The 144,179-nt window shown below is 38.2% G+C and overlaps 4 protein-coding genes across 9 annotated transcripts; 3 read left to right on the top strand and 1 right to left on the bottom strand.

Annotated features, from left to right (window-relative positions):
* Window positions 1–3,144: 3,144 nt before the first annotated feature.
* LOC127452004 (cytosolic sulfotransferase 3-like) lies at window positions 3,145–13,513 on the bottom strand. The gene is made up of 8 exons (XM_051717126.1): window positions 13,361–13,513; window positions 12,620–12,755; window positions 11,457–11,585; window positions 6,615–6,715; window positions 6,060–6,186; window positions 5,754–5,851; window positions 4,312–4,486; window positions 3,145–4,220 (listed from the first exon to the last, which is right to left on the bottom strand). The coding sequence occupies exons 1-8, from the start codon at window positions 13,466–13,468 to the stop codon at window positions 4,108–4,110; spliced, it is 987 nt and encodes a 328-aa protein (XP_051573086.1). The 5' UTR covers window positions 13,469–13,513; the 3' UTR covers window positions 3,145–4,107.
* A 23,657-nt stretch (window positions 13,514–37,170) lies between these two features.
* LOC127451974 (uncharacterized) lies at window positions 37,171–86,324 on the top strand. 2 transcript variants are annotated; one of them, XM_051717075.1, is made up of 20 exons: window positions 37,171–37,317; window positions 37,853–38,197; window positions 38,288–38,644; window positions 39,193–39,294; window positions 40,913–41,257; window positions 56,011–56,352; window positions 58,699–58,956; window positions 59,325–59,411; window positions 59,555–59,647; window positions 59,861–59,935; window positions 65,075–65,188; window positions 65,396–65,530; window positions 65,952–66,035; window positions 67,278–67,376; window positions 67,505–67,588; window positions 68,972–69,067; window positions 69,296–69,394; window positions 70,201–70,235; window positions 70,316–70,426; window positions 85,976–86,324. In XM_051717075.1, exons 1-20 carry the CDS (start codon window positions 37,239–37,241, stop codon window positions 86,090–86,092), a joined length of 3,057 nt encoding a protein of 1,018 aa, XP_051573035.1. In that variant the 5' UTR covers window positions 37,171–37,238; the 3' UTR covers window positions 86,093–86,324. The 2 variants fall into 2 exon arrangements, with proteins under 2 accessions (XP_051573035.1, XP_051573034.1); XM_051717074.1 differs by having other exon boundaries at window positions 58,609–58,956.
* Window positions 86,325–91,628: 5,304 nt separating this feature from the next.
* Window positions 91,629–113,080, top strand: LOC127451998 (dual specificity mitogen-activated protein kinase kinase 4-like). 5 transcript variants are annotated; one of them, XM_051717110.1, is made up of 13 exons: window positions 91,629–91,796; window positions 93,541–93,576; window positions 99,039–99,071; window positions 102,147–102,249; window positions 104,314–104,488; window positions 104,621–104,740; window positions 104,831–104,950; window positions 105,030–105,081; window positions 105,247–105,374; window positions 109,365–109,442; window positions 109,569–109,717; window positions 110,030–110,075; window positions 112,371–113,080. In XM_051717110.1, the coding sequence occupies exons 1-13, from the start codon at window positions 91,682–91,684 to the stop codon at window positions 112,482–112,484; spliced, it is 1,269 nt and encodes a 422-aa protein (XP_051573070.1). In that variant the 5' UTR covers window positions 91,629–91,681; the 3' UTR covers window positions 112,485–113,080. The 5 variants fall into 5 exon arrangements, with proteins under 5 accessions (XP_051573070.1, XP_051573073.1, XP_051573071.1 ...); XM_051717113.1 differs by lacking the exon at window positions 99,039–99,071 and having other exon boundaries at window positions 102,159–102,249; XM_051717111.1 differs by lacking the exon at window positions 99,039–99,071.
* Window positions 113,081–114,812: 1,732 nt separating this feature from the next.
* LOC127451976 (zinc phosphodiesterase ELAC protein 2-like) lies at window positions 114,813–142,808 on the top strand. The gene is made up of 24 exons (XM_051717079.1): window positions 114,813–115,212; window positions 120,387–120,437; window positions 120,626–120,696; window positions 120,862–120,926; window positions 121,024–121,081; window positions 121,202–121,270; window positions 121,393–121,539; window positions 122,932–122,987; window positions 123,080–123,138; window positions 123,233–123,305; window positions 123,420–123,532; window positions 123,624–123,722; window positions 123,803–123,941; window positions 125,473–125,558; window positions 125,900–126,021; window positions 130,274–130,364; window positions 130,554–130,692; window positions 130,811–130,849; window positions 130,927–131,036; window positions 133,000–133,099; window positions 133,617–133,737; window positions 137,867–137,945; window positions 139,888–140,032; window positions 141,978–142,808. The coding sequence occupies exons 1-24, from the start codon at window positions 114,950–114,952 to the stop codon at window positions 142,218–142,220; spliced, it is 2,538 nt and encodes an 845-aa protein (XP_051573039.1). The 5' UTR covers window positions 114,813–114,949; the 3' UTR covers window positions 142,221–142,808.
* Window positions 142,809–144,179: the final 1,371 nt, after the last annotated feature.

The following is a 144,179-nucleotide window of genomic DNA, read 5'->3' as shown; positions in this document are numbered from 1 at the left end:
AAGAAACCGACCACTGTCAACATGTCGCACTTGTGTTGGAAAGGCTGAGGAAATTCCATCTCTACCTCAAGGCAGAAACATTTTCATTCCATCAGACGTCACTCCAGATTCTTGGCTACAACATCAGCCCTGAAGGTATACAGATGGACGAGGGGAAGGTAGAAGCTGTGTGATCCTGGCCCACTCCTTCCATCAAGGAACTCCAGTATTTTATAGGATTTGCCAACTTCTACCATCAGTTCATTAGGAATTACAGCTCCATCACCGCTCCATTAACTTACCTCCTGAAGTCAAAGCCCAAGTCTCTATCCTGGACTCCCGAGGCTTCCTACGCCTTTGAACATCTCAATGCTTTCAATACAGCTCCACTCCTAATCCATCCAGACCCAAACAAACCTTTTGTGGTGGAGGTAGATGCTTCCACTAACAGCGCAGGAGCCGTCCTATCTCAGCAACAGGGGAAACCATCAAAACTCCATACATGTGCCTACTTCTCAAAACTCACCCGGCAGAGCAGAATTATGACATCGGAAACTGGGAGCTTTTGGCTATTAAGCTAGCCCTGGAAGAGTGGTGGCATTGGCTGGAGGGGGCCCGTCATCCTTTTCTGGTACTAACTGAATACAGAAACCTTGAGTATCTTTGGGAAGCTCGTCGACTCAATCCTCGCCAGGCATGATGGGCCCTCTTCACACGCTTTCACTTCACCATCTCCTATCATCCAGGGACCAAGAACTTCAAAGCAGATGCTCTTTCCCATCTCTTCTCTCCATAGGAAAACACAAAGGAACCCGAAACAATACTTCCTCCACATATCATAGTGAGTCCCATCCAGTGGTCCCTGGACGATAGCATTGCAGAAGCCGCCGCCACTGAACCTGCTCCGCCGGGCTGCCCCGCCAACAAGACCTATGTTCCCACTTCCCAGCTTCTGACACTCATTGTGTCTGTACACTCCTCTTTGGGCACTGGCCACCCTGGGACCAATAAGACCCTCTCACTCATCCAGGACCAGTTCTGGTGGCTGCGTATGGACAGATGTCAGAAGGTTTGTCCAGGGATGTCCGGATTGCGCCATGTCAAGGACCCCACGACAACTACCAGCTGGCAAACTCCTCCTGCTGCCCATTCTGCGTTGCCCTTGGTCACACCTGGGAGTGGACTTTATAACAGACTTAACACCCTCTGAAGGATTCACCTGCATGCTAGTAACAGTGGACAGATTCTCCAAGGCCTGCAAGCTGGTTCCCCTCAAGGGTCTTCCCACTGCCATGGAAATGGCTGAGATGTTATTTAACCATGTATTCCGTAATTATGGAATCCCCGAAGACATCGTCTCTGACAGAGTTCCCCAGTTCATTTCAAGAGTCTGGAAGGCATTCTTCTCCCTCCTGGGTGTGACCATCAGCCTCTCTTCTGGATACCATCCGCAGTGTAACGGGCAGATGAAAAGAAAGATCCAAGAGATTGGCCAATTTCTCAGAACCTTCTGTCATCGCTGCAAGAGCCGTTGGAGTCGCTTCCTTTCCTGGGACAAGTACGCATAGTACCCTTTCTTTCCATGGTCCGGAAAGCCGTCCGACACTCCATCAGTCGACCATTGGTTTAGAGCGAGAGGGTCTGATACTTAGCTCACCACCACCTGCAACGGGTTGTGCCCTGAGATCTTCTACTCCTGTTTACCAGCCCAGGTAGAAGGTGTGGCTTTCCACGAGGGACATCAGGCTGCACCTCCCATGTAAAAAGCTAAGTCCCCATTACATTGGTCCCTTCACCATGACGAAACAAATCCAGTAACATACCAAATCCAACTCCCACCTCAATATAGCATTCACTCTACATTCCACGTCTCCCTTTTGAAACCTCACCACCCGTCTCTCCTCATCCCCCCCCCGCTGCCGATCCTGGAAGACCTGTCCACGCTGCAGGGGTCGTCTCGAGTACCTCGTGGACTGGGAAGGCTACAGTCCTGAAGAAAGATCATGGGTACCTTGGGACAATATCCTGGATCCGACCCTACTCACCAACTTCCACGACACATCCGAATCGTCCAGCTCCTCGTGGACGGGTTCGGCCATGGCGTCGGGAGGTATGGCCCTCTGGAGCAGTCCGTTGGGGGGGGGGGGTAATGTCACGGATTCACCAGGCTCTCTCGCCACACACACACACAGCCTTCCCTCTCTCCTGAATACTAATCACCTGCACCTGTCTCATCACCACACTAATCAGCTCCCCACATAAGCCACACTCACTCCTCAGTCGATGTCTGGTCTCCCATGGAATACAGACTCACTTACCTGCTACTTACCTGTTCTCCAGCAAAGTCTTCAAAGTTCCACTCCATTGATATCCAGCAATTTCTCCAAGGTTCCTCTCCAACATTTCCAACAATCTGTTTCCCGTTTCTCCTCTCATGTCCCCATCTGATGTTTGTGAGTGTGGCTCATCAAGGACTCTCACTTCCTATGTGAACACAAACTGTTATCAGTGTACTGCTCATTTACTGTTCAACATCTTCTGATTGATACTCACCTGTTTACTTAAACTGTGTGTTTTTAAATACCTGCCTTCTGGTTCAAACATCATCTTCGAGTTTAGGTTTCCGTTACAGTTGGAGATATGTTTTATTATTATCATTTTTTGTTCGATAACCAGTAGCTCAATTTGCCTCATGTAGTAATTCAGGGGTTAATTGTGGCATTGATGCACCTGTCATGTGCAAATAAATGTTTTAAAATAAAATCTTCACTATCCAAGTAGGATGCCTTTTGCATTGTGATTGGACGTCGAAATAATGTTTAAACCAAATATAAAACTTATATAAACAACCAAATCTGGGTAAAAGAGTTACTTTATTTAAACATTGTGAGCTGTTTGGTCATTTTTGACCAATTTACATTTTTGTTTTTTAATTCAAATTATTTCCTCAGTCTGAGTGGTTAATGACTTGGTGACTAATTAGACTTGCAATCTTTTAATTCGAAGTTCATTCGATGAGTCTAAGCAGTCATAAAAAAAGTTATACCTTGGCTGTTCGACCATAGGAAATGCATGGGAAAGAACCTAACACAGAGCAATTTTTTTTTATATGTCGAATACATTCTCACACACACACTTACAAACACACACAGAGAGAGAAATGAATGGAGTCATAGTTCATAGAAATGAACTCCGATATTTACTTTGAGTTATTGAATTTTGATATTTCAAACAAATTATTGGTGACAAAATTCTTATTCTATGTCTTATCTTTGTGTCACCATGGTCCAAATGCAAAACTAGAATTACTGCACAGCAGGTGGAAGCATGAAACACTGCAGCCATCTAGTGGCCATTATTGTCACAACATAATTTTTAAGTCATGTTATATATTTATTTTTCACCTTATGGCAGCAATCTGCCCCCAAAACATGACACATATACATACTCTGCATGTTTAAACTTACAGAAGTGTAATTTTTTACTGAAGTGAAGTTACATAAATTTGCTTATTTGCAAATGCAAGTTATGGTGAAATTGAGAAATTTACATGAAAATAAGGTCTAAATATCATAAAATACAAAAAGAAGAGGATAATTTTACTGTTATTACTTCAGGGAAGTTAGTGTTATAACCTTTTATTTAAAAAGAAAAGAAAAGGGTACACCTTTACTGTATCCGGTCAGAAAAATGACTGGGAACAGCAAAGGTGTCAACAAATATTGAACAGCCTAGGATGGTTAAAACAGTAAAACAGAAAGCAATTATGATACATAATGTGTTCTTGTATACAAAAAAAAAAAACTATTAAAGTTGCAATGTGTAACTTCAGCACAAAACAGAATTGAAAAAATTAATCACTGTTAGCAAACACTTTTCTAGAACACTCCCCCATCTGCCATTGGTAGGGCAAATAGAAAGTCCAGTCCCAAACTCATGGCATTGGTAAAGCTATGGTTGCTATGTTAGGCTGGCCGGTATGCTCAAACAGACAAATGTTTTGAACAATAGTAATTAATATAATGAAAATCAATACAAATGAGAAGTAAATAGCTATCTGTCCGACAATTGAGATGAATGCCTAAGGTGTTTAGTGACTAGTATGTAGCAATGTCCAGAACATAAGCCTTAAATTTCTGTCCGGAACTTGACAGTTGTGTCTTTCATCTTTTGTTTGTAGACCTCATCAAACTTTTCATTTTGTGCCACTGTGAAGTGAGTTTTCCAATCTCCAACTTTACCTTTAGAAACACAAACAAAAAGATAAAAGTTATGGGAAAGGAATAAACTGTCTGTTTAAATAAGACAATATCAGATCAGATATTTGTTAACCTTTCCGCATGAAGGGTGAGATCTTGAAATCCATGACTGGGATTGTGGAATAGTTGGTCATCTTGTTCTGTTTCATGGCATCAAACTGAACTCCTTTCGTTATTTTCTCTCTCTCCTCAACTGGGGTGGACAAACCCAGGAAGGAGCACAAACGTTCCACCTCACGTCCAGTGTCCTGAAGAAGAAATGAAACACACTTTAGCCATACACTGCCTGTCCAAAAAAAAGTTGCATACTTGAATATTTTGTTGGACGCCTTTAGCTTTGATTACATCACGCATTCTTCATAGCATTGTTTCGACTACCTTATGCAACGTCAAAACATTTATTTCTGTCCAGAGTTGCATTAATTTTTGGCTGAGATCTTGTATTGATGACGAGAGTTGAACCACTCCGTAAAATCTTCTCCAGCACATCCCAAAGACTATCAATGGGGTTAAGGTCAGGACTCAGTTATGGCCAATTCATGGGTGAAAACGATTCCTCATGCTCACTGAATCACTCTTTCACAATTTGAGCCCGATGAATCTTGGCATTGTCGTCCTGGAATATGACCGTGCCGTCAGAGAAGAAAAAATCCATTGATGGGATAACCTGGTCATTCAGTATATTCAGGTAGTCAGCTGACTGCATTTTATTGCTGCATAACATTGCTGAGCCTAGACCTGACCAATTGAAGCAACCCCAGATCATAACACTGCCTCCAGAGGCTTGTAGAGTGGGCACTATGCATGATGGGTGTATCGCTTCATGCGCTTCCCTTCTTACCCTGATGCGCCCATCGCTTTGAAATAGGGTAAATCTGGACTCAGACCACATGACCTTTTTCCATTGCTCCTCAGTCCAATCTTTATGTTCTCTAGCAAATTGGAGTTGTTTTTTTCCAATTAGCCTCACTAACAAGTGGTTTTCTTGTGGCCACACAGCTGTTTAGTCCCAATCCTGCAAGTTCTCGTCACATTGTGCATGTGGAAATGCTCTTACTCTCACTATTAAACATAGCCTTGAGTTAAACATACTGTCGACTTGTTATGATGTGACTTCACCAAGTGATTTAGTGATCTCAGATCACGATTATTCAAGATTTTTTTCTTCCGTGAACTTCGTAACAGTTCTTAACCCAGTGATTTCAGCAATCTCCTTAGATGTTCTCTTTGCTTGATGCAGGCCAATAATTTGCCCCTTCTGAAAGTAACATCTTTTCCACAACCTCAGGATACGTCTTCCGGCATGGTTGTTTAAAAAATGAGAAGCTACACACTGCATCAGTTAGGGTTAAAATAATTGTTGCCTGCTGAAACACATTAATCACTGCAATAATGATCCAATCAAAGGCTCTTAAGTATCTGCTTATTTAAATCCAAACAACAATTTTCTTTTTTGGCCAGTCAGAGTGTTTTTAACCGAGCTTGAAAAAAATGTACTTTGTAAACTGAACTTACTTCAACCATATCTTCAAAAAACAAGTACAGTAAGTTAGAATATGTCTTTTTTTTCTCCCACCATCCACTGACATGGTCGTACCAAGGGCCAAACACATCTGTAGGGAAAAGTGCTGATGTTAAAACAATTCCTTAATGACACCTTGCACATAACTGAGAGAGAGAACTACTTTTACCCTCCCCATGGTTTAATAGTTATAACATATATAATTTTTATTAATTCCTGATATTTAAATGTGTCTTTATTTATGGATTGCTCCTAAGCTGTAAATGACCAATAAGTCTATATTTAACTATTTTACTTACTCTTTCCTTCCATAAAGTTCTGTAAGTAGGTGTTCCAATCTCCTGCTTCAGGCTGTGCCATGTTCATTCGATCAAAATGGAAATAGGAAACTGCATTATCTTTTGCATTACGACCTACATACACCACCTGGAGTGAGTTAAAAAAAAAAAAAAAAAAAAAAATCATAATTATGTTATGAAACTTGTATGAAATTCAGTACATTATACATTGAATACTATGTTTTAATTGCAGTATAGGGCAGCACACTTAAAGTTTAATAAGTTCCGACACAGTACACAAGGACAAGATATTTTCCTGATTCCTGTAAAGTAATGCTTCAGTTTAAGCCATTTAAGAAGTTCTAGTAATACTATGCCTTCCAACTAGTAGAGTAGCTAATTAGCAAGAAAATAGGTTGTTTTGATTGCCTTCGTATAGGTTGTGAATTAGAAATATTATAAAGTAAATATCAAGATTGAACGTCAGGGTGATCAGTGAGGATGCATGCTGTTTCCAGGCTGTAGACTACAATGGCAGATTAATAACATTGTGAAGTCCTATATACAGTACCACACCCTTGAGTTCTGCTCCCAGAAGGACTTGGGCACAAGCTGAACAGGTAGATGAGTTTTGATGAGGCGAGGAGAGGTGGCCAGATTATCCGCCAGTTCTGTCCCTGCAAGTGAGAAATAAAATGTGCTTCTGAATTAAAAGTGCCATTGTGGTCATACCAAAATATAAGTAAGCAATAGCTGAACCCTACAAACAATTCATATTAAAGTGTTTCTTCACAACCAGGAGCAGGGATAGACTGGCCATTGGGAGCTCCGGGACATTTCCCTGTGGGTCGGTTGACTAGTGGGCCGGTTGGTAACCCACTCCCTTAAAATGGCGAAACAATCAAGGGGGAGTAGGAAGTGTTTCTATTGAAGGCTTACAGCTGTTGTATAAGACGTAATGTGCCATAAGGTCTAATGTGCACCTGCTTTGAGTACGTAGTAACAATATTAGTACCCCGGTGATCTATGCATTTGCATCATCTCTTATGTCCTTCTTTTCTACAAAGACAAATCACAAATGTTTTAGAAGAGGTAAAAGGTCTAAAGTATTCCTGCTCCAAGTCTTCATGGTTTTGGAAGATGAATAATCCTCATGACAAAATGGCAAAATTGTCTCATAATAATTTTCACAAGATAGAATAATCGTAAGTTACCGTATCACTTAACTCATACAAAAATGAATTTTTATAGGACTTTTTAAAGGATCCCCCCCCCCCCCACACACACACAAACGCCCATGTGTGAACTTTTGCCCAGTCCTAATGGCCGACAACTCTGATGTGCGCAAAATTTCATGCAATTTTAAGCATACCAAGTGCCTCAAAAACACCCAAATATAGGAAGAAAATAATAATAAAAATTAATGCAGCGGGCAAGGCGGTCACCTCCTGGCAGTCAACTGTGGTCTCAGCTGCCTCCTGGCGGTCAGCTGCGGGTTCGACCATCTCCAGCCGAGAGGCGTTACACTTTATGGTTAGGTTTAGGTTTGGATTAAGTGTTAAAATTATGAGAAATAATAATAAAATTGTTCATTGGTTCCTTTATTTTTCACTATGGAAGTAAAAGTCATACATTTTTGTACAAGCCAACTCGAACGATTTTGTCACCGCATACTATTAATACGAATTGTCATGAGACTGGGTTAGAAGAATCAGGTTTAGTTCCATTGTACAGTCTTAAGGCTGGTGATGATGCAAATGCGCTGATTTTGCCTTACTGAAAACCTGATCAACTTAACTGTGATTCTGGTGTTATTATATAACAATACCCACATAATTACTCTAATGATTCTTTATCTGAGAAAATTCCACAATCTTATAGAGCACAGGGCTTAAGGACAGCCAATCACCATCAAACTGTCAGATAAGCATCTGACAAACAGATATGGTTTGCATTAATCCAATACAGTAAAACAATGCAAAGCCTGACAGGGACAAAAGTTTTCAGAATTGTTCCCCAATTAAGGGTTTGACCATGAAAGACATGCAGAGCAAAAAAAGAAAGAAAAGAAAAAAGCAAGGGACCAGAATAGTTTAAGCATTATGCATTTGGTAGACACTTTAATCTAAAGTGATTTAAGGTGCATTGAAGGTACATTCACACAGTACTTTATTAGGAACACCTGTACACCTACTTATTAATGCGATTATCTAATCAGCCAATCGTGTGGCAGCAGTGTAGTGCATAAAATCATGCATATATGGGTCAGGTGCTTCAGTTAATGTTCACATCCACCATCTGAATGGGGAAAAAAATGTATCTCAGTGATTTAAACCGTGACATGATTGTTGGTGCCAGACGAGCTGGTTTGAGTATTTCTGTAACTGCTGATCTCCTGGGATTTTCATGCACAACAGTCTCTAGAGTTTACTCAGAATGGTGCCAAAAACAAAAACATCCAGTGAGCGGCAGTTCTGTGGATGGAAACACCTTGTTAATGAAAGAGGTCAATAAAGAATGGCCAGACTGTTTAGAGCTGACAAAAAGGCTATGGCAACTCAGATAATCCCTCTGTACAATTCTAGTGAGCAGAATAGCATCTCAGAATGCACAACATGACAAACCTTGAGGCGGATGGGCTACAAAAGTAGAATACGACATAGAGCACTTTATTAGGGCCATAGTGTATATTTAATCGCTTTGTCTCTGACTTTGACTCAGGGAATTTAACCCATGACTTTGGCATTGCTAGCTTCAAAGCATCTAACAAATGCCTACATGTAATGCTCTATGAGTTGAGCTGGAAGTCTTGGCAAAGTCTTGATAAATAAAGTTCCTGCAGCACCAGGAACTACAAATAATTGCTCAAATGAAAACAAGTACAAGTTGTGTAGGAACTCAGGACAAAAATTAATTATTGTCAGGACTCCAGCAGAAGAAGGACTGAGAACTTGACAGAAGTCGTGGAAAAGATCAAGCAAAAATGTCTGATGGGAGATGCCGCTGCTCAGTGGGTCGGCATAATGTGGCCGCGCCTAGGGTTACAGAACTCCCGTTTGATCATTTTGATCAGTGACAAGCACTTTGGATTTGGTGAAGTCAGATTAAACAAAGAACATTCTAAACTCAAACCTTTTAAAGGGAGCACGTTTTCCTTGATCTTTTGACATATAAGATGTCACTGTACTATAAAAAAAAACTATACGTTTCAGAACTAAAAACTTCCTACTTAATAGAAAATGAGCATTTATTTAAACCAAGCTGCAAAAAACGGCTTGTTTGGAATTCATGGAACTTATGACGTCACAAGGACCAAATACATCTGCATATGCAAGGCCTATTTTTCCGTCACTGCACCCTTGGCCATGCCCACTGGTGCCCAGTCAATCAAAAAGGTGAAGAGGAGAGAGATTGGGCCTGTCATGAGAGATTCGTCCAAAGTTGACCTACACCGGACACCTTCATGTGCCTGTCTGGTTTAAATGTTTTTCTACATAAACGTGAACTAGACAAACGGCTTTGACCATTATCATGCATCTCGTGCTGCTTTTAAAAGATGCAATGTCAAGGTATAACTCTAAAAAGGATCCTCGCTGTCTTGCTGTTGTGCTGTTTGGAAGGCGTTCTGGACCGTTTTTGCACCCATCTGTGCTATTTTTAATTCTAAACATGTTTGATCGTTTTGATGCGTTTCCAGCGATGTCTGTGTAAACAAACAGGGAAAATGTGAGATGTGAAGACCAGCATTTCTGCTTTGGCCTGTTGAAGCCAGTTGAAGCACCCAACATCACTGTGTATAGTAGCACGTTTGTGTATTCAGAAGATTTCAGTGTGAATTTCTTGTGAAACAGTCACAATGTGATTCAAGCTTTGAATAAGGAACTGTTATTGAAAGATGCAGTTAAAATTTGACTATTGGATGAAAAACTGTAAGTAACCAATTTCATTCATGGAAATTTCATATGTCATGATTGTTTATTCTGTGCTTGAGTGAACAGATTGATACATTCAGATGACATGTGTTGGATGTGAGTTATGTGTTAGCCCTGAAATGTAGTTTTAATGTTGTGTGAAGTTTGTTCAGTTTCTTCGCATTGTGTTTCAGATATGCCTGTATTGGAAGGGCTGCATGATGTTAGACAATCACAACAGTGGGCATTTACACTGAAGTCTTAAAGGCCCAGGCAGCTTAAAACCGAGCGTTTCAGACAGAGGGCCAGACACAGGGTGGAAAACTATTATATATGACTAAATTATGACTGTTTGGTGCAAAAAAAAACTTTGCTAACATTTTAAGTGGACCTCAGGGACGATAATACAATTATAAAAAAAGAATATGTCATGATCCCTTTAACCAGTTTTGTAAATGAAGCTGTGCTCTTCATGTAAATTAAGAAATCTGCTATTTGATATGTATGGTAATGAAGCTCAGGCATCCCATTGTCTAAGATAGTTCTCCAAAGCCCACTCCTATTAACTGATAACAGTTTGGTCAGGAGGAGACTCCCCAATGGTGACAACACCAAAGTGTCAAAATTTCTTTGTTATCAAGCCATTTGGGTGATGTAGTCATTCTAATGAAGTTAGGTCAATTGGAAAACACATTTTAGGGCAGACTACTGCCATTTCTTTAATTTTTTTTATGGTTCACACAAAAAATGTAAACCTAGAATACAAAAAAGTTATAATATTTTGAAAAATGTAAACAAAGAAATGAATATGATATTTTTAAGATTGTGCACTATTCACAATCTGTCCTTCAGATGAGATGTTAAACCAAGGTCCTGTCATTAAAAATCCCAAGACACTTCTCGAAAAGAGTAGGGGTGTAATCCTGGTGTCCTGGCCAAATTCCCCCCATTGGCCCTTATCAGTCATGACTTCCTAATAATCCCCATCCATTAACTGACTCAATAACTCTCCTCTATCCTCTCCACCAATAGCTGGTGTGTGGTGAGCATACTGGCGCACTATGGCTGCCGTCGCATCATCCAGGTGGGTGCTGCACACTGGTGGTAGTTGAGGAGTCCCCTGTTCTCTGTGTAAAGCGCTTTGAGTGTAGTGTCAGAAAAGCGTTATATAAATGTAACATTCATTCAGTCATTCATCAATTCTAGATCACTAATCAAGTGTAAGGAGATTTGTGACCTTGATAATGTTCACTCCTTTGTACAAAAGATCAGATTTCCTTGCTTCCATTGAAGCACACATGACCATTCTTAAATGATGCTTAGATAACACAAGCACGCTGTCATTAAAGCAAAAGGGGGACATACCAAATCCTAAGGAATTCTGAAATCCATGCCAATTTTTCAGTTTACCTGAAGCTGTACTAAAGTATGAAGCATTTTCACAAGTGGACTTTTAAACACCACTGTAAATAAATTCAATAATATCCATTATACTGAGGTCTCTAACCTGGTGGCATCACTTTAAAGCATGACTCGAGGAATGGCACTCTCATATAGATAGGCAGGGACATCTGGCGCTCCGAAGCATCATTACCAAAATACAGAAGGTCAAGTATATAAGACACCCAGGTGGTACCTACAGTAGCAGAAAAATGGAGAGGTTTGAGAACCTTATAGTCATGTTGCATGCCGCAGAACCTTCCCATAGATAAATAGTAACTTTCAAAAATGTAAAAACTATTTACTAAATAATGAATATCCAAAGTTACCTAAAATACACTTAAAGGGATAGTTCACCCAAAAATGAAAATTTTCCCATCATTTACTCACCCTCATGCCATCCCAGATGTGTATGACTTTCTTTCTTCTACAAAACACAAACAAAGATTTTTAGAAGCACATTTCAGCTCTGTAGGTCCTTATAATGCAAGTGAATGGTGGCCAGAAATCTGAAGGTCCAAAAAGCACATAAAAGCAGCATTAAAGTAATAAGACCCCAGAGGTTAAATCCATATATCCAAAAGCAATGTGACAGGTGTGGGTAGGAAACAGATCAATATTTAATGTATTTTTTTACTATAAATCTCCACTTTCACTTTCAGATGTGAAAAAAGTGGAGAAAGTGGAGATTTATATTTAAAAAAAAAAAAAAAGGCTTATGTATTGATCTGTTTCTCACCCACCCTTATCCTATCACTTTTGAAGTTATGGATTTAACCACTGGAGTCTTATAGATTACTTTTACCCGCTTTTGGACCTTCAGATTTCTGGTCACCATTCACTTGCATTATAAGGACCTACAGAGCTGAAATGTTCTTCTAAAAATCTTTGTTTACATTCTGCAGAAGAAAGAAAGTCATACACATTTGGGAAAGCTTGAGAGTGAGTAAATGATGAGAGAATTTAAATTTTTTTGGTGAACTACCCCTTTAAAACTATGGTTCCTATGACATCAATGATGGGTAATGAGCCTGTATATAATTTCAAATAAATATTGTTTTGAATGCCAGTTTGGATAAACAAATACAAAGCCCCATTTTCATATTTCATAGTGTTGTAACTGATTAAGAGTTTTAATTAAACAGTTACATCACATGCAAAGCAAATTAAACTATAAAACTTCTGTTATAATCCTTCTACTATAATACTATAACACTTAATTTAACACACCTGCTTTTGGATAAGTGGCGATTAGAATATCGTCTGGTCTTGCTTGAAAGTTCTGAACCTTTTCCCAGTTGTCAGTGAAGTAGTGTATCATAGAAATGCCCTCAAAGTCAAACAGTTTAGGCTTAGATAGGTTTAGCTGAAGTATTAAAAACGAAAGTAAGTCAGTTTCATGTTGAGGTTTCACTACAATGAATGATCATTGACCAGAAACAGTTCATTACAAAGCCTGTTAAAGTTCACCCAGTAATGAAAATTCTGTAATAATTAATTAACCCTCATGTCGTTCCAAACCGGTTAGACTTTCTTTCTTATGCAGAACATAAAAAAGAAATATTTATGACTATCCCAGTCCATCTTTTACAATACAATGGCATTTGCTTCTCTCATAGCACTCATAATGTGCAACATCTTGATTTTCAATGCAAAATGACTTAAATCATGTGCCTTCAGAAGACTTTGAATATGGATTTGGAACAACACAAGGCAAATAATGACAGACTTTTTATTTTTGGCTTAACTATTCCTTTATCAAGCAAAATGTCAGATGTATATGCATTATTCGTAACAATAAACTGTTTATTATTTAAATATGTAGGGGGGAAGTATGGAGAAAATAGTCATGCTTTTTTTTCACTTTTATTAAATCACTTTCACATTTATGACACTATTTGTAACTAATACTGTTATTCCCAGCTTTTCATCTATATCTAAATAAAATACTTAAGATATTTATTTACTCACCGAAGAAAAGTCAGTGCCTTCCATTATGTTAAAAAAAATGTTCCTCTCTTGCTCTCCACAAATGTTTTTAGAAGCTCTTCCGTGTTGAACTACATTCTGGGCTCTCATGCAACCCTTTTGTCTAGAGTTCACAGCTGATCTTATCCTCCCCTCCCTCTCTGTACTTTGCACTCGATCTCACACGTTAGGCTATGCAAGTTCACACACTCCTCCCTCTATTCGCCTTTTTCACCACAGGGTAAAGTTGCTCTATTCAGCTCTCCATAGTCATAATCACAGATGTGGTTTCATCTTAGCCCTGCTACTCATACATACACATGCGAGTATAATTACTTAATATTCAAATGCTCCATTGCCACACTGTAATGATATTCTAATTCTGCCATGAATTTTCCTTATCTCACAATAAGCTCTTAAAGTAGAGCTCTGTTTTGTATCACACCAAACATACCAACACAAAGGATAATCTTTGACAAAAGCATATGATTTTTTTACACAAGTCATTTATCATGGAAAAAGTAAAAGCAGCACAAAAGACACTTCCCAGGGCTAGAGTGGCCCCTCAAATACTGGTTTTTGGATGTTACAGGAAATGTGTTTTTCTTGGTGACTCCAGGAAGTGCACTTTCCCCAGTGGTTACAGATTAGTTCCAGCCACGCTTTGTTTTTTCTGTAATGCTTAAACACTTTAGAGAAAAGCCTTAGAAATGCATTTCAACATTACTTTTTACCCAGCAGTTTGTTAAGGATATCACGTTGTCCTAGGTAGAAAAGATTTCTTTATCTTCTCTTGCTCAGTCATTTGTGCTAAATCATTCTCTCTCTCTCGCTCTTTTTCTGTCCCTCATGCTTTTCAAAACACTGTCCCATTTTCTGCCTCTCTTCCAGCTCTTGAAACATTTTTGGCTGGCTGTCAAGTTTGTCAAGTGCCTTATTGTTTCAGAAGACTGACTGTCTAAATAAATATTACAGTAGAGCAGAACTATGATTTTCAAATCAAATTAAATCATAAAAAGTGTAACCGTAAGTGCAAGTCTTTGGTGCGTGAGCCACTATCATTGCAGTCATGCACAAAACATACAGAGAACACAATGTACTGCACAATATACATGTAATACACAACATCCACATTATAAACAAAATATCCAAAATAATCCTCAATGTGCATACAATATTACAATATCAGACAATACAAGATGCACAAGTACTTACTGTATATACAGTATGTGTTACATGTATATATTTGATATATGATCCAAGTTCCCGGTTGAATATCAATACAAAATAAATAGAGAAATAGAAAAACAGTCAATTTTAACAGATTTGGGCCCGCAGGAAAAAAAAGTCAAAATATTAATAACTACACTCTTGACCAGCACAAAACAGGTATCGCTTGAAAGCTACTTTACAATTTAGGAATTATGACCAAAAATGAACAAGTGCTTTGAAATTTGCAGACAAATCAGAAGTATTAAATTTTTTTACATTTCTATATAAAAAAAATTGCACTATTGCAATCATTAAAAACATCAAACTGATCAAATAGCCATGTGTCATATTGTAGAGCCGAGGAGGGCGGGGCCGGGCTGGAATGAGACACACCCTGTCCCCAATCAGCCTGATGGGGCGCGCGAGGGATAAAGGCGGCCGGGGACGACAGTTCGAGAGAGAGAGAATTGCAGACAGATGTACTGTGTGTTTTTGGTTGTGTGTTTTAGTTGTTCATTAAATTATTATTTAAGTTGTCAAGCCGGTTCTCGCCTCCTCCTTTCCACTGAACCCCCTTACACATATATTATTGGTAGAATACAACCAGCTATTTGTTTTACTCAGACAAAAATATAGCAAGTAATAGCTATAGGTATACTTTGACATTTATGTTTCATGTGAACAGGTGTTGCTTTTATGCTGCGTTTTCACTTATAACTTCACAAAAAGTAAACCGAAAATAAAATTTCAGAATTTTCACAATTTTCATTACTTAGAGGCGATTACCTTTCAAACGAGCCCACACACAAGGTAATTGGATGTATAGATCATTAGATAATCCACACAAAGCACAATGTTACATATGGCCACCAGGAGATGGCGCCTAGTACATATGACAGACTCAATGATGACTCAAATGGCACAGAATGAAACTCATTCTGTGAAATCTCATTACTAAAATCATGTCTGCATGCTATGCAAACCTTTAGTTATTGTTGTGTTTGCATGTGTAATTAGTTCTTATGTACAATTATTATGTTTTATTTGTTTGGAGAGTCTTTTGGACACTAGGATCAATAATTTTTTTAATGCTATATCTTTTGATTGCTTTTTCATATCAACACAGTTTTTGTCTTTATTACAGTTGACATGATCGGGAACAAAAAAAAAAGCAGTTTTTGGAGCCACCTTATTTACACACTGTTACGGAAACCCAGACTTGAACCCGAAGGCAGGTATTTATTGAGAAACACAAATATAGAAACAGGGGAGTATCAAACATAAAGTATTGAGTGGTTGAAATGAACAGAAACCTGATGACAGTTCGTATCAGGGTAGGGAGTGATTATCCTTGAGGAGCCACACACACAATTTGAAGGAGCTATTGGAGAGGGAACTTGGAGAGATCACTAAATGATGTAGGAGTATAACTTGAAAAATCACAGGAGACCAGGTAAGTGAGTCTGTAATCCAATGGGAGACCAGATATTGATTGAGGAGTGAGTGGGTCTTATATAGTGGAGCTGATTGACATGGTGATGGAAGGCAGGTGCAGGTGATTAGTATTTGGGAGAAAGGGAAAGTTGTGTGTGTGTGTGTGTGTGTGTGTGTGTGTGTGTGTGTGTGTGTGTGTGTGTGTGTGTGTGTGTGTGTATGTGGCGGGAGAGTCAGGTGAATCCTTGACACACACAGAGATATATAATGTCAAATCAGAAAAACAGTAAAAAAATAAAATTTAAATGTAAAAAAATTGTGATATTTCAGCAATTTCTTAGGCTGAGGGTCTCAGAAGGTATCATAATCTATATCATTAAAAATGTGTATGTTTTCTTTACAATGACACCAAACACTTGACCTCCTCCTCGTTTTGTTGTCAAGTTATAAGCCTTTAATATTGGGTATGCCACTGAAACAGGAAATCTTTAACAACACCCTCAGAGCTGAAAGGGTTAAAAGATGTTATTCAGCCAAATAGCAAAATATAATGATAGTCTTGACTAATTTGTTGTTTAATTATTTATGACTCATGACACTGTTGGAATCCATACATTATGGCTGTAGTTGGGTGAGACTTGTGATGGGTCAGAGTAGAGTATCAGTAACATGATGAATGAATATAATGGAATTTGGAGCTTTTGTCCTTTTTGTCTTCCTTTTGTCATATTATACCTGCATTTTTGCAAAATAATTTTAACTTGGCTCATTGTACGTATCAGCACTTTCTTGGTTAAATAAGCACTAGAGGCACTACAACAATCCTTTCATTCACTTTCACACAAATCACGAGTAAAAGGGCAGATAATCAGTTTAAATACTAACCATAAACGCTTAACAAAACAATTACTTTTTGCCTTGTTCCTTATAGAATGCTGTCTTATGACATATAAACACTTTTACTACAGGGCACGACTTGCAATACGACATTTTAATATTTTAATTTACAAGCTTGTTCACATACAATCAAGGCAGCTCAACTGTTAGAGCATTGGTTGCACTTGCAATGCAAAGGACCGGATTACGAGTCCTGAAGAGCAGGCGAGTCGACACGTGAGCCAAAACTGTCATAGAAGCATCACAAAATGACATGGTTGCTTCATCAATTGCATTTTACATCTCACATTTGTATTTTATCACATTATCGGTTAGGTTTAGGTTTTAAGGTTTAGGGTAGGGAGTTAGGTTTTGTTAATTTAAAACTCAATGGAGCATTAATCTTAAAAACCTCATAGGTATTTTATCTCACATTTGCTCTTGATGACACTCAGATAAAGAAATAGTTCATCTAAGAATTACAATTCTTTCATCATTTACTAAACCTTATGTCATCTCAACTCGTTTGACTTTCTTCCGCAGAACACAAACAAGATATTTTAATTGAGATATGAGGTCTGTTTGTCCATGCAAGTGAATGGTGACCATGGTTCAAGCTCCAAAAAGGACATAAAATCAGCATAAAGGTAATTTTTAAGACTCCAGTGGTTTAATCCATGTCTTCCGAAGTGATCCTTTCGGTTTTGGGTGAGAACAGACCAAAATGTAACTCCTTTTTCACTGTACTCTTGAAATTGCAGTCTCGAGACATGATCATGATTACAAGCTTGATATTACACTTCCAAAGTTAAGGTGTCTGTAATTCGAATGCAAAGAGCACGATATCAAGCTTACAGAAGTCTGCTGTCATCACTGCTGCTATCGCCATTAAGACAGAGATCCTTATGGATTTAAAAACCTGAGATATTCTACGTGACCGTATGATTGCTTAATTTATTAAACAGGAAAGGAGGGCTGATTTTCACTTCAAGTAAATTGGTAAGTGCTTTTTGCATTGTTATAGCAACATCTGGAGTTTTCTAAGTGTAAACTAGGCTGGTTTGAGCATTCAGTGTCGGTTCAAGTTTTGAATAGTAACCATGTACCCTGACGAAACAAAAATTATTGCAAGCAACATTTTATTTGCAAATATTATTAGATAGATTTTTCCAAGTATTATAGAACTCCTTGGTAGTGTAGCCGGAGGTGGCAATAGATAGGGAAGTCACAGTACAGTTTTTAAGACTTATTTGTTAACTCTTATGTTATGTTTAAAAATAAAGACAACGGTGATGTTCGGGTCAATAATGACCCTTATAGAGTACAATAGATTTTCAGTAAATTAACAGCACACTTATCTATAAATTATGAACTTGAAAACTGGCATATGCTTACCAACATGTTTTCACACTGAACACAGTCTTATATAGTTGCATTTTAACTGGAAAGACTATTTATTGACCTATACCTCATTTGTGGATATACATAAAATTCATAGCTTTACTGTAAGGATTTACAGTCCTTAAAATAAGCTGATACTTAGATTACTTAGAAATTATATTTGTTTGAAAGAAAAACAGAATCAATGTTTATATTATGCAACATTACAACTATAGGAATATTGCAAAAAAATAAATAAATACATTCTCAGCACTGTCATATCAACATTGTGCAGTTGAACAACTAAAAATAATAAATTGTGTGTGTGTGTGTGTGTGTGTGATTTGCTGCTGTTTGATTGACAGTGAGTGTGTTTAATAAGACTCAAACACACTCGATCATTTGTTGAGTTTCATTCACTGAGAGCCGCTCACAGTTGACATCAATTAAGTTTACAAAGACAACAACACTCATCATATTACTCATTTACAGTCATGTTAAAGGTCTGTGTGATATGTCTGATTTTTTGGGTTCATCTGTGCTTTAACCGAGATCAATTTCTTAATATAATCCACAAAACAAAATTCTCTCTCTGCTCTGAACACACAGGGATCAAGAAGTGTTTGTAGTCATGTCAGATTATTATCATATCTCATTGGTTTGAGATTTACAATTGACCAGTAATATCAGGAGACTTTTCACTTCATATTAAAGGTGCACTCAGCAATTTTCAGTTTATGTTGCCATGTTCTTGGACTTCATACTGACACCTGTCAGCATGGATGCAGCTTTACACAATTGCAAATGTTTTTGGTTTGTTTATTACTGATGTCATAGCAGAAATAGGCCTATACTGACCAAGATACAGTGAATAAGGTCATGTGAGAGAGATCACATTTACATCACACATCAGTGTTTCTCAATCCTGTTTCTGGAGAACTCCAGATCTCCAGCATTGCACATTTTAGATGTCTCCATAATTTGACACAAACATATTCAGGTTACGGAGCCTTTACTGATGAGGTCATGATTTAAAATAAGAGAGACATCCAGAATGTACAGTGCTGTGATAGAGAAACACTGATGTACTTGTTTAAAGTACATGTCTTGTCTTAAACACAGAATGCAGCAGGATCAGATGAATCCAGAATGATTATCACAGTCTGGGATATGTCAATGATTTTGATGCATTATTATTTTTTGTGCAGTGTCACATAAAAAAAAAAAAAAAAAAAAAAAAAAAAAAAAAATCACACTCAGGACCTTAGAGGACAAAAATGTTCACATCAAAAAATATTATTTTCCACTTTCGCTTAGATTGTTTAACCAACATCAGAACTGATCATAACTATCAAATATTCCTTTAAATGCCAGTTTGTTTACATAATGCCACTGCTGTTTTTTACACACACACACACATTTCTCAATACACATATACAAAGCACACTCTGACATCCATACCAACACTCCCACATAATTTTATCTGCATCATTTATTCAATTGTCCTGCAGTGCTCTATAATACAGCAGGCAGAGAATAGGGGGAAAGCATGTATTTGCTCCATAGGCTAAACATGAGAAAAATGGCGCCATCTGGTGGAAAATATTAAAAATGTAAATTTTGAAGCCAGGGCTCTGGAATGAAAGCATAATATCATAGAATTCATGATTTTATTCTTTAATGGCACTGGGATCAAATATTGCCGTTTTAATGGGTTTCAATGGGGACATTTTTGTCCTGAAGGTCCTGAGTGTAACTATTTTGTGTACACAGTGTATTATAGATGTATTATAGGAACAAGGGTTGAAATATCAAAATTCCCCATAAATACACACCTTTGGCTAAATTTATGCCGTTGATATTAACAAAATGATAGAAAAAACAAAAATTAAAAAGACAAAAATGTCCCGAAGGTCACACAAGGGTTAAGCAAACTTTAACAGTATCAATAAAACTGAAACTGCTTTAAAATGAAACAAATAGCTGTGATATGATTTTTAACAAAAGAAACTTCCACTACAGTAGTTTTATTGCAGCAAGAGCAAGATTTTATCGAAATCCAGACTCCACATCAAACCAGATCCAGATATCTCAAGTGAGTATTAAATATTAAGTTGTGTTGACATAAGTTTTACAATTGACCTGCAATAAAAGAAGACTACTTTCATGAGATCAGTCAGTTCTCTAATAACAGAGAGATGCTGAGTAGATATTGTGTAGGAGAACTCCAGCACTGCACATTTTAGATGTCTTCATTATTTGATACAAACCAATTCAGATTACCGAGCCTCTACTAAAGAGCTACTATTTGAATCAAGTATGTTGAATATCCAGAATGTGCAGTTCTTGGTAATCCAGGGCAATTAAGAACCAATGATGTACTTGTTTAAAGTACATGTCTTGTCTTAAACACAGAATGCAGCAGGATCGGATGAAACTGCAGTTACTGGATCAAACCAGAACCAGAACACAGTAGAAGTGAATTCTCTACTACCGACACAAGATCAGCAGGCTGGTGGGAGTGAAGAGACAGAGGAAACTCAACCTGAATCAGTGGTAACAAAAACATAATCAACAATGAGAGAAAAACATAAACCAGATTTATGCCAAATACTGGGATGTTTGTTCAAACTTCCATGAGCTCTGACAAACTGAGACTTCAGTGTTTACCTTCAGTCTAATTAATGCAGATTCTTTTATTTGTTGTGTTGTCTTGTTTCACCATTGGGTCAGATTGGCCATCAGGAGAGACAGGATTTTTCCCTGTGTGCTGCAAGCAATGCACAAATGAATAAAAAATAAAAACCTTCCTAAATGTTTCATGCACCCAGCTTTGACATCACTTAGAGACATTAGATAAAAGAAAGAGAAAGGCACTGTTCAGACCCTGTGTCCTTGGGCTAAAAAAAATATAGACCCAGCCAGAGGCATGTTTTTAACAGTTGATTTTTTTTTTAACTTGGCAAAATGTCTAAAAAAATGTGGCGTTCCTGTAAGATGCTAAAAAAAAAAAAACATGGCACATTGGTCAAAAATGTATATTTACATAAGAAAACAATAAAATAAAAAATAAAAAAAACTCAGATTGACGCAAAAGCACTTTCAATGTGAATGGCCCTAAAGAGAGATGCAGAAATAAACTGCAAATTAAAAGAGTGCAGCATATGTGGTGACAAGTTGGCTTCTCTGCCAGTTACTTATGTGTCAAGTGAGAGGAGTTTTGATGAATCGTCTTAAATTGATCAACCAGCTCACAGAGAAAAGGTGTCTTTTATGATAACTATAGACCTTTTTCACAGACTGTACCACCAAACAGGGAACATTCCAACAACTTTGCCAAACATTATTTAAAGGTTTGGACCAATGCAACGTATAGTGTTATTAACCTTAAAAAATGTTCTACTAATGTTAAGAAAAGACATTTTCATGTTCTTACAACCACAATGTAACATTTGGAAAATGTTGTAAAAAAAGTTTGTAAAAATGTGTTTAAAAACAACAACTACAACAACAACAACAACAACATTGTTCTTTCTTCTGACTGCTGTGATCCAGTGCTCTCTATTTCTTTCCTCTTTTGAAAGGCAGTGGAAATGTAATAGTAGATTTTTTTTCTTTTGCTGTTGGAGCAAATGGGTAAGCAAAAATAAATGTTGCTGTGGTCTCCCATTCACCACTGTAGAATGTATGCCTTACAATCGTTTACTTCCAAGTTCCAAAACCTAAAAATGTGAAAATGGTCTATTGGATACTTACTGTAAATGTACTACTTGTATCATGGTATCATGTACTGTACCTATTCAATACATTTGTGACAAGTTCTTTCAACTCTCTCAAGGAGGAAGACCACACACATGAACACACTGCTCCGTGCAACTCTCACCTCCGGCGGTCTGGATTGCCCTTTTTATATCTCCCCACTGTCACTGCAAACACAAAACAGCTGTTAGAGTTGATTTCCCACAGGTGTCAGTCCTTACCGTTCTGTCTCTCTCGGCCTTTCTCTCCACAGACTTCGCTCGCCCATGCCCCCATCACCACATAACCCCATTTCCCAACTCAAGCTGGGGAGCCATCCGGCCTGTCACTTACTTCCCCCACCCCCCTCCCATTTCTGGGGCGTGATCCGAACAGAAGGTGAAAGCATGTCCCAACAGATAGTACCGGATTGTGACCGGCCACTTGATGGTCAAACACTCCTTCTCGATGGTGCTGTACTTAGTCTCTCTCAGCAAGAGCATGCGACTAATGTACAGCACGGGACGATCCTCCCCCTCCACCATCTGAGACAGTACTGCTCCCAACCCCCTGTCTGATGTGTCCATCTGCAAAAAAAAAAAAAGGGAGAGTGAAGTCAGAAGAGTGCAATAATGGCCCACCGCAAAGTGCAGCCTTTACCTGCGTGAACGCCTGCTGACACAGCTCCATCCACTGGACCAGACCTGGTGCTCCCTTTTTAATAAGATCAGTCAGCAGGCTGGTGACAGTCGAATAGTTAGGCACAGACCTACGATAATAGCCAGCCAGCCCCAGAAACTGTCTCAGCTCCTTTTTGGTCCTAGGTCTTGGGCAGGCTGTAATCGCTGCATTTTTATACATTTTGGCCACACCTGTCCATGACCCAAGTGGAAGCCCAGATACCTTACTTCCACCTGTTCAATTGCACACTTCTTAGGGTTTGCTGTGAGTTCCGCCCATCTCAATGACTTCAGGACAGCCCTCAGATGCTGCAGGTGCTGCTGCCAAACGCTACTGTAAATAATGAAGTCATCCAGATAGGCAGTGGCGTAAGCAGCATGCGGTCAGAGAATTCTGTCCATGAGCCACTGAAATGAAGCTGGGGCCTGAACAAACCGAAAGGAAGGGTGACGAATTGGTGTAAGCCAAACGGTATGGAAAATGCAGTTTTTTTCACGGGATGTGGGAGTTAAGGGGATCTGCCAAAATCCCTTTTTCAAATCCAGTGTTGAATAAAAGCGAGCTGCGCCTCACCGATCGAGCAGTTCATCAATCCAAGGCATTGGGTTTGCATCAAATTTAGACACTGTATTGACTTTTCTATAATGCAACACAGAAACGGACCGAACCATCACTCATTGGAACCAGCACCACCAGGCTGGCCCAGTCACTGTGGGATTCTTCTATTTCCCCCATATCAAGCATGGCCTTTAATTCTTCCCGAACCACTTTTTTAAAGTTCAGGTAATCAGTAAGGACGACTGCGTACCACTACCCCTGGGGTCGCTTCGATATGTTGCTCTATGAGATTCGTACAACCAGGGAGAGGTGAGAACACGTCTCTCTGCAACCTGGCAAGCTCCGTAATTTGTGATGATGAGAGGTGGTCCCCGCAAGTGACTCGATCGGTGGCTTTAAGTTCACAACTGGTCCGAGCTCCTCCCTCTCCAGAACCACTGTCGCCAAATTCACAGGGACTGCCTCTCTCCACTGTTTTAAGAGATTAAGGTGGTAAATCTGACACGGTCCACCTCTATCCGTGCGTTTAACCTCGTAATCGACTTCCCCAACTCGCCGTGTGACCTCAAATGGTCCTTGCCACTTGGCGAGTAATTTAGAGCTTGATGTGGTGAGCAATTCAAGGACTTTATCTCCCGGTGAAAATTCACGTAGCTGAGTACCCCTACCTATTATACAGCCAGCTTTGACATTTTGAGCCTGGAGCAGATTCTCCTGTGTTATTTGCCCCAGTGTGTAGAGTTTTTCTCTCAGGTCAAGAACATATTGAATTCCATTTTTACTTTTTGAAGGTCCCTCCTCCCAATTTTCCAGTAGGACGTCGAGCACGCTGCACAGTCGATGCCCGTACAATAATTTATATGTAGAGAACCCCGTGGAGGCTTGTGGGACCACTTGAACTGCTAATAATAGGGGCTAGAGCCACTTGTCCCAATTTCGAGTGTCTTCGTGCATGAACTTACGAATCATATTCTTTAGCGTCTGATTAAATCGTTCAACCAAGTCATCTGTATGGGGGTGATAGACGCTGGTGCGAATCGATTTAATCCCCAATAAATTGTACAGTTCATGTAGTGTATGTGACATAAATGTAGTGCCCTGATCAGTGAGGATTTTTTTCGGAATCCCCACTCGGGAGATTATTCTGAAGAGTGCCTTCACAACACTGCATGCTAAGATGTTGCACAGAGGCACTGCTTCTGGATATTGCGTTGAATAATCCACCAGAACCAACACAAAGCGATGCCCTCATGCCGTCTGCTCTAATGGCCCGACGAGGTCCATGGCAATTATTTCAGAGGGAACCTCAAACAACATAAGGAGGCATAATAGTGATTTTTTTGGTGGCTGCGGGATTCACCAGCTAACATTCACGGCATGCCGCCCAACCACCTATGAACATTACCATGAATGCCTGGTAAATAGAAATGGGCCATCAGATGGTTTAGTGCTTTTTCCTGCCCTAAGTGACCCACCATCGGATTATAATGAGCCATCTGGAATAACATTTCCAGACGGCTCTTCAGTACTAACAATTGTGTTGTATCTTATTTTGTCTGAGTGTCCTGCATCACTCAATACAACCGATCCTTAATAATTGAAAAATACAGGTAGGATAGTGAAACGTCTGGCTGGAGGCGTTGACCATCAATCACTTTCACTTGGTGCCTAAGAGTCTCGTGCTCCAGAAGGAAATCCCCAGCAGGGAATCCTCTAAGGGCTGGGGCAGCCAGGGCTTCCCCCTCCCTTGCATCATCCTGACATGGATCTGACATAGACAGCCCCAGCACCGCCTCCCCAGCCAACAAATCACACACCACACACCGATACACTTTGTTACAGAACACATCCACACAAATTCCCCTTAATAAAGCTGTAAAATCCAGCCAATTCATACACAAAATGAGTGGATGTGTGAGACGGGGACTAACCGTGGCCTCGACACTATACTTTTGACCCCGAAACTGAATTATGAACATCACAGGGTAATTTTGAACATCCCCGGGCACACACCTCACCTTCACCCTCCTACCTGTATCCAAAGCCTCGGATTGAACCAAGCTTTGGTGAATGGAGCTTTGATTACAACCTGAATCCACCAAGGCTTCCACCAAGGATATGTACCCCCCCTTTATACTCATAAGTATCCGGTACACTCCTGCCTGTGGCGCATTGTGGACCGAGACCAATGTCTTCATTTCCATCATGGGGAATCGATCCTGGAAATGCCCAGGACCCCCGCAGCTCCAGCAGACCAGCCCAGACTTCATGCCCATGCCCACACCCACATCAGTGGATTCACCAGCCTGTGGGGGAGAGTGGAGAGGGTTAGAGAAAGGCAGCGGGATGAATGGCCCACAGGACCGGGCAACCAGTTTTGGGTAAGGAATTTATCATTTCTGGGGAGCAGGAACAGGATGAGAAGAAGGGGAGTGGAGTAAAGAGAGAAAGAGAGAGATAAAAAAGGGCTTGCCATCCCCCCGGATATACCGCTATATGGCTCAGCCAACTGGATTGCCTCCTTTAGCGACGCCGGATGGTGGCACTGGACCCACTCCACCATTCCCTTCAGCAGCTGGGAGACAAACATGACCGCAGGTGTCACGGAGTTGTTGTGCAAAGGCAAACAGGTGACCGACCTCGCTCAGCATCAGTGTGCGGAAACCAGCAGTGTGTTGTTCTGGGCAGCGGCCGACCCATTGCAGGATGTCCCCAGACAGCAGCGGTAGCATATGGACTGCCCACTGCGAGCACGGCCACTTCAAGGCTCTGGCCGTGTGCTTGAAGAGCTCCAGGAAGGCCTCCGGGACGTCCTGTGGTGTCATCTTAGCAAGCGTCACATGGGGTTCTCCTGCTGGGGTTGTGGCTGAAGCCCCCACCTTGGCAGCAAGCTCCGCAACACCTGCCGGTCCTCCTCTTGTGCCTGGAGAAGCACCTCGAAATGCTTCTCCTGCTCCTTCAGCAGCTCCATGAGGGCCTGGTGTTGTGCTTTGTGGATGCTGGCGATGGACTTGAAGACTATTTCCAGTGGCGAGGACATCATGGCAGCGTGTCCTTCCTCCCTGTGTTTCGGCACCACTGTGACAATTTCACTTCACACAACCACCAACACCTCCTGCAACCCCCCTCCTCCCCCCTCCTGCTACTCAACCTGCACTTAAGATCTGTGAAGATGATGTGTGCTGTGTCTTTTGGAAAAAAAAAGATAAGGAAAGCTTCAGCCCCAGATGGTGTTTCACCTGCATGTCATAGATCCTGTGCTAACCAGCTGGCCCCCATCTTCACACTGATTTTCAATAGATCACTGGAGCAGTGTGAAGTCCCATGCTGCTTCAAACGCTCAATTATCATTCCTGCCCCAAAGAAATCCAAAATCACAGGACTTAATGACTACAGACCTGTCGCCCTGACGTCTGTGGTCATGAAGTCATTTGAGAGACTGGTGTTGGCCCACCTGAAGGACATCACTGGACCCTTTCTAGATCCCCTTCAATTTGCTTATCGAGCAAACAGGTCTGTGGATGTTGCAGTCAACTTGGGATTGCATCATATCCTGCAACATCTGTACAGACCAGGGACACATGCAAGGATCCTTTTTGTGGACTTCAGTTTTCAACACCATCATCCCAGCTATACTCCAGAATAAAATACACCAACTCTCTGTTCCCACGTCTATCTGTCAGTGGATTACCAGCTTTCTGACAGACAGGCAGCAGCTTGTGAGACAGGGGAAATTTACTTCTAGCACCTGTACAATCAGCACTGGTGCCCCCCAGGGATGTGTGCTCTCCCCACTACTCTTCTCCCTCTACACCAACGACTGCATCGCCAAGGACCCCTCTGTCAAGCTCCTGAAGTTTGCAGACGACATCACTGTCATTGGCCTCATCCGAGATGACGATGAGTCTGCATACAGAAGGGAGGTTAAACAGCTGGCTGTCTGGTGCATTCAAAATAACCTTGAGCTGAACACGCTCAAAACGGTGGAGATGATTGTGGACTTTAGGAGGAACCCCTCAATACCGTCCCCCCTCACCATTCTAAACAGCACTGTGGCAGCAGTGGAGTCATTAAGGTTCCTGGGCACTACCATTTCACAGGACCTGAAGTGGGAGACCCACATTGACTCCACTGCGAAAAAGGCCCAGCAGAGGTTGTACTTCCTTCACCAGTTGAGGAAGTTCAACCTGCCACAGGCACTGCTGATACAGTTCTACTCAGCAGTCATTGAGTCAGTCCTCTGCACTTCAGTATTTGTCTGGTTTGGTTCAGCTATGAAATCGGATATCAGAAGACTACAAAGGACAGTTCGGACTGCTGAGAGGATTATTGGTTGCCCCCTGCCCTCCGTTCAAGAACTATACACTTCTAGATGAGGAAAAAGTCTGGAAAAATCACTCTGGACCCCACTCACCCAGCCCACTACCTTTTTGAACTGTTGCCTTCTGGCCGACGCTTCAGAGCTCTGAGCACCAGAACCGTCAGGCACAGGAACAGTTTTTTTCCCTCAGGCTATCCTTCTCATGAACAGTTAAAACTGCCCATTGAGCAATAATTAATATACAATACACAGCTTAGTCTTTTTATATTATCCAACACATCCTACCTCTTCTGCCATTACATTCCCTTGCACTGTATATAACCGATTTGTATTTAGATTTGCACTACATATGTGTATGTGTGTATGTATGTGTGTCTGTGTGTGTATGTGTGTGTGTGTATGCGTATATACATATATATGTATATGTGTGTGTGTGTGTATATATGTATGTATGTGTATATATGTGTATGTGTGTATGTATGTATATGTGTATATATATATATATATATATATATATATATATGTGTGTGTGTGTGTGTGTGTGTGTGTGTATATATATATATATGTATATTGTCTATTGTCTATTCTATATATATACTTTATTTTATTTTCAATATAAATTTTTTTTATTATTTTTTAAAAGTCTTGTTGCTGTTTTGTATTGTTGTGTACTGGAAGCTCCTGTCACCAAGACATATTCCTTGTATGTGTAAGCATACTTGGCAATAAAGCTCATTCTGATTCTGATTCTGATTACTTTCAACTCCCTCAAGGAGGAAGTGGGAGACGGGTGACAATTCAACGTGCATTTTTATTTCTCACACAAACTTCAGAAAGCTTTGCGTCTGCTGCACAATAACAACACACATGAACTCTCTCTCTCCTCCATCTGGATTGGCCTTTTTATATCTTTCCACTCTCACTGCAATCACAAAACAGCGGTTAGAGTTGATTTCCCACAGGTGCCGTTCTTTCTCTCTCTGCCTCTCTCTCCACAGATGTCGCTCAGCCACACCCCATCACCACAACATTGTAATGGATTTAAAAATTGCATTGTGTCTTATGGCCTCACTGGCAGCAGTTGTGTTGTTTTATAACGGGTGTTACTTCAAAACATGCAATATAGATTTTTCTGGTATTTACTGAAATTCATTAAGTTGATCTTTTCCATAAAAATGTTTAAGCAAAAAAAAAAAAATCTAATGTTTTTGTCAACTAAATAACCAAACACATTTTAATGAATGCTGTTTTTACTATCCAATTCTTGCTTAAAGATAAACATCTGAGAGGAAATCCCAAAATTTGTGTTGTGTTTCATGTTTTAGGCCATTAAATCAATAACATGAATCAGTGTTGACACACACAGATCAATCTGTTCTCTTAATGCATAACATAGACTATGAAACCCATAGGCTATAAATAAAAAAATAATAACAATACTAATCTGTCAGTGGGACAGAATCTGTCAGAGACAATTCTGTCTCTGTGTCAGAAATTGTTTATGAACATAAGTGCATGTGCGAGTTCCAATTTCTAGGTAAAATGGCCACAGAGGAGCACCATATGCGAGTTGTAAAGCTAGTTCTTTTTTAAGCTGTAAATGATGTAATACAGTGAAGAGGAATGCATATTTTATTAACTCTACCCACAAACCCCATCCCTAAACCTAACCATCAGTGGAGGAAAAATTTAATCTTAAGGTGCCAATGTAGTTCAAATGAAATCAAAGAAGAAACATGTGATGTCATTTTGAACAAAATCTCTTCTGTAAGATGGTGATTTTGAGTTTGTTTTCGAGTTTTGAAAAACATATATTGTAGAATTTGAGAAAACAAAGACAAACGATATTGTCATTATGTTAGAAGAGTCGTATTTATTTTTTTCCAATAAATGTTTTATACTGAGTATTTTCAAGTTTTTTTTAGGATCATTCATCATATTTTTATTTCCTTATTAGTATGTTTAGAGACACAATACACTGTTAACACTTGTTAAACTGTAGTCTCTATATACACAACATCACTGGGACCCATCTTTCTGGCACATGGTTTCTCTCACCACTGCTACGCTGATGACATGCAACTCTACTTGTCTTTCCAGTCCAACGACACCACAGTGACTGCTCAAATTTCTGCCTGCCTGGCAGACATCTTGGCCTGGATGAAGGAGCACCACCTGCAACTCAACCCAGCCAAGACCGAACTCCTTGTCTTTCCAGCCAACCCTGCTGTTGAACACAACATCACCGTGCAGCTGTGTGCAACTACAGTAACACCTTCCAAATCAGTCAGAAATCTAGGGGTAACCATTGACAACAGACTAAATTTCACAGACCACATCTCAAAGACCACAAGATCATGTGGATTTACACATGGTAATCTCACGAAGATAAGACCCTTCCTCTCTGAACATAACTGCTTGTCCAGTCACTTGTCATAACTAGACTGGACTACTGTAACACTCTCATTGCAGGCCTCCCTGTGTGCGCAATTAGACCCCTGCAAATGATCCAGAATGCAGCAGCACGTCTGGTCTTTAATGAACCAAAGAGAGCACATGTTACACCACTCCTCATCTCTCTCCACTGGCTGCCAGTTGATGCATGTATCAAATTCAAGGCTCTGATGCTGGCATACAGAACAGTCACTGGGTCTGCTCCAGTATACCTAAAATCATTTATGCAGAGCTACGCGCCCACTAGAAGCCTGCAGTCGGCTAAGGAATGTGGCCTTGTTGTACCAACATAAAGAGGCACCAAAACACTTTCCCGGACTTTCAGCTTCATCATACCACGTTGGTGGAACGACCTTCTCAACTCCATCCATGAAGCTGACTCACTCTCTGTCTTCAAAAAACTACTAAAAACACATCTTTTCCATGAGCACTTAACCAGTCATTAAAAAAAAAAAAAAATCCTGTTGCACTTTATTCTGTTTTGAATACCATTCTGATGCTAGTGAAACTTTGTAATATGGCACTTTTCATACCACTGTCTCCTTAAGATGATTCGCTTATGTTTTCCTCTTTTGTAAGTCGCTTTGGATAAAAGTGTCTGCCAAATGAATAAATGTAAATATAAAACAATCTGACTGCCTTGGCGCCGCCCCCAGCTGATGGCACCCAAGGCGACCACCTAGTCCGCCTATGTCTAGAAACAACCCTAAAGGTGCGTCCCAAACCGCAAACTTCTGCACTATTTTACGTCATTTTGAAGTGTAAGTAGTGCGAGTAATATAAGCACAGCATAGTTCTAGCGGGAAGACTCGGAGCTGTACATCATCGCACCATTAGCTAGGTAGCTCCTAGACAATCACATGTCAGCCATCACTTTATAAGTCTGCTTACAATCTATCACGTTGCTGTTTCAGTGTGCCAACATGGCAACATCATTCTATAGCTCTGGACATGGATTAGTCACTGCTGCTTACCTTATTCCAGGATCAACAGCTCCTCGCCGCAGCACGCGTCTGCAATTTCAGGATTTTCAGTGGGATCGTGGCCCTCTTGGAATGATAATAGACATGTTAATGGCAACTCCATCAACTCTCCAGGCCACAGGTGAACCAGTTCACATAACAACTCGGGAAGCCCGCCTTCCCTCCCCAATGATGCCGTTGCTTCATCTCAACTTTCTGCTCTGCATCAAACCTTTGGGTGTAAATGATCAGCAAACCCAGATCTTCATCCGTATCTCAGTCACAAAGGAGACCTCCCTCAGTCGAGCCACCGCATCCACAGCAAATGGAATGCATGACCCGGTATGTGTGTTCCTGGCCAAGTCCATCAAAATCATCGCCTCAAGGCAGCAGCTGATTCCCATCCGAAATAAGCTAAGTTCTCAATCATATGCATCAAATGCATTCAGAGGATGGTTTATGGGTCTAGGCTTTCTGTTGCCTATGTTGTCTGTTCAATATAAACCTCATCTGCATCAATATAAAAATCAAGAGCCAATATTTCATTTCAGTAGATCATTCAGCTCTCATAGTAATGGCAGACAATCACGTTTTCACAGCATGATGGCCATGAGGGTAACTCAGTTAAGGTTCACTATGCATATTAATTTACCATGTTGCATGCCCGACTGTTCCCCTATCGGGGAATCATGATATTTTATTCCGGCATGTCATGATGCACAATGCTCGTTGTACGGGGTCTCATCACTCCATTCAGATAAAATATCCTTGTTTTGTTGGCCGCCCTATCACTCGAAAATCACGTAGTGTTTCTTACTCTGTATGTCTACTTCCACGTTCTCCATAAGGAAGCACCACTGTTGTTGCGCACCTCTAACAGCAGTAGGCTCCGCCATTACATTCCTTAATACATCAGATAATTTAATTTACAGCGTAATGCATTTTGCTGCCTTATATGACCAAGTCATACAGGGGGTAATTCCTATTTCACAGTACATTTACAATTTATTACTCATTCAGGCATCATTAAAGTGCAGAAATTTGTATTATATTTTGCTCCATAAATCATTTATTCTCTTATCACTGTTCAGACCATGTGTCAATCAATGGGGACTTTCAAGCATTGGGGCTTATCAATGTTCCAAATTTCAAAGCTCATTACGAGTTTAACAACTATGTCAGCTACATTACATTTTAATTTAAGTATCTATGCATTTCAGTATTTGCTCTCTTCACTTTTAATGCACTCGGATGTTACATTGAGTAGCAGATAAGTTAGGTTTTGCTAATCATTGGATAAAACCTGTACCGGATTAGTTTTTCACAGAATTCAAAATTTCAAAAGCTCATTATTTTCTATATTGCTACTATTTATTTTCTATTCCTGCTGGTAAGTCATAAGCTCCCTCCTAATGCTTTCTACGTTATTTCTACAACTATGTTGCCTAAACGCATTTATTGATTTTTAAAGTAACCAATGTTTTGCTTTTCGCTCTGTTCACTGCAAATATATTGCGGTCAAGGCAGCTTACATTTAGCAGCAGGTAAGTACAATTCGTTCACTCTTGGATAAAATTGTGCTGGATTAGCGTTCTTGATAAGCAGATACTGAATATTCAGCCCACTGAAGCTTTACATGTCATGGACCATGCGTCGTGCTGGTTTTACAGGATTCATCAGGAGCTTAAGCTTCAATCATCACATCTTTCACATCTACATACTTCAACCCCATTCAAGGCTGGCCACGGCACCCTCCTCTCTAAAGCAAACATCAAGACGCTTCCAAAAGTCATACCCATTTACCCCGCTGCTCATTTCGGCATCATGTAGCAAATTGTACTTCACTGTCCGGCTCACAAATGACTGTAGTAATAGTCTGCACATTTAAATCTCCATCTGAAGGCTCATACCGGATCATTCCATATTTTAAGCTCCCGTCCATACGCACCTGCTCCTATTCTCTGCTCCTCTATTCCTGTGCCACTCTCAGCTCCACCTGGATGTTTATACAAATTTTCTCACAAACCGGGCATTCCCTCTCCAATAAATAATAATTAAAAAAACAGCCCTTATACGTCTCTCAATTTCCGGCATTGTGCTCTATTTCCCCAGATGCAAGCTTCCCCGCCTCTCTGATAATTAGACAGATCATTAGTTCACATTTCCTTCCTTCCCGCGCAGTTTCAGCTTCTATATTCAATCTCCTGTCCCCTTGGGTCACCTTATTTCGCCATGTGCATCAGTCATCAAGGCCAATCTATCCCTCGCCTCCTCACGCTAGCCATTTGGTCGATAACACTCTGACAACGTATCTATTGATGACCACTGTCGATCGGACCTCAAATTCTGTCCCCGTTGCTAATCACCGGAACTGATTTTCCATTTTCCATAACAAAACCCTGAAACCTCAGATGGCATGTCCTTTTTCAAGGATGCATGCCCTCCGAAGGTCTTGAGGCTACGTATAGGAACATGATTTGTAGGGAAATGGCCAGACTAATTTTTCACTTGCGCCAGCTCCCCTTCATCCGCATTTTACAAATTCACCCCATCGCCAGCGTATTATGGGGTTCCCCAGGGCACGCAATGTATCGTTGTTTTTGAGACACCACCATCGCCATCATCAAAGGCAGGTCCTCCTCCAGGCTCCCTAGCCCCTACTGAGACATTTGACATGGCAGAGCAGCAACTGAACCCCATTCTCTCAGCCGAGCACATTCCCAGGTTTTTCAATTCAATCGCTACTCTATCTCGTTTCAGGAGTTCCATTGACTATGTCCCTCCGCCAGCATACTTATCATCCCCTGCCCACACCTTTCGAACCTTCTACCGGACTAAGCCCCTCACTCCTCCCCTTTAGATTTAGCTAAATCTCATGCAGAAGGACTCATCCAGTCAATGCTTTTTTCACTTTTTTTTTTTCAAACACTCCAAAACAGACCACTCGGGTTGCGGTTGTAGCGTAACAATATCTATAATCTCCAGCTCCTCCTGCCTCGACACCTCCACTGCATATATCCACAAACTAGTTCACAATTCGCATATGACCCCTTAAATATTGCAATCCCTCCCCAGTCTCGGGGCACTCATTCAGAATTGGTGCGGCCACAATGGCTGCTCATCAAGGACTATCAGAACCCACAATCAGATGCTCGGCTGCTGGTTTTACTCATCCTACCAGAAATAATTCGACCCAACCTCAAATCATCACACATGCTCAAATCTCCTCAGCCATAAGTTTTCATACCTATCTGGTAGCGGTCGGGGGCTCTCACTGCTCATCCACATCTTTACTACACTTATCAAATTCAAGCACATCTATTGTCCTGCAAGGACACTGCATAACCATATCCACCCTCCTCACCAGGGCTTCCACAATCCCAATCATGGTTTTCCTTTGCATAGGTACTGCACAAGCCTAGCTCGCCCTCGTTGAAGGGCTCATAATCAACATGGGATATTTTTCAACAAAAGGTATTGCATGCAACGTCACCATTATCGGATGGCTTTACGCTACGTTTTTCATCTTTTTGGCAAAGATAACCATCTAAAAACACAGCCCTCATCGGAGGGTTCATAATCAAATGTTGTTTATCTTTCAACAAAAGATACTGCATAACAACGTCGGCCTATCATAGGGCCTCATATCATGATGTCCATCTTTTGGCAAAAATTCTACATAACCATGGGCTCCTCGACGGAGGGCCCAAAATCAAACTCAAGGACAAAATCAAACTCAACAAGGACAAAATCAAACTCAAAGACAAAATTAAAAAAAAAATCACTCTATGTCATTATATCATTAAATCCATCAGTAAACGAGAGCATGACTTATCCTATTGCAAAGGTATTGCACAACCATGCCAGGGATTTGTGTATTTCACGCTAAGTTTCAATTCTAGGTTTTCACATCTCCTTTTCTCTTCTCCAGTTTAAACGCCAAACACGAGACCTGGTTCGTAACCTGACCATATCTTCTCTTTTGGGGGGTAGTATTTTTATTTCTCTCTTTTGGAGTAGGCTCCTCGCCCCTGCCTCCTATCTCTGGCAGGATCTGACGGTTCCGAGTACAACATCTTCGGACCGCCAGATGGAGCTTACTCCAAAGAGAGACATTACGTTCCTGTTTCATATTCATCAAATAAATGTCATCTTAATCTTTACTCAAGTCTGCGAGTCTTCCAGATAGAAGTATGTTTACACTGAAAATGCAACAAAAAGAAGTGTAGTACGAGTACCCGGATGATGCATTTTTTCGACCATTGAAACAGAGTGGAATGTTGGTCACTTTGTGCACTCAGAGCACGCAGCTTGCCATACATAGCGGAAGGGGCGGAGTTACCGGCATTGATGGTGATCTGGCAAAACAATTGTAAATAATGGAGAATATGACAACTAACGAAACTTCTGTGAATACAGCACTTTATAAATGTGAGTTAAGCACTTTACCATCATACCGTGCTGTGTGAATGTATATTATTGAGATATAAGTGTTGAACTGAGGTTGGATAGCATGCAAAAGCTAGCGGCAACACACTTGGGTTTGAAACGTCACATCCGTCAGCTGTTAAAATGCCGAACGCTGACGTGAAGTAAAAAACTGTTAAATGCTCCATTTGGGATGATGCTACACTTTGAAAATTCATACACTACATGGCTGAGTGCATAGTACATTTTGTAAGTGTGTAGTTTGGGACACAGCTTATGTGTTCTGTGAGTCAGGTAAAGAGGTTATAACATTTTAGTTCCAACCATGGAATTTTAACATTTGAGAACAGTTCTAAAAACTGTATAAGTACATTGTAAGTTTTATTTTTGTGCATAAAACTTCCATGTGATGAATGGACAAACAGTGATTCCCACAGGCAAGCACAGCCTGAAAGATCCAAGTTCCAACAGCAATCCTAAATGAGACAACACATTAAACAATATACAGTTGAAGTCAGAAGTTTACATACACTTTAGCCAAATACATTTAAACTCCTGATTTCACAAGTCCTGATATTTAATCATAGAAAACATTCCCTGTCTTAGGTCAGTTAGTATCACTACTTTATTTTAAGAATGTGAAATGTCAGGATAATAGTAGAGAGAATTATTTATTTCAGCTTTTCTTTCTTTCATCACATTCCCAGTGGGTAAGGTAGTTTACATACACTTTGTTAGTATTTGGTAGCATTGCCTTTAAATTGTTTAATTTGGGTCAAACATTTTGGGTAGCCTTACACAAGCTTCTCACAATAAGTTGCTGGAATTTTGGCCCATTCCTCCTGACAGAACTGGTGTAACTGTGTCAGGTTGTACGCCTCCTTGCTCGCACATGCTTTTTCAGTTCTGCCCACAAATTTTTTATCGTATTGAGGTCAGGGCAGTGGCTTCCTTGCTGAGCAGCCTTTCAGGTTATCGCTATATAGGACTTTTTTTACTGTGGATATAGATGCTTGTCTACCGGTTTCCTCCAGCATCTTCAGAAGGTTCTTTGCAGTTGTTCTGGGATTGATTTGCACTTTTCGCACCAAACTACACATCTCTAGAAGACAGAATGCATCTCCTTCCTGAGCGGTATGATGGCTGTGTGGTCCCATTGTATTTATACTTGAGTACTATTGTTTGTACAGATGAACGTGGTACCTTTTAGGTGTTTAGAAATTGCCACCAAGGATGATCCAGACTTATGGAGGTCCACAATTTTTTTTCTGAGGTCTTGGCTGATTTCTTTTGATTTTCCCATGATGTCAAGTAAAGAGGCACTGAGTTTGAAGGTAGGCCTTAAAATAAATCCTCAGGTACACCTCCAATTGACTCCAATTAGCCTATCAGAAGCTAATTGGCTAATTGTCTAAAGGCTTGACATCATTTTCTGGAATTTTCCAAGCTGCTTAAAGGCACAGTTAACTTAGTGTATGTAAAGTTCAGACTGACTAGAATTGTGATATAGTCAATTAAAAGGGAAACAATGATGAGCTGCAAAGAGGTATAAGCTATTTAAAAAAAAATGTCAAGCATAATAAAATATCAGGAAATACACATGAATTGTGCGGTTTCAGATTACTCCCTTTAGTGATGCGTTTCATGTTTAAGGAGGTTCTTCATAGTGATGTTTTTTCAACTTAATCAGAACTGGTTTGTCTGGATAAACTGTAGTGCCACAGAAACTTTTATTTTTTTTGGTTATTATTATAAGATAACAGGTTTCAGCATGTTGTCTGCATCCACCAGAATGCTCACAAACAAATCTACACTTTGACTGTGTTGATCCACAGAGATGATCATATTCTCATCTCAACTGAAATTGGATCTATTTATGTTAATCTTTATGGCAGCCATTCTAAATATATCGGATGGTATGTACATTTTTGTCTCTCTTAAAGTAATGCTGGAGAAAATGCCCAAAACTGATTATGCACAATTTAAATCTATGCAAATATTCAGTACACTAACAGTCACAAGTAAAAACTTTTGATCAAAAATGTTTGCTTAAATACTTAGTTGACAGATCTATGAATTACTTTACAAAACTAACATTTCAATATTTATTTATTTATTATTTTTGTTTAATGGATAATTTGAAGTGGATGAGGGAAAAGCAGTTAATGTACTGTAAGTGTAAAGTGTCCAGCATACATGGGAACCCACTCAAAGGCTAAACTGAGCCTTTTCAAAAAGAAAATGAAAGTATTTCTGACAGCATCTAACAAAGACAGTTTGTTTGTGAACATTATGTCTGAAAGTGAATATTTTGTACCAGAGATGATGGTTCCTTGGTAGGACTTTATAGATTTAAAGATGATTCTAAATTAAAAGAAAAACTACAAAACAAACTTTACTTAATTTCTCTCTGTCTCTTTAATTTTCATGGAAAAATTATTTTGTTTTCAGGGTTCATTGTGAAAGGTCCTTCTCGTCCTCTGGTGGTTCCTCTGGGAGGTTCAGTTGTTTTGCCCTGTTTTGTTGACAAACCCTTACTAACCGAAGGACTGAAGGTTGAATGGAGAAGATCAGACTCAGATACTCCGGTTCATCTGTATCAAGATGGTGAGAGTAAACCAGAGGTCCAGCAGCAGGATTATCATGATAGAGCTCATTTCTTTACTGACCAGATTCAACATGGAAATTTCTCCCTCCTGTTGAACAATGTGAGAGTTGAAGATGAGGGAACATACAGATGTAAAGTTTACAGTGAGCTGGATTCTGGTGAAACTGTTGTTGAAATTAAACATGTTGGTGAGTGAGAACCACATGCGTTCCAAGTGTACATAGTATTTCTTAAATACTGCCAGGTGTAAGCTGATATTTCACTGTTTATTCTTTCAGAGCGTTTGATAGTATCAGGATCGAGACTTTCTATATCTGCGTATGTGGGTGATGACGTCAATCTGAACTGCTCTGTGGACTCTCACATCACACCTGAAGAGATTGAAGAGGTTTCATGGAAGAAAATCAATAAAGATGGAGATATTCTGGTTCTGCTCTTCCAAAACAAAGAAATTAAACCAGAATCATCATATGAGCGATACATGGATAGAGTTGAGTTCTTCACTGATGAAATTCCCAAAGGAAACTTCTCTCTCAGACTGAAGAGTGTCAGAACTGAAGATAAAGGAGTTTACATGTGTCAAGTGTTTGCTGGAGATTTTTCAGCCAACACAACTGTAGTACTAGAGGAACTGGGTAAGTAAAATATAAAAAAGCTAATAAAAATGGAGCACAAGGCTGGTCATACATTAATTTATGTAATGCATCAGTCAGAAAGAACAGTAACTACTTGAGAATGAAGTCAACTTTAACATGGGCTTGTCCTGCTGTAGCGAAGTGTGAGTGTGTGTTTGTGGCAGTATTTGCTCAAATAACAAGAGTTATTGTCCTTGCAAACACCTGAGATGTAAATACTTAATGTTTACTAAGTAATATTATTTCTGTAGTCTATGGTCTGTAGAGGAATAGCTTCTCTTAGTCTATTCATATTTAAGACAATCTTTCCAAGGACAACTCAAGCTGTCAGTGATGACTGTAATGGCACATGAAGGAGGAGATTTCCTTTGTTCTACAAAAATTGGCTCATAGTGTCAATTCTAAAGTATTGACTCTGAATATTCTGTGTGTGTATGAGTTATCAATCTTTACACTTGCAAATTACTACACAAAACCCATAGAAGTCACTATGATATACAGAAAATATTGCATAGGGAAAATTTATACAGTGTGTTTGTGTTTCACAGGTTTCTCTTTTTTGCACATAACACTCTTGTTTCTCTGTGTTGCTGCTTCTGGATCTGCACTTCTGTTCTTATGTGTGGTCTACTGCCAACACAAAAATAAAGGTACATTAGCAGGGAGTTTTTATTTATTTATTTATTTAGGATTTTGATTTGGGGCTATAAAAAGTGATATTTAATAAGTTGGAATGATAATGAAAGCATTTATTTATTAATTAATTTAAAAAAATATATTTCTTCAAGGCATTGTTTGAAAGCAGCTATTTATTTATGAAACAAATTGAAAATTCAACATAATTAAGTGCTTTACTGTAACTTTGTTACCTAAAAATAGGACTTCTAAAAGAGTTCTATGCCATGAACCAAACCAACCAGCTCTTGAGGTGAAACACAAAATTACAAATTATAATTTGAAACAAAAAAGTATCTAAAAATTGGACAAAAAGAAAAGGGAACAAAACTGTGCACAAACGTCTTTAATGAGGGAATGAATTACAGTCACATGAAGCATTGGGAATTAAAGTTGTCGATTTTAAGTATACGGTGGCATAGTGGCCCAGTGATTAGTACTGTCACATCATAGCAAGAAGGACCTCAGTTCGAGTCCCTGCCGACCCTGGGCCATTCTGTATGTTTTCGAACCGAACTAAGGCTAAAAGTAGCTCCTAATGCAGAAATTTATCAGCAACTCTTAAAATTTTAGGTTATAAACTGGTAATTACAAGGGTATTATGCTATAAATGTGGTTTATGAGGAACTTTCTAGTGTCCCCATAATTCAAATCGCTTAAAAAACTTACTAAACAATGTTTTATTGTAAATTTAAAAATGCAGAAAGTTTTTTGTGAGGGTTAGGTTTAGGGGTAGGGTTAGGGGATAGAATCTATAGTTTGTACAGTATAAAAATCATTATGTCTATGGAGAGTCCTCATAATGATAGCTGCACCAACATGTGTGTGTGTGTGTGTGTGTGTGTGTGTGTGTGTGTGTGTGTGTAAAAACAACAGTGGCATTATGTAAACAAACTGCACAAACAATAATAATGCATCAGAATCAGTGTTGTTGCTAATCATTGACATATCCCAGACTGTGATAATCCCCCCCAAAAAATGTCCCCTTAGGAAATCATAAAAATACAACAGTGGCATTATATAAACAAACTGGTATTTAAAGGGTTAAAATCCTGAAAATGAATGAATATTTGGTAGTTATGATCAGGACTGATGTTGGTTAAAAAAAATTAACTCATTGAAAGTTAAATATATACTTATTATTATATAATATTATTATGGCAGTTTTTTGACAGACATTTCTGTCCTCTAAGGACCTCTTTAACCGCACAAGGGTTAAAAAAAATACTGTCAGGAACAAATTATGTAATGTTGTAGCATGAGCTGACACGTTACTCACCAAGTTGTATTATCACCCACATTTGGCAGGAGTTCATTTCAATCCCTTATTAAAATAAGGAAATGACAGGAGTTGCATGTGGAGTGGCCGTGCCTCAATGTGGCCACTGATGCAGCACTGCAGCTAATAGTATTTATCATTTTAAAATATAAATAACGACTAACACTGACTAAAATGCAAATATTTTCACTTGACATAGATCCTCTAGATATATTTTCTCTAGACACAGCCCTGTATAATCAAGTTTCTCTTATGTTTCTACTAAACATCATTGTGTTAAAAATTGCTGACTTGAAATGTCTTCTCACTTGCAGGGTTTGTTGTGAAAGGCCTCTCTGATTCCCTTTTTGTTCCTCTGGGAGGTTCAGTGGTTTTGCCCTGTTATGTTGACAAATCCTTACCTACCAAAGGACTGAAGGTTGAATGGAGAAGATCAGACTCAGAGACTCTGGTTCATCTGTATCAAGATGGTGAAAGTAGACCAGAGACCCGGCAGCAGGATTATCATGATAGAGCTCATTTCTTTACCAATGAGATTCAACATGGAAACTGCTCCCTCCTGTTGAAGAATGTGACAGCAAAAGATGAGGGAGAATACAGATGTAAAGTATACAGTGAGCAGAATTGTGTTTTTTCAGTGAACACACATTTGGAACCTAGTAAGTGAACAGATACATTCTTTTACCAGTACATAACTTATGTACAGCTGAAGTCAGAAGTTTACATACACCTTAGCCAAATAAATGTTTCATAATTCCTGACATTTAATTGTAGAAAACATTCCCTGTCTTAGGTCAGTTGGGATCATTACTTTATTTTAAGAATGTGAAATGTCAGAATAATAGTAGAGAGAATTATTTATTTCAGCTTTTATTTCTTTCATCACATTCCCAGTGGGTCAGAAGTTTACATACACTTTGTTAGTATTTGGTAGCATTGCCTTTAAATTGTTTAATTTGGGTCAAACATTTTGGGAAGCCTTTCACAAGCTTCTCACAATAAGTTGATGGAATTTTGGCCCATTCCTCCTGACAGAACTGGTGTAACTGAGTCAGGTTTGTAGACCTCCTTACTCGCACATGCTTTTTCAGTTCAGCCCACAAATTTTCTATCGGATTGAGGTCAGGGCTTTGAGATGGCCACTCCAATACCTTGACTTTGTTGTCCTTAAGCCATTTTGCCACAACTTTTGCCATAACTTCCTGGCTGATGTCTAGAGATGTTGCTTCAATATATCCACATAATTTTCCTTCCTCATGATGTCATCTATTTTGTGAAGTGTACCAGTCCCTCCTGCAGAAAAGCACCCCCACAACATGATGCTGCCACCCCCATGCTTAACGGTTGGGATGGTGTTCTTTGCCAGCCTCACCCTTTTTCCTCCAAACATAACGATGGTCATTATGGCCAATCAGTTCAATTTTTGTTTCATCAGACCAGAGGACATTTCTCCAAAAAGTGAGATCTTTGTCCCCATGTGCACTTTCAAACTGTAGTCTGGCTTTTTTATGGCGATTTTAGAGCAGTGGCTTCTTCCTTGCTGAGCAGCCTTTCAGGTTATGTCGATATAGGACTCATTTTACTGTGGATATAGATACTTGTGAAGATGCTGGAGGAAACATGTAGACAAGGTCCTTTGCTGTTGTTCTGGGATTGATTTGCACTTTTCGTACCAAACTACGATTATATCTAGGAGACAGAATGTGTCTCTTTTCTGAGCAGTATGATGGCTGTGTGGTCCCATGGTGTTTATACTTGCGTACTATTGTTTGTACAGATGAACGTGGTACCTTCAAGAGTTTAGAAATTGCTCCCAAGGATGAACCAGACTTGTGGAGGTCAACAATTGTTTTTCTGAGGTCTTGGCTGATTTCTTTTGATTTTCCCTTGATGTCAAGCAAAGACGCACTGAGTTTGAAGGTAGGCCTTAAAATACATCCACATGTACACCTCCAATTCAGTACACCTCCTATCAGAAGCTAATTGGCTAATTGTCTAAAGGCTTCACATCATTTTGGGGAATTTTCCAAGCTGCTTAAAGGCACAGTTAACTTAGTGTATGTAAACTTCTGATCCACTGGAATTGTGATATAGTCAATTAAAAGTGAAACAATCTGTCTGTAAACAATTGTTGGAAAAATTACTCGTGTCATGCACAAAGTAGGTTTCCTAAACGACTTGCCAAAACTATAGTTTACTAATATGAAATCTGTGGAATGGTTAAAAAATGACTTTTACTGACTTCAAACTATGTAAACTTCTGACTTCAACTGTAATTTTTCAATTACATACAATATTTGTGACCTTATACAGTGTGTAATATCAAAAATCTCAGTAATAAAAGATTTTTATTCATAAGGCGAATTCCAATCGAAAGTTTTCCTACTCACTACAAAGGACAGAGCTCTTGATCTGGGCACTCTGAAGGAAGCATGACATTACAGTTTGAATGTTGCTGTCACTAAAAGTCTTGTGAAAGGACCCTTTGTGAAAAAATTAACTTTCGTACTTTTGTTTGGAATGACCCTTCGAGTAGCGTCCCATTCTCGAAGTGCCCTTCAAAGGTGCAAAAATGCAGTTTGGAAAATGCCTGATGACCATAACCTAGTTTCAGTCAGGACAACGTCTGTCAAATTAACTACCTTGAATACTTTATTGATTGTACACAATTTATGCATCTGTTAGTGTTGGCTTTATTGTTCTGTTCTGGGCAAAATGGGCAGCGAATAAAAATGCAATGGAAAGGCAGCTGAGAGAATGAATGAAGGGAGGATTTATAAAGCACCACATTGATTGGAGTCTGAATTGTATTGGTAGACATCATGATCAGCTGAGCATCAGCTGACCTACCTGAACTGATGCTTCGCTTAATTTCAGTCAGGACCTTCTGTCAAATAAATACTCACTTGAATACTTAATTCTTTATTGATTGTACACAATTTAAGCATCTGTTAGTGTTGGCGGTATGGTTAAATTCTGGGCAAACTCCAGAACAGAGCAGCGAATAAGAAGGGTCAATTTGACCGTGTTGTACAAAGTAGGGAATTTTTTGTAGCTTTGTTTATAAATACATAAATAAAATTAAAAAATTACATTACCATGTGCATTTCATGAAGTTTCAGTCTGAAAAAGTAAAGTTAGTTGATGTAAATCCGTGTTAAAAATTTCAAAATGGTCAAATTGACCCATAAGAGCATGGTAGGATTAAAGAAACACTTGTGTTGCCATTACCTGGAAAGTGTGAATGGGTTTTCCTGTAGTTCAACTGGTAAAGCATAGTGCTAGCTAAACCAAAATCATGGGTTTGATTCCCAAGGAACACACAAACTGATATAATGAATGCACTGTAAGTCACTTTGGATAAAAGTGTCGGCCAAATGCATTAATGTAATATAAATGAATAACTTATTTGGAAAGGCATGGATAATGACTTCAAAATGAATAAGGAATTAATCAGAATAATAGATAAAAAATAATTCTTTAGACCAGTGGTTCTTAACCTGAGGGTCGCGGCTGCCCAGGAGTCCCAAAGGGGTTGCGGGAAAACTTTTATTTTGAACATGTGCAAAACAAATTTGCATCATGGCACCATCTTCTGGTGACTTGTTATAAACTAATTAATGCTTGTTGCAAGACGTCACCTGGGTCTAATAATTCATTAATTTGTAGTCATTTTAGTTGGTCAGCAGATTAGTCATGGAGCGATTTGTAACTGGTGCTGACGTTAAAAAGCGTCCAACAGAAACAGAGTCAAAAGGAAAGAAAGCCAAAAGCAGGAAATATGACGAAAAGTACTTGGAATATGGCTTCACCCAGACGATGGGGATCCACGACCACAGTGTGTGATTTGTGGCGACGTGTTAGCGAATGAGAGCCTAAGTCACTTAAAAACTAGAGGTTCCCTCTTGCTGTTTATTCCACTGCATTTCTATAATTCTTCACATGTAATTTAACTAAATGATGATATCCTCTACATTTAAATATGAGCATGTAAAATCAGCCACGAGTCATCATAAAACTTCCTGATATGGGGCTTTCATCTGTTTGTAGGCTATATTGACTTATTCTAATTTATTTTATTGTTTGTGTTTGTATTTAATATTCACTGCAAAATGTGTGCTTGATATTTTTCAATTGTTTGACACCTCATGCCTCCAGAATAAAGTTATTATATACACACAGACAAAAACGAACATGAAAGAAAATTCTGTTTCAGCAGATATTAATGTCAGAAATACGAGGAGAAACCACAGTTAACAAAATATTCAGTTAATGTAGCCAACATATTCAGCTTAATCTGTTTATTAACAAAAGATTAAAATAATAATGTAATTAAATAATAATAGCTTAATAATAATAATAATAATAATATATGTATTATTACTATTATTAATAATAATAATATAATAATCAATCATATTTTATGACTAGGCATATGCAAGGCATGTTTTATTTATATAAATGATAAATGTAATTGTTACATTTAAAAAATGGGCAATTCATTTAGTTTTGATGCACTTCCGGTTAAGCTTAAGGACTAAATTCATCTGCATATGACTGCCTATTCAGCAAGACATCAGTGCATGTTTTTCGTCATTGCACCCTTGGCCCTGCCCACTGGTGCTCAGTCAGTCAAACAGGTGAAGAGGGGAGAGATGGGCCTCTCATGGGAGATTTATCTACACCAAAGGGGACTTTCACAGGAAACCTGTCTGTGCCTTCATGCATCTCGTGCTGCTTTTTATAGACGCAATGTCAAGTTATAACTCTGAACAGGAGAATCCCCATTCTGTTTAATTCAGCTGTGCTGTTTTGAAGGTGTCCTGTACCGTTTTTGCATCTATCAGTGCTATTTTTAATTGTTAGTCTTTTGTAAACATGCATAAGATGGACATCTTTGATTATTTTGATGCGTTTCCGGCGATGTGCGCTGAGTTTTAAGAGTGATACAAGAGCAATACAAAAACACGTCTCATTCTGCTGCCAATGACTGGGAGAAACACGTCGTTCTGTGTGTAAACAAATACAGATGATGTGAGATGTCGCACCTTTGAAGACCAGCATCTCTGCTTTGGCCCTTTGAAGCCAATAGAAGTACCCTACGTCACCATGGATTGTGTTACGTTTACATATTCAAAACATTTCATAGACGATTATGTATGTTTTCAGCTCATTTCAGTGTGGATTGCTAACGAACCAGTCAAAATATGATTCCGGCTTAGCAAAGGAACTTTTAGTGAAGGATGGGGCAATTGGAACTGACCGCAAAAAAGTAACTAGTTTCACTGACAATATTTTAAATGTCATGACTGTTTATGTGCTGTTGTGTTTGAGTGAACAGTTTGATACATTCAGATGAAATGTGTTGGGTGTATGTTATGTGTAAACCCTGAAGTTTAGTTTTATAGTGTTGTGGAGATTGTTCATTCTCTTCCGATTGAGTTTCAAATATGGCTTTATTCGAGCCAATCATAACAGTGGGTGTTTACATTGAGCTTAAATCTGAGCATTTCAGACAGAGGGTAAGAGACAGACTGGAAAAGTATTATATATTAATAAATTATGACTGTTTTGTTGCAACAAAAAAAACTTTACTAACATTATAAGTCGACCTCAAAGTGTATGCCATAACCCCTTTAAAGCAACACTTGTGTTGCCATTATCTGGAAAAGAATCAAAACAAGGATCATGTTCCTGTTGTAAAAACAAGCTGCATATAACTCTACAGAGGGAAGCATATACCCCCTGCAGCAGCAACCGAGACATTAACTAGCTTAAGCAACAAGAATTTTGAAATAACCTGGATGTTTATTAAAAACGAGCAGAACTGACCTATAACGATGCTGAGGAATTTACTGGGGGGAAGCATACACCCCCTGCAGTAGCAGAGACATACACTTGCTTAGCAAATTCCTATTACCTTAGTCTGACTACGACTATGATTACGGCATAGGTCTTGGGTCTATAGCCGCTTCAATTGGCCAAGAACTGCCCATTTAGACAAGAAAACTAACTGACATGTAAAGCGACCAATCACAGTTGGTTTTGTCATTACAGGGTGTTTAGGGGTAGGTTATCGGAGATGTATCACACCATAATAAAAGAACGACAATATAATTTATATAATGGCGCGCAAGTCTCCATGAGCGATTGCACAGAAAACACAGAGGAGATTAGCAGAAAATGTGTAGAGAGTCTAAATACAGCACAGAAAACCTCATTATAGAGAATTTCACAGACATAACTACAATATGTAAACAAATCAAAAATGCAGCTCTGCTCATGGATACCTGCTTGTCTTTCTGCTACATGTCTCAAACGAAACTCTGAATATCTTTAAAAGATTAGATGCCACTAACCTAGCAAACTTGGGCAAATTATGTGATTATTTTGTTCTCCAAAGCACTCATTCTGTCAACACGGAACCTTGTGAACATAACTTGGCTTCCAGGCGGATTGATATAATGTTCTGTGTGCATCTACTCGCAGAAGTTTCATCCAACCAGCCAATCAGATTTGCGCTGAGTTGATCGAAAAAGTGTTTTCCAGTTTTGTGTATTATAAGCATCAGACGGTTAGAGAAGGGACTGTGGGTGGTCCGTGGGCATGTCGCCTGAGGCTCAGACTACTATTACCTGATAAATAAATAGCAATATTATTTCTGATTATTCACTTGATACACAGCTAATTCTGATGAATAAAAATACATAAAAATACTTATTGTGTCAGCCTAGCATGCCTTCAATAGCTACTCATCCAAATCCAAAAACATTTAGCTGCATGAGCAATAGTTATATTTATTGTACTCAGAAGCAAGCAAAAGACATCTGTGATTGCCGCGACTAAGCTTGTGACAAAATAAATTAGAACATAACGAGAGTAGACCTGCTGTATCAGAATACTGCGTTAACTCTTAAGAAAGTCAACTGTGGCAGCTGTAACTTGATTAATCAATGGTACATCCTTAGATGAGTTGGCAATTAGCATGTTGCTATTGAAGAAAATGATTCAATTCCAAGTTGAATAGTGCTCGATGCGCATAGTCTAAGGTTGAATAACAAGATTATTGACTAACAAACTCCTCTTAAGAGGGCAGAGTGACCATGAATATATGAGGAACTAGAAGTTACCCTTGAGTAATTTAAGGCCTAAATGGGAAAGCATAAAACCCAGACAGTAATAAGTAAAGGCAGCTTTGTGTGTGCAACAAGCATGTTGCTAAAGAGTACTGATAATAAGAATTAGATCGGGAAGCATACATCCATGTAGCAAGGAGCTAGGGCCAGCACTCTGCATAGTCCAGATATTTTTAAGTTCAGATTTCAGTTTCTCAGAGTCCAGAGTTTCTCATATTCAAGTTAAAGTAATCCTGAAGAAATTGATTAGATTAAGACGTTAGGTGCCAAACATGCTACAGGTACACTGGCTGCCAAAAGTTTGGAATAATGTACAGATTTTGCTGTTTCGGAAGGAAATTGGTACTTTAATTCACCAAAGTAGCATTCAACTGATCACAAAGTATAGTCAGGACATTACTGATGTAAAAAACAGCACCATCACTATTTGAAAAAAAGTCATTTTTGATCAAATCTAGACAGGCCCCATTTCCAGCAGCCATCACTCCAACACCGTCATCCTTGAGTAATCATGCTAAATTTGGTACTAGAAAATCACTTGCCATTATATCAAACACAGTTGAAAGCTGTTTGGTTCATTAAATGAAGCTTAACATTGTCTTTGTGTTTGTTTTGGAGTTGCCACAGTATGCAATAGACTGGCATGTCTTAAGGTCAATATTAGATCAAAAATGGCAAAAAAGAAACAGCTTTCTCTAGAAACTCATCAGTCAATCATTGTTTTGAGGAATGAAGGCTATACAATACTTGAAATTGCCAAAAAACTGAAGATTTCATACAAAGGTGTACACTACAGTCTTCAAAGACAAAGGACAACTGACTCTAACAAGGACAGAAAGAGATGTGGAAGACCAGATGTACAACTAAACAAGAGGATAAGTACATCAGAGTCTCTAGTTTGAGAAATAGACACCTCACATGTCCTCAGCTGACAGCTTCATTGAATTCTACCCGCTCAACACCAGTTTCATGTCCAACAGTAAAGAGAAGACTCAGGGGTGCAGGCCTTATGGGAAGAATTGCAAAGAAAAAGCCACTTTTGAAACAGAAAAACAAAAAGAAAAGGTTAGAGTGGGCAAAGAAACACAGACATTGAACAACAGGTAATTGGAAAAAGAGTGTTATGGATCTTAACCCCATTGAGCTTTTGTGGGATCAGCTAGACTGTAAGGTGTGTGAGAAGTGCCCGACAAGACAGTCACATCTATGACAAGTGCTACAGGAAGTGTGGGGTGAAATGTCACCTGAGTATCTGGACAAACTGACAGCTAGAATAACAAGGATCTGCAAAGCTGTCATTGCTGCACATGGAGGATTTTTTGATGAGAACTCTTTGAAGTAGTTTAAGAAGTTCTGAACATTTTTTTAAAATTGTAATAGTAATTTTTCACGTTATTAATGTCCTGACTATACATTGTGATCAGTTGAATACCACTTTGGTGAATAAAAGTACCAATTTATTTCCATAAGAGCAAAATCTGTACATTATTCCAAACTTTTGGCCACCAGTGTACATGACAATAAGCATCTAAAGACTGAATGCCTGAACTTAACTTGTGAAGGAAGGCTGCATTATATGAGATGGTTGATGAGGTGTAATAAATGCACACTAGGGCTGTCAATTGAACAGAGAAACTAAATTTGAATTTTTACCTTAAATATTTTCAAAATTCGAATAAAATTCACATTTTAAAGTCAGCTGATTTTTAAATTGACTTTGTTTCCTAAAGTCCACAAGAGGCCACATTAAATATATAAACCATTCAGCACTGTTATATTATTGCAAAGAACATTCCTGGCTGTTAAAAAAGAGCATTTCATTTTCATGTGCATAAAATAAATAAATTAAAAGTTTTAGTCACCCCATATTTTCAAAAGTAAAATGAAGGGGAAAAGCTTCAATAGACAGTTAACATGGTTACACTTGCACTGATGCCACAGTATACTACTCCAGACTCAAGCTATAATAACAGCGATATACCACATTGTTTTTGAATTAATAACAGTTGTATGTAGAGTAGCAATATTCCCTGATAGCAGTGGTATTCGGCTGAACTCACTGGTAAAGCGGCTCAGACTATGAGCACAGGCCAGGGGCTGTTCAATCAGCACAACAGACTGGAACCAAATGCAAGGATCTCGAGACACACATATCCAAGTTGAACATCTTTCCTGACAAAGCATTTAAAAAACTCTTTAATCTGAGAAACGCTTATAAGAGAGCAAGAGGCCAAAGACCTCCACCTACTGTAAGGGGCTGTTCACACCAAATGCTTTTGCAACCATCCATTTGTTTTTCTATGTAAACACACGCTAGACAAACGTCTTTTTTTCCCTTTGTTTTTGTTTATTCAGCGTCTCGTGCAGGAGCACTGTTTTTTAGACGCTGTGTCTAATTAAAAAGAATTTTAAAAGCATATTGAGACACCTGCTTTCTGTTAAACTGTATTTGTGTCACTGTGTTTAGCCTTTTTAGCGCAATAATTCGATCGATCTGAAGTCATTGTCAGTGTTTGGCACACATCCAAAATTCAAATGCACAGTTTTAGCATTCGAATGTGCAATTTTTTCTTAAATTCGATAGCCCTAATGCACACAAGCCTACTATAGCAATTTGCAAATACAAAGCCAAACAGAGAAAAGAATGTTGCCGAGTAAATCAAAACATTTATTGCTAATTAGCTAGGGTCATATAAATTGATAGAGACCGGCAGTGCAAAGCATCCTTCATCTACCACTAAGATTAATATTTCTGAAAAATCTGTTTATAATTATGTACACTCACATGAGGTAAAGACTCTAGTTATATCAGTTATAGAGAAAAGGCTGCTTTATTCCAGATATGGTGCTGGGTGCACATTCATGAGCACTGCCATGTTGAGATCACATGACCAACCAAAATTACTCACTTTATCTCAATAATCCACCGTAATTGGAAATTTTTGTCACTTTCACACATACAGCCCCCCCAAAAAATACCTGCAATTTTCAGTTCATGTTTGAACTAGAGCTGTCAGAATTTATGTCTTAACACATGAGTCATTTTAAAAGTTTAATGTGTTCATTTTTGTTAAGCGTTAATACAGCATAAACAAGCATAAACATTTGTTTCCTTTATAATGTGTCCGCCCTGAGTCATTCTACTTATGGACAAACACAAACAACAGCACTTCTCCATCAGTGATGAAAGGATGCAGAAACCACCTCTTACACTATTATTTGATGTACAAAACAAGCCCAGATTGGACTTGTGATAGAAACCAAGTATTTTCAGCCCATGTAAGGCGTATTTGAATTACCACAGAAGCACGCAAGTCTTAAATATTTCTCCAAAACACGAGAAATGTATTTTTTGCAAGCACTTTTCCCGTTGAGTTCAAAGCGACGCTTGACTCTGACAACACTTTAACGTGAATCATGAATGCAGCTTCACGATTGCTGTAGCAAAGCAGATAGCCACAGTCTACTAGCAAAACAATATTGTGGAGGATGAGAGTTTTAAAAGATTTAATGCCCATTGCAATGAATATTAAACCTATGGGGACAAAAGTTCTCTTTACACTGCAAAGGTGGCACAGAATCTCCATCTGAAGTGGTATTTAGGAGTATTTTCCCAGAGCAGAAATAAATGCATTGTGTAATGTTGGGTGTCTGGGAGTGGAATCTTTAAATCCTTTAATTATAATTGTAGGAGTGGAACAAACAAAGAGGCTCACCAGTAGTAATCACTGGAGTGGAACAAACTATAAATCTAAACATCAAAACTTAGCACAATATAACACTTCAGGGACTGACAAATGATGAAGAAAACTAGAGGGTATTTATACACAGAACTAAATGAGGGAATGGAATACAGGTGAGGGTAATAAGGAACAGATGGACGTGATGAGGGCAGTGCACTATGGGAAATGCAGTCCAGTGGAAAATTTCAATATAAGAGTCCTTGAAGAAAATGAAGAAACTGAGGGAGACAGACTGTGACAATTAACAATGTTTTATATTAATTAAATAATTAAATAATGTTATGAGATGAATATTTTAAATGTAAACTATAAATATAGAAACATTATATGCAGTGGTCGATTTGTAAAAAAAAAAACTCAAGGGGGATAGTTTTTTTTAACGTATATATAAATATTATGAATATATAAACATTATGATTTATTTATTATTATTATTATTTTTTATTTTTTTGTTAAAATCATGTTTTCTCAGTGTTACACCAAAACACTTGAATAAAATGTGCCTTTTCATAAAAATGTCAAAATAAATATCAGATGTTTTTAAAAACTGCACTCTCAGTCTTGAGAGTCTAAAGGTGTTCGCTCTGTTTTATGGTCAATGGTTACACCATGACTTTGATTTGGTGGACAAAAGCATTTTTAAACATGAATTATATTTTAAAACTTTGTTTCACTGCTTTTTTTTTATTATTATTTATTTATTTTAAGAAATAACAATAAACGATTATTTGGCACTAGTCTTGCCAACATTTATTTTTCAGGAAGTTCTGGTTTTAATGAGATTTTGATCATCATAGAAGAGGTGTATTCAAGTAAATGGTTTGTGTGAATTGAACTTTTTTATTTATTTTTTATTTAATAGATCTGGACAAAAATGAGCATCACTTCATTGATGTCAGAGTCTGTCTCCATTATCTTCTTCAAGGACTCTTATTTTGAAGTTTTCCCCCGGACTTCATTTCCTTCATTTGCTATTTTAGTGCATTCCTGTCTTTATTCTGTGGGAGGCTTTGTTTGGAAAATGTAAAATATTTTGTTTTCTTTCCTAAGATGGAAATAAATGAATTTTGACAGGAAAAGAAATACAGTTGAAGTCAAAAGTTTACATACACTTAGGTTGAAGTCATTAAAACACATTTTTTAACCACTCCACAGATTTAATATTAGCAAACTATAGTTTTCGCAAGTCATTAAGTTAACTGTGCCTTTGAGCAGCTTGGAAAATTCCAGAAACTTATGTCAAGCATTTAGGCATTTAGCCAGTTAACTTCTGATAAGCTAATTGGAGCCAATTGGAGGTGTACCTGTGGTTGTATTTTAAGGCCTACCTTCAAACTCAGTGTCTCTTTGCTTGACATCATGGGAAAATCAAAAGAAATCAGCCAAGACCTCAGAAAACAAATTGTGGATCTCCAGAAGTCTGGTTCATCCTTGGGAGCAATTTCCAAACACCTCAAGGTACCATGTTCATCTGTACAAACAATAGTACGTAAGTATAAACACCATGGGACCACACAGCCATCATACCGCTCAGGAAGGAGACGCATTCTGTCTCCTGGACATGAATGCACTTTGGTGCGAAAAGTGCAAATCAATCCCAGAACAAAAGCAAAGGACCTTGTGAAGATGCTGTAAGAATCAGGTAGACAAGTATCTATATCCACAGTAAAACAAGTCCTATATCGACATAACCTGAAAGGCTGTTCAGCAAGGAAGAAGCCACTGCTCCAAAACCGCCATAAAAAAGCCAGACTACAGTTTGCAGGTGCACATGGGGGGGAAAAAAGTTTCTTATTGTGAGAAGCTTGTGGAAGGATACCCAAAATGTTTGACCCAGGTTAAACAATTTAAAGGCAATGCTACCAAGTACTAACAAAGTGTATGTAAACTTCTGACCCACTGGGAATGTGATGAAAGAAATAAAAGCTGAAATAAATCATTCTCTCTACTATTATTCTAACATTTCACATTCTTTAAATAAAGTAGTGATCCTAACTGACCTAAGACAGGGAATGTTTTCTACGATTAAATGTCAGGAATTGTGAAAAACTGAGTTTAAATGTATTTGGCTAAGGTGTATGTAAACTTCTGACTTCAACTGTATATTTGGTGTCAAATTTCAACATTTCCAAAATATGCGATTGACAGCACTAGTTTGAACATGACCCATTTGAAAATACCAGTAATATCAGTGCTGGCAATTTTCCTGACTAAAAAGTTGTAAAATTACCTGAGAAGTTTTGATGTTATGTGTGTACAGATTAATGGTTTTAGCACGTACGAGGTCAGGACGCGCTGACATGCTGATGTAAAAATCTGCTCCAGGCCAATCACAAACTGCTGATGATCCAGTTACTCTGGAGTCAAACAAATGTCATCAAATTGGACAGATAGTGAAATTATTCCATTTAGTCAGAAGATAAACAATATTTTAGAGTTGACTTTGGAGGAAATCTCAAGTTTGCTCCACAACTCAAATCTGAAGTCATATGGTAAGCAGCCTGTGGAAATCTACCGAGTGCAGCTACAAAACTGGACCACAAAGAAATGGAGATGGCAAACAAGTGCTTAAAATGGAGCTAAATTTTAAACGCCACTCACCTCCAACTCGCGCCACAATCTCTGCACCCAAAACCGCACCCAAATGCGACAAGCCCATTTCTTTTGAGACTCGAAACACAGAAACGGCAACATCAACTGCAGTGCTCCTGTACATCCATGTTTATTTACATGTGTCATGCATTTAGAACAGGGGCGTGTGTTTCCACGTGAGTTTATGATTGGATCAACTTATGATCCTCAGTCGTTTATTGTGTCATGCCAGTTTTTGTCTGTAGCCATTTACATTATGTGTTCATCCAGGGTTTTTTTTTTTGGCAAAAAAGGTTTAGCGCATCAAAAACCGAAATAGCCGATGGAAACATTTTTTTTTAGTGTCAACACAATATTTTTTTCATTTAACTTGGCACATAAATCCAATGTTGATAAGTGAAATGTCGTGAAAAACTAGTTTGGAAAACCTTTTTGTTGAGAAAAATGGCATTAACACATTAAATGTAGTCACATGGCATGAGGGTGCGTAAATGATGAAAGAATTTTCATATTTGGGTGAACTATTCCTTTGTTTCTAAAATGAGTTTGTTCTACTATAGAGATTTGTTGGTGCGTGTGAAACACCAATAGGCTAAAATGTTTGCCCAGATGTTTGTCACCCAAGCCACTAAGTGTAGATAATAGGCTTACTACATAAATAACATTAACACTAGGTACTGGAAGATTCCTGGAAAGCATTGGCTAATATACTGCCTGGCCAAAAAAAAAAGTTGCTTACTCTAATATTTCATTGGACCGCCTTTAGCTGTATTATGGCGCGCATTCATTGTGGCATTGTTTCAACAACCTTCAACAAATTCAATGTCAAAACATTTATTTCCATCCAGAGTTGCATTAATGTTTGGCCGAGATCTTGTATTGATGACAGGAGAGTCGAACCACTCCGTAAAGTCTTCTCCAGCACATCCCGAAGACTTTCAATGGGGTTAAGGTCAGGACTCAGTGGTGGCCAATTCATGTGTGAAAACGATTCCTCGTGCTCCCTGAATCACTCTTTCACAATTTGAGCCCGATGAATCTTTGCACTGTCGTCCTGGAACATGCCTGTGCCGTCAGATAATAAAAAAATCCATTGATGGGATAACCTGGTCATTCAGTACATTCAGGTAGTCAGCTGACTTCATTTTATTGCTGCATAACATTGCTGAACGTCAACCTGACCAGTTGAAGCAACCCCAGATCATAACACTGCCTCCAGAGGCTTGTACAGTGCATGACTATGCATGACGGATGCATCGCTTCATGTGCTTCCCTTCTTATCCTGACACGCCCATCGCTTTTATATAGGGTAAATCTGGACTCATCAGACCACATGACCTTTTTCCATCGCTCCACAGTCCAATCTTTATGCTCCCTAGAAAATTAAAGTCTTTCGATTATCCTCACTAACAAGTGGCTTTCTTGTGGTCACAGCTTTTTAGCTCTTACTTTCCCCATGAGTTCTACTGTTGATTTTTTGACGATGTTTTGACTTCAAGCGTTTTAGTGATCTCCAATCACGATCATTCAAGATTTTTTTCCGACCGCATTTCTTCCGTGAAGCTGACGGTTCATCTCTGATGGTTGTTTAAGAAACAAGAAGCTACACACTACTAACTTTTACACACAAAAGTTAGGGTTAAAAGAATTATTGCCAGCTGGGGGGGGGGGGGCAGGAAGTGTATATTTCCCATATTCAAAGCATGATATCATTTAAGGGTTTAATCAGTTTGAATAATTACTAAAAAACAATTTAAACCACCTGTTATTCTCTGGTCTGAAATGTAGTTATTTGGTATTTTTTTCTTTAGATATAAATCTCGGTTATCTTGCATTTTATTTATTTTATCATTTTGCATTGATGTTATTTATAAAATAAAAAATATAATTGTTTTAAACATTATTTCCCATTAGTAAAAAAAAATATTTTGTAATTTTCAGGGTTCACTGTGGAACCTTTATTTCACCCATTTTTTCCTCTGGGAGGTTCAGTGGTTCTGCCCTGTTATACTGACAAAACCTTTTTAAAGGAGGATCTGAGAGTGGAATGGAGAAAATTAGACTCAGACACTCTGGTTCATCTGTATCAAGATGGTGAGAGAAGACGAAATATCCAAAAGCAGGAATATAGGGATCGAGCTTTTTTCTTTACTGACCAGATTCAACATGGAAACTTCTCCCTCCTGTTGAACAATGTGACGGCTGAAGATGAAGGAAAATACAAATGTACCATTAACAGCAAACGGGGTTTGGAGCATTTAACCATCACAAATGTAGTACTTGGTAAGTGAATGCAATAGCCTACTCCTGGAGGGAATTAATAAATTAAGAGTGAGGCAATGCTTCTTCTTAATGAAAATGTACCATTAATAATTTATATATGTACAGTGTATATACACCGATCAGAAACAACATTAAAACCACCTGCCTAATATTGTTTAGGTCCCCCTCGTGCCGCCAAAACAGTGCCAACCCCCGTGTTCAGTCTATAGGCATGCGCGAGTACTTAAAAACAACGCGCGAGACATTCAAAACTACAATGGCGGACTACAGGACTGTGTCTGTGCTACTCAAGATTTTGAGTTTATTGACACTTCTCCAGCAAAGTGTAGATTCACTGCATCACTACTACGACCAGCGATCGCCATCTTCATTGTTTGTATTCACCGCTCTGTGGAAGAATGCTTATCTGCGCAGGCATGTAGTGTTTCTTTACAAAGTGACATCGCCAACTACTGGCCTGGCATGCATAATACAGCGCTTTTAGTCGTTTACGCGGATCCCTGTGTACGGGGATCGTTTTGACAACGTTGTCATCTGTACGCGAAACTTTTCAAAAACGCGGTTTTTAGTACATCGTTGTCATGTAAATGTACCCTGAGATGATATTCTTATCACCACAATTGTACAGAGCGGTTATCTGAGTTACTGTAGACTTTGTCAGTTCAAACCAGTCTAACCATTCTCTGTTGACCTGTCTCATCAACAAGGCATTTCCATCCGCAATTTTTGGGTCCGTCTGTCCAGCACCAATGTGTTACACAGATGGGCAGGTTTGAGTATTTCTGTAACTGCTGATCTCCTGGGATTTTCACACACAACAGTCTCTAGAATTTACACAGAATGGTGCCAAAAACAAAAAACATCCAGTGAGCAGCAGTTCTGTGGATAGAAACACCTTGTTGATGAGAGAGGTCAACAGAGAATGGCCAGACTGGTTCAAACTGACAGAAAGACAGTAACTCAGATAACCACTCTGTACAATTGTGGTGATAAGAATATCATCTCAGGGTACATTTACATGACAACGATGTACTAAAAACCGCGTTTTTGAAAAGTTTCGTGTACAGATGACAACGTTGTCAAAACGATCCCCGTACACAGGGATCCGCGTAAACGACTAAAAGCGCTGTATTATGCATGCCAGGCCAGTAGTTGGCGATGTCACTTTGTAAAGAAACACTACATGCCTGCGCAGATAAGCATTCTTCCACAGAGCGGTGAATACAAACAATGAAGATGGCGATCGCTGGTCGTAGTAGTGATGCAGTAAATCTACACTTTGCTGGAGAAGTGTCAATAAACTCAAAATCTTGAGTAGCACAGACACAGTCCTGTAGTCAGACATTTAATTAAACGTCTGACTGCTCATTATTCCACTTATTACATGGTTACTTGCCAAATAAATAAATAAATGGGCAATAAACATTGATTTAAAGAGAAGATTATTTTATTAGCTTACTTGTTTAGATCGCAGAGTGATACAAGAAGTAGGAAAGATGACTCGCAATAACCAGATGAGCAGTCTGATGGGACTTAATCCTCAGATGTGCGGTTGTTATTCAGAAATATCCGACCACTATGTGGTGCCATTGACCAATCAGAATGGTGTCTTCCAGAGAGCCCAGTCTCACAGTGAAATCGGAAACAGTAGGTTGACTTTTCTTTAGCTAAAGCCAGTCTGTGCTTACTGAAATGCAAAACTGCGAGCTGTTTTCATCTTTACAGGATGTAATACAGTGAAGAGGAATGCATGTTTTAAAAACCGTACCGCCAAACCTAAGCCTAACCAAATGTAATGTTAGAGGGGAAATGCAACCTCCAAATCGCGCTTGTCAGTGAAGTCTCTCATGCTGATGATACAAAATGCCTCTGGGTGCACCACAGGGCAAAGTAATTGCCAGAGTTGATGCAGTCGTGTCTGATAGGAGATGAGTACTAGAAGTATCTGAAACAATATTCTGAGAGCCATGTAATAAGCTCTAATAAAATTCTAGTGAATACCAGGAATTCAGCAACAACATAAGAGATGCATGTAGATTCATACATCTTAACAAATATTTCAAGTTTACTGAGCGGAAAATAATGTTCAATGGCAAAACATACACTATACCGAAACAGCTCTGATTTATTTGTTGCTAGCAACAACAACAAAAAAGTTTTATGTAAAAATTGAACTTTTGAAGAAAAAAAAAAAAAAAGGTTAATATTTAAATAAAGTCTTTAGTTACTTTTCTGACTTGATCTTTTCATTTTTAGGGTTTACGGTGAAAACGTATGGTCTCCAGGTTGTTCCTTATGGTGTTTCACTGATTCTGCCCTGTTATGTTGACCCACGTTCACTAACAGAGAATCTGAAGGTGGAATGGAAAGGAACAGACAGTAAAACTCTGGTTCTGTATCCAGATGTTGAGCGTGAACCAGGAGACCAGCAGCAGGATTATCATGATGGAGCTAATTTCTTTACTGATGAGATTAAACATGGAAACTTCTCCCTACAGTTGAAAAATGTCAGTGCTAAAGACAAGGGGATTTACAGATGTGAAGTTCAAAGTGGACAGGATTCTGAATTTTCAATTACCACAAAATTGTCATTGAGACCAGTAGGTAAGTAACAACCCCCCCCCCAACACATGAGTTTTAGTTAGGTTTTTTATTTCATAATTTAGTATATTCATGTCACAAATATAACTGTCAATTATTGTTATGCAACCCTAAGCTGGTTACATTTTTGGGTACATTGTGTTGTTACATCCATCGGTTTTAAAGAACTAGCTTTGTAAATGTAAAAATCCACGTAAAAACCACTATGCATCTACATTTGCACTTCGGCTATTTTGACTGGTCAGTTTTGCACTTTAATATCAGTTCAAATAATAATTATAATGATTAAATATGAAATTAAATATGTCAAACATAAAATAACCAATTAACTTAACTGAAGTTTTTTTTATTTTTGTTGTCTCTCACAATAGAGAGATTCATTCGTCTTCAGCTGTGTCTGGTCTTCTGTCCAAATTTCATCATGTTCTTGGCTTTTGTCCTCTGGGGGGTTTCTGAAGGTGAGCTTTTTATAAATCATTAAATTGATTAATTGCACATCAGTGGGAACCAAGATTGTTCTAACACTTTAATCCAGTTGTTCGTTTCAACCATTCACTGTACATCAATGATTTCTCGTAATTACCAACCGCTTTTGTTTCAGGATTTCTGAATGAGACAGTCACTTGTTGCACTCTTTATATGTTGAGACCTCTCATGTTGCTCTGGGCTGCTCCATTTGCAAAAAAGTTACCAGGTATGATTAACTTCTGATGATTGTCAGTTTTCAGAGGATTGGAATAAACCTTTTAAATGAAAAAATATAAAACGTTAAAATGTTCAGACTTCACCTAATCCGTCATTTAGTCAGTGAATTGGCAAAAGAAAGCTGGCAAAATTACTTTGTTTTGTGGCACGTGTTTTGGTGCTTTACATGAATGTAATTTGTATGATCATTTCTGTTTAACAGGCAACATTAAAAAATGGATTTCGAATTATAGTTTTGATGCAGAATATGTTGTTTTCACAATTATTGTTTATTCAGGTAAGTGAATTCATGTGCCACACAACTGTCATTTTAACAATAAATGTAAATGCATAACCTAAAACAGACAACCATGTCCATGTATTATGTAATATTTTGGCATGCCAGATTACTACCGACAGTAATGTCAGTTTGTCCCATGGTGGGTGTAGATGAGTAGGACAAGTACTTAGAGAAAATATCCTTGCAATGTAAGCCTCGCAGACAAGCTGGAGGTATAACTGTGAGCCAGGAGCAACTTTTTTTTAAATTGTTGGTAAATATACATACAGTATGTGTGCCAGACTATGGGGCAGATTCACTAAACAGTAGACCTTTTTCACAGACTGTGATGACATGTTTCCGCCTTATGTATCAGCGTAGATCTATGTACAGTCACCAACAAAGCAAAGTCAGATCAAACATTTACACACTATTTAATTTGCATGAAGACTTTGATTTCGGTAGATCTGGCTCACGATTCAGTGGCCGTTGTTATTACCGGAAGTAAGTTTACGCTGCGAGGTCACCCCCAGATGCGGCAAACACGGAAGTGTAAAAAAGGCTAATTATACATGGTCCATAGAATTTGAGCAAATCTACGTCACGGGTGTTCTCTATATTATTCATGAGAAGGCGTGGCCTTTACCCTTTGATAAGCGAGTCGTTACAACCTTACAAAACAGTGTATAATTTATTTGTGCATTCTGTTACGAACAGGGCCGTTGCTAGTGGGGTGAACGGTGGTAACGATTCTAGGGGCCCAAAGGTCCAGGGGGGCCCACAACAAATTTAATAGGTAAGGGGCCCTGAGCAATATACAGTCAGGGGGCCCAGAATTCCTTGCTACAGCCCTGGTTACGAGCAATTGTGAGACTCTTTGATGCTGTTAACTGCATTATTAAAATAAAACTGTGTCAATTGTGACTGGATCAGACAGTTGTTGGGTCCACTTCCCCTTCTCCCCACACTTAGCTACTGATCACGCCCACTTTGAGTGCATCTTTTAAAAATGTGGTGAGAGCTCAACTGTGCTGAAACAGGGTGGTGTTGTGACCCTTTAAATATAGTTCAGCTTCTAATAAAACATCTCATGCCTTAAAGGTGTCATGTCATGAGGAATACAATTTGCCTTGATATTTTGACATATAAGAGGTCTTTCTACTATAAAAACTTTAGTGTAAACTCAAAACTTAATCCCCAATGCAATGAAAGCATTTATTGAAACCAAGCTTCAAAAACATCTCAATCTCTACATCCGCAACTACCCTACTTCACTTGGGGTACATTAATTCATGATCTCCTCCACAGCTCAAAAACATCAACGCCTACTTTACGTCATCACATCCTTGGCCCCGCCCACTGGTCCTCAGTTTGAACTCCGAGGGATAGAGCAGGACAAACAGGCCTGCTCTGGCCAAACTATTCCTGAAAACCAAAGGGGACCCATCAGGACTATTTTCAATTATTTTTGTTTATAAAAATGCAGTAAACAGATGTCTTTGGCCATTGTAGTATATCTCTGGTGGCTTTTAAAAGACACAGTGTGAAGTTACAACTCTGAAAAGAGGTGCCATTCTCTGTCATTCAGCTGCTGCCTCTGGTTGCTTTAAGCACAAACGCATCATGGACGTGTTCCATTAGTGCTATTTTTAATTGTGTGTGCATCATGTGGATGTGTCTTCAGCGTATTTCAGCATGGATTGTATGTTTTTTCAGCTCATATCAGAATGGATTACTTGTAAACCAGACGTAATAAGATTCAGGCTTTGCATAGGAACTGGTATTAATGGATGGGGCAGTTAAAAACACTTGGACGTGATCTAAAAAAACAGTAAGTAATAAGGATGGGCATGTGTACTTGAGTACTTGGGTTCTCGGATGTGGCAGCAATAATCGATCATGAAAACGGTGATCGATGGTGATCATGCATGATGTGACTTTTCACTTAATTCGAAATCAGTGACAACTGATAATCATACATTGATTATCAGAGACGTCTCATAGCAACCAAACTAATATACGACGCTGCAATGCTATTGTTACGAAAATCAAAAGAGAGCATAATTAACCGTGTTTTGAACACCTGTCTCTGCAAAATGTTTGCTAAACATGTTTTATTATCATTTAATGTAAAAACTTTGACTCGTTAATGGACATTATTTAATAAAAGTGAATGTTTGTCACTGACTGTAAACCTCCCTGTCCTGGGTGCCGACATGTTTGCATTATTAAACATCTCGATGAAATGGGAGTTGAAGATTTAGTGTCCAAGTTAGAAGTCCGACATTAAGTGTAATTCCGTTGCACTTTCCCCAGATGAAAGGTGGAAATTCCGACTATCCGAGTTGAATGGAATGCTTCATGAATCATCACAACAACAACAACAACAATATAGAGCATTGCAGCTTTCCCCACGGGAGCAAACACTTGGGGAGAAACTCACACCAGGCGTATGGCAGTGGACTCACTGCGTTGAAGCAGTGTATATATTGCAGGCGAGTGTTTCAAACAGCTAGACAGAGCGCCGCTAAATGGTACAGAATACAGCGTCTTCAAAACTGAACTTCAACTTAACATGCATATTAAAAACGATATGTTTATGGCATCTCCTGCTAAGCCAACCGCTATTTGAAAATAGACGATTCAGACAGTCACTACAAAAACTGGAGCACGCTTATTAAGATTACTACGGTAACCTGAAGGAAGAACAGACAGTACTCACATTCTGTGTGCACATTCTTTCACTGAGTTGGGCAGTGAATCTTCACATAATGACAAAATATGATGCATTATATTTTGATTATGCAATCTTTTGTACATTTTGAAACTGATTATTTTATAACAGCCTATACTAATGAATAGACGACCCACTGGAACAACAAGACGCAATGCAGGAGCCAAAGACGTTTGTCAGACATGTTATTATATATACAGTTATGTACATGTCATTGCCCCTGGAGTACTCGACGAGTACTTAGTCTGAGTACTCAAGTAGACAAAATGACCAAAATGCCCATCCCTAGTAAAACGTCCATCCCTAGTAAGTGAACAGTTTAATTCATGAATATTGCAGATGTCATGATAGTTTATGATGCTAACATTCTGTTAACACCGGGCGCGTCCGTTGCGGCGACGCAACGCAATGACTTGAGGCTGTCTACACCGGGTGCCTTGACACAAATGTTCTAAACAGTTTATTTGTGTTGTTGGCGGTAGTAGCGCCACGGCGTGGAGCGCAAAATGGAACAGGACACCCGTTTACTGACGACGCGATGCGCCGCAACGGACGCTTCCATGGTACACCGCATCATTGATTATAATGGGTTCTTTTGCTTTTGACGTGTCGTGACTCGTGTCCGGCGGTTGTGAGTGTTAACAGTTGTGCTTGAGATGAACAGTGTAATATATTCGGATGCAATATTTTGGGTGTGCGTTATGTGTAAACCCTGAAGTTTAGTTTTTATTGTTGAGGAGCTGGTTCATTTTCTTCTGACTGAGTTTCAAATATGGGTGTTTTTGAAGCCGCATCATGTTAGCCAATCAGAACAGTGGGCGTTTACGTTGAAGTTTTAAGGAAGCACTTAGACAAAAACTGATTATTTCAGACAGATGGCCAGAGACAGTGTGGAAAATTATCATATACTACTAAATTATGAATGTTTTAATGAGAAGAAAAAACTTTACTAACATTATCAGTGGACCTCAGGGAAGATAATAAACTATTTAGCATTTCATGACCCCATTTCATCACAGCACAACTATATTCTGACTGAATTTATAGGTTTTTTAATATTGTTTCAGTTTTGAAGCTGATAGGTTCTTGACATGCAATCTGTCAGCCAAGAAACTCGTAAAATTACTCTACATCTAACATTTAAAGTCAGTACATTTATGTGCACTTAAAAGCTAGATTTCAGTTGTAAATGTTTTAGTTCGACTGAAAACGTGTCAGTCAGAAACTAACAGACCTAATGCGATTGTTGCTCGGCTTCATCCAGTATGTAACAAATTAATCTGATCACAATTGGCCACAAATGGTCTCTACTTTCACATTCTGAAAGTGGAGATTTATAGTAAAAAAGCATTTAAATGTTGATCTGTTTCTCACCCAAAGTTATTGCATCGCTTCAGAAAATGTACTGTATATTAAACCACTGGAGTCATATAGATTAGTTTCCTTTATATGATTTTTTGAGCTTGAAAGGTCTGGTCACCATTCACTTGCATTGTATGGACCTACAGAGCTAAGATATTCTTCTAAAAATCTTTGTATTTGTTCTGCTGAAGAAAGAAAGTCACACTCATCTGGGATGGCATGAGGGTGAATAAATGATGAGAGAATTTTCATGTTTGGGTGAACTATTCTTTTAATATGTTACAGACTTGACAATTGCAGGAGCTTCAAATTAAATCATATAGATACCAACAGGAGAATCACAAACATCCATCTACATGTTTTGTGTTAGTACATCTTGCCTTCTTGGTTCAGGGATCTTATGCACACATATGTCTGTTTGTCCAACCCACAGCAGCATTTCTATCTTGCTCACTGCATCATGTGCACAGTATAATCTCAGCAGTAGCATATCTTTATAATTTTATTTATTTATCACACATTTGCACATATACATTGAAATATTTTTTTCACATATCCCAGCTAAGCTGGGGTTAGAGTGCAGGGTCAGCCATGATACAGCACCACTGGAGCAGATAGGGTCAAGGGCCTTCCTCAAGGGCCCAACAGTGGCATCTTGGCAGTGCTGGGGCTTGAACCCCCAACCTTCTGATCAGTAACCCAGAGCCTTAACCACTGAGCAAATCTGTTCCGCCAACACCAAACCTACTAACTTGTCATATCCATTATAATACTTCAAAATTACCCCCGCCCCCTTCACATCCCTCAGATCACCTGCCTGCTAGGCTATATCATTAGACAGTAAGTGTGTATACAAGAGGAGTCATAATTGCCTTTAGTAATTAGCTGCATACATCCATATATATTGGAACAACTTGAGATGAGATGGTGAAAAAACACTGGACCCTAAATGTCAGTCACTGTAGTGCACTTTTTTTAATTTCCAGTATTTATTTTGACTATATTGAGTAATTGTTTTTTCTGTTTTGTTTGTTTGTTTGTTTACTCTTCCTCTGTCCCAGTTTTTTTTAAATATGATTGGGACAAAATTCGGAATTATTCAGAACTTGATCGAGCCTTGGTAACATTCTTCTTTGGGTTTATGCTTCTCTTGTGTGCCATTGTCATTGTTTACAGTAAGTATTTCTACATGCATTTTAAGTCACCACATTTGATGACATACTGTGTAAATGACATTAATGTTTTTATCAGATTAAAAGTGATTCTTAACCACATTCAAATAACAATGAATTACAAATATATCACAATAAACTGCCAAAATATTCATTATAACTCAATCAAAAAACATTTGTATCTTAACTATTTAATTATTTCTAATATAGTTTTTCACAGAGTCCTTGGAAATACAAGGAAACGGATACATGCTATATTCAGAGTTGTGGCTGTTCTAAGTTATGAGGTTCTGCCTTCATTGCAGTTCATCTTTCTGTTCTATGCATTTGGAGCTGACAAAGGATGTGAGTTTGTAAATGGTTAATTTAGAGTTAATTTAATGAGGTGGGGAGATAATATGCAAGTCAAGTAAGAACATTAGAAACGTACTGCTTCGGTCATTTACCAAAAAATTAAATAAACAAAATTAAGTTCACCTAGTGAGGATGATTTTGTACAAAAAATACTTCATATGTTCATTTAAAGATAATTTCAACACATATTGATTATTTTAATAATTGTAAATATCCAAATATACAGTATATTTATTAAGGTAGTTTATAAATGTTCTTGTTTTCTAGTAAAAATACAAATACAACCAATGATTAAATAAAATCAGTTTCATTTTATAGATGTGTCTGCAAGCATAATGCACAAAGAGTTGTTTTCAAATGTCTATGTTTTAAGACAATAAGATTTGAGTCTGCTGGTGTCTTCTATTTTTAGCATTCTTCATTGCTGGAGTTTTACCATTGTTTGTAACACTGAGAAGACACAACTGGGACATAGTATGTGGGCTAAGGATTGGATGTAAGTGTTTACTGAATTATAATCTAATCCTTGATTTTACTGCATACATAAATCCTTATATAATTGTGTGTAGTTAAGCCTTAAGCGCATACCTCAGGTCTTTAGTGATCCAGGACCTCATTCTACCCCCTGTATCTCATCCATTTTTTGGAGTTGTGCCCACACCTCTTTAGTACTCCTCAATCTATCTCTTCTAAATTGTGTAACACACACACACACACACACACACACAAAAGTCAAAATTGCAGCTTTTTTATTTTTATGGTTTAGTAACAAAAGTGTATAGGGTCTTTAGAGACCCGAGGTATGTCAGAGTGTGTGGGGTTTTTTCGCACTTCCAAAAATTTTATTTTTTATGATTATTTCATATTTACAATCACAGGATATCTATTTCTTTGTGTATTAAAAGAGAAATGAGTACTATATTCATACAGATAAACACTATATCAACAATGGTGAATTATCTGTATCCCGTATGCATGTGCACATACATGTTATACATGTTATTTCTTATTCAAGGTGGTGCTGATGTTTCAGTGATTGATTTGATTTACATTTGATATTGCTATCCGATGTAGAAACAATATGGAAGTAAACTATAGCAAGTTTAACACGTGAACAGTAATGTCTATTGTCATTTGAATGTACTACTGAAATAATGAAAGTTGTTCATCTATTTAGACTCAATAAGTGCCTGAGAAAATACATATGTGTGACTTATGTGTAGATTGTGTTATGTGAAGTTCAGTGTGTGTTTGACAGCCAGTTGCATCTCATTAAATTTCAGAGTGAAAATAATGAATCCTGTTCTAGATTTGTCTTGATCTGTTGCATTATCTCTTTGATTTATGAAAAATAAAACATCAAAATATATTTTATTTTATTATTTTCTAATTGTCTTGAAAATATGTAGAAAATCTGACACTATCTGGGCATTTTGTACATCCATTTTTGATAGATATACTGTAAGTGCCGGTCTCTAAAGACCCGAATATGTAAGAGTGTTTGGGAAAATTACCATGCATTTAAGGGTTAATATATAATGCATAAATGGTTGTGCTTCTGTCACTAGTATATTAAATACTACATTTCATAGATGTAAGTGTAATGATCATAAGCTGCCAGTTGTAAGAGCTGATAATCCTGACATTTGTCTTAGCCTTTAGCACTGTAATTCAGCATTAGCATTGTTAATACAAGAGATGTAGTGACTAAAAACGTTCTCACACTTTTATCATTCAGGTTCTTCTTTGGTCATGAGATCACTGTGGCTCGTTTTCACTTTAGTGATGAATGCAGTAATGGTCTATTTCTTCATCCAAGCACTAGAAAATGAAAATGGTATGATAATTTCCATGTTAGCGATTCAATAATAATCTGCTTCATTGCAGGTTTTAATATTTAAATAAGTTATGTAAAAATAAAATTGTGATTGAAAAGTTTTGTTATTTTGCTTTTTTTAATGACAGATTGTTTTGGATGGGTGTGCACGATTGAATTTCTCCAAGTACTCTGGGCTGTTATGGACTTTAATTGGTCATTTAATTATCCGGGTACAGTATCAATTGTCTTTTGTGTGTTATATTTTCTGTTTATAAGATAGATTCTTGTCTCCACTCTAATTAATCGTGTGCCATGTTGAGTCTGTATTATAAAAGAAGTAATTTATTTTTCCAGTTTGGAGAAACAGTCCTATCTTAAAAATGAACAACTCTGCTAACTGGCAAATAAATAAATGGTTGCACTCTGTACAGTACAAAAATGACAACTTGACATGTACATACAATTAATAGTTTCTGGACAATGTATATTTTGAGAGAAACAGACAAATACATTTGTATTCTCAAATCATTCAGATTAAAAGATCAGTTACTTTTTAAGTTTCAAGCGAATCAAAGAAATAATTTCCTATGTGATGTACACTGGAGGCCAAAAGTTTGGAATAATGTACCGATTTTGCTCTTATGGAAATAAATTGGTACTTTTATTCACCAAAATGGCATTCAACTGATCACAATGTATAGTCAGGACATTAATAACGTGAAAAATTACTATTACAATTTGAAAACACATGTTCAGAACTTCTTAAACTACTTCAAAGAGTTCTCATCAAAAAATCCTCCACGTGCAGCAATGACAGCTTTGCAGATCCTTGTTATTCTAGCTGTCAGTTTGTCCAGATACTCAGGTGACATTTCACCCCACACTTCCTGTAGCACTTGCCATAGATGTGACTGTCTTGTTGGGCACTTCTCACGCACCTTACAGTCTAGCTGATCCCACAAAAGCTCAATGGGGTTAAGATCCATAACACTCTTTTCCAATTATCTGTTGTCCAATGTCTGTGTTTCTTTGCCCACTCGAACCTTTTCTTTTTGTTTTTCTGTTTCAAAAGTGGCTTTTTCTTTGCAATTCTTCCCATAAGGCCTGCACGCCTGTCACCCACATGCCAGTCTTTTGCATACTGTGGCAACTCAAAAACAAACACAAAGACAATGTTAAGCTTCATTTAATGAACCAAACAGCTTTCGGCTGTGTTTGATATAATGGCAAGTGATTTTCTAGCACCAAATGATCAATTTAGCATGATTACTCAAGGATGAGGTGTTGGAGTGATGGCTGATGTCTAGATTTGATCAAAATGACTTTTTTCAAATAGTGATGGTGCTGTTTTTTACATCAGTAATGTCCTGACTATACTTTGTGATCAGTTGAATGCCACTTTGGTGAATTAAAGTACCAATTTCCTTCCGAAACAGCAAAATCTGTACATTATTCCAAACTTTTGGCCGCCAGTGTAAAATATGTGGGCAAGCTGTCCTGTTTATCTCTATAGTGGTTGCTGAGTTTTAGTAGATGAAGCAGGCTTATGTCTCTAAGGTTAAGTTATGCAAGAATGAATGTATTTATTTGTTTCTTTTCAACTTGGATTTCAGGTTTTCCTCGTAGTGTCACTGTATATCTGATTGGATCAGTTGGTGTTGTTTTAGTCAACAGTCTTGTAATGATGACAGAACTGATACTGAAAACAAGTAAGGAAACACAACAGTGACATATTTTAGTATTTTATCTACAGCAGTCATTAGTCCATTGTGAATATAAATTCAAAACATGAGATCATATAAATAAAACATTTTCAGATTTCTCACCTTGAGGTAGAAATCACTGGTGTCTTCATTATTCTAATCAAATGTCATGCAGTAAAACCCCAGCTAGAATTTCATTTATTCCACTCTAATAGTTTTCATTTTTGTACTCAGCTAACGGTGAACGTGCAGTTGGGGATCTGAGAATGATTGTCTTTCCATCTGAATGTCTCTTTGCCATACCCCTGCTTATATTACAAGTATTTGCACCCTGTAAGTATAAACAAAACTTATTTCTAAACCATCAGTTTAATACTTTAACATGCTGATCTTTATGTTTTGGTGTTTCATGGTTGTAACACCTTTGGAAGTTTTAAATGATCATAACTACAGTGATCCTTTTAATGTAAGCTGTCGATTACCACAGGCAGAAATTTTGACTCATCCCTTAGTTTGTAAAAACAAAGAAAAAGCTCACGTGTAATGCAATTACAATTAAAGGCATATTAAAATGGATTTATCACAGTAGTTTCATGTTAACATGCATAGTGTTTCACTCATCTGGCTATACTTTGGAAACTGTTGATATTTTATGTTTATGCAATGATGCAGTTCCTTGCCCTGTAAACTATGGTAAGTGTGTTACTGTGAACACAGTTTAATGCCACAGATGCTGTTGATCGAGGTTAATCCAGATCATTCCTTTAATAAGTTGTTTAATAACAGTTTGGTGGTATGAGAAACACAGATAAATATAGTGTATGATTATGATGATTAATGTGTCCTGTGACATTTTGTACAATGTCAATGAAAGCCAATCTTGAATATATCATTTTCATTATCTTGATAATTGTTGAAGTCTCCAACAAGGTTCTATGCACAGAAACTCTAGATTTGACAGATCATTGAAGGCAACTTATTGAATTCTTGAAATAAACCATGTGAAAGCTGGTAGATTTGGACAAAGGCACATTTTACTGAATCCAGGAATCAACAATTACATAGCTGAGAATATTTAGTACATCTCTGCACAGGTGATCCACTAAATAACTTTCGCCCTCATTGCTCTTCACACACAGGGATTTTCAACAAAGAGTGTCTGAAGTCATGTCAGGCAAGTATCTTATCTAATAAATTGTCATTGTCTTGAGAGTTACAAATAACCTGCAATATAATGTCTTATCGTGAACTCAGAATGCAGCAGGATCTGATGAAACGCCACATATTGGATCACATCAGAGCCCGAACACAGAACGTCTACTACAGACTGAAGGTCAGAAGGCTGGTTGGAGTGAAAAGACAGAGGTAACTCAGACTGATTCAGTTGTGACGTAAATATAACCAACAGTGAGAGAAAAAAAATGATAATACACTATCCCAAATACTCTGACCGTTTGCTCAAACTCTTATGATGACAATGAAAAAGCGGAGATTTCGATGTTGTTCATACAGTGAGTACAACCAGTACTTTTTTTTAATAGTGTTTATTGTTTTCACTTTTATATAAATAACTGTGCAAAATGTGTTTAATTTACTGTGTGTAATAACACAGTTGTGTTGTATTATGATATATTACTAATTAAACTAATTATAGTTATGTGTTGGGAAGGCTCCTCTAAATAATTGTATATTCATATGATTTTAAATTAGTACAAACCATATTTATTTACCTTTTTTAACAATTTATCAATATTGATAAATTGTTGAAAAAGGTAAAAAAATATGGTTTGTACTTATTATATACAGTATATAACTATAAACCAGTGGCGGGCCGTGCATTTAAAGTCTAGGCCTTCAGTGTGATTCATGCCATTAAGAAAACACAGTTTCACAATGAATAAGACACCCTATGCCTTTGGGCATCATACATTATGTCACAGCTAACTAGTAATAACAATTGACATTTTAAAAACACGTCCACGCATGAAAGCCAGAACTTGAAATGACACTTAATGCTCAAGCAAGCCTAATTTTAACTGCAGCATGACTGTTTTGTGAAATGAATGTCAAAAATCATAATTTTTCATATGAATCTACAAAGGAGGTCTATAATACCTGGGAAAATCTATCTAATAATAATGTTGCTTGCAATAAATGTAGCTTCGTCAGGGTACATGGTTACGCTGCGTTCCATTCAAGTTGGATGTAGGATATTCCTACTTGATATCTCCGACCATAAATGCATTCCATTCCCCGATATTCGGAACTGCAACGCTCCCGTTAGCTCAGCAGGGGTTTGACTCTCATTAGAGATGTCTCCTAGCAACCCAACTGATAAACAATGCTGCAGCGTTAGCATTTGTGCTTCAGGTGTACGATTATCAAAAGAGATTATAATGTTTTATACACCTGTTTCTGCAGGCGTTCGTTAAACAAGCTTTAATATCATGTAATGTGGAAACTAACTCATTTATCAATATTACTTAATAAAGTGAATGTTTATCACTTACTTTGTATATCTCCCTGAGTGTCAACATGTTTGTGTGACATCATGCCCCTGCATCTCAGCGAAATCGGAGTTGAGAATTTCTGCACGAGCCTACAAGTTGTAATGCTGACTTCAAGATGCATTCCATTGCACTTTTCCTAGTAGGAAGTTGTAAAATCCGACTTTCCGAGTTGAATGGAACGCAGCACTACTTTTCAAAACTTGATCCGACACTGAATGCTCAAGCAGCCTAATTTACACTTAGAAAACTCCTGATGTTGCTATAACAATGCAAAAAGCACTTACCAATTTACTTGAAGTGAAAATCAGTCCTCCTTTCCTGTTTAATAAATTAAGCACGGTCATGCAGAACATCTCCTGTTTTTAAATCCATAAGGATCTCTTTGGGGGCAGTGGTGGCTCAGCGGTTAAGGCTCTGGGTTATTGATCAGAAAGTTGGGGGTTCAAGCCCCAGCACTGCCAAGATGCCTCTGTTGGGCCCTTGAGCAAGGCCCTTAACCCTATCTGCTCCAGGGGCACCATATCATGGCTGACCCTGCACTCTGACCCCAGCTTAGCTGGGATATGTGAAAAAAAGAATTTCACTGTATATGTGCAAATGTATAATGTGTGATAAATAAATACAATTATTATAATTAATTATCAATGGTGATGACAGCTGACTCGTAAGTAAGATCTTGTGCTTTTTGCTCTTGAATTACATACATCACTTAAAGCATGATTGCGTCACTCAAGGCCAGCTAGAAGGCCTCGACTGGGACATATCCTTAAGACCACACCCACCAAGAACAAATAAATCAATCTGATTGGCTGATTAATCTGACGGTCTGACTTTAGTTGCTCATTCATTTGCACTGTTGAGGGATTCTGCGGAAATTCTGAAGGCCTAACGGGGTGTTGCTCAGACTCACGCGCTGCTTCGGGCATGCGATTTGTGAAAGTTGTCACAATTTGCTTGTAAGCGTCAAGGAATAAATTCTGACTAGATAAACTTTTATAGTTTTTCTCTATTTGTTTGTAGATTAATTAAGAGAGGAAAGCGATTAAAAATACATAGGCAAAAAGGTGATTGAGAATGAAAGGATGAAAAATATGTATTTATTTGGCATGTTAGGCCACCAAGAGAAGGCTCTGCTGGCCCTGAGAAATCACCACTGCTATAAACATATATATATTTGCAATCATCATATATTTTGTGAGCAAAAGTTATATTTTCCTTAAGGGGCAGTGACTGACATGAGGGTGAATACTATATAATATAATAATTTTGATTTGGGGGCAATCTACGTCATTTTTTTACGGCAGTAAAGATGCCACTACTGAAAGTGTGTTGTCATCAAAATCTGGGTCAAGAAAAATCAGACAGAACTTTTTTTTTCTTTCCAGAAATATTACATCATGGCATCTTTAACTATGTTGATTTAGAAAAATTAACTTCTGCATTTTTCAGAAATTGTGTGGAAACTTTGGTTGGCGTGACCTTCTGATCATGTAGGAAATTGAGTCATGAGTGTCACAATGTTTAGTGGATCAACAACCTTTCTAGTGCCCGAATAGTGCCCCCTGTTCTGCACAGACATATCTAATCTAACCTATTATCCTAATGTAGTTTAATCCAGGTTCAATTATATATATCAGAACTATACCAAATATAACTCATGCTGGGAAATACAGCAAGTATAACTGCAAATGTGGTGGATAAGCAGATAATTAGCTGACATGTCCTGTGGTGTGACATACTCAACTTCATTTAGAAATATTTTTAAACAGCATTTTGCTAATTATTGTATTGTGATGATAATGCTTGCAGCATTTATGACATTTATGATTGAGAGACTATATGGAATATTTGTACTTTTAAAATGAATTTGTCGCACCATATAACTTTCCATGAAAGTACTAGGTAATACTTCAGATTACAATGCCTCTGAATAAACTTCTGTTAGGATTGGGGACACTATTTCAACATATTTTTTTATAATATTCTATTGGAAAGCCATCTGCCCCTGGCGATTTACCAAGTTTCATAGAGGCTATTGCAGCTTTGACCTCCTCTCGTGTGATGGGAATGTCTAGAGACTCGGATTGCAATAGATCTAATTTAGGTAGATCTATGTTATAAAAGAATTGCTTCAGTTCTTCTCCACCTGGACTACATGAAGATGTGTATAGATGCTCATAGGACTTTTGAAAAACCTAATTTATTTCCTTTGCCGATGATACCATAGTATCGTCTTTCTTAATCGCCGAAATAACATTAGCAGCATTTTGCTGTTTCAGTTGTCTGGAGAGAAGTCTGCATGCTTTTTCACCTCCTTCATAAAGAAGTGTCTGCAGTCTAAATAGTGCATATTCAGCATTTTTATTATATATATCTCATGCAACTAAAATTTATATTTACAAATATTTTGATATAAATCATTAGAATAATGTCTAGCCAATTCCTTCTCCAAAGTACAAGTTGTTGCTTCTAATTTCTCAACCATGTTTCTTCCTTCCTTTTTTCTTCTAGCTGCCTGTGCGATCAGTTTCCCTCTTATGAATGCCTTTGAGGCCTCCCATACATGTGCCAACTTATCTGTGCTTCCCACATTCAGGTCAAAAAAGGAGGTCAGATCCTCAGCTAGCAATGTACTAAACACTTCATCTTGTAATAATGTGGTATTCAATCGCCACCTTCCTTTCCTGCCTGCTTCTATATTCAGATTAATATTTATGGTCTGACAATGCGATTGTACCAATTTTACAATCTATTACTTGATCAGCAATAGAGTTTGACATGAATTAAAAGTCTATCCTTGAGTGAGATGTATGGCAATGAGAAAAAAATGTGTACTTTCTTTCCTTTGGATTAACCAGCCGCCATATATCAATCAATCCAATATCTTCTGTTAGCATATGGAGGGCAGCTCTATCCTTTAGTATGAAAGGTCCCTAATATTTACTTCTATCCAAAACCCCGTCGATAACCTGATTTAAATTTACTGTTAAAATAATTTGTCCCCCTTTATCCCCAATAATCTTTGTTTACTTTTCTCCCTAATTTGGAATTCCCAATGTGCTTTTAAGCCTTCATGGTCGCCTAGTGATTCGCTTCAATCTGGGTGGTGGAAGACGAATCCCAGTTGCCTCCGCGTCTGAGACCATCAACCCGCGCATCTTATCACGTGGCTTGTTTAACGCATTGCCACGGAGACATAGCGCGTGTGGAGGCTTCACGCCATCCACCGTGGCATCCACGCTCAACTCACCACGCACCCCGCCGAGAACAAACCACATTATAGCGACCACGAGGGGGTTACCCCATGTGACTCTACCCTCCCTAGCAACCGGGCCAATTTGGCTGCTTAGGAAGCCTGGCTGGAGTCACTCAGCATGCCCTGATATTCGAATTAGTGAACTAGTGAACTCCAGGGGTTGTAGCCAGCGTATTTTAACACTGAGCTACCCAGGCTCCCCTTGTTTACTTTGTTAATAAAATCCGGATCTGTCTTATTGGGGGCATATTGCATAATGTCACTTTAACTCCAGTAATGAGGGCTTCTATACATATAATCCTCCCAACTTCGTCTTTAATTTCTGTCAACATCTCAAAATTCAGTCGTTTATAGATTAGAATCTTTACCCCATTTTTTTTTGCTTGTTAATGATGAATGGAATACGTGCCCAACCCAATCTCGTTTGAATTTGAGCGCTTTATTATTTTTCACATGTCCACTTGTTTATGTTTGAGATATGACAGAACCTTTCATCTTTTAATTGGACTTCCACAACCGTTAATATTCCATGTTATAAACTTGATGTGACTACCCATTTTTAAAACAAATGGATCTCACATTGAACAAATAATCAAACATGTTGATTGGCTGCCCCCTAGTGGGGAATAACGTACCAGCCTGTGAAGTAATTTTATACCATTTTAACAAAGAAACATTGAACATTTCAGGCATAAAAACTACTCTCTGCACCATTCTGTTACTTAACAAAGAGGAACAAGCTACTGAAACCCCTATCCTAAACTTAACGAAAGAAAGAATAATAAATAAAAGGAACAACAAAAAGAGAACAGTCATACCAAACAGTGAAGACCGTCTTCGCTCCAACAACCCACGCTTACCCAGCCCCTTCACCCACCCATCATGCCTGCCCCACATGTTCTACTTAGGCAATCTTGCAAAAACATTTGTTCCCTTCACGCTGTAGCCCTGCAGTGCTCTTTGATGAACTTCTCTGCATCTGTGCTCGACGTAAACACCTTACTCTTTCCTTGCCATGTAAAATGGAGTGAAACTGTAAATGCCAGCGTATACTTCACATTGACGCTCCTCAGCATCCTCCGTGAAGTGGTAAATTCTCTCCGTTTCCTGGCCAGCTCTCTTGATATGTCTGGGAAAAAGGAAATCTTACATCCTTCCCATTCAGTCGCTCCTTTTTCTTTGGTCTTTTGCAATACGTTCTCCCTTGCTGACGAACGCAGAAACTTAATCAGTACTATTCTCAGTGGTCGGTCTGCATTGGGCCTGGGAGTGAGAGCGCGGTGTGCCCTCTCAATCTCAAACTCTCCAACCGGATCAATACCCAGTCCCTCGGATAAGATTTTCTGCATGCACCTGATCATTCCACCTGCCTCCAAGCCCTCTCTCAAGCCGATCAGCCTCACGTTGTTGTGCCTGCTCCTATTTTCCAGATCTTCGATTCCACATAACTTCCAGGCATTTGTCATGTCGCTCACCTTCACCAACTAATTTCGAGGTAACGTCCTCCATGTTGGAGATGCGACCGTCCACTTCGTCCAGCCTTTCTTGAATTGCATTCACTGAGTTTTTTAATCACAACTGCTCCATCTTGGAATCTTGGTCTGTCTGCTGGGGTGGTGGCTCCTCATGTGTGGGTGAAGCCTGTCTGGTTGTCCTGCAGCTCGTTGTTACCCCTTAAATACTTCGACGTGGAGGTCAACATCTGCGATCTATAGCACCTTCTCTGTTCCTCAGTTGTTTATTTTCTCCTGGGACCCTGACTTTGATAAAAAGGTGGAGTCAATATGCTCGAATATATTGAATATATAGGTGGGCTTAAGGAGCTGCACAACTATACTGCCATCTTATCCGGCATTCCCACGTGACTCTGATAATACAGTTTTTAATCGATATGGTGCTGACACTTTTCCTTAAAGATTATTTCCAAAAAATGAGCTCTTAAGAATACAAAAGAGCATCCACCATAAGCAGTACTAGTACAGTAGATGGACATAAAAGAATGCATGTTGACAAAATAAGGATTATTAATCATTAATACCCTTTTCTGATCAATGTAAGTGGAGTCGCTTGATCAGTCACAATTTAATGAGCCAATCAGTGTCTTCGTCCAATAGCGAAAGTAGTTTCTCTTCACAGCGTTCAACAAAACGTACGTAACGTTTAATGTTGTTTTATGTTGTAAAAACACGATGAAGAGATGGTGATACCAACAGTGCATCACCATGTTTATAGTTTTTCAAGTATGGCAATTGTAGTTCTGAAGCGAACAATCAAAGTCCTTTTCCATCGAGCAAGGGATTGTGGCCAATATTAGCCGTAAGAGTGTTCACGGATCCACACTTCGAAAATGTACCACAAATAATGGACCATCCGGGCAACTCATTTCCACATACTATGATTTAGGACACCCTAATTTTCACTTCATCATGGGCCACTTCATTACTCGGTTCTTTATTACATCACTCGAATTGATAATTAAGGCACATGGATTTTCCGATTTCTAGGCAGATGATACACAGCTCTATCTGTCGTTCCAGCTTGATGACCCCACCGTCTTCACTTGTATCTCTACTTGCCTCTTGGAAATCTCCGCCTGAATCAAGGAACATAACCTTCAGCTCAACCTGGCCAAGACAGAACTCCTTGTGATCCCAGCCAACACATCTGTTGACAACAACCTCACCATTCATCTTGGTTCAACTATACTAAAACCAACCAGGACAGCCCAGAACCTGGGAGTGGTGGTAGATGACCAGCTTAACTTCACTGCCCACGTCTCATCAACCACTCAGTCTTGCAGGTTTGTGCTTTACAACATCAGGAAAATCAGACCTTTCCAGTCTGAATATGCTGCACAGCTCCTGATCCAAGCTCTGGTCAATTCAAGACTGGACTACTGTAATGCCCTGTTGGCTGACCTCCCAGATAACACGATTAAGCCACTGCAGATGATCCAGAATGCAGCAGCGTGTCTGGTCTTCAATCAGTCAAAGAGGACCCGACTCTTGATTTCACTAAACTGGCTCCCAGTAGCTGCCCACATCAAATGGAAGGCTTTGACTCTGGCCACCTTTCCCCTCAAATACCATGGCCCATGGAAGCCGGGTTGCTCTGGAAAACCTGACGCGCCTCGGACCAAGGAGGGGAGCATGTTGTGGCTGCCAGGGCCCCGTCCATTGCACCTGGACCTTATCCACGCTTCAGTCCCCGCCTTCCCATAGCCCCATTCACCGTGAGGACACCAGATTCCACTTTGTTTTGGACACTTTCTTCTTTGGACACTTTATTTTCCCTTTTTTGTTGTTATTATTTCAAATACAGTAAATGCCTCTCTGAGGCCTGATGCCACAACCACTGTGTCTGTCTCTTGCTCACCCCGCCACAGTATCTTATTTTAATAAGTGTGTGAATTTTCTTGCTTGTTTATCTGTTTGCGTGTAAGCATGTTTTGGTGTCCAGCCTGTTTGACGGGCTGACATCAATACATTTTGTAATTGAGTTGCAGGACCTTTCAGATGATGAAGCTGCATTCCATTATAACTCAATTAAACATCAATCAACAGAATCAACATATCCCAGAGTAACTCGACACAGTTCAACATATTTCTTTTCATAGCTGAATGTGCTCTCAGTTTATGTTGAAGATAATATGGCAGAAATCATACAATTAAACCAGTTCGGTAACAATCTCAACAGAATGATTAATTTTAATCTCTGATTTTCATATCAGAAGTTCAGCACAGTGCTCAAATCGACCAAATTTGGAACCCACACTACAACCAGAGACTTTTGGGACTGATATATTACTAGAAAAAGGGGATTTTCTGTGAAAGCAGTCTACCAGCCTCCTACTACCAGCAGTTTACATTCCTGAAAAGGGACAACACAGCTGCCTTCACACAGACAGATGAGAAAGAAAATGCCTGGTTTCAGATCAAACTCCACTTGCTGCACAAACTGCCATAGACTTCTACAGAAAAAATCTGTTCTTGAAACAAAACTACTTGCAGTACTGCCACCCTTGATGGAATACACAGGGAGCGTCACTGTGGACTCCATCAGCCTACAGCCGGAAGGGTCTGAACATTTCATCCACTATTATTAAGGATGTCACACTATCTGACCATTTCTGTATTTTCTTTTAAATATCGATTTCTCCTGCCACTGAAGTTAGATCTGTCGCTGTCAAAAAGAGGTACATAAATGATAACACTAGTGTGCAATTTATCAAGTTTAAATCTTTGAAACCGAGTATATCCGCAGACTTTGTTGATGTTCTCCTCAATAACTTTAACTCAAAAGTTGAAGTCACTGGCAGGCGTAAAGCACCTTGGAGAAATACAACAGCAGTGAAAAACATGAAAAGAAAATGCAGGAAAGCAGAACGAATGTGGTGGAAAACACAACTTGAAGTCCATTATAATATCTATTAAGACAGCCTTCATGCTTTCAATTTGGAACAAGGCACAGCTAGGCAGACCTTCTTCTCAAACATTATTAACAGCAATATAAACAACACCCACGCTCTTTTTGCTATTGTAGAGAGACTAACAAACCCCCAACACAGGTTGCCTGTGAAATGCTCTCTGACAGAAAATGCATCTTTTTTCATGAAGAAGATAAATGATATTATAATGCCGATCAGCTCATCCTCATGTGGCACTGAGGTCAGACAGCACCCATGACAAAAACTTCAGAAATTAGTTACTATGTCTGATTTTGAGGAAATTGATGGCAAAACCCTGGAAGAAATAGTACAGCATCATAAAACGTCTCGGTTACTGTCGTAACTTCCGTTCCCTGATGGAGGGAACGAGACGTTGTGTCGATGTAGTGACACTAGGGGTCGCTCTTGAGAGCCCCGAACACCTGAGAACTTTGAGAAAAGACCAATGAGAATTGCCGAGTGGAATTTGCACTTATCTAGTATGGAAGCAGGCCACGCCAGCTGCGGCCTTTTCTCTCTATGTTTTCTCTCCACAGAGTATTCAGTTATTTGGCTGGGGCCATTTTAACGCTCAATAAATGCGCCGGGGAAGGTGTTCTTTTCTTATCCTATTTTTTCAGGGGAAAAAGACCCCGTGGAGACCACATCCTGCCTGGAGGGGAGGTAACATGTGGCAAGCACGTCATCTGCGTTCAGAGCCGCACCCGAAGAGGCGTGGTGGTAGGTCCTGCCTGAAAGGGGAGGAGCTCTACAAACACGGTGACTGGGACAGAGAGGGCTCTGATGAAGGGAGATGCAGGTCTGCTGACTGCAGAAAATACATCACAGGGGGTTACTGGAGTAACCAGCACCTGTGGAGCACCTACCTCAGTACGGGCATATTAGCACACGTACTGGTTCCGGCTGTGAATTCCTCCGCTGAATTCAAGAGCCACAGGGCTAGGGAGGAAGGACATCCAGGGTTTACGGGTTCGTGAACTCGCATGGGAAAAGAAGAGCACATCTTCGCCTCTTTGGAGGGGAAAGGCGCTATACGCAAGCAATACGTATGTATTACACCCGGACGAAACCGGCTCAACCCGGAGATTGTAAAATCTCACGAAGGTATTGGGTGTCACCCAGCACGCTGCCCTGCAGATGTCTGCTAGAGAGGTGCCATTGGCCAATGCCCATGAGGATGCCAGACTCCTTATGGAGTGTGCTCATATTCCCGAAGGGGTGGGCATGACCTGGGCCTGGTATGCCATAGCGATGGCATCCACGATCCAGTGGGCAAGCCTCTGTTTGGAGACTGTGTTCCCTTTCCGCTGTCCGTCAAAGCAGACAAAGTGCTGCTCAGAGCGTCTAAAGCTCTGCGTGCGATCCAAGTAGACGCGCAAAGTATGCACCGGGCACAGCAATGACAGGGCTGGGTCTGCCTCCTCCTGGGGCAGCGCTTGCAGGTTCACCACCTGATCCCTGAAGGGGGTTGTGGGAACCTTGGGCACATAGCCCGGCCGGGGACTCAGGATTACGTGAGAGTCACCCGTCCGAACTCCAGGCAGGTATCGCTGACAGATAACGCTTGCAGGTCCCCAACCCTCTTGATGGAGGTGAGCGCAATCAGGAGGGCCGTCTTCAAGGAGAGGGCTTTCAACTCGACTGACTCTAGCGGCTCAAAGGGGGCTCCGTGAAGGCCCAGGAGGACCATGGAGAGATCCCATGAGAGGAACAGGTGTGGCCTAGGAGGATTCAGCCTCCGGGCGCCTCTCAGGAACCTGATGATCAGGTCGTGCTTCCCTAAGGACTTACCGTCCACTGTATCGTGGTGTGCCGCTATGGCGGCCACATACACCTTCAAGGTGGAGGGGGACAGCCGTTCCTCCAGCCTCTCCTGCAGGAAGGAAAGCACTGACCCGACAGCGCATCTCTGAGGGTCTTCAGCTCGGGAAGAACACCAATTCGCGAACCGATGCCACTTCGGGGTGTAAAGCTGCCTCATGGAGGGAGCTCTGGCCTGAGTGATCATGTCTATCACTGCTAGTGGTAGGCCACTTAGGTCTTCCACATCCCGTCCAAGGGCCAGACGTGGAGGTTCCAGAGGTCTGGGTGCAGGTGCCAGATAGTGCCCCGTCCCTGAGAAAGAAGGTCCTTCCTCAGGGGAATTCGACAGGGAGGGGCTGTTGCAAGGAGCGTGAGGTCTGAGAACCAAGTCTGGGTGGGCTAATACGGGGCCACAGGGTCTGTGCAAGTAGGCTCACTGGGGGGAACGCATACTTGCGTAGCCCCCGGGGCCAGCTGTGTGCCAGTGCATCTGGGCTGGGGGGGCTCCCATTGGAGAATACCAGAGCGGGCAGTGGGAGGTTTCTCGGGAGGCAAATAGGTCTACTTGTGCTTTGCCGAACCGACTCCAAATCAGCTGGACCACCTGGGGGTGGAGTCTCCACTCTCCCCTTGAGCGTCACCTGCCGCAACAGTGTGTCTGCTGTGATGTTGAGGTTGCCCGGGATGTGAGTGGCCCGCAGCGACCTCTGTCGCCGCTGACTCCATAGGAAAGAGACGGCGGGCGAGTTGCGACATGCAACATGTATATGCTCCCACTAAGCCAAATTATGAAAAAGAACCAAATTGCATACCACAGCAATGCAGACGACACCCAGATCTATCTAGCCCTATTGCCAAATGACTACAGCCCCATAGACTCTCTGTGCCAGTGCATTGATGAAATTAACAGTTGGATGTGCCACAATTTCCTTCAGTTAAACAATGACAAAACAGAGATCATTGTATTTGGCAACAAAGGTGAAATTCCAAAGGTGAATACATACCTTTACTCCAAGGGTCTAAAGACAAAAAATCAAGTAAGGAAACTTGGTGTCATTTTGGAGTCAGACCTTAGTTTCAGTAGTCACATCAGCAATAACTAAATCAGCCTACTATCATCTAAAAAAAATAGCCAGTATTAGATGTTTTTAATCCAGTCAAGAGAAACTTGTTCATGCATTCATCACCAGTTGGGTGGACTACTGCAATGGACTCCTCACCAGCCTTCCCAAAAAGACCATTAGACACCTGCAGCTCATTCAGAATGCTGCTGCCAGGATTCTCACCTGAACCAAAAAATCAGAGCATATTATTCCAGTCCTCATGTCTTTACACTGGCTTTCATTTACATTTAGAATTTATTTTAAAGTACTATTACTCATTAATAAATTGCTCAATAGCTTAGGACCTAAATACATTTCAGATATGTTTGTAGAATATAAACCTAACAGACCTCTCAGATCATTAGGATCAAGTCAGTTAGACATACAGAGGGTTCACTCAAAACAAGGTGAGACAGCGTTTAGCTATTATGCCACCCGCAGCTGGAATCAGCTTCTAGAAGAGGTCAGATGTGCTCCAACAGTTGCCACATTCAAATCCAGACTGAAAACACATCTGTTTAACTGTGCATTTACTGACTGATCACTGTGCTGGACTTACTGATTGCAATGCATAATTTTATTTCTGTATTCATTTTTTTCTTTTTTATTCATTTTAATATTCTTTATTATTTTTTAATCTAATTTCTTATTTGAAATTCATTTTATCTTTTACCATTTACACTGGTGGCCAAAAGTTTGGAATAATGTACAGATTTTGCTGTTTCGGAAGGAAATTGGTACTTTAATTCACCAAAGTTGCATTCAACTGATCACAAAGTATAGTCAGGACATTACTGATGTAAAAAACAGCACCATCACTATTTGAAAAAAGTCATTTTTTGATCAAATCTAGACAGCAGCCATCACTCCAACACCTCATCCTTGAGTAATCATGCGAAATTGACTAATTTGGTACTAGAAAATCACTTGCCATTATATCAAACTCCGCTGAAAGCTATTTGGTTATACTATAAATACTATAGTATCTACAAAAAGCTGCATGATGAATTAAGGTTCATCAAGAGTGGCCCTTCCAGGAGCAATTAATGCACATGTACAAAGCACCATCAGGGTAACATGTAATACTAAAATAATGCAATAAACAATTACATAAACTATATAAAATGTAGCATAGAACACCCCAATGTACATAACTGATATCAAAAATAAGAAGCAACATAACTATTTCCATTAAATATAATAAAATGTGATGGGTCACACAGGGAAGATTGTTTTTCATCGCAACTTTAACAATAGTGTACTGTATAAGTACATGAATTATCTTGTTAAACATAATATACATAAATACCATTGTACAGTAAAATCATACGTTTTTATAATGAAAAAAATGCATTTTTACAATATTTTACTATAAGTTTGCATGTATTGTCCTTTTTAAATGTATCCTCTTGTGTTCCACGGAAGAAAGTTTAATTTTTTGGGTGAAGTAACCCTTTCATTTCTCTCTTTAGTTTTAATGGGGATATAAAGGGTCCATTCTACTTAAAAGTGATCATTCCTAAGCCCTTCCCTACAAAGACTTGGCACTGTAAGAGCTTTGGTGTGCTGAAAAGAGCATTTACATTTACACATTTGGCAGATGCTTTTATACAAAGCGACTTACAGTTCCCTTATTACAGGGACAATCCCCCTGGAGCATCCTGGAGTTAAGTGCCTTACTCAAGGACACAATGGTGGTGGCTGTGGGGATTGAACCAGCAACCTTCTGCAACCTTCTGGTTACCAGTTATGTGCTTTAGCCCACTATACCACCACCACACCCCAAGTATGGCTTAACACATAGTATAGGGGCATCACTGCAGTGTGTTTATTGTGTTTATTTAGAGTTCCACATACACCCTACACCAGGGGTGTCCAAACTTTTTCGGTCAGGGGCCAAATGCAGAAAAACATAAGGTGCCGGGAGCCACATCACTGTAATAATTAAAAAAGGGGGCTAGAAGCTACTAGATTGCCACTATGCATAATCTTTATATTGTACGCTTAGTATTATGCAAGTTTTAATCATAATTTGTGCTCTATGGTATGCTTGTGTAGGCCCTATATGTTAATAAAGGATAGGGTATTTCACTTACAAAGAACACTTATAATGTAACAGCGATGCGTCTTTTACTAAATATTATACTTACTTATTACTGCAAAGCACATATAGAGCTGCTATAAGTGTTGGGTGTGACCAATCACAATAATCAGAATCAGAATACATTTTCCTGTTATGAAGTGAAGTGATGCAACAAATTACTCTTTATTTTTTCAAGGAATTACTCTTTATAGATATCCAATTATAGCTTCTGTTCTGTTGTTACTTGAGTTACAAATACAGTTTTAATTTAACCAAAATTATGGTGCTTCATTTTATTTTGTAGATGTGCATGTGCAAGCTGAGCGCGCACATCAGGCACAGATGTGCAAGTGTTTTAAGCGTTCTCTCCTACAGAGTGTCCTCACTCAAACGGCGTTGGGAAGCCCATTCATATTTTTTCTTGTTTCAACTAAATATCAGAACGAACCAATTAATTATAGTTCCCAGTGCTACAGAGGACATTCTGGAAGAGTATGCTTGGTTCGCACGTTCCTGTGCATGCTCAGTAAACTCTATACAGCCGCTTGCACAACAGCAGCTCTACCCAGTTGTATGAGCCGAGGTATCGGGACATTTTAATTAGAACAAGTACGTGAGTAAAGTATCTAACCTGATGCCAATCCTTTAATAATTGTATCATTCTTTCTGTGTGGCACTTCAACATTGGAAATAATAATAAGTATTCCAAACTCCTGTTGAACTCTGCCAGTGGATGAAACTGATGGCGAACACACTAGAGGAGACGATGCACTGTGAATAGTGATTGTGCATGATAGTGACATCCAGTGTCCAGGCTATGAAGTTCATATAATTCTCCATAGCAGGCCTAATTCTGTTCTGTTTCTAAAATCTCTCACGGGCCGCATCAAAGCAATCGGAGGGCACAGATGGCCCGCGGGCCAGACTTTGGGCACCCCTGGTCTATGTGATATGTCTGATGTGTTGGGTTCATCTGTGCTCAATTTCTTAAAAATCCAAATCTGAGCACAAAGACGTTTCTGCAGTCATGTCAGGTTAGTAACATATCTCATTGGTTTGAGATTTACAACTGACCTGCAATATCAGGGGACTTTTCACTTCATATAAAAGGTGTGTAACGGTAGCCAGCTGGTAGGTAGCTATGCGATATGTGTAAACCTCACTCACCTGGCCTTGAGAGGCGCACTAGTGACTGAAGATAGGGGTTGTAGTCTTTAGTCTCGTCCTGCTGGAGATCCCGGTTCGAATCCCTCTCAGAGCGGGTCGAGTAGGACTGGTTACAGGTGCACTCAGTAATTTTCTGTTTATGTTGCACTATGTGATCATGTTCTTGGACTTCATACTGACACCTGTCAGCGTGGATGCAGCTTCGCACAAATGCAAATGTTTTTTTGGTTTGTTTATTACTGATGTCATAGCGGAAATAGGCCTACGCTGTCCAAGATACAGTGAATAGGTTTTGACTGGTCATGTGAGAGAGATCACATTTACATCACACATCAGTGTTTCTCAATCCTGTTTCTGGAGAACTCCAGATCTCCAGCATTGCACATTTTAGATGTCTCCATAATTTGACACAAACATATTCAGGTTACGGAGCCTTTACTGATGAGGTCATGATTTAAAATAAGAGAGACATCCAGAATGTACAGTGCTGTGATAGAGAAACACTGATGTACTTGTTTAAAGTACATGTCTTGTCTTAAACACAGAATGCAGCAGGATCAGATGAAACTACTGGATCAGACCAGAACACAGTAGAAATGAATTCTCTGCTAGAAACTCAAGATCAGGAGGCTGGTAAGACGCACAGAAGAAACTCATTCTGATTTAGTGGTTGCACAAACTTCATCAACAATGAGACCAGGCTGCAACAATGAGAGAAAAATATCCTCTAATATTTATTCTAAACACTGGGATGCTTGTTCAAATTCTCATGAGTGCTGACAGACTTCAGTGTTTTCCTTCATCCGTTGAATTAATGCAGATGATTTTATATGTGAGTTGTTTTGTACTGTGTTTTCTTGTTTTCTTCAATGTGAAAATAGCTGTAAATAAATGCAAGATGTGTTTAATTAATTGTGTGATAAAATCTTTGCTTTGTATTTGTTTGTAAGACTAATTTCAGTTGTGTATAAATTTGAAAAAGTTACTCAGAGGTCCTTAGAGGACAGAAATGTCCACGTCAAAAAACTGCCATAATAATGTTATATATTAATATTATTTTCCATTTTCAATGAGTTAGTTTTTTTTAAACAACATCAGACCTGATCATAACTACCAAATATTCATTCATTTTCAGGATTTTAACCCTTTAAATGCCAGTTTGTTTACATAATGCCACTGCTGTTTTTTACACACACACACAAAACACACTCTGACATCCATACCATCACACCCACATAATTTTATCTGCATCATTTATTCAGTCGTCCTGCAGTGCTCTATAATACAGCAGGCAGAGAATAGGGGAAAAGCATGTATTTGCTCCATAGGCTAAACATGAGAAAAATGGCGCCATCTAGTGGAAAATGTAAAAAGAAAATTAATTTTGAAGCCAGGACTCCAGAATGAAAGCGTAATATCATAGAATTCATGATTTTATGCTTTAATGGCACTGGGATCAAATATTGCAGTTTTAATGGGTTTCAATGGGGACATTTTTGTCCTGAAGGTCCTGAGTGTAACTATTTTGTGTACACAGTGTATTATAGATGTATTATAGGAACTGAGGTTGAAATATCAAAATTCCCCATAAATACACACATTTGGCAAAATGTATGCCGTTGACATTAACACAGCTAAAATGATAATAAAAAAAAAATGAAAAAGACAAAAATGTCCCGAAGGTCACACAAGGGTTAAGCAAACTTTAACAGTATCAATAAAACTGAAACTGCTTTAAAATGAACAGAGACAAATAGCTGTGATATGATTTTTAACAAAAGAAACTTCCACTACCGTAGTTGCAGAGTCCTGCTGTAATTTGATCTGTTACTCTGTAGTTTTGTGTCCCTTCCACCTGTCAGAAAACTATTAAAACCAACCCTCCTCTTTATAAAAAGTTCCAGTCCAGTTTGACCCCAAATTGTGGCTCTAAGCGCATGCTTAACATCATTCAGCTTTTATGACCTTTTATCAACTGAGAACATTTGTACTTATAAAAATTTGTGTCACACCCTAGAATCATTTAAAATGAACAAGGCAACATGGGGATTGCAAATGCTAAAAAACTACAAAACAGAAATGGTGACAAAACTGGTCAGACCAGTAACAGTAAAAATATACACTTAATCTTCACATTATGAATTTATATACATTTTAACCTATAAACGTAACAATTTTGATGGACACATTTTGTGTCAGTGAGTCAACGACCCACCTGTAGGTCAGCGGCTCTTTTCATTAAAATTTTCAGAGAAAAAGGAAATAATTAAATAAACTAATTTCTTATTAGCTGTTGATTATTTTCTACCTCACTCTAGAGGGCAGCATCGTATCTCGTTTTGTCTTATCTGAAATTTGTTTTGTAATCAAAGAACATCATAATATCCCATAACCAACCTCCAAATAAATAAATAAATAAATAAATCAATGTGTAAAGAATTGCATCCCTCTACAGACATATTAAAGATAATGTGTCATTTTTTACAATTATTATTAAAATCATATCTAGCAATCAATATGATGTTATGAAATTAAATATACTGTCTAATAGCATATGAGCTGTCACTCTCTGTAATTTCACATCAGTTACACACAGGGCTGTCCCAAGCCTTAGTGGGGCCTAGGGCGAGATTAAATGTGGGGCCCCTTGGTAGAGCAAACTACCAAAACATATTATAATAGAAAAGTAAATCTGTGAGTAAATCTGAAAAAGGGTTACTGAGTTAGCAAAGTTTGGCAACCCCTGATTTAGGTTGATCCTCCACAATGTTCAAGAGTTGGTTACGGTCATTTTTATAATATCTGACAATCAATTGTTCTTTCTGACCATTCAGTTAGATGACATACATTATGCTCGTGATGGTGTGATTTCGTCTTTGAGAGAGAGAAAATAGTCTGACGCACCGACTTTCATAAAAAACACTCTTCTTTCCAGGCAAAATCCCACTTCCACTCTGCACCTCTCACACATAATGTTTTGCGTACCCTAAAACGTTCCCTGGGCTGCATACCCAGTTAGCCCATGTGTAAGTTTGGCCCTGAACACCTTGATGGCCATGAAGTCAACACTCGTAAAATAGCTTAACTTCGATGAACCAATGGAAGATTTTACAAGGAAGAAGGCAATAAAGAGATAAGGTAAGAAATTGTTTAGGCTACCTATTCTGCTGCTTTCGTTTATTCGATAGTTGTTGGGGCCTGCAGATTTACTGTGGATTTTACATAAAAGATATTTGGCCCTGGGGCCCTTGCATGTCAGAACAGGTTCTCACAATCTATTTATTGTTAAAGAGACAGTTCACCCAAAAATGAAGATGCTCTCATCATTTATTCACCCTCATGCCATCCCAGATGTGTATGACTTTCTTTCTTCTGCTGAACTCAAATGAAGATTTTTAGAAGAATGTCTCAGCTCTGTAGGTCTTTACAATGCAAGTGAATGGTGACCAGAATGTTAAAGCTCCAAAAACCACATAAAGGCAGCATAAAAGTAATCCATAAGACTCCAGTGGTTAAATCCATGTCTTCAGAAGTGATATGATAGGTGTGGGTCAGAAACAGATCAATATTTAAGTCCCTTTGTTTCTCTCAACTTTCAGATGTGAAAGTGAAATAAATATTTATAGTTAAAAACGACTTAAGTGTGGGAGAGGAACAGACCAAAATGTATCATATCACTTCTGAAGACATGGATTTAACCACTGGAGTTGTATGGATTTATTTTATGCTGATTTTCTCTGCTTTTTGGACCTCCAGAGTTCTGGCCACCATTTACATGTATTGAAAGCTGAAATATGTTTTTCTAAAAATCTTTTTTCTGCAGAAGATAGAAAGTCATACACATCTGGGATGGCATGAGGGTGAGTAAATGATGAGAGAATTTTTATTTTTTGGGTGAACTATTCCTTTAAGAAACTATCAAAATACAACACAAGGGGGCAGAATTACAATGCAACTGGGTGTAATGGCACTACAGTGTAACAGCAGATTTTGTATTCCATAATCATGTACTCAGTGTGAATACTGAAGTATATACACTAAATGTTCTGTGTGTAATGAGTTATGAATCTGCACACTTATAAAAAATGACATTTGTAGGGAATATTTTGCACAATTACTCTTTGTACATTGTCTCACAGGTTTCTCTACTTTACACAAAATGGTGTTGATTCTCTGTAATACTGCATCTGGATCTGCACTTCTGCTCTGCTGTCTGATCTACTGCACAACAAATAATAAAGGTCAGTTTGCAAGGAGAATATTCATATTTGCTGTTACACACACTCAAATACACACACACACTCAAACGCACACACACACACACACACACACACACACACACACACACACACACATGTTGGTGTAGCTATCATGATGAGGACTCTCCATAGACATAATTATTTTATACTGTATGAACTATAGATTCTATCCCCTAACCCTAACCCTCACAAACACACACACTCAAAGACACACACTCAAATACACACACACACACACACACACTCAAACACACACACTCAAAGACACACACTCAAATACACACACACACACACACACACACTCAAACACACACACTCAAAGACACACACTCAAATACACACACACACACACACACACACACTCAAACACACACACTCAAATACACACACACACAAACACACACACACACTCAAACACACACACACACAAACACACACACAAACACACACTCAAACACACACACAAACACATACTCAAACACACACACACACACACACACACACACACACACACACACACACACACACACTCAAACACACACGCACAAACACACACACTCAAACACACACGCACACACAAACACACACACACACTCAAATACACACACACAAACACACGCACACTCAAACACACACACACACACACACACACACACACACTCAAACACACACACTCAAAGACACACTCAAATACACACACACACACACACAAACACACACACACTCAAATACACACACACTCAAACACACACACACACATGCACACTCAAACACACACACACACACTCAAATACACACACACTCAAACACACACACACACTCAAACACACACACACAAACACACACACTCAAACAAACACACACACATACACACACACTCAAACACACACACACAAACACATACACACACACACACACACACACACACACACACACACACATGTTGGTGCAGCTATCATTATGAGGACTCTCCATAGACATAATGATTTTTATACTGTATGCACTATAGATTCTATCCCCTAACCCTAACCCTACCCCTAAACCTAACCCTCACAAAAAACTTTCTGCATTTTTACATTTTCAATAAAACATCGTTTAGTATGTAAATGATTTAAATTATGGGGGCACTAGAAATGTCCTCATAAACCACATTTATAGCATAATACCCTTGTAATTACCAGTTTATAACCTAAACAAAAGTCCTCGTAAACCACTTAAATCTGCCCACACTCTCTCTCTCTCTCTCTCTCTCTCTCTCTCTCTCACACACACACACACACACACACACAGAGAGAGAGAATTCTACATTATATGTTCATTTATGTTTTATTTAGTCATTCTATAATTTGTTCTCATCTGCTCAAAATTCATTGTAAACACTGTAAATGCTTTGGCAATACACTGTAACATTTGTCGTGCCAGTAAAGCACAAAAGAATTGAACTGAGAGAGAGTGACGCTGTTAATGGTCTTCATTGGATTTCTGTGCATTTATTGTAATTATTTAATGACAATAGCTCTCTCAAACTAATCGCACTGAACTAACGTTTACGGCTGTACAGTTTTCCGGATATGACGCACCGCGGGACCAAAGCATTATGGGAAATGTAGTTCGCGGCACAGTTAATTTCAAAAACATTCATGCATTTAATTATAAAAAATGAAAATATAAATATAAATAGCGTAAAGGTCATAAATGCGAAATATATCTATATTATTTTTAATGATAAAGCTCATAAGCATATTTAGTACTCGTGGAAGAAATATACAAAAATATGTGGCTAAATATCGTGATGAAATATGTGGTGAAGTTACGACCAAGGTGTTCTAAAAATAAAAAGATAGCCCTGTTTTCACATTAATATTAAACACACACACACAGAGAGAGAGAGAGCTGTAGATTGCTATAGTCTCTCTCTCTCTCTCTCTCTCTCTCTCTCTCCCTCTCTCTCTGCATTGCAGCCCTACACTGGCTGCTGAAACTCGAACCCAAATGGCGACTTCCAGCAGTAACTCAACATCAGCCTCGAACCTGAGCAGTAACAACACACCACAGCACCATCCGACCCAAAACCAACACATCAGCAGCACCATGAGCAGCATGCAAGGTGAGAACACACCAGAACCACAAACATTTGACCTCTTTAATGTGATCTAATAAGCGAAACACTGTCAGGCCCGTTAACATGTAGCATTATTTAATAGATGCACTACATGAAACATGTTTATTTCGCGTGTCCACATCTTGTTTGGCGTTATTTTGACATATGTAACATTATCGTTAGTTTTTAGGTTGTAGTTTGTTGACATACATTAGCTCGGTGGCTAACGGCACGTCAATGCTAATATAAACTTTAGCTACATTTGCGTATTTTAAGGGAATTTAAGCGTTATTTATTAATGCATATAAAGGCTCATGTGTTATTTAAGTAATTTGTGAATCACAGAATATGTGATTGCATGTGATTAATTTTGGACGTTATTTACATTACATTTATGATTGAATGGGTTAATGTTAGGTACTTAACCAGCTATCATAGTGCGTTTATGTGAATCCTAATGGAATATATTTGGTTTTTAAGTCATATAAATGTGAGTCTGAGTTCAAAGTTAATATTATTTTGAGATCTGTTACTGTGAGGCTCCATCAGTGGTTATTTTGGTAAATGAAAGGCTGTAGGTTGGAACCCCTTCGGGGTTTAATTCTTGGTCAGGACACTGAATTTCATGTTATTTCAAGAGGACTGAACCTGTTATAAAAGTATGCATTGCATACTCTGAAATGAGGACTATTCTTATTTTATTTGGCTTGATGTTATTTAAAGGTCCAGATTAGAGGTCGACCGATATTGGATTTTGCCGTTACCGATAACTAAGCTGGTGGATACGTCCTATAACCGATTAATCGGCCGATTTTCTCCCCAATTTGGAATGCCCAATTCCCAATGCGCTCTAAGTCCTCGTGGTGGCGTAGTGACTCAATCCGGGTGACGGAGGACGAATCTCAGTTGCCTCCGCGTCTGAGACCGTCAATTCGTGCATCTTATCACGTGGCTTGTTGAGTGCATTATCGCGGAGACGTAGCGCGTGTGGAGGCTTCACGTTATTCTCCGCGGCATCCTCGCACAACTCGCCACGCGCCCTACCGAGAGCGAGAACCACACATTATAGCAACCATGAGGAGGTTAACCCAACGTGACTCTACCCTCCCTAGCAACCGGGCCAATTTGGTTGCTTAGGAAGCCTGACTGTAGTCACTCAGCACGCCCTGGATTCAAACTTGCGACTCCAGGTGTGGAAGTCAGCGTCTTTGCTTGCTGAGCTACTCAGGTCCACCTATTTATTGAATGTTAAAAAAATGTCTTAGTCGTTTCTAAATGTAACACACACAGACATTGAGGCATCAGGAGTCCAACATGAATGAAATCCCAAATGCAGTTTATGTGCAACCAAAATTACAGTAAAAATCAGAGAGAAAAAAAAAAATCAGATTTGGTGAATAACGCAGGACTTTTAATTATAAGCAAGCCTGAAATACACCCGGGACTCTTAATTTGAGTCCACAGAGAAATAAAAAAGACAAAACCTGTCGGCAACTATCAGTGTGAATTTTGCCAATAACCGATAGTTCCAAAAAGCAACTATCGGTGCCGATTAATCGGTAAAACCGATATATTGGTCGACCTCTAGTCCAGATTTTTTATTCAAAGTGCACTGCTTTTTGATACCTGTAATATACCAGTTACAGCTCACGATTGGTCTAAAATTCACTAAGCAAACCTCAGTTATTTCATATACAACAGTAAGTGTGGGTATTCTGTACAAAGCAGCTTATTTCATTTTTATTTTCAGAGATGAACTCATGCTGGAGGTGTCAGAGTGATTCAGGTAGTTACGAACATTACATTCAATGGTTAGGACTAGTTATCATGTGTTGGCTTAAATGTAGACTAATTCATTAATGAACCTCAGAAGAAGTATTCCTCTTTCATTATAAAGCACGTGTTAGAGTGAATCTCATGAAACCTGTCAAGAACATGTGCGGGTCATATTTCACTTCAAATAAAATAAGACATTGCATTTTTTGTTTGAAGAAGCCTATGTATGGCACCATTATTATTAGTATTATTATTTGCATTGTTACATTATTTTCATGACAACTAAGCCTGTTTCCTTCCCAAATCTCATTACCGTAATGTGAGTAAAGTGATATATTATTTAAATCAGAGTATTTATACATCATGGTAGAATTTGTTGAACTGCCCAAGATCATTGTATAGCAGTAGTACTTTTACCGTGATAAGGAAAATGTTTAGTAGTCACTAAATGAACGTTACAATGCATTAAACAGTCTTAATTGTAAAGCTTCATTTTCATTGTGCAATATAATATTATGTAATATAATATAATTAGGGATTTTGTCATTATATCACTGTTTTACTTTGGAATAATGCTTTAAAAATGTACAAAGAGGTACAAAAGTGTTTTCACTGTTCTAACATTAAATAATTTCCATTGAACATTGGATCTGATAAAAACATGACAGGCACAATTTTTAAAGAGAGCCATTATGAAAGATAAGTAGAAGATAAAAAGAAAAAAATAACTAAATAGGACAACATGATTTATATGAAAATAAGGGTTATTTTTGTAGTTCAAAACAACAGAACTCACATTTTACATGTATGTACTGTATATGATAGAACATTACAAATTCATATTATGCCACGGAAATGTCAGTCACATCATGGAAAAATAAAAAGTTTAAACCGAAGGAACAAAACCCACTTTTAAATTCTGTATTATAGTGGTATAAAGGATAATGGAAAATGCCATCCAGACCACTACAGGGCGCCGCTTGCTCACACAGCGCTGACTGAAGCGCTGAATGAAGAAACACAACCTTTTAAGGTTTAGTAATCGCACAAGCCCATATTGCGATTTTAATCTTAATTCAAACAATCATGCAGCATTAATGAATATCATACCAATATCTCAGAAGTCTAAAGTCTGCTGGTTTCAAAGTGTTTTAAATGGTTTCCCTCATCATGTAGCCTATAGGTAAGTGCCATTTTTCCACAACTGTCATGCCCGTTTATGGCATTTTTTCCATATTAACGTGAGAACGAGACAGAATAAAAATTAAATGCATGTTCTTAGGAGTGCCAGCCCTTCTACAAAATCATTATTTCTGGAGTTTTTACAAAGTGTGTTACTAATTGATTATAAATTAATCATAGGTTTTTCATATCATGCTTATAACCGATATGCCGATGGTATTAATTTGGTCAAAAATTGGCAGATAAATATCAGCAGCTGATACTTCGGTGCATCCCTAAGGGTATATTATTCAAATCAAAGTATTTGATTTAGTTCATAATTAAATTAATGAAAGATAATTGTATAACAGTAATGCTTTTACTGTAATAAAGAAAATGTGCTTAATAGTCACTAAAATAATATTACAATGCAAAAAAAAAAAAAAACGTAATTGTCTTAAGCTTATTTTTATTGTGCAATATATAATATTATATTTGGAGGTGAAGTACGACCCTGAGATTCATTCTCTGTACTGATATACTGATTTATATTTATGTAGTACACTCAAACCAGATAAATTAATAGGCTACTTTTAAGATTTACGCATTTCACTTTCATAACAAATATTTTGAATAATCTTGAACAAAATTGAATTAATAAAACTTTAATATATTTGCGTTTAATAAATTGTGTTTTCATTAAAGATTCCTCAATTCACTTTGATGGAAATTTGTAATTAAATTAAAATGCGTACATTTTAAAATAGGCTAATATATATATATATATATATATATATATATATATATATATATATATATATTTATTTTTTGAGAGTAGAATGTCATGTAAAGTTATAACACAGGGTTTTGTGAAATCAGTCACAACAATGGCAATGTCGGAAAACTAAAAAATGCTGCCTATAGGCATCTAGATGCATCTTTTTCACAGTTTATCCTAAAATAAGCATTATATTCCATAAAAAATATTTTTGGTTATGTCTGAAATTCACTTGAATTTGCTCTAGACAATTATATGGTGCCTTGGAAGTCTGTGTGAAACCGGTTTCTTCTGAAGTACCTTCATATACAAATGCTGCTTGTTTAGTCATTGACTCACAGTAACACAGCTGGTTTAGGTTTCTGACACAGCCAGTGTTGTATAAACCTGTTGCAAAATGACACATTTATCGTTTCTATGTTCTCTGTCATTCTGTGTTACGAAACGTTTTTCTTATTGTTGTCTGTCATGAAGGAATCTAACATGATTTTTCAACATAGATTTTATTATTTTATGGTCTGAAGTCCCCAAACCTCAACCGGACGGATTTCTGTATGACATTTCTGTATGACAACTCTATTTGATTCTTAACCAAACAGAATAATTCCTCTCATGATATTTCTCTCGCTTTATCTCTTTCCACTTCCCCACAATCCTCCCTGACGCTGAACCACGGTGAGACCTTGCAAAATTATTTCCTCAGAACTGCAGTTTGTTCCCCTCCAGATGCCCTCATAGTTTCGTTTTTATTTTCTCTTCTTCATTTCTTAGTCTGATGGTTTTCATTATTTTATGTTCTGCTGGTTTGTTGACTGCTGTTTGTGATATTCCTCTGCATGTCAACGTATTTTCCATGTTTACCAGTTCACTGATGCACATCCCGGCGCAAAGGTTCAGTTTTGATGGTCAATGCGAAGTCATATGTGGTTGTGTTTTCCCGAATATTGGGAGTTGAATGGGAAATATATTGTTATTGAGAGTGGGTTACGTTGAGCAGCAGTTATGAATGATTCTTCAGCTTTGTTCACTTGCGTTACTTGGAGCTAGATAATGTCATTCTCATGACAGTGTTAACCTGTGACGCCTCCTAGTATTGAGTTAATTACATTTCTATTAACATTTTCATGTTTTAATACAGTGGCAAGAAAAAGTATGTAAACCCTTTGGAATTATCTGGTTTTCTGCATTAATTGATCTTAAAATGTGATCTTTATCAATCTTGATAAACTTGAGAATTAATTTTTCTTTTGATGATGGCAAGAGGTCCAGGTCCCAGAGCAGCAAAGCAGCCCCAAATCATGGTGCTCAGTCCACAAAACATTTTCCCAGTAGCGTTATGGAGTGTCAAGGTGGTCTTTGACAAACTTCAGGTGTGCAGCAATGTTTTTGTTGAAAAGCAGCAGCTTCCTTCGTGGTGTCCTGCCATGAAAACCATACCTGTTTAATGTTTTCCGTGTAGTAGACTCATGAACAGAGATGTTAACCAGTTCCACTGATTCCTTCAAGTCTTTAGTTGTCACACATTGAGCATTCTGCAGTGTGCCCTTTGAGTCATCTTGGCTGGACGGCCACTTCTAGTGAGAGTACCTATAGTACTTAATCATCTCCATATATATACAATTTGTCTAACTGTGGACAGATGAATATCTAAGCTCTTCAAGATAACTTTGTAACCTTTTCCAGATTTATGCATAGCAACAATTCTTAATTGTTTTCGTAGATCTTCTGAAATCTCTTTTTTGCGAGGCATGGTCCACGTCAGCAGATGCTTCTTGTGAATAGCAAACTCAAAATGTTTGAGTGCTTTTTATAAGTCAAAGTAGCTCTAACCCACACCTTCAATCTTGTTTCATTAATTGGATGCCAGGTTTACCAACTCCTGACTCTAAGTAGCTTTTGATTAAGTCATTAGCCAAGGGATTCACATACTTTTTCCACAGCCCTGTGAATGTTTAACGGGATGTGTTTCTGTTTGCCTTTACTTGTGACTTTGATGAAGATTAGATCATATTTTATGACCAATTAATGCAGAAAAACAGGTAATTCACATACTTTTTCTTGCTCCTGTAAATTGGTACAGTGATATTTTGACAGATTTAGCTCAATGCACTAATATTCTTTCACCACTGTCATTACTTATTTTGGAACGCTGTCCTGTTCATAGGCTAAGACATTGTCATTGCATATTAATATTTCTGTTTTGTTTTTTCTGATCATCACAAATTGTGCGTATTATAGTCAACATGAAATCAAAATGGACCCTATTTACTTTCATGATACACGTTCCTGATCTTATTGTGAATGCTGTTGGTTAATGTTAAATAATTATCCATTTTTAGTTTTTTTTGTAGGCATGTTTTAGGCTACCAATAGTTAATGCAATAATTTAATACAATAATCAGTCCAACTTTACTGTTTTTTTCCATTGAATATCCTTTTTCATTCATAAATGGCCGTTTCTTCAACTTCGAGCACTTTCATGTCCCAGGGGTTGATTTTTATTAAAACTAACAGATTTCAACTTTTTACTTTTTTGTTATATTGAAGGTCGCATTAAATCTGAATTTGAAGCTTTTTTTACCAAGCCTTCGCCATTTATTTTTGGTACTTTTCAAATGTCTTTTATGTATATATTTGGCTGTTTTTAGCATTGTCCCAGATCCAGACTTTTAATATTAAACTATGAAAATCCATTTTAAAAATAGGAATTATTACATGTTTAAAACTATAATAATCTAAACAAACAGTGAAACAAATCATTTCAATATTTATTTGGTGAAAATGATTTCTGTAATTTTTTTTTTTTAAATTACGACCATCCGACATTTGTAGTGTAATTTCCACCACAACAAACAGTTTTAACCCTAATGAGACAAGTGATGTTTGAAGAAAACAAAGAAATGACAAGGGAAATATCACTTGTGAGCAGAATATGTTTATTTGACATCAGTTACAATCAAGTTGTAATTGTACCATAATTACACAAAAAGTGTGAACATATTATGTAATTATGTGTATTTAGGAAATATAAAATTGTAGCTATAAAGTAAGCATTAACAAAACAAGCGAGTCGGCTGTTTAATTTAAAAAAACTAAAAAATTTAGTCATGTCATTTCCAGCACAGATTCCTATGAAACACAATAGATAATTTGAGGTGTGCTGGAAATGACACGTGGTGGAATTTGTCATGACTTCCAGAAAAGAAAAGATGACATTCATCTTCAGTGATGCATGCACATTAACTGTTGGACATTATTAATAGACAAATCCACAGTGCTGCATAAAGTGCCCAAAGTTGAAGAAACACCCAAATATGTCCCTTTATGGAAGTAAAATGAGTTGTGAATGCTGTTTCATTTTGATTAACACGCATACATTCACACTAGTGTGCTAGATAACACATAATAACAGGTAACAGAGTTAACATTGTCTATGAACAGAGGCTGTGAATAGTTTCAGGAAGGCATTTTGCCACATTAAACCATGTTTGTGTGTTGATGAGTGAAGTGTTCATTGTTCTTCTCACCACCAGGGTTTCAGATAAACCTGTCTGGAGTTCCCCAAAGTAAGCCAATTCTTCTAAACCGTGTCTGTTCACTCTGCTCACATCTGACGCTGATCTGGGGAAGTCTGTCTTCTGCTCGACACTAATCCATCCACACGCGGGGTCTGGTAGACTTGTGCCGGTCTAGGGCTGACCGTTCTGCATGCTAGTGGTGGCGGGTGGCTAGCCGGTCTGCCCTTAGATGGTTTTAGTTTAACCAAGATCACTTAAGTTTTGAAACTGAACTGCTGATTGACGTCAACTGGTGCATTGCGTCTTTGTGCGGCATATTGAAATGTACTGTATGAGATTTCAAAACTTGAGGGGAAGATTTTGAGCAAATACGCAAGGTAATCGTTTGGCTTTAGAAAACTTGGAATAAACGCGAAAGTCATATGGACTACTTTCTATTACTGTCTTAACAATTAACTTTTATTGTGTAGTATTGTAAAACATTTTGCTAACGTTCTCCTTTTCTGTCTGCACATTAGCATCGGCTTTTAAAAAAACATTTAATCATAAAACGTACGTACATCTGCACCAAACGACTACTTAACGTGGAGTTTAGTGAGAAATCGGCACAAGTCTAAGTCCACGTCCACACTAATACGTTTTTGTTTGAAAAAGCATATTTTTCTCGACGCTTTGGCCTTCCGTCCCCACTGAGATGCCGATTTTGACATCGTAAACAGCTTTTCGAAAAAGCTCTCCCAAATGGAAACATTTGAAAATGCTGTCTTCGTGTTGTAGTGTGGACAGGGGATCCTGAGATATCTGAAAACGATGATGTATTTGTTGTCGTGAGACACGGTCTTGTGATCCATTCAACCCAAAACAATCAAGATGGCGGTACATGTTGTAGCGGCATTGTTGTGCCTGCTATTCACTTTGATAGCGTTGTTAAATCTAGATGTTACTTTGTACAACCTTCACATTGCATTCCTTCAAAGGCGACAGGAAGTTTACATGGAATTGCTGTCCAGCGACGGAACACAAGGTCAATTGTGTTTCAGACCATACATGAAATGCAGATTTTACGCATGCGCAGTAAGGGGATTTAAGAGTTTTCTTACGTTTTAGTGTGGACGAGCAGCTTTTGGAAAATGCTTGAAATTGGCTGTGTGGATGGAGAGCATTTTGAAAACGCAGTTTTCAAATGTATCCGGATTAATGTGGACGTAGCCTAAAGCTTAGAGCTTCCATTGACTTTGGAGTGAAAAGATTCACACTTGGACAATCGATTGGTCCTCACTATCATTAGGCGGTTAAATTCAGCAAAATCAACCTTCACTTTTTCCCTTCATAATTGAAATAATCATGCATGTATCTTCTGTGTTGATCAATTTCTGGGGTTTAATTCAAACATTGTAATGGAAGCTCTGGTGGGTTTTTCTGCAGGTGGTTTAGATGGTTATCTACTAACCAATGTAGCAAATATTGCTTTGGGGTTGTCGCTGTTTATGTTCTTCCCCCATTTGCATTTAGTTTTGTTTTCTAGAGCTGCAGCAGGGATGTTTTTGGCGTATGCAGCTCTCAAACAAACATGAGCTTGTTGAGACATGGATGCACATGCCATGAGATTTCAGAGAATGAATGTTGTTCCTCCAGTTTTTGAATCCTTGCATTCTTGTGGTGTCGCAGAGAAGGAGAGAGGAAACCGTTCCTTATTTTTGGAAAGAAGTCAGTTTTCCCCAGTCTAGAGCTTCTCAAACACTGTGGAGAGTCATATTGCTTTTACTTGTGTTTACTAAATTTAGTTTGAATTTTTATCATTATTATCATTAATTAGCCTACAGTCATTAGATACATTTTGCACATTAGCTTGTCTTCTTACGGAGCCTCTTAGAGGACAGGGCGGGGATTTTGTATTTTGAAAGTTTCGCAATATATTTACCATGGTTTTATCTTAGTAACCATATTTTAACCTTGATATTCGTAGTAAAACCATAGTAATAATACAGGAAAATTAAAACTATGGTAATACTTTTTGTGTTATTATGCTTTTACTACAAATACCATGGTATTTGTAGTAAAACCATAGTAACCACTAGAAGTACCATGGTTAATCTATAGTAAAACCACAGTTACTATATGGATTCTGTGGACTGTATTAAAACCATCATTTCTGCCAAAAATCATGGTTACTTCCTTTTCATACTTACTACAATGTTACTATAGTAAAACCATGGTTTCCACCTAAAACTACAGTCTGCAATATTAAAACCATAGTTAAACTATGTTATTGTATAGTAAAACCATAATAAATACAAAATTATGATTGCGGTGGAACGCAAAACTATTTCAGAAAAAAGAAAAACCACCCTGTCCTCTAAGTGGCTCTGTATCTTCTCAATGGAAACAAGTCCCACTTCTATTAGCACCTGTGTCTTCAGTAATTCAGATTTTAAAGTTGTTTCAACAAAATGTGATACTGTTGGTATGATTTTGTCATGTTTGCATTGGCTGCATTATTACTGTGGATGTTTTAGTGGATGAACTAGATGAACTGCGCAAAGTGTGCACTTAGGCTGTCTTGCTGTGTTCTCTGCTGTCTGTAACATAAAGAGACAGTTTACTGATTAATTTATGATCTTATGAAGTGGTTTGAGCCGGGTGTTGCATGTGGTGAAGGTAAGTTTCTTTGTTCCTTTTTTTTATTTTCAGATGTTTCATTTAATGTCTGGATGTGATCAGATCTTTTTACAGCACTATTATTTGCAAGAGTAAACATAGATGCAGAAATACTTGTGGGATGGTTCTGTTAAACGCAGGGGTTGTGCATGTTGGACTGCAGTCACTGTCTTCTGCTGCCAGATTTCCTAAAACTGTTATCTACTTTATTTTTCAACTTTGTGAGAAGACATTGTCCTGATGGCTTTAGGAAATCTGGCTCCTGGTTTCCTCTCCTGGTGCTCAGATGTGCATGTCTCTAGTAAACATCTGTCTATACCCAACCCTCCTTCATCTTCCATGGCTTAGTTAGACATCTCATTCTATGGTCACCTGAACACAACACCTGTGAATGTTGTCTTCCCCTTCAGTATCCTGAGAGATTATGGCTATGCTTTTTAATCCAAGGGTCTCTTCCTCTATCAGGTAAACGTAAAGCCCTGAAGTTAAATTTTGCCAATCCTCCAATCAAACCTACTTCCAGAATCACTCTGAACACGGCCGGACTTCCTTTCCAGAATCCACACATGTGAGTACAGCTCCGCCTGTAACACTCACGTCTGATCAGACAGCTCTTCTAGAGCTGACACTAAGCTTAAACGATGAAGAACCATCATGACACCATAGAGCGCAACAGTCTGGTTTCGAACATAAAAATCCCATAAATTTTGTCCATAGGCGATTATTTATTTTTTTTGGGGGGGGGGGGATTTTTTTTCTCCCAATTTGGTGCATAGTGATTCGCTTAATTCCGGGTGGCGGAAGACGAACCCCAGTTGCCTCCGAGTCTGAGACAGTCAACCCGCGCATCTTATCACGTGGCTTGTTGAGCGCGTTGCCACGGAGACATAGCGCGTGTGGAGGCTTCACGCCATCCACCGCGGCAACCACGCTCAATTCACCACGCGCCCCACTGACAACAAACCACATTATAGCGACCACGAGGAGGTTACCCCATGTGACTCTACCCTCCCTAGCAACCGGGCCAATTTGGTTGCTTAGGAGACCTGGCTGGAGCCACTCAGCACACCCTGGGATTCGAACTAGCGAACTCCAGGGGTGGTAGCCAGTGTATTTTACCACTGAGCTACCCAGGCCCCGGCGAATAGATTTTTAATAATAACTTAAACCTTTATAGACAGACCTACCGTGAGCTCTGAGGATGTTAATCGATGGTATATGCTTCTGTTGAAGCCATCAGTCCACATTATTTCAACTTCAATTTTAAAAGTCATGTTTATTTAAAAGATCCATGTTGAGAAAGATCCACCAATCAGAGAATCATGGCAAACAAAGTGCGGCAAAAGAGCTCTGCAGCGACGACCACTCCCATGACGTGCTGCGAATGGTCCAATCGAGTTGCTCTCCCTAACTCTCAAACTACTAAAATATTTTGCAATAAACATAAAAAGGGCACATTTTTCAATCATTTTAATTCGATTACTTCATTCGCGATGCTTCATGGGAATTTAGTTCATTCCCTCATTAAAGACGTTAAGTACACAGTCTTGTACCTTTATCTTAATGTTCGATTTTCAAATACACTTTTTGCTTAAAATCACAATTTGTAATGTTGTGATTCACCTCAGAGATGGTTGGTTTGGTTCATGGCTTACAACTCTTATGAAGGATTTTTTAATATCCCTATGGAAAAATACTAACGGAACCAAAATGGCTGAAAAATAGAGCGGGCACTGTTGCGCTCTATTGGACTTTTTCAGTTGAAGAGTAGTGCAAAAGAATGTGAGGTCAAAGCTGCTAAAATGTCTAGGTTCTTATGTTTTAAATCTGCTATAAATATATTTTAAGGTAATTAATTTAGCTACATGTAAACAGTATGTGATAAAGACGTTTCATGGTCTGTGGTATCAAGACACATATTTGAATACTTGCGTATTGTCTTACTACATACTCAATGTATGTAGTAACCAACAATTACCAACAGTAGTACGTAGGCCAACTTGGATGCAGCCTTGGTTTAATTGACTCTGCTGGAAGGTGGACTTCCAAAAGTAGGATTAGGTACAAATGGGGTAATTGTTTGGAAAACTTTCACCAATAAATAGAGTTCTAGAACCAGAACAGAATCTTAAGAGAATCCACATATGAAACAAAAAAAACACCTATGGGTATTTGGACTACATCTTCTTCTAGAGCTTAAAGGGGGTCGTAGACTGAACATGTCTGGCGGACGACATTGCGCACTCTAAAATTTGAAACAATTGTTTTCTATGAATGTACGCACACCGCCGCCGCTCGGTGCCCAGCTACGACTCCGGAGGCCGCTCAAATTTCTGCCACGCCACGGAGTTCAACTCGCATATTTTCCATTAAATTCGACCCGAATCGTTATTAAAGGACATAGATTATTTACTCTAACCTTGTTCTTTCTTGAAGAAGGGAAAAACCTTGGTAACTTTTGTGTGTGCTGTCTGCCACCTGAACCATATTGACGTGCCCTGTGTTTGATACCTGTGCCGTGTACTAGCCTTCAAACTAACACATGCCTTCTGTGGAGACTGGAGAGTTTCAAGACACACATTTGGTTTTGTGTTTTTCCGGCTGCTATTCTCTTTTCGTGTGTGTTTTAAAGAGAAAGACTGCGAAATCACAGTATAGAGTCATCTGGGAAGCTGAAGCTTTCGCCAGAGCAGCACTGGGACTTCACAGCAGAAGACTTGAAGGATATGGGAGAGATCGGCCGAGGCGCATACGGCTCCGTCAACAAGATGGTGCACAAACCTAGCGGGAAAATCATGGCCGTCAAAGTAAGAGGGAAAGCATTGTGGCGCAGTGGTCAAAAACATCCATCTAGCGAATGTTTACTTAGAAAAACAATTGAAAAACAGCGCAAACTCAAATACTCTAACTCTAGTTTGATGCTCGTGTGCGTTTCACAGAGAATCAGGTCGACGGTAGATGAGCGAGAACAGAAGCAGCTGCTGATGGATCTGGATGTGGTCATGAGGAGTAGTGACTGTCCATACATCGTCCAGTTTTACGGGGCTCTCTTCAGAGAGGTCTGATTGTCTGTCTGTCCTTCACATTACTGTTGTAAGAGCTGCTTTCTTAGCAAAGACACTTACAAGAGTGTTTTCTCTCTATCACAGGGGGACTGCTGGATATGCATGGAGCTCATGTCTATCTCCTTCGACAAATTCTACAAATACGTTTATTCCTCTTTAGATGAAGTGATTCCAGAGGAGATTTTAGGGAAAATAACATTAGCTGTGAGTTATTGTTCATTCCTAAATAAAATATGTAGTAGTTTGAGTTCGTTAACATGTTCTCTATCCTTTGTTGTTACAGACTGTGAAAGCATTAAACCACTTAAAAGAAAGCTTGAAAATTATTCACAGAGGTAAGAGAGGCAACGTGTTGGTGTCATCTTTTAAAGTCTGTTAAAAGTATGTTCCTGTTTAGATGAGGATGAGATTTTGGAGTTTGAATCTTGTTTGAAGCCAGTTTAGATATGAATGCATTTCTGTTTTACTCTGATTGAAACTCTTTCACTGTCTCTCTGCAGACATAAAGCCATCAAATATCCTCCTGGACAGGACAGGAAACATTAAGTTGTGTGATTTTGGCATCAGCGGGCAGCTGGTGGACTCCATCGCCAAAACCAGAGACGCAGGCTGTAGACCATATATGGCAGTAAGATTAATTCATTCACTCAGTCATTGGTTAAGTCAATCACTCGATCATTTGTTCATTCATTCATTCTTATTCACACTATCATTCATGTGATCGTTCACTCATTCACACATTCGTTCATTCATGCATTCACTTAGTCATTGGTTCAGTCATTAACTCGATCATTTGTTCACTCTTTCATTTGTTCATTCATTAATTCTTATTCACACTGTCATTCATATGATCATTCACTCATTCATTCACACATTCGTTCATTCATGCATTCACTTAATCATTGGTTCAGTCATTAACGCGATCATTTGTTCACTCGTTCATTTGTTCATTCATTCATTCTTATTCACACTATCATTCATATGATCGATCACTCATTAATTCACACATTCATTCATTCATGCATTCACTTAGTCATTTGTTCAGTCATTAACTCGTTCATTTGTTCATTCATTCATTCTTATTCACACTATCATTCATGTGATCGTTCACACATTTGTTCATTCATGCATTCATTTAGTCATTGGTTCAGTCATTAACTCAATCATTTGTTCACTCATTCATTTGTTCATTCATTCTTATTCACACTATCATTCATGTGATCGTTCACACATTAATTCACACATTCGTTCATTCATGCATTCACTTAGTCATTGGATCAGTCAATCACTCGATCATTTGTTCACTCGTTCATTTGTTCATTCTTAATCACACTATCATGTGATCGTTCACTCATTAATTCACACATTCGTTCATTCATGCATTCATTTAGTCATTGGTTCAGTTAATCACTCGATCATTTGTTCACTCATTCATTTGTTCATTCATTCATTCATTCTTATTTACACTATAATTCATGTGATCGTTCACTCATTAATTCACACATTCGTTCATTCATGCATTCACTTAGTCATTTGTTCAGTCATTAACTCGTTCATTTGTTCATTCATTCATTCTTATTCACACTATCATTCATGTGATCATTCACACATTCCTTCATTCATGCATTCATTTAGTCATTGGTTCAGTCATTAACTCAATCATTTGTTCATTCATTCTTATTCACACTATCATTCATGCGATCATTCACTCATCAATGAACACATTCGTTCATTCATGCATTCACTTAGTCATTGGATCAGTCAATCACTCGATCATTTGTTCACTCGTTCATTTGTTCATTCTTTCTTATTCACACTATCATGTGATCGTTCACTCATTAATTCACACATTCGTTCATTCATGCATTCATTTAGTCATTGGTTCAGTTAATCACTCGATCATTTGTTCACTCATTCATTTGTTCATTCATTCATTCTTATTCACACTATAATTCATGTGATCGTTCACTCATTAATTCACACATTCGTTCATTCATGCATTCACTTAGTCATTGGATCAGTCAATCACTCGATCAATTGTGAATTGTGCTCCTCCTTGTACCATCACGTGATTTCAAATACGATTTTAAAAATGTATTTTACAACCCCAATTCTGAAAAAGTTGGGACAGTATGAAAAATGTTAATAAAAACAAAATAGGAGTGATTTGTAAATTATATTCACCCTTTGCTATATTGAAAACACTACAACTACACATTATATGATGTTTTACCTTGTGAAAGATGATTGCAACACGCTCCAAAAGAGTTGAGACGGGGCAATTTAAGACTAATAACAATTTGATGAGTTGAAATAACAAGGTGATGCGAAACAGGAGATGTTAAACAGGTGAGGCAATTGTGTCATAGTATATAAGGAGCCTCCAAAAACAGCCTAGTCCTTCAAGAGCATTTGGGCATTTCACCCTCTACAGTGCACAGTATAGTTAAAGATTCAAGGAATCTGGTCAAATCTCGGTGTGTAAAGGGCAAGATGAAAACCACTTCTGAATGCGTGTGATCTCTGATCCCTCAGATGTCACTGTTTTAAAAAACATCATTCATCTGTAATGGATATCATGAACATGGGATTGGGATTACTTTAGTAAACCTTTGTTAGTCAACACCATTCGCCGCTGCATCCACAGATTCAAGTTAAGACTTTACTATGTAAAGGAGAAGCCATACATCAACACTGTCCAGAAGCGCTGCCGACTTCTCTGGGCTCGGTCTCATCTTAGATGGAAAGTAGAACAGTGGAACTGTGTTTTTTGGTCTGAAGAGTCCACATTTCAAATAGTTTTTGAAAAACAAAGCTGTCGTTATTGTTATCCGGGCCAAAGATGAAAAGAACCATCCAAACTGTTATCAGCGTCAGGTACAAAAGCCAGTGTCTGTATGTGCCAGGGGTGTGTCAGTGCCCATGGCATGGGTAACTCACACATCTGTGAGGGCGCCATTAATGCAGACAGATATGTACACATTTTGGAGTAACATATACTGTCATCCAGCACCGTCTTTTCCAGGTACGTCCCTGTATTTTCCTGCAGGACAACTTCAAACCACATACTGGCCGAATAAGCAGAGAGTGCGGGTGCTAGATTGGCCTGCCTGCAGTCTTGACCATCTCTAATTGAGAATGTGTGGTGCATTATGAAGCACACCATCCGGCAACGAAGACCCCGTACAGTTGTGCAGCTGAAGACCTACATAATGGATGAATGGGGGAAAATTCTACTTTCTAAACTGAACACACTTGTGTTTTCAGTGCCCAAACGCTTAATAAGTGTTATTAGAAGAAATGGTGATGTTTCACAGGGGTAAACACTCAACTGTCCCAACTTTTTTGGAGCGTGTTGCAATCATCTGATTTGAAATTACTGTACATAAAAAAAACATCATATAATGTGTAGTTGCAGAGCTTTCAATATAACAAAGGGTGAATATAATTTACAAATCACTATATTTTGTTTTTATTAGCATTTTTCATACTGTCGACCCTTTGCTAAGCTCTTCCCCCTTGGTTATGGTTGCTTGCTCTAAAAGCTCTGCAGAACTTCCCATAGGAATGAATGGGAGATTGCTGTGAACGGCGTGGTTTTTGGCAAAATATTCTCATAAACGGAATGGATAATATTCTTAAGTGGGCTGAAATGAAGAGCAACATTGAAATGCATATTTATCTGACGTTTTTTTGTAAAAGAAATTGTTAAATTACACAGTAATTTGATTGAAAACTGCAGACTGTGTATCAGAATTGAGGCAAACGATTATTACAGTCACTTGAAAAGAGAAAAGCGTCATGTGATAGCGAGTACAAACCTCATAACATTCGTGTAAGTGAAAAGAACTGCTTATAACACACTCATTTTGATGCTGTGAACTCTTTATTTACTATTACCTTTACTAAGTACCTAAATTAATGAATGTTAAGTTATTAGCTTTATTTTACCTTGGGGGAAATGTAGGTGACCTCGCTGATGTTATACATTCATTTGGGAATGAGGAATGATACACTTTAATCCATAGCATGCTCTTCTCGAGATTTATTTAAAGATTTTTTTTTTTTAAAAGAAAGAAAAAGACGGACAAGTGTGTTTTGTCTGGGTTAGTTTACTAATAGTTTAGGAAAAATGAGATTAATAATTATTATTTTTATATTTTATTTATTTATTTGGGAGGGGGGAGTCTTTAGTCATTATTAATAGGTTTACTGTATATATAAACAATAGAAGTCTGTGGTATTTATTAATTTCGAAAGCTTTGTAAACATGTTTCTGATGAGGAATGGCATCCATGAATGAATCTCCACTTTGCAGTAGCTCTGCTGTCTGATGTCATACTCTAATCTGAGCGAGTGATCTCATACTGCAAGTCTCCCCATGAGGACAGAGTCCAGTATGACATCATCAATCAGTAGACATCAGTAATATATGTATATTTACTGTGAATGAGATCACACACAAAGCATTTACAGCCGTTAGTATGAAACTGGAGCACATCTGTTTCATCCTGTTAAAACCCGTCAAGTGTCTCGACCGGAACATATAGTCTGATGTGTTTGACTTTAGTCTTTCTTTATCGTTCACTGTGCTTGTTTATTTGTCTCTGTATCTCAGCCGGAGAGGATAGATCCCAGTGCGTCCAGACAGGGTTATGACGTCCGGTCAGACGTGTGGAGTTTGGGAATCACACTGGTGAGTTCTGTTTATCATTTGATTTAATAGTGTGTGTGTGTGTGTGTGCTGACTGTTGCTAAAATGATTGTGTATGGTCAGTACTGTAATATTCTTGAAATATTGTGTGCATGTGTGTTTTTTCAGTATGAGCTGGCCACAGGACGGTTTCCGTACCCAAAGTGGAACAGTGTGTTTGATCAGTTGACACAGGTGGTGAAGGGCGACCCGCCGCAGCTCAGCAGCTCAGAGGAGAGACAATTTTCCCCCAAATTCATCAACTTTGTCAACCTGTGGTGAGACTTCTCGCACACACACAGATGACACACATTTCCAGTCATGCAATCATGAGCAGTCGTGTTCTGGAGCACGATGTTGAGCGTTTCCTGTTTTTGAAGATTTTGCACTGTCAGCACACAGGATGTAATGGCCCAGATTTGTGTTATCTGATTATATGATGCATGACTCCCCCTGCTGTTAATGAATTGAACTGCAACTTTTTAAGTCTACATAATTGATTGGCAAAGATTACACATGCGATGCATTTAACTTGATACATTTCTCTCAATGGTTTTAATCAAATCTTCTATTGTTGTTGTTTGTAACAGCCTTACAAAGGACGAATCAAAAAGGCCAAAGTACAAGGAGCTTCTGGTGAGTGACTGTTTCCTGCTAAAGTAACATTTCTGCCTTTTCGTGATAATAAAAGGGTTGTTGACATGTCAAGCAGTGACGGTACAGGGGTTTTCAAATCGGGGTGTGCAAGAAAAAATCAAATAAAAAGTGTAAAAATGTAGGAAAAAAAAAAAAGTTTTACATTGCAGAATTTGACATTATTACAGTTTCATTCTGGTTTCTAAAGACATAGTTTATAACCATGAGAAAAAATAAAAATAAAAAATTGAACCTTTAGCTGCCACCTGACATGGAAACCTGGAAATATTAGGGAATTTTTAAACTGACGTTTCCGGAAAGAAATTATTATTTTTTTTTTAAATAATGTCAATTGAAAAAATCCAAAAATATCATGGACATTTCTATTGTGAATTTAATAGAAAATGTATGCTAATTTCTTGTAATTTTTCCCTAGTTATTTTCAGTTCTCAGCTCATAAATATTTAATCGGCTGCAAACTTCTTTGTGAGTGTAATTTCGATATTTTTTTATGTATTATTCTTTAAACTCTTAAAAAGGTTTAAAACAGAACATGATTCCTTCAATACGGGATGTTTTGAGCACTTAAATACAGGACAGTGCCATCCGATGGGGAAGGGGAAGGTACCCCTTGTGACGTTGTAATTTTGGCCAAAATACGGGACGTCCCGGCTAATACCGGTGAGATGGCAACCCTATGTAGAAACCCTGGACATGCTATACTATATAAAAGTATTTCAAACAACTTTTTTCTAATTCTGTATTTTGTATACATTGGCAAGAAAAAGTATGTGAACCCTTTGGAATTAGCTGGTTTTCTACATTAATTGATCTTAAAATGTGATCTCATCTTCATCAAAGTCACAAGTATAGACAAACACAATGTGCTTAAGATAACAACAATAATCTTTCATGTCTTTATTGAACACATCCCATTAAACATTCACAGTACTGTGGAAAAAGTATGTGAACCCTTGGAGTTAATATCCAGTCATTTCTGGTGCGGATTAGACCTGCACAAAGTTCAGAAGGAATTTTGGACCATTCTTCCTTACAGAACTGCTTCAGCTCAGCCATATTCTTAGGATGTCTGATGTGAACGGCTCTCTAGAGGTCACGCCACAGCATCTCTATTGGGTTAAGGTCTGGGCTCTGACTGGGACACTCCAAAAGGTTGATATTCTTTTTTTGAAACCATTCTGTAGTGGATTTACTTCGATGTTCAGGGTCATTGTCCTGCTGAATCACCCAACTTCTACTGAGCTTCAGCTAGCGCACAGCCACCCTTACATTATCCTGTAGGATATCTTGATAAACTTGGGAATTCATTTTTCTCTCTGATGGCAAGCGGTTCAGGCCCCGAAGCAGCAAAGCAGCCCCAAATCATGATGCTCTCCCCCACCGTACTTCACCATTGGGATGATGTTTTCATGTTGGTATGCAGTGAATTTTTACAGCAGATGTAGTGCTGCATGTTCTTCCCAAACAATTCAACCGTAGTTTCATCAGTCCACAAAACATTTTCCCAGTAGCGCTGTCGAGTGTCAAGGAGGTCTTTGGCAAACTTCAGACGGGCAGCCATGTTTTTGTTGGAAAGCAGCTGCTTCTTTCGTGATGTCCTGCCATGGACACCATGCCTGTTTAATGTTTTCCATATAGTAGACTCATGAACAGAGATGTTAACCAGTTCCAGTGATTCCTTTAAGTCTTTAGCTGTCACTCTAGGGTTATTTTTTACCGAACTGAAGCATTCTGCGGTGTGCACTTTGAGTCATCTTGGCTGGACGGCCACTTCTAGTGAGAGTACCTATAGTACTAAATCATCTCCATTTATAGACAGTTTGTCTAAATGTGGACAGATGAATATCTAAGCTCTTCGAGATAACTTTGTAACCCTTTCCAGCTTTATGCAAAACAAAAAGTCTTGATTGTAGGTCTATGTATATATGCATAATGATAATTATAAATGCAGCTTTTAAGACCTAGTATTAGTTGAACAAATACATTTAATATTTTTTACTTTGTAAATATTCATTTGTCTCACCACAGGATTTTTGTGTGAACTGCCAAAACATTTCAAGGGACATTAAAATCATGATGAATCTAAAATCAATTGTGACTAGCTACAGCTCCTAAAATATACACTTTCCCTTATGTATAAATATACATATTTACCTAAAATCTTAGAATAAAAAACAAGACAAAAAAACGCTTGGTCATGTTATTTTTCAACTACAACGTCAGTCATCTTGGTTCATTTAAAGCCCAAATATTCTCCCTCTTTGTCTGCTGCAGAAACATCCTTTCATTCAGATGTACGAGGAGCGTTCAGTAGATGTGGCCAGCTACGTTTGCAGGATCCTCGATCAAATGCCCGCGTCTCCCAGCTCCCCGATGTACGTGGACTGACACGCACATATCTGAACATCCACATGGGAAATACAAGACGAAACGAACCACGGTGTAAAGATTTGCTTCATCACAGAACTGCAGTATTAAAGCGAGGAAAACTGAATACTAGAACATCATTTGTGAAACGATTGATGTTCAGTTCAAGTGCGTCTGTAAGATACCTCCAACCTGTCTCTCTCTCTCTCTGTCTGCCTGTCTCTTTCACATCACACACATCTGTAAAGCTTAAATATACTAGTATCATGAGGAGGTGTTAGGGTCAGATCCGGTCTGATCTCTCTTGTGGATGCAGGATAGGGATTTTAAACATATAAAGATGAAATAATAATAATAATAATAATAAAATAAGCCTGGAATTGTATTTATACTTCTGAAATCACTTGTGGAATATATGATTTGGAAAACCTTTGACGTACTGGAATTCTGCTCGTCGTGTCTGGTCCCCTCCTCTTCATGTATGTGATATTAAACTCGTGTTTTGTATGTTTTAAAAGGTTTCTGTAAGGTGAATGGTGCAGAGGTGCACGGGGTAAATGTAATGTACACAACTATGTGCTGACATATAAATAAAACTGAGGAAGAAAAGAACTCCATTAATGTTGTTTGTTAGTTTTATTTTTATTTAGTTGCGTATGATTAATTTCTCTGTCTCATATAACTCATACGTTGTTTTCAAGTTTGTTTTGGTATCTTTTTGTATGGAGAAAACATATGTTTGATTTGTGACTCCGCCTTATACATATATCTTTTTTAAATGGGCGGGGCTCAACATTCCAGACGTTTTTCTAATTGGTCAGGTCCGATGGTTCTGAATAATAATAATTATTTTAATACTGCTTCACTGCGTATTTTCAGTTTGAAGTTTCTGCTTATTCCGATTATTATCTAAATAATCAGAAATAATTGTTATTATTAACCAAACCGTTGCTGAAGCAACACATCGTCAGCGATGTCACTTAGGAAGTGTTACTTTTCTCAGCGGTGGTCAGGATGGACCAATCACAGTCATTAGTGTTTAGTGGGCTGCTGTTTACTTTTTTTTTTTTTTTTTTTTTCTTTTTTTTTTCTTTTCTAATGATAGCGATCACCGAGCTGATTACATTTATTTTTGTTATGTTGAAACCCATTTTTGGAACTATCAGTTTAACCCTTGTTTGACCTTCGGGACATTTTTGTCTTTTTCATTTTTGTTTTTTTCGGTCATTTTGTCTGTTAATGCCAACGGCGTACATTTTGCCAAAGGTGTGTATTTTTATTTTTGGGGGAATTTTGATATTTCAACCTCAGTTCCTATAATACATCTATAATACACTGTGTACACAAAATAGTTACACTCAGGATCTTCAGGACAAAAATGTCCCCATTGAAACCCATTAAAACTGCAATATTTGATCCCAGTGCCATTAAAGCATAAAATCATGAATTCTATGATATTATGCTTTCATTCCGGAGCCCTGGCTTCAAAATTTGCATTTTTTATATTTTCCACCAGATGGCGCCATTTTTCTCATGTTTAGCCTATGGAGCAAATACATGCTTTTCCCCTATTTTCTGTTTGCTGTATTATAGAGCACTGCAGGCCAACTGAATAAATGATGCAGCAATGTGTGTGTTGATATGGATGTCAGAGTGTGTTTTGTATGTGTGTATTGAGAAATGTGTGTCTGTGTGTGCGTGTGTGTGTGTATGTGTGTGAAAAACAACAGTGGCATTAATTAAAGGGTTAAGGTATTATTTAAAGTGTTAAAATCCTGAAAATGAATGAATATTTGGTAGTTATGATCAGGACTGATGTTGATTAAAAAAAAGTCAATGAAAGTGGTAAATAATATTCATACATAATATTTTTATGGCAGTATTTTGACACGGACATTTTTGTCCTCTAAGGCAGTGGTTCTCAAACTTTTTTGTACCAAGGCACATCTTTGTAAATAATAAATTTCCAAGGCACACCATTTTTCCCCCCTCAAAATACAATGATAAAAATCTGACATTGCACAAAAAATAATAATGATGCAGCAAAATCAATGTTGTTGCTAATCACTGACATCCCAGACTGTGATAATCTAAAAAAAAAAAAAAAAAAAAATCATACTCAGTACCTTACCCAAAGATACGAACTTATTATTTGACGCGGAGATTTTTGTCCTCTACGGACCTTTTTAATTTGATGCACAAGGTTTAATTAATGACAATTGAGAACCCTTAATAGACATTTAATTGAGAATACACACTGAAGAGTCAAAACAGGAAAATTAAACTTTTTCGGCTGCTTCGCGTCCAAAAGTGATGCTTACGTCATCATTGCGAGCCGGAAGCAGCACGTCCAGCACCAACACACGTGTGTCAGTCCTTCAACTCCCTTTTCGCTACAGGCTCAGTCTGAACATCTGCTGTTATATCACTTTATTTCAGGGAATGCTCGCTCTGATGTCCCGTTCCTCATAGCTGCAGTGTTTATTATGCTCGCTGCGACTCTCCGCTGTTCTGTGTTTACATGTAGAGTCTTTAAAGGCAGTGAAGCGGTTCTCCTCCACAGATCACTAATGGCCACACACACCTCCAGAAAGACCAAACCTCCTAAAGACACACTGCGACATGTGAAAATGAAGGAGAACCGCAGGCAGGGCGACCTGCACGGACCCTCGACCGTCTATGTGCAGGTGGTCGGAGCTGGCAGTCGAGATAATGGAGCATCTCTATATGTCTTCTCGGAGTATAACAGGTGAGGTGACACCTTAACAACACACTGCCAAAAAATATCTCAGTGTCATTTGTGAGAAAAATAAATAAATATATATATATATTTAGACCAAAAAAAATTTCCTAAAAATGGATGTCCTCATATGTGGCAGCGGGACTAAGTTGTGAAATTTTAAATATTATCAAACTATATAAAAAAAATCAAATCGTTTATGTTTCCAGGAGTGTTGGTTATTCATGTGTAACAGGTAAAGGTTGGGCAAGGAGGAGGCGGGAACCAGCTGAATAATCAACAAACTTATAATGCATAAATGAACTTAAACAAACATAAACAGACACATATGCAGTGCGGCCGCGTGCGTCTCTCTCTCTCTCTCAAACCGGCGTCTCCGGACGCTCCTTATCTCGCTCTCCCACTGATTCAGCTCCATCACGGCCCAGTCACGCCCTCCTCCTCCTCATACCCCTCCCCACCCAATTCACCAGCCTGACAAACTCCACCCCCCCCCCCCCCCCGCCTCCTGTGAACCTGGGGGGAGAGACGAGGGGAAAGGGCGAGCGGTGACACACACAGAGAGAGAGAGATTGAGAGAGAGAAGAACTTGCTCGCTGGCTCCCAGACGCACTGTCACCCGGTCCTCAACTGCTCCTCCGCCCTCTGGCGGACGCCAGCTCGCTCCTCCCCCTGGCAGATGGCAGCGAGTCCTCTGGCCCTCTGCTCCTCCCTTCCTCCGGCTCTCAGCAGCCGGCAGCGACCCCTCCATCCACTGGCAGCGGCGAGGACTCCGTGACAGTGCATCCCTCCTCCCTCCCGGGTTTCGGCACCACTGTAATAGTTCAAGGACGGGCAAGGAGGAGGCGGGAACCGGCTGAACAGTAAACATAAAGTTTTAATGAGAAACTCAACTTAAAACAAACATAAACAGACACATATGCAACAAGGCCGTGTGCGTCTCTCTCGAGAACCGGCGCCTCAGGCCGCCCTTTATCTCGCTCTCCCGCTGATCAGCTGATTCAGCGCCGCTGTGCTCCATCATGGCCTGGCCACACCCTCCTCCTCATCACATCATGTTTTTGAGACATTACAGACAGAAATAGGCATAATTAATTCTGATCTAAAGTAATGACCAGCATCATCCAATCACTGTCAACCATGTTAAAATAAAATGATACATTATAAATTCTGAATCTATGTACTGATTATCATTGTCACATGTCTGTCAAACATGCTGAGTGATCCAAACATCATCTGCAGCCTGAAACTGAACTTTAAATAGGAAGTTTGGATTGAATGCACTATAGGATGCTCTCTTGCTCCCTATTTAGTGAATGACTTAACCTCAAGTGTGCTGTCTGTCTGCACTGGTCTCAGAACAGTTTGAAATGCACCTTATTTTCATCCTAACTCCAGTGGCAGTACTGATCAGAAGGTCGGGGGTTCAAACCCCAGCACCGCCAAGATGCCACTGTTGGGCCCTTGAGCAAGGCCCTTGACCCTATCTGCTACAGGGGCGCCGTATCATGGCTGACCCTGCACTCTGACCCCAGCTTGGCTGGGATATGTGAAAAAAAGAAGAATTTCACTGTATATGTGCAAATGTATAATGTGTGATAAATAAAGAAAATTATAATTATAAATTATATAAAGTCTCTGAAAGCAACATGTTTTTGGATTCATCCATTGATTCTCAATGTGATAATGCACAGTAAATATAGGATATTTTAACTGAAACTGAGCCAGTAGTCCACATATGTGGTCATTGTGTTTAACAGCGTGCTGTTTCACGATAAATCGCTCAAATAAACAAAATGGCGTATCGGACGAAACTAGAGACATTAATTTGTTCACTCGGACAGGTTTCAATGTAAAAACGTAATTAGGTTTTTTACCAGATTTAGTTTTGTTAGCGTTTCTCCCAAAGACCAACTGCGCTGTGGTCAGCACCATGTTGTTCTGTCACATGACTTTAACCCTTTACTGACAGCACAGTCTCCTGAACTGAGATCAGTCAGTTTAAATGAAATTAAATTATGTGTTTCATATAGCGAAGCCAAAACTGGACGCGGGTTCTCAGGAGGATAAATAGGAAAGTATATCAAGTATATCAAAGTTTCATGACATTTCAAACTTCTTTTTTAATACAATATAAAAGGTAACATGTCATACTATCTCTTATAAATAAACTTAAACTAATAGGCAACAATGTTTATATATCAATAAATAAAAAATATTTATAGTAGGGCCTGTATTTAAATATCATTGATTAATAAAATAACATTATTGCTTAATTTATGTACACTGATGTTAATATATATGAATCTAAATATTATAACACTTCATAATACTTTCCATTAAAAACATTATTAAATTAATTAGTTAGGCGTTCAATTATTATATATCAACAAATGATAATTTAGTCACTGTAATAGTAAAATTTTATATAATTACATTATAGCAAACATGTAAATGTGTACATGCAAATGCTATGACATAAATGTTAACACTTCATAATTCCTCTAATAAATAATGTTAATTAAAAGTTATCAATGTTTTATTTTATATCAAAAATAATAATCATTTGTATTGTAGTATTATATTGAAATATCAACATTATTGATTATTAATAACAAATATTATTACATCATGCTTAATGCACACTGCTGAAAATAAATATACAGGTGCATCTCAATAAATTAGAATGTCGTGGAAAAGTTCATTTATTTCAGTAATTCAACTCAAATTGTGAAACTCGTGTATTAAATAAATTCAATGCACACAGACTGAAGTAGTTTAAGTCTTTGGTTCTTTTAATTGTGATGATTTTGGCTCACATTTAACAAAAACCCACCAATTCACTATCTCAAAAAATTAGAATACATCATAAGACCGATAAAAAAAACATTTTTAGTGAATTGTTGGCCTTCTGGAAAGTTCACCAATTCACTATCTCAAAAAATTAGAGTATGGTGACATGCCAATCAGATAATCAACTCAAAAAACCTGCAAAGTTTTCCTGAGCCTTCAAAATGGTCTCTCAGTTTGGTTCACTAGGCTACACAATCATGGGGAAGACTGCTGATCTGACAGTTGTCCAGAAGACAATCATTGACACCCTTCACAAGGAGGGTAAGCCACAAACATTCATTGCCAAAGAAGCTGGCTGTTCACAGAGTGCTGTATCCAAGCATGTTAACAGAAAGTTGAGTGGAAGGAAAAAGTGTGGAAGAAAAAGATGCACAACCAACTGAGAGAACTGCAACCTTATGATTGTCAAGCAAAATCGATTCAAGAATTTAGGTGAACTTCACAAGGAATGGACTGAGGCTGGGGTCAAGGCATCAAGAGCCACCACACACAGACATGTCAAGGAATTTGGCTACAGTTGTCGTATTCCTCTTGTCAAGCCACTCCTGAACCACAGACAACGTCAGAGGCGTCTTAGCTAAGGAGAAGAAGAACTGGACTGTTGCCCAGTGGTCCAAAGTCCTCTTTTCAGATGAGAGCAAGTTTTGTATTTCATTTGGAAACCAAGGTCCTAGAGTCTGGAGGAAGGGTGGAGAAGCTCATAGCCCAAGTTGCTTGAAGTCCACTGTTAAGTTTCCACAGTCTGTGATGATTTGGGGTGCAATGTCATCTGCTGGTGTTGGTCCATTGTGTTTTTTGAAAACCAAAGTCACTGCACCCGTTTACCAAGAAATTTTGGAGCACTTCAGGCTTCCTTCTGCTGACCAGCTTTTTAAAGATGCAGATTTCATTTTCCAGCAGGATTTGGCACCTACCCACACTGCCAAAAGCACCAAAAGTCGGTTAAATGACCATGGTGTTGGTGTGCTTGACTGGCCAGCAAACTCACCAGACCTGAACCCCATAGAGAATCTATGGGGTATTGTCAAGAGGAAAATGAGAAACAAGAGACCAAAAAATGCAGATGAGCTGAAGGCCACTGTCAAAGAAACCTGGGCTTCCATACCACCTCAGCAGTGCCACAAACTGATCACCTCCATGCCACGCCGAATTGAGGCAGTAATTAAAGCAAAAGGAGCCCCTACCAAGTACTGAGTACATATACAGTAAATGAACATACTTTCCAGAAGGCCAACAATTCACTAAAAATGTTTTTTTTATTGGTCTTATGATGTATTCTAATTTTTTGAGATAGTGAATTGGTGGGTTTTTGTTAAATGTGAGCCAAAATCATCACAATTAAAAGAATCAAAGACTTAAACTACTTCAGTCTGTGTGCATTGAATTTATTTAATACACGAGTTTCACAATTTGAGTTGAATTACTGAAATAAATGAACTTTTCCACGACATTCTAATTTATTGAGATGCACCTGTAAATATAAATATTAAATTTTCTAATCACTTTATAATACTTCCCTTAAAAAAATAAAATAAAATAAAAAAATAAAATATATATATATATATATATATATATATATATATTATATAAATACAGTATTTAAAAGTGAAGCTATATCAAGTATTAATTGTAGTATAAGAATTAAATATCAACATTATTGATTATTATACTTGCATTATAACAAACATTATGACTTTATATAATGCTTAATTTAATGTAAATATAAAAATGTAAATGTTCTGGCATTTCCAATGATTTGAATTCAGTATAAAAGGTAATATATCATAAAACCTGTCATAAATAACATTAATTGTTAACAATGTTTAATTATATATCAATAAATGAAAATTTGTATTAATTGTTGTATAATATTTAAAGTTCAACATTATTATTTATATTATATTATTAATAACAAATATTATTATATTATATAATGCTTAATTCATCTACACTAATGTTAATATACAGTATCTAAACATTTTATTAAAGATTAAATTATTTAATGGATAATATTTTCCATTAAAAGCATTATTAAGTTAAAAGTTCAGTTTTCAATTATTATAAATCAATACATTATAATTTTATGAATTGTAATGTTAGATTTATAATATTATCAACATTATTGATTATTATAATTACATTATAACAGACATTATATATATATTGCTTAATTTATGTACATTCAAATGAAAATATGACAATTATATGAATCTAAATATCATTGTAATATGTTAAATATTTTAATCTATTTTATATATATATATATATATATTATATACACACTGTATATAAACCTCTCTCTCTCTCTCTCTCTCTCTCGTTCATTGCAGGTATCTGTTTAACTGTGGAGAGGGAACACAGAGACTAATGCAGGAACACAAGTATGTTTATATAGACAATAGACGTTGTTTTAAACTACAAGATTAATGTATATAATGCTGCCATTGACAACACATAACTGGACAGATGCCGCTTTGTCATTCTCAATTACTGCTGAGTGTAAAATGTCATGGTCTTTCATTTTGAATGCATAAATCTGTGTCCTGTCCTTGTTTTTGCTTGTGTTCAGATTGAAAATTGCACGTTTAGACAACATCTTCCTCACCAGGATGAGCTGGGAGACTGTCGGGGGATTATCAGGTCAAACAGTGACTCTTTTTCATCACTTTAATCGGTCATATTTGATTGGCTTCAGTTCTGCAGAATTTTATGTCGCTGGTAAAACGTATCCAAATGGGGAAACTGCTTCACTGGTTTGATTTGTTGAATGTGTGGCTGACATTTAATTCAGTGTTTTGTGTGCAGGAATGATACTGACTCTCAAAGACACTGGAGTCCCTCAATGTGTCCTGTCAGGACCTCCACAGCTGGTACGTGTGTGATCACACAAACCTTCAGTGGAAATGATCACTCTGCTCAACATTTACATTGTCGGCAGGTCTATATATGATATTTTTGTTGTGTCAGGACAAATTCTTAGGCGCCATAAGAGTGTTTTCAGGACCGCTGGATGACATTAAACTTGGTAAAGTCTACCGTTACTATTCTGCATCCATGCTTTCGCATTTTCCTGCATTTATCCTCAGATTGCTTTACAATCACACAGCTCATTGTGTATTTTTCTCTCTCTCTCTATTATCCACAGCTGTGAGACCTTATTCAGAACCTCAGTATAAAGACGACACAATGACTGTCACTCAAGTTCCCATATTCTGTGAGTGTCACTCATTTTTGCACGGATCTCAACTCAGATTCCCGTTAAAGGTTGTACGCTTTGGTAGATCTGTTCGCCTTAGTACCAGTAAATAACTGCACTCTGTGTGTGTGTTGTGTAAGTTGAGAGTAAGGCAGAGGGAGGCAGACGCTCCCCTGGTTCTGTCCGCAGCAGCAGTCCCAACAGCAGTCGGAGGGGGGCGCTCAAGAGACTGGAGGATTCGGAGGAGACTCTCACTCTGAACTCCAACAGAAGAGCAGGGAGCCCAGGTAAGACAACACACACCTGACATGGTTTTCTACGGTTTAGCTGGACTTAGAAGACATTTATATAGAGGAGAATTCTTTGAAAATTATAACCCAAATATAAATCAATTATGATGTAGCTTGTTGGGGAAATGTAATGATGTAATGTTTTAACAAGGATGCAAACTACTCAGCTTTTTTGAGGCTTATTTGCCTAATTTGTTTGGTAAAAATTGTCCACGTTTTATTTATTAAAATTGTTCGAAATGGGCACTTTAAGCTGAAACGATAAAAAAAGCTTTAAAAAAAAAAAATGAAAATACACCCCTGAAACAACACCTGCTATGAATTGCTCACGTCTCCTTTGTTTTAATATATTTAATATTAATAATTAATATCTTGTATATTATGCTATTGAACATAAATATCTATTTTTGTAATATTTTAATATTATTTTATATTGAATTTATTATAATACTTAATTGTGTTTGAAATATACATTATATTTAAAATATATATATTTTTATATATGTTATTAATAGTTAATATCTAGTATAACGTTATAGAACATACATACCTTTTTTGTAATATATTTATATTATTTTAGTTTAATATATAATATTTGTATAATGCTATATCCATTATATTTCAAATAAATATTATATTTATTATATTATTAATTATATGCAATATAATGTAATGTTTTAATAGATTTACAAGTAAGTTTTATTAATATCTTATTATATTATGTTATTGAACATACATTTCTGTTTTCTAATATTCCTATTATTTTATTTTATATTTTATAATATAATAGTATGTATATTTGTATAATTGTATTAATGAAATATGCATTATTTTTAAAATATACTGTGTATGTTATAGTTATATTTTTTGCTTGTGTGTTATTATTATTGTATAAAATAATAATGTCTTGAATAATGTTATTGAGCATTAATATATTTTATTATATATATATTATTTTAATTTATGTATAATAATATTTGTATAATTTTATTTATGATATATGCATTATTTTTAAACTTGATATTAAATAGTTTATTTTTCTTATAATTATTATAATTATTATTATATTACATTTTATAATGTAATGTAATAGATTTACAATGGATTATTTATAATATATTTTATTGTTATTGAACAAATATCTGCATTTTCTAATATATTAATATTTGTTTATATTTAAATATTTAATTTTATTTACGATAAATACGTTATAGTTGCTTTTTCTTGTTTATTGTTTTATTTACAAATTCCACTAATAATGCATCAATAGATATAGATGTAATAGAGCAGATCTCAGTTTCAAAGCTACTTGAAACAGCAATTTTAAACACGTTGCATTTAGAATTCATGCATTTAATCAGAAATTTTAATTATTATTATTATTTACAGATGGCAGAGGAAACAGTACTCGAGATGCATCTCTTGTGGTGGCTTATGTGTGTAAGGTGAGCAGAAATAATATGAGAATTTAACATTGCTTCACCGTTCTCGCCACTCTTTAGTAAAGACCGTTTTTTTGTCCTATCGAACATTTTAGTTGCACCCAAAAAAAGGGAACTTCCAGGTGCTGAAAGCTAAAGAGATGGGTCTGCCAGTGTAAGTGTCTGATATCAGTTCAGTTATTATGTGTTCACAGCTCTTTTGTCCTGTAAATGAATCCCACAAATGTATTCCTGTGTTTTCTCTGTAGAGGAACAGCGGCCATTGGACCCATAATTGATGCACTTAAAGCAGGAAAGACTGTGACACATGATGGAAAAGAGGTGATGCCAACACACCACACATTATTTTACAATAACTCAGATTTAACTGTTTGCAAAAAATGTTCTCCAGTTTTCAGGGTAGAGAATGATTGTTTTGTGTGCTGTGTGTTTCAGATTCGTCCCGAGGAGCTCTGCACTCCCGCTGATCCTGGACCTGTGTTTATAGTGCTGGACTGTCCATCAGAGGAGTTCATACAGCCGCTCTGCACCAGTCACATCCTGCAAAGGTGAAAAGGTTTTTTTTTAGCCTTTGTATTCTGCATGTTTCGTGTTTGTTTTCTAGACCTTTATGTAAAGCTAATATTGTCATGCGTGCAGGTATCAGACTGGAGGATCTGAAGATTCGGCTGCTCTGGTGGTTCACATGTGCCCAGAATCAGTTCTGAACACAGATCAGTACAAGAGCTGGATGGACAGGTACATCTGAACTACACATCTGATCATACTGTCATCAGCACACAGTGAGCATGAGGTGTGACGGGTATTTTCTCTGTCAGGTTTCCCAGCAGTACTGAACATCTGGTGATGAACGAGCAGACGTACACTCATCATAACACTCGCAGTCACAAACTCCAGACGCAGCTAAACCTCATTCACCCCGAGATCTTCCCTCAACTCAAACTCTACAGAACCAAAGTACTGATACACTCACCAATTAAATATGTCTCTCTTCTAATCTGATTTCATATTTTTCTAATTTATTTAAACATTTATTATTTTATTTGATAATGAATTTTCTCATTTCCCCTAATTTAAATATGTATATGATTTTCTAATTTTGTAAATAATGTATGCATTTAATGGTTAAAATCATTAATTTAATTTAGTATTTTTATTTTATTTAATAAATTATAAATTAATTTAAACATTTATTTGATTTTCTAATTTCGTAATAAAAAAAAATAAAATAAAAAAACTCATTTAAATATGTATTTCATTGTTAAATTCCCTAATTTAATTTAATACATTTTATAATTTGTTTGTTTTTTTCTAATTCAAATAAATATTTTATTTTCTAATTCCATCATTAATTTTCTAATTCCCCCTAATGTAAACATTTATTTAATGGTTAAAATCCTTAATTAAATGCAGTATTATTTTCTAATTCATTTAGTGTGTTTCTTTTCTAATTTAATGAAATATTTATTTGATTGTCAAATTCATAACTATTCAAATTTCTAATTTCCCCTAATAAAAATATGTATTTAATGATTGAATTCCTTAATTTGATCTAATACATTAAGTTATTTAATGTTTCATCTAATTTAAATATCTGTGTGATTTTGTAATACTGTAATTATTTTAAATGTTCCTAATTTAAATAGGTATTTAATTATTAAATTCCCTAATTTAATTTAATATATTTGATAATTTATTTAATATTTATTTTATTTTCTAATTCCATAATTGTATAATTCCCCCTAATTAAAATATTTAATGGTTAAAATCTTTAATTAATTTGAGTATTTATTATTTTTTCTCATTTAAATATTTATTTGACTTTCTAATTTAATAATTGTTTTATATATTCCCTAATTTAAGTATTTATTTAATAAATTCCCTAATTTTATTTAATATTATTTTCTAATTAATTTAGTGTTTTTTTTTCTAATTTAATTAAACATGTATTTGATTGTCAAATTCATAACTTTTTCATTTATAATTTCCCCTAATTAAAATACATATTTAATAATTTAATTCCTTAATTTGATGTAATGTTCAATTTAATTTAAATATTTATTTGATTTTCAAATATTTTTATTATATATATTTTTTTATTTCCCCCAATTAAAATATGTAATTAATGGTTAAATTCCTTAGTTTAATTTTATAATCCCCCCTAATTAAAATATTTAATGAATAAATAATATTTTTTATTTATTTTTTCTCATTTCAATATTTATTTGTCTTTCTAAATTAGTATTTTTTTTTTCTAATATTCCCTAATTTAAGGATTTATTTAATAAATTCCCTAATTTTATTTAATATTATTTTGTAATATTAATTAATGGTTAAATTCCTTAGTTTAATTTTATATACTTTTCAAAATGTATGTAATATTACATTAGTTATTATAACAGATATTAAATATTTAATTTATAATTTTGTTAATTTTTTTTATTGTTTTTTGTTTAATAATTATTTGATAAGTTTGTGTGCGTTATAGGAGCTGCAGGCTTCTCTTCATGTTCCTAACTTCAGAGCCGAGTGTCTCCTAAAGTTTCAGCTTCGGCCCAAACTGGAGTGGCAAAGGTCAGTTCAGGTCATTGACCTTTAAAAGGAAAGTTCTGGGTTCAATACAAGTTGAGGCCTATAGAGTGCATTATTTATTTTCTATTTTTGTTACTTGTGTTGAACCTGTAAATTTCTTTAATTGATGTATTTACAAGGTTCTTATATACCTGAAACACATCACATTATGAACAATGTCAAATGAGTTCTGCATTTTACAAGTAACATCCACAAATAAAGTACAATAAGGGGAAAATGTGTTTCAGTGCAAACATCAACCTAGTTCTTAAATAGGAGATTCAGACTTATTATAGTGTTTGAAACTTCTGTGAATATTTAGTTCTTTCTGTGTGTGTGTTTAGAGATGCCGTCCCGTCCTGCGACTTGGAGGAGTTTGTGAAGGAAGCAGCTGAAGTGCCAAACTTCTTACAGGAAGTAGAGGAGTGCAGGAAGTTCCAGGCGGCTGGATCCATCTCTTCATCTGGTGAGTTTTCTACGGAGACAGAGAGAAAAGAAAGAGGGATGGAAGATTAGATTAGTTATACGGAGAAAGACAGGAGGACTTCTGCAGTGTGACATTTAATGTTTTCAGAGAAAAACTTCCTGTAAATCTGGACAGTCACTCTGTACTGTTTCTCCATCTGCTAGAACTGGTCCGATCAGAGAAGAGTAGCTTGATTTAGGAAAGTTTAATAAACGTAATTCATTTTATTAAACTAAATAATTCTGGCTGCTGCCGTGGCAGATTTGAGGCGGTGTGGTAGAAAACTAGGGATACAAATAACTTTTAGCATCTTTAAGCCTCCCCAAATTACAACATTCAACATTGGAAGTAGATAATAATTAATTTCTAATTTTTAATTGCTCCTAATTACACTGAACAAAATTATAAACGCAACACTTTTGTTTTTGCCCCCATTTTTCATGAGCTGAACTCAAAGATCTAAGACTTTTTCTATGTACACAAAAGGCCTATTTCTCTCAAATATTGTTCACAAATCTGTCTAAATCTGTGTTAGTGAGCACTTCTCCTTTGCCGAGATACTCCATCCACCTCACAGGTGTGGCATATCAAGATGCTGATTAGACAGCATGATTATTGCACAGGTGTGCCTTAGGCTGGCCACAATGAAAGGCCACTCTAAAATGTGCAGTTTTACTGTACTGGGGGGGTCCGGGGGGTCCGGAACCAGTCAGTATCTGGTGTGACCACCATTTGCCTCACGCAGTGCAACACATCTCCTTCGCATAGAGTTGATCAGGTTGTTGATTGTGGCCTGTGGAATGTTGGTCCACTCATCTTCAATGGCTGTGCGAGTTGCTGGATATTGGCAGGAACTGGAACACGCTGTTGTATACGCCGATCCAGAGCATTCCAAACATGCTCAATGGGTGACATATCCGGTGAGTATGCTGGCCATGCAAGAACTGGGATGTTTTCAGCTTCCAGGAATTGTGTACAGATCCTTGCAACATGGGGCCGTGCATTATCATGCTGCAACATGAGGTGATGGTCGTGGATGAATGGCACAACAATGGGCCTCGGGATCTCGTCATGGTATCTCTGTGCATTCAAAATGCCATCAATAAAATGCACCTGTGTTCGTTGTCCATAACATACACCTGTCCATACCATAACCCCACCGCCACCATGGGCCACTCGATCCACAACGTTGACATCAGCAAACCGCTCACCCACATGACGCCATACACGCTGTCTGCCATCTGCCCTGTACAGTGAAAACCGGGATTCATCCGTGAAGAGAACACCTCTCCAAAGTGCTAGACGCCATCGAATGTGAGCATTTGCCCACTGAAGTCGGTTACGACGACGAACTGCAGTCGGGTCGAGACCCTGATGAGGACGACGAGCATGCAGATGAGCTTCCCTGGGATGGTTTCTGACAGTTTGTGCAGAAATTCTTTGGTTATGTAAACCGATTGTTGCAGCAGCTGTCCGGGTGGCTGGTCTCAGATGATCTTGGAGGTGAAGATGCTGGATGTGGAGGTCCTGGGCTGGTGTGGTTACACGTGGTCTGCGGTTGTGAGGCCGGTTGGATGTACTGCCAAATTCTCTGAAACGCCTTTGGAGACGGCTTATGGTAGAGAAATGAACATTCAGTTCACGGGCAACAACTCTGGTGGACATTCCTGCAGTCAGCATGCCAATTGCACGCTCCCTCAAAACTTGCGACATCTGTGGCATTGTGCTGTGTGATAAAACTGCACATTTTAGAGTGGCCTTTCATTGTGGCCAGCCTAAGGCACACCTGTGCAATAATCATGCTGTCTAATCAGCATCTTGATATGCCACACCTGTATTTAATAAAATATTTTAGATTTTTTTTTTTTATGTCTACTGATTTAAAGCTACACTATGTAACTTTTTTTTGTTAAAAAACAACAAAAATATTATTAATGAGAGAGTGCAACAAAAATCCATCTTCCAAACCATGTCTTTACCCAAATACACTTTGATAAACCTATAATAATGATTTATTGCATACATGCGTCATTCGCCCGTGTGTGTTGATGTCATATCCGTACACAGAGAAAATAAGCTCCGGTTACTGTAGCACATGTATGATATTTTATTGGTATGGTTTATGTATAGTTATGTAATCACGTCTGTGTGTGTAGAGAAATACAATAATTATACTGTAATCGGTGCAGAATGTTTCACTTACTAGCACATGCGTATTTTTCTTTATAACGGCAATAATTTATATAATTAGTTCTAGGCTTGCCATGGACATGTGAGTCTTGAAATGATGTTGGTTGGTAACAATGACAGTCTATAAATTAGTAACTACCGTGGTCTATTTGGCCAGAATATCCTGCAGTTATAAAAACGTTGCAACGTTTGACCTTATCAGACTAGCATTCATTACGTCTAATGTTAACCAACGTTGCTCTAATGTTTGTAACGTAATATATTAAAAAAAAAAAAAAGTTTTCAATAAGTCAAAACAACAGCATAAGATATGGCATTTACCTGCTCAGATGTTTTCGGTTATCCGTCTTTTCCTTTCTTTCGTTATTTATTTGTCCATTCGCTCTGATAAGATGTCCTGTATCCATGTGTACACCGGTGCGTCAAAATCACATTCATCTGGGCAGAGGAGCAGAGCCGAAGCACAACCAAAACTACGTTCTTCCGCAAGACACATGCAGTTTTATTTTTTAACCGCTAGAGGACCAATAGTTACATAGTGTAGCTTTAAATATATATTTATTAATTAAATTCCCTAATTTGATTAAATACATTTTTATAATAATATTTTAGAATTTCTCATTTTTAATTTTCTGAATTCTACTAATTTAAATATGTATTTCATTATTAAATTCCATAACTTTAATATATTTTTCTTGTTTATTTTTTTTTTCTAAATTAATTAAACATTTTGTTTGATTTTCTAATTTTGTAATTAATATTTTTAATTTCTAATTTCCACTAATTTAAATATGTATTTAATGGTTAAATTCCCTAATTTATTTTTAATATATTTTTCTTATTAATGAACTGTAGAAGCAAAAATACTATAGTAGTTATTCTGGCTGCTGCCATGGCAGATTTGAGGTGGTAAAACTAAGGATAAAAAAATACTTTTCATCTTTTATCCAAATTACAACAGTCAAAATTGGAAGATAATAATGAATTTCTAATTTGTAATTTCACGTAATTTAAAAATATATTTCATGATTAAATTCCCTAATTTAACTTTTATTCTTTCTTTCTTTATTTATTTATTTATTTAAATATTTTAAATTTTCTAATTTCCACTAATTTAAATATGCATTTAATGGTTAAATTGCCTAATTTGATTTAATAATTTTTGTTTTAATTTGTAAAATGTTTTTTTTATTTTTGTTTATTTTTTTTATTTAATTAAATATTACTGTGATTTTCTAATGTTGTAATACATTTTCTAATTTCCTCTAATTTAAATGTTTTTAATGGTTAAACTCCCTAATGTAATTTTGTTTCTCCAATAAATGAGTCAATCCGCGCATCTTATCACGTGACTCGTTGTGCATGACACCGCGGAGACTCACAGCATGTGGAGGCTCATGCTACTCTCCGCGATCCACGCGCAACTTACCACACGCCCCATTGAGAGTGAGAACCCCTAATCGCGACCACGAGGAGGTTACCCCATGTGACTCTACCCTCCCTAGCAACTGGGTCAATTTGGTTGCTTAGGAGACCTGGCTGGAGTCACTCAGCACACCCTGAATTCAAACTCGTGACTCCAGGGGTGATAGTCAGCGTCAATACTCGCTGAGATACCCAGGCCCCCTATATATGTATATAATGATTAAATCCCCTAATTTGATAGGGAATACTTTAAATTACTACACTAAATTATTATTATTATTTATTCTAAATGTAATAATTTTTTTGTTAGTCTAATCTTGTATATAATTTTTTTAATTCGAATTCCCCCTAATTTAAATATGTATTTAATGGTTAAATTCCATAATTTATTTTTAATATATTTTTCTATGAATGAACTGTAGATGCAAAAATACCATAATAGTGATTCTGGCTGCTGCCATGGCAGATTTGAGGAAGTAGGTAATAATCAGTTATCGATATTGGCTTAAAATGATCTGTAATTTCATTTAATCTAGTTTCGTTGTTTTACTCACCCATAGAGCAGATTCCTTGGGTGATCTGTTGACTCATTTCTGTCCGAGTTTAAGAGGTTTATTGTGTGTGTTTGTTGTTAAAGGTGAACGGTTTCCTGAGATTGTGTTTTTGGGCACCGGCTCGTCTCTGCCCATGAAGATCAGAAACGTCAGTGGAACTTTAGTGAATATCAGGTAAAATAAAACATAATTACAGCTCTAAATTCTGATTGGATGAGCCACATTCAGAGCCATTGTGAAATAGCTGATAAACACACACCTACATTAATGCAACATGTCTACATGTGTATATCATCTCAGTTTGAGCTAATTATAGCGATATTACTTGATGAGTGTGCATTTGATTGTCTCTATGATCTTCAGCCCATCTCAGTCGCTGCTGTTGGATTGTGGTGAGGGCACGTTTGGGCAGTTGTGTCGTCATTATGGCGATGATGTGGACGAGATCCTCTCCAAACTCTCCACTATCTTTGTGTCGCATATGCACGCAGATCATCACACGGTGAGAGCCATTGTAAACTTATGTCTGCTCATCATACCAATTATAAACAAGATGTAGTCATGTGAATGAAAATGTTTGTCTTTAATATTCTTTTATTATATCATTTTTGTCCTCTCAGGGTTTGATTCATTTATTATTGGAGCGTGAGAGAGCTCTGGTATGTATTTTTCAAGCTCAATTTTGTTATTTCTTGATGTAAAGTTGATGTATATGGACTAATGATGTGTGCTTTAGAACAGTCTGGGTAAAGCGTTCAGTCCCGTGTACCTGATCGCTCCAGTGCAGATCATGACCTGGTTGAACCAGTACCACGACCACTGCCAGGAGATACTCAGCCATATCAAGTAAGAGAGAAAACTACCGCTGCTTAACTGTCTTTATTATCTGTCTTTCTATCTACAATACCATCATGAAGCCACATTTGATAAATAAAAAATAAACGTTTAACTCTCCTATTGTCTTAGGGTCATTTTTGACCCGGGACAGGTAAAGAATACGTTTTAAATACCGCATAGTTTTTGGTACTGGAATCATACGTTGTGACTTTGTCAAGACCATCAAAACAAGCAAAATCAAAAAAGGAAAATGTATTTTTTGTATATAATTGTTTAACCTCTTCAACTCTGCAGACCCACCGACAGGTCCAAAAGGGGGCGCTATGTCGCGAAAAAAGTTTACGCTTAAAAATGTTCAAGTCTCCATATACATATGTAAGTCGGGCATATGTGGTATTCTTTGAAAGCTTAGAATCTGAACTTTTCAGAGACAACCATCACTTCTGCATTTGTTACATAAAGTAACAAAATAAGGCCTCAAAACATTAGCAACGCAAATCAGCGCCACCTAGAGGTAATAGGGTAGAAATATGAAGGTAACAGTCTCTCAAATATCACCTACATAGACAAGTCATATATCAAATGAAAGCTCTCATTCTCAGGGATGTGGTTGTATAGTTTATTGTATTGTTGTAATACCACAGTTTCAAAGATTTTCAAAAGAATCACAAAGTGAAATATGATATTTGTAAGACATCAAATACAAACTGATAACTGCTGCTGTAAGCCTCAAATAGCTTAAAACATTATATCTCTTTTTACCTTAGGCAGTTGTCTAAAAATTCAGCCATTTTTTAACTTGTCTGTGAGCTTGCTTGTGTAAATAATCCAATGTTATATCTGAGATGTCCAGAACAAAATGTGCAGTCCAGCAGGAAAAGCATGCTAAACAAATCATCGACTACTAATGATAAAATGTTTTATATCATCGTAAAGGGAAGGATGTCAGCTTTCTAATGACACCTAGATTGATCTTATAGTCCACTCAGAGCCCAAAATATTTGATGAAACAATGGGGGTGGAGCGAGAACTTAAAACAAATTGTTCCTTCCATTGTCTTAATCGGTCAGTTATGGCCAGTATGGGAAAAACCAGTTGTGACCTTTCACCTTCAGACTTTTTGGATGTTATTCAGCTTTAAATAGTTTTTTGTACGTCTATGAGTCAAATGTGACCTACAAATATTTCAAATTATCTCAAATTTAGCCCCTGCCCCATAGTGTTCTCTAGTGCCCCCACCTGCTCCACTGGGTACTGCAGCTTTCCCACAAATTAGAGACTTTCCTCTCAAATGGGGTTTGTGCACACATGTCCACACACACAGAGAGCATTTTTTAAAGTTTTGAACAGGTTATATGTTAGTAAATAAGTTTACTAACATGATTTTATATGATGGGGTACAATGGGGCTAAAGCCCCCCAATAGTAAAAGACCTAATCATGGGCGGACTGGCCATAGGGACAACCGGGACTTTTCCCGATGGGTCAGCTGCGAAACGGCGGCACGATATGCCGAAGGGAGCCGCAACATGCACTACACTGGCAACTGCCCCCCCCCATGTACTAAAATTGTAACATTTCAGAATAAATCTGAAATTGTTGTAATGTAGTTAAGATATAATTGAAATAATGATTGAAATAAAGGTAAATTAAGACGTTTTTGGACAACGTTTTTAAACTTTTTTTATTATTATTCTTTAATAATTATGTTGCTCCATTAATATACAGAATATAGTACTTTTTTCCCCCAATCATTATACACTTTGGGACCACAATAATACAGATTTTCATTAAGTGGGGTCTTTTGTGCCATCAAGAAATTATGCATTTTGAATGGTTTTCAATACGGGTCAAAAATGACCCGAATGACAAAAGGAGGGTGCAGTTTCTTAAGACAATAGGAGGGTTAAAACAAAACTTTTTCTTGCTGTCATATAAAAATGTAATTTCATGTTTGATTTTGATCATTGCAGTATTATCCCAGCAACATTTTTATGCGATGGCGCCGAGACCCCCAAAGTAAAGACCAAATCCTTCATTCAAGCTGTTCTGAAGAACAACGACCTGCTGAAGGTGCTTATGAACTGCTCAGAACATCTCACTCTGAACAGATGTAGAGATCCAGTTGGCTAATTAATAGATAAAAAGAATGATTAAGTGTTACTTTAGACCCCTTGTCAATTTAGAAATCTAGCAACAGCCTTGTTGACGGATAAAAATGTTGTGTATTATGTTATTTTGAATTAATATTGTGTAAAATAAGTGTTCATTTAATTTAAGCAAATTGTATTTATGCCCTCTTTAAAGGGATAGTTCACCCAAAAATGAAAATTCTGTCATCATTTACTCACCCTCATGTTGTTCCAAACACAAAAGGTGACGTAAGGCAGAATGGTGATCACCATTCACTTTCATTGGATGAGTTTGGAACGACATTTGTTTTCAGTGGTTTCTGTAAATGATGACAGAATTGTAATTTTTGGGTGAACTAGCCCTTTAAGTGATATATGGGCATTATACCAGCCATACTGCACTGTAGATTACAGCATCTGAACACTATTGTCCTCCCCGCGTCTGTGTGTGTGTGCAGTTTCAGACGTGTTTAGTCCGTCACTGTATGAACGCATTCGCCTGCAGTTTGACACATCAGTCTGGCTGGCAGCTCGTGTTCTCTGGAGACACCATGCCATGCGATGCCCTCGCTAATATGGGTATGTACCACACTCGCATGCAAAATGACTTTTACGTGGCTCGTTGTATGTATCGTGGCAGTTTCTTGGTGAAATGGACACTAGAGGCGCTACAACAGCAATGACTTTTATTCACTTTCACACAAATCACAAGTAAAACGGCAGATTATCAATTGATGATCTCGTCCTGTTCCTTACACAATACTATCTTATGTCATGTAAACACTTACTATAGTGCATAACGCATTTTAACGTTTGCATTACAAAACCAACTACATTTACAAACTTGTTTGAGTGTGATCAAATTGCATTGTAACTCAACTGATAGAGCATTTCACTTGTGATGTAACGGAGCGGGGTACGAGTGGTTTTGTTTTTCATCTCACATTTCCTTTTTCTGACACTATCGGTTTGGTTTAAGTTTGAGGGTTTACGGAAGAAGGTCGGTTTTGTTGATTTAAAACTCGATAGAGCATTAACCTTAACTTCATCTGTTTGGGAGAACATTTAATTCACTTTTAGCGCCACACTGTGGACATTTCACCACAGAAATGCCGCAATATGTGTAATGAATCGTATAATATCATGTTATGACAATATTGCAACAGTCATGTTATTTTTATTAGATCAGGCACCTATATTGTCATAAATATTCTGAATAAGCAGATGGACTTTCAATGGTTAAACTGTTCAGAATGTTTTATTACATTTAGATTTGTTTGCTTTTACATATAGAAAAAAAAGCATTGAAATAATGATTTAAATTGTGTCATTAAATGCTCTTTATCCAAACAGATAACAGACAAGTTATCTAGAATAGCACATGTGATCTCTTGCAGTGCCATATAAAAGAGCTGGCTGTTTCTAAAGCAGCCGAATGATTTGAGGCTGAATGGAGCAATTACAGCTCATTCTTTGTGTCATACACACTTACACACTTGATCCAGGGTTGGTTTCGCCATACTTTTGCATTAATTGCAGAATTGATGTTTTTTTTATTTTTTTTTTATGGGATTTACAGAGCAACAGAAACAGTTATTGGATAGAGAGTGGATATGGGATCGAGAAAAAAAAAATATATTTTGCATGTAGAAAATTAAACTTTAGGGCCATTAAGATTTCTTGCATTGTGGCATTATTTTCAGGATAATTAAAATCGTAACTATACAGATTTTTTACCTTTTGAGTTTTTTGTAATTCTAATTATTTTCAGTGGTGTTTCTCATTTGGGTAATACAACGATCTTTTACTGATTTATAGTTACAAATTATTGTAATACAGTTGTAACAGTATACAAATGGGCAAGGAGGAGGCGGGAACCAGCTGAATAGTCAACGTAACTTTTAATGTAAAACTCACACACATGCAGCGTGACCACGTGCGTCTCTCTCTCTCTCTCGATCTGGCGTCTCCGGCTCCCCTTTATCTCGCTCTCCCACTGATCAGCTGATTCAGCGCCGGCCATGCAGCCTCACGGCTCGGCCACGCAGCCTCACGGCCCGGCCACGCCCCCCTCCTCGTCACACTCCTCCCCCCACGTGCGTCTCTCTCTCGAACTGGCGTCTCCGGCTCCCCTTTATCTCGCTCTCCCGCTGATCAGCTGATTCAGCGCCAGCCGTGCAGCCTCACAGCCCGGCCACGCCCCCCTCCTCGTCACACTCCTCCCCCCACGTGTGTCTCTCTCTCGAACTGGTGTCTCCGGCTCCCCTTTATCTCGCTCTCCCGCTGATCAGCTGATTCAGCGCTGGCCGTGCAGCTTCACGGCCCGGCCACGCCCCCCTCCTCGTCACACTCCTCCCCCCGCCCGATTCAGGCCGGGGCGCAACTGGTCTGACTAACTCCCCCCCCCCCATCTCTGGAGGGAAGACGCTGCCCTTCCGGCCGTTCTGTCAGCCGGTGGTCCACCCCGCCTTCTGTGAACCTGGGGGAGAGACGAGATGAGGCGTGGGGAGAGGGAAAGGGCGAGCGGAGACGCAGAGAGAGAGAGAGGAGATAGAGAACTTGTTCGCCGGCTCCCGGATGTGCTGTTGCCTGGTCCTCAAGTGCTTCTCCGCCCTCTGGCGGACGCCAGCTCGCTCCTCCCCCGGCGGACGGCAGCGAGTCTTCCGGCCCCTGGCGGACGGAACCGCTCCTCTTTTTCTTTGGCGGACGGAACCGCTCCTCTTTTTCTTTGGCGGACGGCAGCAACCCCTCCGTCCCCAGGCAGATGGCAGCGGCAAGGACTCCACGACAGCGCATCCCTCCTCCCTCCCGGGTTTCGGCACCACTGTAACAGTATAAGGATGGGCAAAGAAGGCGGCGGGAACTGGCTGAACAGTCAATATTTTCCTACCATCTGAGCAATTCAAGCTTGAAGTACTTGTAACTGTGTTTTTACAAGATTCATTCGATTTAATTTGAGTCATGTAATTATTAAATTAGACCTGGACATGTTCTTAACAAGTTTTGTGAGATTTACTCGTATCACAAACACACACTTGCGCACACACATTCACTTACTAAGATGCACAATTAAGTTTAGCTGTCAGTATTATTTATCGTTAGGAGTGGTGGGTAAAAACATCGATTTCCTGATGCATCGCAATCTTCATTTGAATGACCTCGATATCGATTCTTGAATCCCAAGTTTCTTTCTACAAAAAATAAACATTTAATTGTATCATTAATAGCACAGATGAGATAAAGGCATTTGAGTCTCTCTCGTTAGCATGTGCTAATTTACACACGCTCTTTACAGAAATGCCGGTTTCCTTAAAGAGACAGTACCGGTTTTTAGCACGTGTTCAGCAAATCAATGTAAATAGTAAAAATTATGCAATGAAACAATAAACGTAATAAAATATAGTAGATGCAATATAACATCATATTTATTTTTATTTTATGGAATGCCCAATTTCCAATGCGCTCTAAGTCCTCGTGGTGGCGTAGTGACTCGCCTCAGTCCGGGTGGCAGAGGACGAATCTCAGTTGCCTCCGCGTCTGAGACTGTCAATCCGTGCATCTTATCACGTGGCTTGTTGAGCGCGTTACCACGGAGATATAGCGCATGTGGAGGCTTCACGTTATTCTCCGCAGCATCCACGCACAACTCACCACGCACCCCACCGAAAGCGAGAACCACATTATAGAAACCACGAGGAGCTTACCCCATGTGACTCTACCCTCCCTAGCAACCGGGCCAATTTGGTTGCTTAGGAGACCTGACTGGAGTCACTCAGCACGCCCTGGATTCGAACTCATGACTCCAGTGGTGGTAGTCAGCATCTTTACTCGATGAGCTACCCAGGCCCCCATAACATCATATTTATTGATTAAATACATTGTTTTGTTCATTTTAAAAAAGCTAAAATGTGACCAAAATGAAGAATATCTAATAAAATATCATTAGTAAAATTTCTATTTTCTTAATCTACCAAGTTAGAATGTCCCCTGTATAATTAACAGAATTAGCTGGGAGAGAATGTATTTCATATGAAAGCAAAAGGGACATTTGAACTGAAATATACCCATATGAATCAATATAGAATCAAAATCTAATCGAATCAAGAGCTTGTGAATCAGAATCAAATAGAATCGGGAAATCTGTATCAATACCCATATTGTCGTTTGATTATCGTTTGAACAGTAGTCCAACTAATACCGTCTACCTCCTGAGAGTTTTAGTAAAAAAAAATTAAAATATGGTCATTTATCCTCCATCAGTCCAACAGGAACGAGAGAGTCTGTGATTGCTTGTGAATCTGTATATAGTGATTCTCACAGATCGATAAGATTAAACCATGTGTTTAAATGCTGCTTCCTGTCATTATCAGTGATGTAATCGATCACAGAGCCCTCTTTAATGGCTTCTGAGGGAGTCTATCAGTGATGGAGGGGTATTCAACCTTAACTGCCCCCCTCCCAGAACGCTGGAGTCAGTTTGTTCCTCTTCTGCTCATTAGGAAAGCTCTTTATTGTCTCAGCATTTGTTCTTGGGCTGCTGGAGTCCTAATGATTGATTTCTAGAGGAAAAGAATGAATGTGTCCTGGTGGGTGTGGGTGTTTTTATTTTTTTTACAATGGGTGGGGGAGATGAAACAGCATGGTGACTGTAACTTAACTGTGTTTTGTGTGTTTGTGAGATTGATTTCATATCTCGGTGTGTTCTCAGGAAAGAATGCAACACTTTTGATTCATGAAGCTACACTGGAAGACGGGATGGAAGAAGAGGCGGTTGAGAAAAGACACAGGTACATCAACAGAAATGCAGTTGCACAGCTACTGTGACACGGATATATGCACCCAACCAGACTAAGGCCATGTTTACATGTTTAAAGAGGACGACGCTAAAGACGTGTATAAACAGGGTCCAAAACATTTAGAGATTTGTCTACTTCTGGACAAATGGGCTCGGCTCGTAGTGTGAATGCGCCAGATATGGGTGGACATAACAACATTAGCTCAACCAATGGTGTGAGGACTTTTATTTTGCATGAACCGTGGAACACAGAGAGTCATTGAGCTCCTTTACATGGACACCAGAAAGCCGTTTTTATTAGGAGGAAGCTGCTTAAGCCTGGAAAGTGGCGTTCCCGTTTACATGCACTTTGTTCGCGGCTTTCTCACGTATACATGCAGCTCGGTCAGTAAGCAGCTTTCTCCACAGCAAAGTAATTTCCTCGCGACGCTTGTGTAAATAACAAACAAGGGAACCGAGAAAGGCTTCGCAATTTTATTATCCTTTGCTTCACTGTTTGCTTTCTTAACTTTCCATCGTGGCCTGCAGCAGAATTGCGCTGCTGTTTTGGGGTTTCCCCCTTACTTCAAACTCTGGGATTCCCCCGTTGCACTTTGAGTGCGTATACACAGACGTTATGGACAGTAATTGGTATTTTAAATTGGTGTGTATAAATGAGAATAGTTTATAGTGAATGTGCTTTCCCCACTGTACTCCCAGAAGTGTTGAATTCTTTCCACTGTGTTGACGTTGTTGTTGGGCTTCATCCTATGACGTTAGTCGTCCGGTCTGTTCACACTCTTTAAACTCTTTAGAAACCTGTTAGAAAGCCGCTTATGTGTTTACATGGCCACATTAAGCCGCATTCTCGAGGAGAAACCTAGGTGCGTTAAACTGCTTTTTCTTAAACCCTTAAATAGTGTCAGGAAAATGCCGTTCTCATTTACATGATGTTTCAGAATGCCTATTTCTGCAAAAACACTGGAATAAACCATTTTCTTAAGTGAATGTAAATGTGGCTATTGTTTTTGCCATTTTTTTTTTTTTTTGGTGCCACTAGAGCTCAAAAATACTCAATCCTTGGCGAGGTAAAAGCGATCAGGCTTACCTAGGATAATGTGTTTCCTGATGGAGGACTCATCTGAAGCAGCTCTGTTTTAAAGTTGTGGGACTCTCCTCTTAGATGAACATTGATTGGGTTCAGTGTGCTGTCCTGGAGTTCAGGAGCGTCGGGTCTCTGGATGAACTGCTCCGTGTCTCACACTAGGGCTCTTCTCAATTGAAGAGCTGAATAGCACTTAGAGTTTCTCAGATTTAAGTTTTTGTGAGGGATTCATTTGGGTTTGAGTGGGGAATTGATTGCCGAGTGAGGGTATAGAGTGTAATACGGGTCTGGAATGGTTTGGTTCAGCTGTTGAAATTCAGACATTTGCTGGGTTATGTTTCCAAAACTTTGCAGAAAACATCTTGGAGAAGCAGTTCTAACACCAAGACATTTAGTTTTGTTTTATGTGTACATTTAGTTATATATGGAATCGGCACTTGGCCTTTGATTTTAGGGAATTGGTAAGGGATAGGATAGGGTTAGTTAGGAATCCAACAGAGGATATTGAATCGCCTCATTACTTAACTGTAAAGGCTCTGAGCCATACTGCCCTACAAATGTGAAATGCAGTTACTATGCCAACACTGAAACTGAGAAAAATGGCACAGAAATAACTTGGCTTTAGTTTGGATTGTACAGCTTCTGCAATTTCAAACAAGCCAAAACCGTCTGTCACGGGACAGATCGCAGGCTAAAGACACCTGATTTAGTCTGCAATGCTGTTCTGAGATACTGCAGCATGGCACTTCAATGGTATATTCAGACCGTACAGAGTTTGAGTTGTGCATTAAAGGTTACACGTTTCTTCCATTCACTGTTTTAACCATTTTCTGTCTGTAACTCTTTTCAGCACCACGTCTCAGGCTATCAGCATTGGTATGATGATGAACGCTGAATTCATAGTCCTGAATCACTTCAGTCAGCGGTACGCTAAAATCCCACTCTTCAGCGATGACTTCAACAGCAAAGTGGGGATCTCCTTTGACCATATGAAGGTTAGGAGTTTAACTGTGTTCATAATGTCAAATTATAACAATTTCAAACTTACAGATTTTCACAAGTACTTTGAGTCAATCAACGGAGTTTGAATTCTTACATCATGTGTTAACCTTATTTACTCCTCGCTTCCTTGCTTGATTAAATGCTTCCTTCCTTGCTTTAGCCTGTAACATCCATCCATCCTTCCTTTCGTCTTTCCTTCCCTTATTCCTTTCTTTTTACTACTTCTGACTTCACTTCTTCCTTTACTTATTTATTCACTCCTTCCTAACTTCCTTCACTTAACTAATTTCTTCCTTCCCTCTTTCCTTTCTTTCTAATTACTTCTGACTTCCTTTTCACTTCTTAACTTCTTCCTTCCTTACTACTTCATTTCTTACTTACTACTTTTACTCCTGACTTCCTTCCTTCCTTCTTAACTCCTTACTTCCTTTCCTCCTTCCCTTCTTTCTTTCTTTCTTACTACTTCTGACTTCCTTCTTCTTAACTAATTCCTTCCTTCATTTAATTCTTTCTTTCATCTCTTTCTTCTTATAAAGAAAATTTACTTATACTTTGAATTCTTTACTTATTTCTATCACTCCTTCCTAACTTCATTCATTCATTCATTCATTCATTCCTCCATTCTTTACTTATTTCTATACTCCTTCCTAACTTCCTTCCGTCCATCCTTCCTTTCCTCTTTACTTCACTGCTTCCTAACTTCTTTCTTTCTTCCTTGCTACTTCCTTTCTAACTTACTACTTTTGACTTCCTTGCTTCAGTTACTTCTTTATTCCTTCCTTCTTATTTCTAAATTCCTTCGTAACTTCCTTCCATCCATCCTTCCTTTTCTCTTTACTTCACTCCTTCCTAATTTACTTCCTTCTTCCTTACTACTTCCTTTCTGACTTCCTTGCTTAAGTTACTACTTTATTCCTTCCTTCCTTTCTTCCTTCTTATTTCTATTTTACTTCCTAACTTCCTTCCGTCAATCCATCCTTTCCTCTTTACTTCACTCCTTCCTAACTTCCTTTCCTTCTTCCTTACTACTTCCTTTCTGACTTCCTTGCTTAAGTTACTTGTTTATTCCTTCCTTTACTTATTTCTATATTCCTTCCTAGCTTCCTTCCGTCCATCCTTCCTTTCCTCTTTACTTCACTCCTTCCTAACTTCCTTTCCTTCTTCCTTACTACTTCCTTTCTGACTTCCTTGCTTCAATTACTTCTTTCTTCCTTCCTTCCTTCCTTTCTTCCTTCTTTACTTATTTCTATTTTACTTTCTAACTTCCATCCATCCATCCTTCCTTTTCTCTTTACTTCACTCCTTCCTAATTTACTTCCTTTCCTTCTTCCTTACTACTTCCTTTCTTCCTTCCTTACTACTTCCTTTCTAACTTACTACTTCTGACTTCCTTGCTTCAGTTACTTCTTTATTCCTTCCTTCCTTTCTCCTTCTTTACTTATTTCTATTTTACTTCCTAACTTCCTTCCATCCATCCTTCCTAACTTCCTTTCCTTCTTCCTTACTACTTCCTTTCTGACTTCCTTGCTTCAGTTACTTCTTTATTCCTTCCTTCCATCCTTCCTTTCCTCTTTACTTCACTCTTTCCTAACTTCCTTCTTCCTTACTACTTCCTTTCTAACTGACTACTTCTGACTTCCTTGCTTCAATTACTACTTTATTCCTTCCTTCTTTACTTGTTTCTTTACTCCTTCCTAAATTCCTTCTTCACTTCCTTCTTAACTTCTTCCTTCACTCCTTTCCTCTTATTTCTTTTCTCCTTCCTAACTTTCTTCCTTATCATCTTTACTCCTTCCTTCTTCCTCCTTCATTCCTTCCTGAGTGATTCAGTGAGTGTGTGAGTGAGAGAGAAAATACAAACCAAATTGGTGTTGACTTTATTCCATTTTCATTGAAAGTTTTATTCATTGTTTCATTTGGTCCTGACTTGGATTACAGATTAGATTTGGAGATTTCCAGATGCTTCCACGGCTCATTCGGCCTCTGAAGGCATTGTTTGCAGAGGAGATTGAAGAGATGGAAGAGAGGAGAGAAAAGAGAGAGATGAAGAAGGCCATTGAGACGCCGTCTAATGGCGAGCCCGGAACAAGCAACAAACTCGAAGACAAAAGTAGAGGTGCCAAGAGAGAGCAGAATGACCTCAACAAGGAACCAGCCAACAAACGATTTAAGGCCAACTGATGGGTGACAAATCAGAGTGAGGGGTTGGATCAGCCCATCTAATCAGAAGTGCAGTCCAGGGAAATCTTGAACCATTAGAATAATGATCATAAAATATGCATCATATTAGATGAGATGAAATTAAACCAGATAAAGATGAATCACAGTTAAAAAAAAAAAAAGGTTCTCAAAAATACCTTGTGTAAGTTCCTGTATAGGACCAGAATTTGAACCTGTCCCAAAACTATTGATTGTGCTGCAGGTTTGACCCTGGTATATGTGAGAATGTACACTACTTTTAGTTTTGTGAAAGTTTGACATTTCATTTCAGATTTCGAGCCTCTCAAAACCTGAAACAGAGGAATTTCAGCACTGAACAATGACGTTTGGCATTTTCATTTATGTATGATGCAGAATTTAACTTAAGTTTGACGGAGGTGGGTTTTGTTTGGAGTATATTGAGAGTGGTGGCGTGTGAATAAGGCACTTGTACATTTTCTGTATGCAATATTTCATTATTTTATGTACATGAAATGGCAGTTTAATTTAGGCTTTTCTAATTATTTCAGGAAAATAAATATTAACCTGAATAAATGTTTGTCATCTGATTCATTTAAAATGTACTTGATTATTATTAAAGTAACAACTGGACATCAGTTTTTTCCCCCAATGAAAACTGATAAAGCTGTGGCCGAAGTAGATTGAATACTCTGATTTCATATATAATCTCTAGATTTAATAGTTACTCATTAAGTGCTTTCCTAAAGGAAAACATGTTAGTTTTGCACAAATGTCGAGCACTTTCTTGGCATCTAATCAGATTTTGCTAGAGAAATAAAATGAACTTGTATAGCCCAGATTTATGAAATATTAAACAATGTGTGTGCCATATGTCTGATAGAGATATCAGTTTATTACAAAAAAAGAATATGTCTGATGTTCTTGATGGGTTTTACGCCCTGTTATGCAACCAGTGAGCAGTTTTGATTTAATATTCATCACAGAGGTTCAGATGGCGTTTGCAGTGAATTCAATCATAGTTATGAATTAGCTACATATTACAAGCATCTTCATTCTTTCATTAAAAACAAAAACTCTTAGAAACGAGATGCTGATGCTGTCTAGCAGAAGTGTCTTACCAAGCTCTGGTGGTGTTAATTTCGAAGTCTGCGGATGAAGCTCAACTCTGAAGAACATTGTCAAACTTAAAGAACCTCTACAGGATATTTTGTACTTTCTGAACTTTAGGGTGGGCAACTGTTTATCTCCATGTCATACCGGACGGTGCTCCTTCTTGGTAGTTTCGCTTAGGTTGGTCCCCATTGATAGTGTTTCGACTTTGGTCCGGAGGATGTCAGAAGTTTTAGTGGGGGTACAAGGAAAATCTAATGGGAGCAGTGCACACCCCTGGACCTGGCAATATTTTGTTCTCATATATTTGACTTCATCCACCTCACCAAGTTCTCTAGTCATGTTTTACTTTTCAGATCACACAGTAACTTACCTGCAGTTGACTGGATGCATTCCCCTCATCCATCCCTTGAGGGCCCTCTACCTTCATGAATTACCCTAAACATGACATCACTTTCCCACATATAGTGATGTGATATGTACGGCGGGACAAAACCCTGAAAGACCTGTCATGTCAAATCTTGACTAGTCTCTTGAGTAAACTCTGCTTCCTGTCATTTAAAAGCATGTGCATGTATTCCTCGCTGTGGTGGTGGTTCTCTTAAGCAGGTGTTTTCTCAGTGTCCCCTTTTACAGTAGATATTTGTGGATGTGGGTTGCCCCTTAAGGGATCCTTTCTAAGTTCAGTTCCATTTAAGCTCTCTTGATCAAAATTCTGTACTGTGTAGACATTTGGTGACTGAGCAAATCAGCTCCATTGTGTGGGATATCTTTCATACCTTTGGTGATTATAGAGTTCTTTTAAACCTGTCAGACATTTTCGGCCCATCTGTGCTCTCTGTCTGTCTC

Source organism: Myxocyprinus asiaticus, chromosome 14, assembly GCF_019703515.2.
Source record: "Myxocyprinus asiaticus isolate MX2 ecotype Aquarium Trade chromosome 14, UBuf_Myxa_2, whole genome shotgun sequence".
NCBI lineage: Eukaryota > Metazoa > Chordata > Actinopteri > Cypriniformes > Catostomidae > Myxocyprinus > Myxocyprinus asiaticus.
The sequence above is the reverse complement of the archived record's forward strand: the minus strand, read 5'-3'. Positions and strand labels throughout refer to the sequence as shown.

Coding starts and splice junctions, on each gene's coding strand:
- LOC127452004 (XM_051717126.1), bottom strand. CDS start 13,468: ATGAGAGCCCAGAATGTAGTTCAACACGGAAGAGCTTCTAAAAACATT. Junction 6,716..11,456: donor CTTTAAAGTGATGCCACCAG/GTTAGAGACCTC, acceptor TCTCACTTGCAG/GGACAGAACTGGCGGATAAT. Junction 4,221..4,311: donor CTCACCCTTCATGCGGAAAG/GTTAACAAATAT, acceptor GTGTTTCTAAAG/GTAAAGTTGGAGATTGGAAA.
- LOC127451974 (XM_051717074.1), top strand. CDS start 37,239: ATGATCATATTCTCATCTCAACTGAAATTGGATCTATTTATGTTAATC. Junction 41,258..56,010: donor GAACACACATTTGGAACCTA/GTAAGTGAACAG, acceptor TGTAATTTTCAG/GGTTCACTGTGGAACCTTTA. Junction 70,236..70,315: donor AGTGTCTGAAGTCATGTCAG/GCAAGTATCTTA, acceptor TCGTGAACTCAG/AATGCAGCAGGATCTGATGA.
- LOC127451998 (XM_051717110.1), top strand. CDS start 91,682: ATGGCGACTTCCAGCAGTAACTCAACATCAGCCTCGAACCTGAGCAGT. Junction 93,577..99,038: donor GAGGTGTCAGAGTGATTCAG/GTAGTTACGAAC, acceptor TCTCACCACCAG/GGTTTCAGATAAACCTGTCT. Junction 104,741..104,830: donor ACGGGGCTCTCTTCAGAGAG/GTCTGATTGTCT, acceptor TCTCTATCACAG/GGGGACTGCTGGATATGCAT.
- LOC127451976 (XM_051717079.1), top strand. CDS start 114,950: ATGCTCGCTGCGACTCTCCGCTGTTCTGTGTTTACATGTAGAGTCTTT. Junction 121,271..121,392: donor CACTCAAGTTCCCATATTCT/GTGAGTGTCACT, acceptor GTGTTGTGTAAG/TTGAGAGTAAGGCAGAGGGA. Junction 123,139..123,232: donor AAAGAGATGGGTCTGCCAGT/GTAAGTGTCTGA, acceptor TTTTCTCTGTAG/AGGAACAGCGGCCATTGGAC.